Here is a 124,848-nt window from a genome sequence, read left to right on the forward strand (position 1 = left end):
TGGAATAAAGAGCTGTGAAGGTGTGATCAGTGCTGCTCCTGCTAGTTCAGCACCCAGAGTGGAGAGGCAATTCATATTTCACTTTCAAATGTGGGTGGAATCCTCTCCACAGTGTTCAAACGCCGCCGTTCCCTTCCGTGACAGCTTGCGAAAGTCAACACTCTCCCGCAACGGCTTTGACCTTTTCAGCGTTGGCTGATTTGATTAGCTGACTGTTCATGTTCTGCTCTTTCACAACCTTGATATCTTCTTGGAGAGCAGAAGGGGAGAGGGAGGAAAGCGCAGCATGGGCAGCTCATTAAACACACAGAGAAAAGTCAGAGCAAGTCACGCTGCCGAACTTGGGATGGCTGCCTGGAAGACAGTCTTTAACGGGCTGCCCAGGGAGGTGGTGGAGTCCCCATCTCTGGAGGTGTGAGAAAAGCCTGGACATGGCACTTAGTGCCATGGTCTAGTTGCCATGGTGGTGTCAGGGCAACGGTTGGACTCGATGATCCCAGAGGGCTCTTCCAACCTCATTGATTCTGTGATTTCAGGCTCAGATCTTGGCAACTACTTAGCAACTGATCTATTTTGCTTTTAAATGGTTCTTACAGCCAAGACTTTTTCCCCCTCTCCAAGGAGTGACACGCACAGTAATTGCTGGTTTATTGCAGTTTGGTCATTGCAGGGTTCAGCTTCCTTGAAGATATCCAAATGAATTTAGGATTTCTCATATATTATACATGTATGTGCATATAATTTGGGTCCAGTCTTGCCATTTATTTGGACTAAAGCACATTGCACTTAATTCTACAGACAGCCTGATATGGTAAATCTCTCCTTGCCTATAAAGTATCATCAATATAGTCACTGGTAATATATCGGTATAAAAGGTCACACAAGTAACAAGTCATTTATTATGAGAATTTACAACGAGACTCTACATAGAAAGTGTTAAAATAATCAGGCAGTAGCCATACCAAGAAAGCTGTGAGCAAAACTGTCATTAAAGAGATCTCCCAAGGAGCAGTTCATTGAAGTTCATTTGGTCTCAGTTCACAACACCAAAGTTCAAGTACCTAGAGCCTTGTTTCAGAGTGCAGTCATGTTGTACAATAAATAGAGAGAACTGATGCTTCCACAGACCAACTCAGACCTTAGGTGGCCTGGATTGCTCCTTGAAAGTACCTGCCCCTAACAAATTTCAGTGTACAGATGAAGATAGCTGTAGTCCTAGCTCTGATGCTCATCAACGTGCTGGAAGCTACGTGAGGTGGAGCTAGACCTCAACATTGCAGAAATCTTGCACGGGTGGGTAGTTTTTCTGGCTGGAACAGGAGTTCTTACCTCCATGGCAAAGACCCATTAAATGCAGGGAGGGGTCTGGAAGCCTTGGTGTACCTGCTGCCATCACAACTAGGAGGAAGACTTTGCCTGCAAGCCATGGGTAGGGATGTCCTACCCCTGAGAGTGGATTACCTCCAAGCAGTCAAGTGAGCTGGTCGAAAAGCAGCCGGTTCCCACAGGCTCCTGCCTGTGAATTAGTGAAGGTTCCATCAAAACTGCTGCATTTTCTGCAAAATGTTTTCATTTCAATGAATCAGCATTTCCTGATGAACTAAGGTCAAGCAACTCGAGTCCATATTCCATCTTCACAAGTCTCTGTAAAAGGATTATTTTCAAAAGTCATATCCACCTGCTTTGGAGGTCTTCTAGGTTAGGGAATAATTGAGAGCTGGAGCAACGTCTACACTGAGCCAAGCTAAAAGCTGACAGCTGAACACATCTTTCAACTCTCAATCTTAGTTCATGGATGGATTGCCTGAAGAGATCAAGTGGAAAAAAATCAATGCAAGATGTGACAGAGCAGCCCCTGTATCTAGTGTTTATCTGCTATACGCCCATCAAATATCATATTAATCTACAAAATTGAGTCAATATCAACAAGAATTTTACCTGCACATGTGAGAGGAATACAGACTTTGGTCTAGTCAAACACTGTAGTCAGGAACGTACGGAGGTTTAAGGTCCTGAGTGTAGCATAAATCGTTGGCAGCTGAGTTCCAAAATACACAAGAGTCTGAAGATGACTTTCATTAGTAACCTCAGCTTTTGCAAAGACCCTGCCTAGTCTTCCAACAAACTTTTAGCATTAGTCATCCAACAAGCTCATGTCCTGCCTCTCTTCAGATTCCGGTGACAGCTAAAGAAACCACTCTAAGAGATTTCCTAGGGAAATGGTAGATTATCCAGCATTAGAAGAAGCTTTAAGAACAGATCAAATATTAGTCAGGAATAATATAGGTGTAACAAAAAATAATTTTGTCCTATTTAGCCTCTGAATCTCACATTTTAGTAAAGGGCAAAACCAAAACATTGTCCATTCTAGGTGGCCTCTTGTCTAAACCACATGAATTTTGAGCTGGTTTAGTTCAGTCAGGTTTGTTTTGGTTCATTTAGGTATTCATCAAGTTATCATCTTTTTATTTCCTCATCAAACTAGAGATATCTTTTTCTTCTTAGCTCAGAGAATTTGGAACAGGGTCCGACCAACAGAGTAATCGCAAATCTTTGTCGCTTTCTAGAACTCATTTTTCACTATCAAAATAAATGAATATTCCAGTCTTTTTGAAATGACACATATTAGAGATAATGCGCTTCATAAAATGCGGCATGTACCTAACCCGTTATCACTGAATGCACAAGAACTTTATTTTCCTTTCCAACACAAACAAGAACTGCTCCTCAAGGGATTTGCTAATAAGGTTCTGTGTTGAAAGGAGTTGATTAGGCACAAAGATAGAGCAGAGCAATGAATTCCTCTCTCTATTGATAAAGAGAGTTTCAAATGAAACTCTTTCTTGAGTAACAGCTATATAAATACATTTGAGATTAATACTTAGGGATGGAGGGATCAGTTAGGATAATATAATAACCATAAAAATATCTTTCACTTATCAAAATAAACTTTTTTTTTGCACATGAAGGAACTTCAATTTTTTTTCTGACCTTCCCCTGTCACCAAGTGTCTATTCCATTGCAGTGCCATGGCGAGACCTTTCCCTTGGTAACTCCATAGTAAACTGCTCAGGGCCATGGTCAGCGCCAGGGTGGGGTACCCGTGTGCTCACCTCACCTGGAGAAAGCTCTTTCTGGGGCAGAGAGACTGAAATCAGTTTTGATTGAGGAGAACTTGAATCAAACCAATCACCACAGAGGAAGTGGTTATATAAAAATAAGTGACTAATTCTAGGCATTCAAAAAGTTGCATTTTATCAGGGCAATGGTTGGACTCGATGATCCCAGAGGTCTCTTCCAACCTGATTGATTCTGTGATTCTGTGTACACCCCTTGATTATATTGATTGCTAAACATCACAGTCTTCTCCTTGAGTAAAATCCTCAGCATTCATTGGCACTGTTCATACTGCAAACACTTACTGAAGTGATATGGATAGGTCCTTTCGTGGTGGATTGCACCACCACCACCCAAGAGCGTTGCTCCCTCCATGTTGTGTGAAACCAGCCTGATATGAAGACTGTAATTATCCAACAACTGGATAATTATTGCTGAGGAAGGTTGAGAGTAAACTTGTTGTATGAATTGCTTTCTGTACGTAGTCTTTATTTCTCTCAGCACTGAAAAGACATTCCTGCCTTGAGGCTACCGAATAGTATCTTCATCTCGAAGAACATTTTGCTGTCTCTACTGATTTGTTAGTTTCTCTTCAGAGGTATCTCATGTTCTGTGATTCTTGGAGTGAGGTGGTGTCAGGACTTCCAACCTGCCTACAAAGATTATAATGGTGTGGCTTGAGGGTTTATGAACCTTCTCTCTATAGAAGAGATGACAGCACTTCCTTACCTGGAACGGTTTGTGAGGAGAAAGGATTGGTGTCTGCCTGAGACAGCCTACCCAGTATCTCACACTGCCTGTTCCATGGATGGTTTCCAGAGCAGATCTGGTGACTGGAAACCATCAGCAGAGCTGGCTGACTTGGAGCCTGGTTAACAGGAAGAGATGCCCTTCAACCGCTTGTGTACCTCCAAGAAATGAGGACTAGTTTCAAGATGTCATGATGAATGATGAAATTTCTCTGCTCTGCTTGTTTGTCTTCCCTCTCCATCCCCTTGCATCTATGAACTGAAGTTACCTGGTTCCCTAAAAAGGTAAGAACTGACACCAGCAAGACAAGCAGGGGGAACAAGGGGGACAAGAAAAAGGGGGAAACATAAATTAAATATTGAAAAGACTTTAAACTAGGCTATTTTTTTTTCTTGTTGAAATTCAAACACCTGATTTCGTTCCATTCCAGTAGTAATATTTAAAAACAGCGGTTCTGCATTCTGCTCCAGTCCCATGACTGCAGAGGTACTAACCTTCTGTGGCTGCACCGCTTAATCTTTATTCAGGAGCCATAAAAGACGCTGTAATCTCTGGTGTTTTTCCGTGATCCCAGTCTTCTTTTGAATATATACAATATGTCCTATGACAATACAAGCCATGACCTTCTCTGGTGACATATTGAGAAGGACTGAACAAATACAGGTCAAGACAACAGCAGCAGCGTCGCATTGGGGAATTCTTTTGCTAGGGGAGGGACAGCGGGGATTGCTTGGCATGCCAGTCAGGTCTAGAGACTCCAAATCGACTTGGACAAAGTAAGAATGAAATATGAATCTCTACGCACATTCTAGTGCAAAGCCATCGCTGAGAAAGAAACAGAAATCACAGAATCAATGAGGTTGGAAGAGCCCTCTGGGATCATCGAGTCCAACCATTGCCCTGACACCACCATGGCAACTAGACCATGACACTAAGTGCCATGTCCAGTCTTTTCGTAGCTCAGACCCTCCAGACCCTTCACCAGCTTGGTTGCCCTCCTCTGGACTCACTCCAACACCTCAACATCTTTCTTACCCCCGCACTGAAATCCTGAGATGCCTCAGAGGATGTTTCTCACCAAGAAGGAAAATGCAAGTAGGGCTGGGGTCCCTCCAGGTCATAACTAGGAAATTTTTCACCTGTATTCTACCTTTGACTGTATCTCTTTTGGATTTGGTTGACTCTAACACCTAATATCAAGCTATTGTGTGTTTGGGTAAGTGTGTACAAGAGGAAGGATCCATAGCTTCAGACCAGCTCCTTCAAAACTGATTTACACCTGCTGAAGTCCGACCTGGGAAATTTATTCTTGGGAGCATCATCCTTGCCAACCTTAAAGAACAGCTTTTTAAGGCTGTTCAGGAAACAAGGGGGAAAAAACCATCTGATTTTGAGAACTTTTCAGATTGTTTTGCTTATAACTCCATTTATCAAGAAGTAATCTGTGCTGTCAGGGGGGCAGCGTGTCCAATCCTATATGATGCTGAGCCACCTCAAAGAAGCGCTGAGCACCTTCTGTTGAGAGGCTAAACTATTCCAGAAAGCCATTAGTGCCCACGCACCAAAGAGGGGTGGCTAACAATATCGACACTATCGATTCCTTCCCCTTGAAGACAAACTGTTTTGATTATAAATGATTAATTGAAATGAATGTCCCTCAGCAAATTTTGCTGAACAACAGTCTTCAAGAGTAAATAATTCAGGAGACTCATCCACTACTGAGGTATAAAACTTCCTGAAATTTCTTGCTGTTACTTTTTTCAACTTTTCTAAAGACCCTGTAGGATCTGCACTGGCAGATGTCTGATTTAATTGTAACTTTACAGGTCAAAATCAAATTGCAACCTAGTTCTGGGTAGATGAGTCAAAGATGAGTCTTGTGTAAGTTAAAGGGGATGAGAGTGGAGCAGAGGACTAGAACCCAAGTGGCACTAAGTTGTTTTTTTTTTACGATATACACACTTTCAACTCTTACCTACCATAGGCAGAAACAATGGGTTTACAAAACATAGTACTTTATTTGAATAAATCTCTTTACCCATGTCACAAATTAAATCTTAACTTCTTAGTATTGAAAAAACTTTACAACGTGTTTACTCTGCTTATTTTTTAACTCAGCATTTATGCTGGTTTCTTCTCCTTCAGTATTTTCCTTAGCTTGGACAATAGAGATACGTTACCTTTTCCCTTATCGTTATCTTCCAGGCAGCTGTACTTTGTGTGCTAACAACATGCTGCAACGTTTGGATCACAGAATCACAGAATCAATGAGGTTGGAAGAGCCCTCTGGGATCATCAAGTCCAACCATTGCCCTGACACCACCATGTCAACTAGACCATGGCACTAAGTGCTGTGTCCAGGCTTGTCTTCAACCCCTCCAGAGATGGGGACTCCACCACCTCCCTGGGCAGCCCCTTCCAATGGCTAATGACCCTTGCTGAGAAGAAATGCTTCCTAATGGCCAACCTGAACCTCCTCTGGCCAAGCTTGAGGCTATGTCTTCTTGTCCTATCACTAGTTGCCTGGGAGAAGAGGCTGACTCCCAATCCACTACAACCTCCCTTCAGGTAGTTGGAGACTGCAATAAGGTCAGGATCATTCTATCCACTTGCAGAAAATGAGAAAATTATTTGGTGAAGTTTTTTGGCCAGTATTTTCTAAACAGTTAGTCCAGGAGCTGATCCCTATGGTCCTTTCAAGCCTTAAAGCCTGTAAATAAAACGATGAATAGAAGATATGTATTTAAAAGCCTCTCATACACACTCAGGCACTCCAGCATTTACAGACAGACAGATCCATTTCCACTGTAATTAAAATATGCCCACAGGAGCCTTTCTAGTGATCTTAGAATAAAAGCTGATATTTTCTGAATATCAAGGTAGGGACAAAGTTAACCTGACATTTGTATTTGACAAGTAAGTTAATGCTGTGCTAATCCCCTTTGGGATGCAGCAATTTTCACCTGTCAGAGATGTTGCAGTCCAAAGGGAATATCACTCCTATCCCTTTCTGCTCTATTTGAACTGAAGAAGAAGGGGGTGGGAAGAAAAAAAACGCTCATTATCCTGCAGATGCAAAGGAAAATGGTAAGCTTGCGTCTAAAGGAGCCAGGGAAGGTGAGCATAGGTGTTTACATGGCTACGTGACAGCCACAAGGACTCAGATGTGGGGGCTGAATATCCAGCTGGTACCTAGGTGATTTTCTGGATGCAAAAATAAATAAAAATGCTCTTACCGTCTACTATCCATGATTTAGGATACACATCTATTGGGAAAAGGGACTGTGGAAGGATTTGGACGTCCCAATGGATACCTGGAAAGGAGAAAATACCTGACTATAGGGAAGTGCCCTGGTCTAGTTGCCATGGTGGTGTCAGGGCAATGGTTGGTCTCGATGGTCCCAGAGGTCTCTTCCAACATGGTTGATTCTGTGATTCTGTGAAGGTGGAAACCTGCAGAAGCTACAGACAATTTTGCCTCTCCAAAACTGGGGAGGTGGGGGATTGGGATATATATATATTTTTTTTTTTTTTTAACACAGATATAAATAAGTTTCACTTGAGACTTAATTGTTAATTAGTCCACTTTAAAACTAGATATGTTAAATTCATTACAGCTCTAACCCGGTTGGAAATGCATTAGTATTCATCTTCCATGCTTAATCACTACAGCAGTCATTTAAAATTCTTTCAGTAATCTAGTCTGCAAAATTTCGAGTTGCTGTAAATGTCAAAAGGGAAAGACAGAACTGTCTAATTAGCTAAGTACCTCGGTCGTTGCTATTTCTTGGCAAATAATAAGTGAACTTACACAATGTTTGCTGCAAGTGGGTGCAGGATTTGGTGGGAGTCTCTGAAGGAAGCGAAGAGTAGCTTGTGGTGACCGATTGCCTTTGTGTGCCTGTAGGCATTGTTTGTCTAGTGGGAAGGAACAGATAACCTCATACAGCTCATTCCTATGGAATCACAGAACCAATCAGGTTGGAAGAGCCCTCTGGGATCATCGAGTCCAACCATTGCCCTGACACCACCATGGCAACTAGACCAGGGCACTAAGTGCCATGTCCAGTGTTTTCTTCAACCCCTCCAGAGATGGTGACTCCACCACCTCCCTGGGCAGCCCCTTCCAATGTCTAATGGAGCTTCTATTAATCACATATCTGTTTGTGAGGATGGGTTTTCCATCCTCAGGCATTTTAAGAACTCAGCTGGACAAGCTCCAGAGCAATATGATTAATTTTAAGCTGGCTCTGCTCTGAGCAGGGCATTGGACCAGATGATGTCCAAGGGTCTCTTCCAACCAAAGTTATTCTAAGATTAGGATCAGCGTTATACTCAAAGTAGGGCCTCGTAGCAGCCTTCCAGTACCTGAAGGGGCTACAGGAAAATGGGAGAGGGGCTTTTTACAAGGGCATGGAGTGACAGGATGAGGGGGAATGGTTTTAAACTGAAAGAGGGTAGATTTAGGTTAGATATTCGGAAGAAATTCTTTGCTGTGAGGGTGGTGAGACCCTGGCCCAGGTTGCCCAGAGAAGCTGTGGCTGCCCCCTCCCTGGCAGTGTTCAAGGCCAGGTTGGATGGGGCTTGGAGCAACCTGGTCTAGTGGAAGGTGTCCCTGCCCATGGGAGGGGGTTGGAACTGGATGGGCTTTAAGGTCCCTTCCAACCCAAACCAGTCTGTGATTCTATTCTAATTAGTTCAGATTGCTCAGGGCCTCATCCAGGAGAGTTTTAGTGGTCTCCAAAGAGAAACATCCCACTACCTCTCTGGTCCCTCTTCCAGTATCTGTTTCTTAGATTCTGGTGTTATCTGTCTCCTACACTTAGACCATCCATGGAAAAAAAAAAAATCTGAATTTTTATTTCAGATTCCTCAAAAAAATAACATGGGGTTTTTTTTTTAAACACATTTTTAACTGATTCAAGCTCCTTTATTTTTCTTTAATGAAACTACTAACCAAACATGCTGGAGAAAGAAAATTCATGACCTCATTAAGTGAGAGCCATAGACCTTTCCTATTTTCGTTTTTGTTTTGTCTGAAATTATGATGCCTGCCATTAAAATGTCAACATTCACCACCAGCTACAACAGCACAGAATGCAAGATGCTGCAATTATTTCCTCCTCTTGATCTAAGAAGTGCTGAAGAAGTTTTAGATGCCAGTGGAAATGATTTTTTAATGGTGACTACTGTGCATCAGGGTAACATCAAATATCTGCCAGCAGTGATATAATGCCAGCAGGGGTAGGAAAAAATGTTTGTGGTCTAATTTCACATTCCTAGAAGCACAAAGGAGTTTGAAGGATTGAGTCCCCGTTGCCATCAGGTGGGTTCTCATTCTGCTAGGAAAAGGCTCAATGTTGAGCAAAGATATTAGAGTGGAAAATGATGAATAAAAAAAAAAAAGTAGAAAATGAGAAAAAGGGTAAAGGATAATGAAAAGCTAAACAAGAAACATGCATTGGCCAAGAGATATTACTGGTTTTGGCTTGAAATAGCTTACCTGGGACTTGTTTTTCAAAGGCTGTATGGAATCTTTCTCTTGACTTTCAGAGTCACTCAGGGCTGAGAAGAGAATGCAACCCCAAATTGCCAGTCACTCTTGTAAAGAGCTTGTTGGCCAGACTGCAAAGTGTGTCTGTGGGTGGAAAAGGGTCTTCCATGCCCTGTTTCCATTTTACCTTGATGGATCCCTTGAGCCGCCTCCTGCTTTTACAATCCTTTCATATCTCATGTTTCTCCTGCTATTGTGATCTCTATTTCATATCTGAACTAGCAAACAAATCCATGGGGAAGTTCCCTAATGGTGTGGTGACCTGCTGTAGTCTCAGGGCCTTAGATTGAAAGCTGTTAAGGACACTGAACACACCAGTGATGCCATAGAGATGTAATAACAAACGTACAGAGCATGGTTCTGTCCTTTGCTAAAGAAAAAAAAATCATACCAGGTTTGATTTTAAAAAAAGTTTTTTGGAAAATAAAACAGGGTAAAAATCTCATTTGGCACAAACTTACTCAGCCCCAAGGACTTCAGCAGTTCTACTGAATTAAGTGAAGAGACTTCACAAAATTTGAAACTCTCCGAGATTCATCGGATCAGATTAATCAGGAGGTTCAGGTTGGCCATTAGGAAGCATTTCTTCTCAGCAAAGGTCATTAGCCATTGGAAGGGGCTGCCCAGGGAGGTGGTGGAGTCACCATCTCTGGAGGGGTTTAAGAAAAGCCTGGCCATGGCACTTAGTACCATGGTCTAGTTGACCTGGTGGTGTCAGGGCAATGGTTGGACTCGATGATCCCAGAGGGCTCTTCCAACCTGATTGATTCTGTGAATCAAGTTCTACTGCACTTACATTGCAACTCTGTGTATGTGGTGATGGGTTTATTATATCATCGAATTAAAATTCAATGGTAGCATTTAAAATCTACTACATCGATCTCTACATCAAGTGCCTCACTGTAAGTCACGTTTAAATAGTACTTTGTTAATTAAAAAAAAAAAGTAAGAAGTTTTGCGTTTCAGCAACATTCCTTGGGAAGAGTTCTGTAAAAGCAAAAGAATCAAGAAAGCAAAGGTAATGTGCATAACATGAAGAATTGCTCAGGGTAAAATGAGAAAGGAAAAAGTAATTCTGTACTATGAGAAGTAGGAATACAGTGCCACAAGCAGAGAAAGTTAAATCATTCACGATATTTAAATAAATACCTCTAGCATAAGCTTAGAAACAAAAAGACCATCTCTGCGATCCCAACTGTGGCAAAATTCTTGTTGATTCCGAGGGAAATAGTTCCTCAACTGAAGACATGAATCACTGCGAATGGCACTTAGAGGAAGACTCCATGGAAGAGAAACAAGCTGTTCAGTCGAAACTGCTGATTAATGAGTGATAACGAAACACATGAATAAAATTTGCGTGCATTTAAATGTCAGCTGGGGGATAGGTAGGGAGAAAGGGGAAATAACTAAGATGCAGTGAACAGGAAAGACATCTTCACCAAATTCACTATTGAAAGGAAAAGGTGGCTAAAGTTTGACTTCTGAAAAAGGGAACAATCTGAGGTGAAATAAAATATTTTTTAAGCTTTTTCTATTTCTTAAAAGAACAGAAAATTGCAGCTGTAGGCAGGCGGTTTTGATTTTTCCCTTAAATGCTCTCTTTCTATCCTCCCCCCTTGTCCCCTGAAGGACTACCACCTCCCAGACTCAATCTCATGACAAAGGGTGAGCCAGCTTGTCAGAAAGCAGGATTGGATCTCTTTGGAGAGGTGATGAACCACAGCTAAAGGGCTCCAGCTACTGTCCTCCCTTGGCATTGTGTGGCAGCACTTACAGAAGCTTTAGGGAAGTAGAAACGTGAAACGCTTCCAGCTGAGGTTGTACACATTTAGGAAGCTGAAAAAATAGACAGTTTAGTAGGAAAGGGTCATTTTCTTCTCAGAAAGGGTCATTAAACACTCGAATGGGCTGCCCAGGGAGGTGGTGGAGTCACCATCTCTGGAGGGGTTTAAGAAAAGCCCGGACATGGCACTTAGTGCCCTGGTCTAGTTGCCATGGTGGTGTCAGGGCAATGGTTAGACTCCATGATCCCAGAGGGCTCTTCCAACCTCCTTGATTGATTGATTGATTCCCATTTCCACCTGAGGACAGTAGAGGAGGCGAGAGAAAGAGGGAACGTGTGGCACTGTGCTCAGAATGTTTCTCGGCCCAATTTGCTGAGATTTACGAGCGCATAACAACAGAATTTATCAATTTTTGGCACAGTCACCAAATAAGCCGATGTGACATTCCATCTGCTTTGTTTTATGGAGCTTTTTATAGAATAACACCATACCCGCACAGATGCATGCATCTGTTCACTCCTCATGCTGCAGCACCAGCAAGACAAACCAAGTTCAGAATGCAGAAGATTTACAGTTAGGCTGAATAACAAATATTTAAATTAAAAGAAAACGCACTTTTTCAAAACACTAGACTAAAAAATATTGTGGTTGTTAGGCTACTGGTGTGTTGAGATCACAAAATTAATGAGGTTGGAAGAGCCCTCTGGGATCACCGAGTCCAACCATTGCCCTGACACCACCATGGCAACTAGACCCTGGCACTAAGTGCCATGGCCAGGCTTTTCTTAAACCCCTCCAGAGATGGGGACTCCACCACCTCCCTGGGCAGCCCCTTCCAATGGCTAATGACCCTTGCTGAGAAGAAATGCTTCCTAATGGCCAAGCTGAACCTCCCCTGGCCAAGCTTGAGGCTGTGTCCTCTTGTCCTATCACTAGTTGCCTAGGAGAAGAGGCCGACTCCCACTGCGCTACAACCTCCCTTCAGGTAGTTGTAGACTGCACTAAGGTCACCTCTGAGCCTCCTCTTCTCCAGGCTAAACACCCCCAGCTCCCTCAGCCATTACAAGAGCCATCTCTTGTAACAACACAAAGCTAAACCTTTCCAAACCAGAAGAAAAATGTAATTGTATTTGTATTTCCTCTCCAGTATTTTTACTGTGGTTAATATTTGAAGAAGCTAATCAATGTTGAGCCCATAACATCTTAACATCACTGTCATTTTTGTCATTGAGCTGCTGGAGCGTGTCCAAAGAAGGGCAACAAAGCTGGTGAAGTCTGGAACACAAGTCTTATGAGGAGCAGCTGAGGGAACTGGGGTTGTTTAGTTTGCAGAAGAGGAGGCTGAGGGGAGACCTTCTCACCCTCTACAACTACCTGAAAGGAGGTTGTCGTGAGGTGGGGGGTCTGTCTCTTCTCCTGGGTAACCAGCGATAGGACGAGAGGAAATGGCCTCAAGTTACACCAGGGGAGGTTCAGGCTGGATCTGAGGAAGAATTTCTTCAGTGAAAGTCATTAGGCATTGGAACAGGCTGCCCAGGGAGGTGGTGGAGTCACCATCCCTGGAGATGTTCAAAAAACATCTAGATGTGGCGCTTCAGGACATGGTTTAGCGGGCATGGTGGCATTGGGTCGATGGTTGGACTTGATCTTTTAGGTCTTTTCCAACCTTAACAATTCTATGATTTAGCAGAAAGGCTGTTCTCTTATTTATCCTGTCCAGTAGCCTGAGCCAGCAATCAAATATTTTTTAAGCCACTAAATATTGCCAAAAAAATCCCCCCTGTAATTCTCCAGGGCTCAGAATGGCACTGTTTACAAATAATATTATCCTCAGATTCAATAACCTTGTAATTGGTTGGACTCGATGATCCCTGAGGTCTCTTCCAACTTGGTTGATTCTGTGATTCTGTGAATTTGTCCCCATGTGCAGAATGGCATTGTCATTTACATGAAAAAGAAATAATGATATTCTGGTTATTTCTTTAGTTCCTGATTTTCTTTCCTTTTTTTTTTTTCTTCCCCAGTGTAGAACACACTTGAGGGAAGTAAGTAGAAGTTGCTTTATTTATCTACTGTTGATATTCGCAGGAGTAACAACTATACTGCAGTAGTCAAATATTTTTGTATTTTCAAGTGCACTAATTGACTCTTATTTGCTTCTTGATATACACGTCTGAGCCTGGTCTATGTAGAAATCTATCTGTGCATTCCTTCAAGTCTCACGTGCTCTCTCTCCTCAGAACGAGGGAAAAATTGTTTGTGAAACATCTTTTCCCCATTCTTTATGTGATGTGTTGGACATAATGTGCTGCTGTAACAGTTTGCACATCTGTAGAAGAAAATCTAACCTGATATCCACATTCATAGGTACACATCTGTGTATTCATTTCATAGAATCACAGAATGTTGGGGTTGGAAGGGAGCTCTGGAGATCGTCGAGTCCAACCCCCTGCCAGAGCAGGACCAATCTAGGGCAGGTCACACAGGAACGCATCCAGATGGGGCTGGAAAGTCTCCAGAGAAGGAGACTCCACAACCTCTCTGGGGAGCCTGTTCCAGTGCTCTGTGACCCTCACAGTAAAGAAGTTCTTCCTCATGTTGAGGTTGAACTTCCTGTGCTCCAGCTTGCATCCATTGCCCCTTGGCCTATCGCAGGGCACAATGAAAAGAGGTTGCCCCTTTCCTCTTGACACCCAGCCGTCATCTATTTATACCCATTAATCAGATCCCCTCTCAGTCTTCTCCAGACTAAAAAGCCCCATAAGATCTGTTAAAATCCATACTCATTTGGGGGACAAACATCTAGATTTTTCTACATTTTGGCCAATACCATAATCTATGCTAGGAATCAAGTCCCTGGATTTTCGCTATGATAAAAATATTGTACATACATTTAGGTTATTTTTACATCTACTTGTAAGTCATTAAACAGACAGAGCTCATAGTGTTACTCATTAAATTTCAACTGTAGGGCGCATAAACTGTTCTCCCAGGTGTTCTTCCCTGTCCTGATATTATCTAAGAGTTACATTTTGCATTCCTGCATGAAAGTGAGAAGCAGAATATTAAAGCACAAAAGAATGAAAGGAGGTTGATGAGTTCCAAGACTATGGCAGAAATTTACCACCTTTCTGTACTAGAACTTTGAAGGAATTGTCTTTTTCGCCTCAAAAATACCTACGAAAATAAAATACATGCAAAGTGATGTCGAGATTGTTTCTTGTTTGGGCTGCCACTATTTGAAAATTAATTTTCCCAGCTTCTACTTCCTTTTTTTTTTCCCTCCAGCAGCCTGAGAAGAATGGCATCATCAAACAGCCCAGTTCACAACACTGTATAAAAAGGCTCATTAAAATGCAGCCTCATTAATTACTTTGGAAATTAAGTTATACTGGCTATCACTATCTCAGCGCTTCACGTTCTTCAGGCATACATAAAAGTTATTATCTCACCTCTAGAAAGTATTTAAAGAGCAGTAACAGCAAGAGACTAATACCAAATCCTATGAGACGTAACGTGACGCAGAATCCGTACGTATATTTCTTGAATAAGTCCCACCTCATTTGCTATCTTAGTAACACAAAGTCTTATCCCACCGGTCAAGCTTCAGGTTCTGGCAAGAAAAATTTAACTGCAGAAAAGGGGTGTTGAGCTTTACGCAGGGATAGTGTCCAAACTGATTGCTTGGGCTCCTGGTGGTCTTGTAGCTGATGATGGTTCCCTCCCAAGAACCATGAATTTTCCAAAATTTATCTTCCAAACCATGAATTTTCCAAAACTCATGAACCAAACCATGAATTTTCCAAAACTCATGATCCAAAACACTAAGTGCCATGTCCAGGCTTTTCTTAAACACCTCCAGACATGGTGACTCCACCACCTCCCTGGGCAGCCCCTTCCAATGGCTAATGACCCTTGCTGAGAAGAAATGCTTCCTAATGTCCAACCTGAACCTCCCCTGGCCAAGCTTGAGGCTGTGTCCTCTTGACATGGTGGTGTCAGGGCAATGGTTGGACTCGATGATCCCAGAGCGCTCTTCCAACCTGACTGATTCTGTGATTCTGAGATAGAGCTACAAGAGCCACCAAACACAGCTGCTACGTGGTGATAGTCCACTCACTGTTTAATGCAGTTGTACTTCGGATGAACACTGCTGGTGGGGTTTCCTCAGATTGTTTTAGAGATACGCAGGATACATTTTCCTTAGGCAGGAAATTTAAGTTGTCTCAATTGTTTCCACTAAATGTATTCAGGCATATCATCATGAATTTCTCATTGAAAAAAAAACCAAACAACTAAATGTGAAGTGCTTTACAATTACCAAAATGTATTATTTGATTTTCTATCAATAATTTAACCTGTAGTTTTAATTTCACACACTGTCAGGTTCTCTTGCAACACACAGAATCTGCGTCTTAATATATTACATGTAAGAAAAAAATGCTGTAAAATTATGTTTATACAATTATATGAATTGTTTAAGACCATTCTGCTCTGCTTACTGTTGTGTTAATTTTTTATTTCTGACATTTTCTCTACAAAAAAAAAGTGAAATACCTTTACACGCTTAACTCTGGCCTTAATTAAATCTCAGTGCTGTGTAATGAGCTAACTTCCTAGTGGGCACGGAGACCCAGCACATCAGCAGGAAGCTGCTGCAGCTCTCAGGAGTGAAAGCTGCTCCCACGGGAGATGGGTAGGACGTCTGATTGGTTTAGTATCTTTCTAGTACATGTGTTTTTATAGCCTGAGAATCTATCTGAGCATTTTGTCCTGTTATGGAAGAGCTGAATGACCCCCATTGATTTTGATGGTCACCAGATCAGGACTGAAAGCCAAGTTCTTCTGCTTACTAAGGCAAACTGTTACAGAAGATGCCTTCTCATCGCTTTCTGCCCCCATCTGAGGTCAGCCAAAACCTGTTTTTCCCTCTCTACTGATGGAAAACTCATTGATTTGCTTCTGTGTTTCTCCATCTCCCATCTGAAAGCAGCTGAAGGTTCTCAGTTTGCACCAAAGCTAGAGAGAATCACTTAGCTAACCTTACCCCCGTCAGTATTATTTTGAAGGCCATACATCTTTAGATACAAATCATCTCCCCTGACCCAGGTACATTTTCATGATAGCAAGAGAAGAATGATGAAAGAGATAATTATTCATGTCCACGTTCTTATTTGAACAATAATCAGGAAAACAAATCACTGCCATAATATTAGAATGCCAGGGCTTCATCATGTACTGAACCTTATGCAAATGTGGTGCTCTCAAAAAAAAAAGAAAATCAATGATCCTAAGTATCATTTGCCTGTGCTGGCCAAATTCCAGCTAAGGGAGACTAGTTTGGCATTGTAAAATGCACCAGGTCTGTAGAACAACTGTAAGGCCATGAGTGATCAATGCAGAATGTGACCTTGGGCAGTAAGAGCTTTCCAGGCCGATGAAAACCACCACAGATATAGGCAGAGCTCCAGCAGACATGTCAGGAGCAATAGTGAAGGCCCACATAAAACATAGCTGGTGATGAAAAATACATCAGAATTGTGATTTTCTTTCCCAATAAAATCCATAAAAATCACAGAATCACAGAATCAACCAGGTTGGAAGAGCCCTCTGGGATCATCGAGTCCAACCGTTGCCCTGACACCACCATGGCAACTAGACCATGGCACTAATAAGGGTTCAAATACTAAAGCTGCTCAAAGGTGTTAGTACAAGTGTCAGCTGTCTACTATCAGGTTAAATGGAGGGGAAATACATTTTTCAATCAAAAAAAAAAGCAAACGTAAACTACTGATTGTCCAGCCTTGTAGAAGTGACAAGGGATTATCTGGAAGGATATTTTGGCACTTGACCCTTCGTTGGAGTAACACAACCCTCTCAGCAGTAGCATGACATGCAAAGCTGGTCCAATATATATTAAAAACATGGTATTCAGGCACACTGCTTCATATTTCTCTTGGTTATTCTTTTATATCATATTCTGTTCTTTTTTATTTGCCATTTGTGAACGTGTGCATACGAACGAAAGTTAATTTGCAGAGATCTTTGAGAATGGCTGCTCCCCATTTGGAACACATCAGGACTAATTCCCATGCAAGCCTAGGTGTTCAAAGAATTCCCATTATTATTCATCAATCACTATTTGTCATTTATCTTCTTGTTTAAAAATGTTTTCCTTATTTATTCAGAAAGAAAAAAACTTCATGCGAGTGGTGACACCTCATAAAACATAAATAATGAATAGCTCTGCAAACCACCCCAGGCAGAAAATGCAGCTTTAGTAGGTCTGTAACACAAACATTCAGCTGAAGATTGGTACAAATTCTTCAAGGCTTTGCAGAGGGGCAGGTTTTACAGCAAATAATTTTCCCAGTCGCCTCAAATTTGGGCGTGCAAAAGGAAGGCTTCCCTCCTATGCACAGCTTCCACTTGGGTTAGAGATACTAAACCAGCTTTGGTCATAATTTTTCAAGAGTCCCCATATTAGTCACAAAAAACCAAATTAAAGGATATTTAGATGAACCTGAATTCTTTCTCCATCCCTTACATGGCAAAGGGATTAACTTCACTGAAAAGATTAACGAGGTACAAAATGAACTGATGGTACCCAGACTTCATGTTAGGACATCAGAGTTGAGGATGATAAGTTGCCACTGACAGGTTCATAGAAGATGGAGAGCTTTAAGGGGTCATCGAGTCCAACCATTGCCCTGACACCAGCATGGCAACTAGACCATGGCACTAAGTGCCATGGCCAGGCTTTTCTTAAACACCTCCAGAGATGGTGACTCCACCACCTCCCTGGGCAGCCCCTTCCAATGGCTAATGACCCTTGCTGAGAAGAAATGCTTCCTAATGTCCAACCTGAACCTCCCCTGGCCAAGCTTGAGGCTGTGTCCTCTTGTCCTATCGCTAGTTGCCTGGGAGAAGAGGTCAACTCCCACTTCACTACAACCTCCCTTCAGGTAGTTGTAGACTGCACTAAGGTCACCTCTGAGCCTCCTCTTCTCCAGGCTAAACACCCCCAGCTCCCTCAGACGTTCCTCGGAGCTCAGACCCTCCAGACCCTTCACCAGCTTGGTCGCCCTCCTCTGCACTCGCTCCAACACCTCAACATCCTTCTTGAAGTGCGGGGCCCACAACTGGACACAGGATTCAAGCTGCAGCCTCACCACCAGTCAACATAGTTCTAACTCTTAGCCTGATGTTAAATCAAAGTGTAAGTTACGCTCCTTTTACAATCAATGGGAAGAAATTGGTACTGCCAGAGGGCCGGTGGGGTGGACATTTGTAGGTGACTCACCCTCCTCACACGCCTGTTTTCTTACACTGACTGTAAAACACGCATAGCGTGATGAGATAAGACATACACCCAATATGTCTGGAGTCAGATTAAGTGAGATCCATCTTAAATCCTAAGAAGTTATTCAGGAGTTATTCCATTATTTCGCTGTGCACACGAGTCTCTTGCTTTTAAAGCATTGCTGTCGCCACTCGCGACTTGACAATACTAAAATTGTCAGGATCATAAATACAAAGTTCTGCTTCTTCACTGCGTACGCCTTCACCCGAATTATCTGGAGCTCAAAACAGTGTAAAAAGGAGAGCAAAGATGGAGTGACACGGGCTGCTTATAATTCCGTGGGCATCCCCTCGCAATTCAGTATAGATAACGGCAGATGGACGTAGCAATTACAAAGGCTCGCTAACACGTATAAATTCTCACTGAAGAAGGATTTTACAACATTTTCCAAGCGCTCCATGTCTAAATGTAGGTAATTCTGTTGCAAAAGAGAGTTGTGGCTAGTCCAAAGCCATATGTACACGAACCCAAAACATCGTACCTTCTGGTTACTACCAATAAGTACCTTAATTCTTTGTCTGCATAAGGTAGGTGGATACGTATCAAATTCAGTTTTCCATCTGCACATAGATGCTTTCTACCCTCCATCCTCCCACTGAGAGGCTCAGCAGTGACAAGCAATGGACACAGTCCCTGCTTTTTCTAAAATACCTTTTTGTTCTCATTAACAGAAGACCCCAAACCGTTCCAATCTTCTTACATTTTTGCATAAACATCTGTTACCTCACACAGCTGCACGGGAAAGCTTTTTACTCTCTGTTTAACCCTTGAGTACAAAGAAGGTGTCTTAAATACTACAGGTAAAGACAGAATCACTGAATAGCTGAGGTGGGAAGAGACCTATGGAGATCATCTGGTTGAACCTCCTTGGCTCCCCCAGCTCAAAGGAAGGTCAACCACAGCAGATTGCTCAGAGCTTCCTGGCTCATGTTTTTCATCCTGAGGCTTGCACACCCGAAGAACATGTGAATCACAGAATCCCAGAATGGTTAAGGGTTGGAAGGGACCTCTGGAGATCATCTAGTCCAACCCGCTGCCAAAGCAGGGTCACACAGAGCATGTTGCACAGGGTCGAGTCCAGGCAGGTTTGAATATCTCCAGAGAAGGAGACTCCCCACCCTCCCTGGGCAGCCTGTGCCAGGGCTCTGGCTCCCTCAATCACTTAATTATTGCTCCTCCAAGATGGTCCAAGATGGTTAAGAAAGACAAAGTCACAGCTGCCAGACATCAGTGTATATTTATGCTATTTCTGAAGGTGTTTATGCCTGGAAAATGTCTAGGTGTTCACAAATCAAGAAGGCTTTCAGTCCTCTGATGTGGATGGAGAGATCTTTACTAACTCTTGTCAACCAGAAGCTGCATTGACTGCAGTTTTCCAGTTACTTGAGTAAGAACCACAGAAGAACAGGTCACAACATATCCTGTACTCATTGCTACCGCATGGGCTACAGCAGAGAAAGCAGCCATGAACTGCCCATCAAATGTTTATCCTACAAGAGAAAATACAATGATTCCCTGGGAAGCACATTTGGGTAAAAACCTTGTTTTCTTCTAGTTCAGAAGTAGATGAAATCATTGGCATGTTCCACCACTACCATCAATGGACCAGCAAGGGACAATGGACCATTTGAAGCCATTTGGACAACCTGATTCTAACTCAGCCCATAAGCTATCCAGGAAAAAAATATTGATATTTTATTAGAAAGTGAACTAAGTAGAGATGTGTAGTAATCTACACACAATTAATTTCACCACCTTTCTTAGTAGCCTCATAGAATCACAGAATCACAGAAACAATCAGGTTGGAAGAGACTTCTGGGATCATCAAGTCCAACCGTTGCCCTGACAACACCATGGCAACCAGACCAGGGCACTCAGTGCCATGGCCAGGCTTTTCTTAAACACCTCCAGAGATGGGGACTCCACCACCTCCCTGGGCAGCCCCTTCCAATGGCTAATGACCCTTGCTGAGAAGAAATGCTTCCTAATGTCCAACCTGACCCTCCCCTGGCCAAGCTTGAGGCTGTGTCCTCTTGTCCTATCACTAGCTGCCTGGGAGAAGAGGCCGACCCCCACTCCACTACAACCTCCCTTCAGGTAGTTGGAGACCGCACTAAGGTCACCTCTGAGCCTCCTCTTCTCCAGGCTAAACACCCCCAGCTCCCTCAGCCGTTCCTTGTAGCTCAGACCCTCCAGACCCTTCACCAGCTTGGTTGCCCTCTTCTGGACTTGCTCCAACACCTCAACACCTTTCTTGAAGTGTGTCTATATACAGACACATATACAAATATGCACACACACAGAGTAGAAACCCCTACGAATGCATTATAAAATAAAATTTGATTTCTATTATCATCAGTGTCTCTGCAACAGAAAGAACTGTGCAAATAAGCATCTGCGCTTCTGGATAATTAGTAATATTTCCCAGACCTCTCTGCTTCGGTGCATGCTAACAGAGGGTTACTGGAATCTGTTGAACTCCCTGTGTCTGTGTCTATTCCAGGAAATGAAATGTCTCCAGGCACAGGAACTTAATTGCCCATATGGTTAGCTGTTGGCACGGTCCCTGGCTCAGCTCTAGCACGGGCCAACTACGACTTTTCCCGAAAGTTTCCAGACATAATCAGGGAGTTCGCATCAGCCAAGGACCATTCCTGACATACAGCTTGCGTGAAGCTGCCTTGTTTTGCAGGCCAGCGAGTTTCACCCCATGGATGTGTGCTGTTCCACAGACCAGGACCAGAGAGGGGTTTCAAGCACTTCTAGTTTCCTAGTGTAGACAGGATCACAGAATCCATCAGGTTGGAAGAGCCCTCTGGGATCATCGAGTCCAACCATTGCCCTGACACCACCATGGCAACTAGACCAGGGCACTAAGTGCCATGGCCAGGCTTTTCTTAAACACCTCCAGAGATGGGGACTCCACCACCTCCCTGGGCAGCCCCTTCCAATGGCTAATGACCCTTGCTGAGAAGAAATGCTTCCTAATGGCCAACCTGAACCTCCCCTGGCCAAGCCTGAGGATGTGTCCTCTTGTCCTATTGCTCGTTGCCTGGGAGAAGAGGCCGACTCCCACTGCGCTACAACCTCCCTTCAGGTAGTTGTAGACTGCACTAAGGTCACCTCTGAGCCTCCTCTTCTCCAGGCTAAACACCCCCAGCTCCCTCAGCCATTCCTCGTAGGTCATACGTAAGACGTAACGTGGACTTCTGACCATTTAGCTCTACAATTTAGTTGTGCAAGTTGGGGTGAGAGATGGCTCCTCCAGGCTTTCTTAGTTGTCTGAGACTACTGAAAGTAGATCTCCTATGGAAATCTGGACTGGCAATTGAGGTTTGTGGCATGAACATCTCCTTGGTGTGCAAGGAAACGAGGCAGACCCATGGAGAAGCGGCAGACCAAGTAAACAGTGGACACAGCAGAATCTAACCCAGGTCAGAGGAAAATAGTGTTATTTCTGAAACAACAGAGTCAGTATGGTCCTAAATTCATAAATATGTCACAAAGATATAATCATTCCTAGCATAACACACAAGCTAGCTGATGGCTTACCTACCTGGAAGAACCTCTTGCCTGTTTTTCCACAAAAACATTTACAAATCTTTGACCTCTCTTCAAAAAATGAACTTGAATGTACGTTATTAATTTATAATTTTAATTTAGAATAAAGCCATACATAGCCACAAAAAAAAAATCTCTTCTAATTAATGCAATGTTTTTACATACCCCTTCTTATATTTAAGAACTTTGTCTTTAGTACAGAAAGGAAGGTAAATTACAAGAGCTTTGCACAAACCGAATGCAAAGCACAAAACTGGCAAAACCCCTTTATTACAATGTGACATCACCAGAAGAGGATTAGCATAATTTGCAACGGTAGTTAATTATTTTCTTTATCAAAACAGCATTGTTTTCTTGCCACAGAGTGCATAGCAGCAGGCTGAAGCTGTGCATAAACGGCATAAAAGAATTCCTCTACTGGAGTTTACATCTCAGTGTGATGCACAGACCGTTTGGGGAACTGGGATGGGGCAGCCAGGGGGGTTTATTAAGAATTAAATGACATTTTAGCATAGTAAAATACTACTATTAACCCTGCCTGACACCTGAAGGTGAAAGCCTGCATGAAACAATTTTCCCATGAAGGGTTGGTGTAGGAAAGCTGCTTGGATGAAGCCAGAAGGAAGTCCTGCTGGTTTGGTGGGGTGACCCCATGCAGAGCTGCAGGGACCACCCCTATGCTCTGCAAATTAATCTCCTAGATCTCAGGAAGAAGTTCAAGCTGGTATAATTTTAAAAAATTTAGTAGAAGCCTGCAGTTACCAGGGATGACACTTATTTTTTATTCATAACAAGTGTCTGAAAATTTAAATATTATTAAATAATGAATGGCAAAATATTTAGGCATAGGAATATTGGGATTTTTGGTTTCTTCAATTAAAAACACTGAGAAAGCAAATCCCTCCTGGTGTACTTTTACTGAAATCAATTCTTCCATTCAAAAAACATAGAAAACCATCAAGCAACCTTATTAGAATGACAGAATCACAGAATCAATCAGGTTGGAAGAGCCCTCTGGGATCATCGAGTCCGACCATTGCCCTGACACCACCATGGCAACTAGACCAGGGCACTAAGTGCCATGTCCAGGCTTTTCTTCAACCCCTCCAGAGATGAACATTTCCCCACGAGCTCAAAATAAAGCAGTTTATTCCTTTGACACAGCAGAGCCACTTTTCCTCATTCTCATTTTCCAACCTCAGCGAGATCAAAGAGATGTGTGTAGGCTGAGCAAAAACTTGGAGCAGAAGTACTTGACACAAAGTTGAGCCCGTAGAACTTCAGAGGCTGCTGGCACCACTGGAATTGGTGCGACACTGGCCCAGGTTGCCCAGAGAAGCTGTGGCTGCCCCCTCCCTGGTAGTGTTCAGGCCAGGTTGGATGGGGCTTTGACGTCTAGTGGAAGGTGTCCCTACCTGTGGCAAGGGGGTTGGAACTAGATGGTCTTTAAACTCCTCTCCAACCCAAACCATTCTATGATTCCATGAAGTGACATTAGCATTAGGACTTATGGAAATGTTCAGTTTAAGTGTCAGCTTTCTCCCTGCGTATATTTTTGCTACAAGAAGATGTATCATGTGAGTTTCATAGATATCTCAACATATTTTATGCTTAATGTTGAAAAATATATTCAGGCATTTTTAGCACTGCATTTCCTTCTTGGGGAGGGATAATTAATACACAAGATTTAACAACCGATATGGAAGAGACCCAGAGACAGCAGTAATTCTTGGGGTTCAGCTGCCACTTGTGAACCTCTTGAGCTCAGCTGCTTTCATGGTTTGTGACACGTGCAGAACCACTTGAGGGAATTAATAACCCACTGCCTGTCTGGAATGAGACTTCTTCTTTCTTCAATCTAAATATAACATCTGCCCATCTCTCCTTTCTACCTCTTCCAACCATTTTTCCTTCTGTGTGATTGGGGGCCTGGATGATGGGGTTTTTTTATAATTTTAATCAGGAGAAGAGAAATCAAAGAGTACTTGAAAATTAATCCTAATAACAATCTAATTATGGGCTCTTGAGTTCTGTTTTGGAATGAAATTCAAAATTGACTGACACGGGACGACCAAGGGCGACCAAGCTGATGAAGGGTCTGGAGGGTCTGAGCTACGAGGAACGGCTGAGGGAGCTGGGGTTGTTTAGCCTGGAGAAGAGGAGGCTCAGAGGTGACCTTAGTGCAGTCTACAACTACCTGAAGGGAGGTTGTAGTGGAGTGGGAGTCGGCCTCTTCTCCCAGGCAACCAGCGATAGGACAAGAGGACACAGCCTCAAGCTTGGCCAGAGGAGGTTCAGGTTGGACATTAGGAAGCATTTCTTCTCAGCAAGGGTCATTAGCCATTGGAAGGGGCTGCCCAGGGAGGTGGGGGAGTCCCCATCTCTGGAGGTGTTGAAGAAAAGCCTGGCCATGGCACTTAGTGCCATGGTCTAGTTGACGTGGTGGTGTCAGGGCAACGGTTGGACTCGATGAGCCCAGAGGGCTCTTCCAACCTCATTGATTCTGTGATTCTGTGTGAGAACAATCCTGTTTAAAGGCAAAGAGACAGATTCTGCGTAAACACAACTGGACTGATCGTCACTCTTCCAAGGCAATGAGCCAGCAGGTTTTACCATACGGTTGCATGATGTAGTACTAGGCATGATTTAGGGGTCCTACAGGAAAGCAGGAGAGGGGCTTTTTACAAGGGCAAGTAGTGACAGGACGAGGGGGAACGGTTTTAAACTGAAAGAGGGGAGATTGAGATGAGATATTGGGAAGAAATTCTTTGCTGTGAGGGTGGTGAGACACTGGCCCAGGTTGCCCAGAGAAGCTGTGGCTGCCCCCTCCCTGGCAGTGTTCAAGGCCAGGTTGGATGGTGCTTGGAGCAACCTGGTCTGGTGGAAGGTGTGGGTTGGAACTAGATGATCTTTAAGGTCCCTTCCAACCCAAACCATTCTATGAATCTATGATTTGTCCTTATCCAAATTAAGAGTGGCACTTAACACCCCCCTCATCTTCTTAACAAATACAGGTAACATAGTCCAAACCCTGGAGAGGTGCACTCAGGTGTTAAGGCATTCTGAATATTTCTAGTAATAACATTCCTCAGACTGAATTCAAAGCAGCAAGAACCACTAATGCTTCTCCCAGCTCCTCAACTGTCTTATTTTTCTTTTACAATCGGTTGCTAAAGCTGGTGCTCGTCTCTAGGCGCTGCAACCAATGAATCAAATATAATGAGTCTGACATGTCACCTAGCAAAACACCGAGCAGCTTTAGCAAAAACACCCTTGGTTCCATGCCATCGCCTCCCTTAGCTTCAGAGTTCAGGTTTTATTGTTTCGTTGCTATAGACTTCACAGCTGAATAGCCACATCGCTGCCAATAAATGCCTTTCTTCATGCCTTGCTCATCTCCACTTGCTGACACAGAAGATACTCCGAGGGGATGCAAAGAGCTAGTAGAAGCAAGGAGTTTGGGAAACGGGATTAGTTCAGCATGCTTGCTATATGTATGGGTGTGAGTTAACACGCAATATGACTATGTTCATATCAAACATATGTAAATGAGTTAAAAACGAACAAAGTGTGAGCAACTGTCGTGCATTTGAAAGGCTGCTGGGCAGATTCCACCACGTGAAAATGTAGTTTTCCTCTTCCCAGTGGGGATGGCTCATCTGGTCGCTGGAGAACCCTACCCTTCCAAGCTCTGAGGTCACACACCTTTGCTTTGGACACCCTCTGTTTGCCCAGACCAGCTGCATGGCCCCTTAGGAGCAGGGGCAAACGCAATCACTTATAGAATCATAGAATGGTTTGGGTTGGAAGGGACCGTAAAGCCCATCTAGTTCCAACCCCCTGCCACGGGCAGGGACACCTTCCACCAGACCAGGTTCCTCCAAGCACCATCCAACCTGGCCTTGAACACTGCCAGGGAGGGGGCAGCCACAGCTTCTCTGGGCAACCTGGGCCAGGGTCTCACCACCATCACAGTCAACAATTTCTACCTAACATCTAATCTCAATCTCCCCTCTTTCAGTTTAAAACCGTTCCCCCTCGTTCTGTCACTCCATGCCCTTGTAAAAAGTCCCTCTCCAGCTTTCCTGTAGCTCCTTCAGGTACTGGAAGGTGCTAGAAGGTCTAAAGTAGAGGAATCTGCTGGAAGTTTTAACAGGAATCAGCTCAAACCCAAGAATCAGCCCAGGCCAGAATCAGAAAAGCTTTGAAGTGTCTTAGACCAAATCATTGACTACCACCTTACACTACCTTGGCTGTCATGGGGAATCTAAGTGTAGAAGAAGACTGGAAATGCTAAATGGACACGGCGACTCTGCTGCCCAGCTCCACCGCTGCACTCTAGAAGTAGTTTTCCAGATGTGCACCTCTAAAAGCTCTGTGGAAAGAGTTTTGGCAGAGTACAAAACCCACGAGTCACAACCTGGTTTTTATTTCTCGCCATCCAAGTGGTTTCCCTACAGCAGAAACTGTCTGTGGTGTTGAACTCCCTTCAAGTCCGTGTTCTGCTGTGAGACACGGCAAGAGATACTGAGAAGAGCTACACCGCAACCAAGAAAATCATTGCCTTCATTACTACTGGATTAAAGCACCTCGCTACTAATAGAAGCAATTATAAGCCTGTTGTTTCTGCAAGCTTGCTAAAAGAGCTCTTTACTCCTGTTAGCACGGAGGGCTGCACATCAGTCACATTCTATTTGCTACCAATTTCAGAATTAAAGAATAGCTACTTTGGTTCTATTTAACTAATTAAGATTTATTCAAGAACCTAAATCCCAGCATATGGTGTTACTCAGTATTTAGGATGCATAATCATTGTGTTCTTCTATAGTTCCTTACAGCATCCCAGTAAAGAGAAAGTAAGTAGAAGAGTATCAACTGCTATTTTACACATATCACAGAACCACAGAATCAACCAGGCTGGAAGAGAGCTGGGATCATCAAGTCCAACCGTTGCCCTGACACCACCCTGTCAACTAGACCATGGCACTAAGTGCCATGTCCAGGCTTTTCTTCAACACCTCCAGAGATGGGGACTCCACCACCTCCCTGGGCAGCCCTTTCCAATGGCTAATGACCCTTGCTGAGAAGAAATGCTTCCTAATGTCCAACCTGAACCTCCCCTGGCCAAGCTTGACGCTGTGTCCTCTTCTCCTATCGCTAGTTGCCTGGGAGAAGAGGCCGACTCCCACTCCACTACAACCTCCCTTCAGCTAGTTGTAGACTGCACACTCATGTAGACTGATTACTCATGTCGAACTCAAACTTACCAGATGACACAGCTGGCCATCAATCCATTTTAGCAATAATACTTTTATTATTTCATGAGTAGGTATAACCCTGTAGATGATATATATCACCCTGTCCACTTGAGTAAACACACTGGCTTTTGTGCACTTAAATTCTCCAGCACAACCTTGTAGTAATGTACTGGGCTGCCCGGTGGGGTTTTTTTTAATGGAACAATATTTTAAAGTGATTTATTTCCTACGTACAGGATGCAGATACAATAACGCTGTAAATATTGTAATGTGTAGAGGACAGCAACTCAGAAAGGTTCAGTCATCTACGTAAACAAGACATACTTTATTACTGCCTTTGCCGAGAATTTCGTGCCCAGATGCCAAAGCACATTTCCAGGTTTGTTGTGTTGTTAATGGATGGATTGGGTTCCCTCGGTGAGATTTATTTCAGCAGGTACCTGGTGTTTGACCCGTGGTTGGACAATTCTTCACAAGTCCCACATAGCGTTCAGAAATGTCACACTATTAATATTTCATGTACATTGATGGTCCAAATATAACATCATGGTTCACGTCTTTACCTGGTAGGAACTAGTTTATCATTCTGCTGGCAGTCGTGCAGCTGAGTAAATCATTTGTAACAAAGAAGTTCTTTGAAGGAGAACAGGTTTTTTTCTGTATGGGAGGATGTGGCAATTTTCTCTCAAGAACTTGCTGTGAAGGATTATCTACACACACACAATTTGACGGAAAATTAAGTATCCTGCATGTTGGAAAGAAGTTACATCCAGCCTTTCTGCAAAGAGTATCCATGGGGTTGATACTCATCCCTTGCACTAATGATTCTTGACGTCAAGGTGCCATGTGTTAACTGTTAAAAAAAAAAAGAAAGAGGAATAATGAATTTGGGTTCTTAAGAGGAAATACAGAGTAAAGCAAAAATTATAATAAATTAGCTGGGAAAATACATTTTTAGTTATTTATCTGGTTTATTTTATGAACGTGGCAAGAACAATAATTTTCTTTAACTCTGGATAAAAAAATAAGTTGTCAAAAATAATAGACCCCAACATTTTCAACATACTCACCACAATATTTTAAACATCCCCTCCCATTAAAATTCTTTCTTCAAAGGACTTCTTTCCAAGGAACTTTATTAGTTATTAAAAGATGCAATTTTTTAGTGGGGTTTTAAATTAGATTTCTAAATGTCCAGCTGAAAAAGAAAAAGAAATATTTAATTACAAAAATTGGATCTCCGGCAGTCCTTTCTCTTAGAATAAAGATTGCAGGACAAAGGGTTGTTGTGTAGGAAAAAATCTGAAACAAATTATTTCATTTTCACTTTTCCATATTAATCGTATTCATTCACATATCTGGAAGTAATTACAGGCAAAGAAGAGGAATCAAGAATTCAAATAATAACTATTAACTTTTTCACTAGGTACATTAATTTTATGACAAGTCATTTGCTTATGATAATTAGTTTGGTGATACTGATGTACTTTCTTAATATATCATACAAAATAAATGGACTTGAAAGTTACATTATTTGAAATTAGAAATAAGGTTTATATGTAAATGGTGAAAAATGGTGACTTCTGCCAGACCGATGGGAATGAGGACAGTAGAAAACATTAACAGGGAGAGTTTTAGACTGTTCTTCGAGGGTCTCAGTCTGACATTAAGTTTTGGGAGAAAATGGAGAAGTCTTCACATGGCCTTGCTCAACGGAAACCATCTTCTCCAAGCTTCCACAGTTACAGAATCACAGAATCAATGAGGTTGGAAGAGCCCTCTGGGCTCATCAAGTCCAACCATTGCCCTGACACCACCATGGCAACTAGACCATGGCACTAAGTCCCATGTCCAGTCTTCTTAAACACCTCCAGAGATGGGGACTCCACCACCTCCCTGGGCAGCCCCTTCCAATGGCTAATGACCCTTGCTGAGAAGAAATGCTTCCTAATGGCCAACCTGACCCTCCCCTGGCCAAGCTTGAGGCTGTGTCCTCTTGTCCTATCGCTGGTTGCCTGGGAGAAGAGGCCGACTCCCACTGCGCTACAACCTCCCTTCAGGTAGTTGTAGACTGCACTAAGGTCACCTCTGAGCCTCCTCTTCTCCAGGCTAAACACCCCCAGCTCCCTCAGCCGTTCCTCGTAGCTCAGACCCTCCAGACCCTTCACCAGCTTGGTCGCCCTCCTCTGGACTTGCTCCAACACCTCAACATCTCTCTTGAAGTGTGGGGCCCACAACTGGATACGGAGAATCAAACTACATTGATACACAGCCCAGGGAGTATTAAAGAAAGCTCGAAAAAACTAAACAAGATAAAAAGCTTTGGAATTTTTGTTCTCACTTTGGCAGCCGTGCCCTTTGCAACATCCTCCTTGCCTCTCACTGTACACGCTGCAGAGAAAAGGAATTGAAGATTGCTCCAGCACAAGCATGCAGCACGAGGAGAGGTGTCAGTCAGGGGGAAAATACCAGGTACTCAAAAGAAAGGCTGGGGAGAGCTCTAATTTGCAGCAGACGTTGCTGAAGGTGCACAAGGGAAGATGGAAATCAACATATTGATTTGTTGACTGGGGCATCAATTTTTACAGCTCAGAGCACAGCATCCAGCGTAGCACAAAGAAGGATGGAACAAGAAGTGCAGGTGAAGAGTATGATGTACCGGTGAGTTTACAAGTAATGCATTTTCACCGAGTCTGAACATGATTTGTAAAGTCACGTCTGGCTTAGGAACTCAAACTGAAATAGATATTTTTCTTTTTTTAAACACTAACCTTAGTGCTGAATTTAGGCTCGACAACTATAAGCTATGGAGAAGCTTGGAACTGCATCATTTTTTAAAACAACAGACTGCTCGGAAGTTATTAATATAAAGCAAATACAAGTCAAAGTATAAATGATCAGAACAATATATTGAGTAATACACTGTGCAAACCAGGTGTTGAGTAAGCAACGTAAATCATTTTGTTTTCAAAGCCCTAGGATTGAACATTAACACGTGACAGGAATAGAACAGGCAATACGAGGGCGACACTGCAGTAAATCCATCTCATGAAAGAAGCACCTTGAAGTACTTTAATGTCATGGGTTGGTGGGGGTAGAAGAGTTATTTTCTTTGAGGGGGGACATTGTTTTTTAAGAGAATTTATGATAAGGTTTTAAAAAGAGTAAAGACAAATAAGAGCAGGGCTCCCTTTGCATGAGGAGAGTTAGGTTGGAAGAGCCCTCTGGGATCATCGAGTCCAACCATTGCCCTGACACCACGATGGCAACTAGACCATGGCACTAAGTGCCATGACCAGTCTTAAACACCTCCAGAGATGGTGACTCCACCACCTTTCCTGCAGTCAGACCGTGGTGGTTAGATTCCTGACGTGGACTAAAAGCATTAATTTGCAGAACTGGCTCATTGTGAAATACTACACTCCTCTGTGCTAAGGAGACTTTGCTAATCATTGCTCTTCAATACCAGAACAATTAAGAAGCCTTGAGGAAGCCACAAAAACACAGGGGATATGAAGTGAATTACTGTGACTACGTCTCACGCCTTTCATTTATTGTTTAGGCTTGTCTTTAAGTAGAAATTATTGAAAATATCTTCTATTAATGATCCTTGCCCCAGTTCTTACTTGCACTGTAGTTCTGTAATCCCAGAGCATCCTCACGAAGTTGCACGTCTTAATGAAGGAAAGTTCCTGAAGCGTGTAAGAGGTACTTAGCTCCCACTGCCTTCATGGGAGTGAACAAATGTAATTAAACTGAATATTCCACATCTCGCCCCAAGCCCCTCAGATGCTCCCCTGTGATCGCTGTCGAATCTGTGTCCACTTAGAAAGGATAAAATCATTATAAAATCATGCTATATATGAAGCCAATTCAAGGCTGCTGTTAAATGCTACCAAGTCATTTGTCACAGATGATCTAGACGTAGGGATTGAGTGCACCCTCAGCAAATTTGCAGATGACCCCAAGCTGGGTGGGAGTGTCGATCTGCTGGAGGGTAGGAAGGCCCTACAGAGGGATTTGGACAGGTTGGATAGATGGGCCGAGACCAACGGCGTGAGGTTCAACAAGAACAAGTGCCGGGTCTTACACTTGGGCCACAACAACCCCCTGCAGCGCTCCAGGCTGGGGGAAGAGTGGTTGGAAAGCGGCCCGGTGGAAAGAGCCCTGGGGGTGCTGATGGACAGGCGGCTGAACATGAGCCAGCAGTGTGCCCAGGTGGCCAAGAAGGCCAATGGCATCCTGGCCTCTCTTAGGAATAGTGTAGCCAGCCGGTCTGGGGAAGTGGTGGTCCCTCTGTACTGGGCACTGGTGAGGCCGCACCTTGAATCCTGTGTCCAGTTGTGGGCCCCGAACTTCCAGAGAGATGTTGAGGTGTTGGAGCAAGTCCAGAGGAGGGCGACCAAGCTGGTGAAGGGTCTGGAGGGTCTGACCCACAAGGAACAGCTGAGGGAGCTGGGGGTGTTTAGCCTGGAGAAGAGGAGGCTCAGAGGTGACCTTAGTGCAGCCTTTGCCCAAGCTGATCATCGTCACTTCAAAGACAGCCAATCACCATCAGGGGCCTTCACAAATCTCTGCTTTGCACTGCCCACAGCTCCTCCTTTTCGACATGAAGTTTGCTTTGTGCTTCCAGGTATTTCTTCTAATCCTTACACACACGCCTCTGCTTTTGTTTCCTACTTCTTTTTTTCTCCTTCTCATTTTTTTCCGTTTCTTCTTGGTAAGGCTTCTCATTCAAAAAAAATCCCTTATCCTAGTTTAGCTCAAATCTTCCTTCTCCCCAGGCTTGTTTTCTGGGGAAGAAAACGCATCTCTCTCCCTCTAACTGCAAATTGTGCTGCTCATCATTTTATAACTCGTGTCTTTTGAAAATAAGTGCTTGGCTGTCCATCAAAATATCATCTAAGTCTGGAAGCTGCAGCATAAACTGCTTTTGCTGGTAGGAAAAATATTTCAAACCCAGTCACACAAATAACAAGAACAAATGGATATAAATAAATCATTCAAAGCAAGGTTTTCCTCCGTTGCTGACAATAGTGAACGTTAACAGCGAAAGGAATATATTTGAGCTGGTGAAAAGAAGAACAGATGTACAAGAAGTCAGAATTTCCACATCAGCAGCTGGGGCAGCTGACCTGGGTCACAATTTGCAAGAACAAGTGACTATTTTGAGAGTCGATTGAATGGTGTGAAGGGTCTGGAGGGTCTGAGCTACGAGGAACGGCTGAGGGAGCTGGGGGTGTTTAGCCTGGAGAAGAGGAGGCTCAGAGGTGACCTTAGTGCAGTCTACAACTACCTGAAGGGAGGTTGTAGTGGAGTGGGAGTCGGCCTCTTCTCCCAGGCAACTAGCGATAGGACAAGAGGACACAGCATCAAGTTTGGCCAGGGGAGGTTCAGGTTGCCCATTAGGAAGCATTTCTTCTCAGCAAGGGTCATTAGCCATTGGAAGGGGCTGCCCAGGGAGGTGGTGGAGTCACCATCTCTGAAGGTGATTAAGAAAAGCCTGGCCATGGCACTTAGTGCCGTGGTCTAGTTGCCATGGTGGTGTCAGGGCAATGGTTGGACTCGATGATGCCAGAGGTCTCTTCCAACCTGGTTGATTCTGTGATTCTGTGACCCTCCAGACCCTTCACCAGCTTGGTTGCCCTCCAACCAACATTTGAGGGAAACTAAACACTCGCACAGTTCCCTTTGAAGCCACTAAAGTATCAGAGCAGGATCAGGCACCAAAACACATTGCCCAAAGTCTTTTTTTTTTTTAGCACTGATCAAAACTGAATGGGTCCGTTCCCCATGGTGAACAGGGATCCATTTCAGAGATGGATCGCAAGGAAAGGCTGCCAGCAACAGAAGGAAAGTTGGCAAACGCTAGTACGGAAATCAAACATGACAAATTCGGTAACGTGGTCTGATGGCACACGGAGGACTCAAGAGGAATCCAGGAACTGGGAGTGAAGGTTGTGGTGAGAAAAGTCTAAAGCATTTAGCTGTTACAAATGGGGGTGAAGTAAGAGAACAGACACTTGGGCTATACTTAGAGGGCAAAGTTTCTCATGGATGTATGTGATTATGAATAATTGCTTGAAGAGGAGTAGATATAAGAGTGGTGGGGTGGGGTATTCTAACAGGGCTGGATGTAGCTCTAAAATACAATAGAGGACTCAATCCTATAAATCAGACGATGGCCTGACAGCCTGCCATCTCTACGGGCTTTTCATTACAAACGACTTTAACATCCAGCTGGATGATGTCCAAGATCCCACTGCAGGAGCAGCAGAACATCCATAGGCAAAGGAGATGAGAAAGGGACTAATCTTGTTCCCCTTCCAGACACCACCTTTGCTCTCTGTTTCTCTTCTTTCTTTTCTCTTTAAACAGCTGGGACATGCCCAGCTCTTCAGTTAGACACTCGTGTTTCTGTAAAGAAACTTTTTCCATTCCCTTCTTTCCTTTTATGAAAGGGTAAAACTTTCAGGAAAGTTCTAAAGCACTTTAACGCCTACAATCTTATAAAGTTATAAGGTTCTCCTGTCCCTAAGCTATACCGTAAAACAAGTCCACTGCACAAGCTCGTTTCACTTTTAATAAATCCATAGTTATTGCCCCATAACTTCCCTGGTCATGAACTCCAGGCATAAAATTGCAAAGAACAAGAAATCTGAAGACTCGTTAATAAAATGCTCTCACACTTCTTCACACTCCCTCATTTAGGGACAGCTTCACCCCTTGGATGGCTGTGAAGAGACTGTCAGCGAATGGCACTGTGGATATTGCTGCTGGATTTGACCTCAGAAAACTCAAGGTGAGATGGCACTGCGGGAAAGTGTTACTTTTAAGAGGATGTAAGAACGCAGATGCCTCACACACACACGCACGGGTCCACTCTGGAAAATGCATCAAAGGGTAAAATCAGGCTGTGAGTGCTGGAGGAATAAGATGTTGTCATTGTCAGGAAAAAAAAAGAGCGCCATGTCCAGTCTTTTCTTAAACACCTCCAGAGATGGGGACTCCCCCACCTCCCTGGGCAGCCCCTTCCAATGGCTAATGACCCTTGCTGAGAAGAAATGCTTCCTAATGGCCAACCTGAACCTCCCCTGGCCAAGCTTGAGGCTGTGTCCTCTTGTCCTGTCACTGGTTGCCTGGGAGAAGAGGCCAACTCCCACTCTGCTACAACCTCCCTTCAGGTAGTTGTAGACTGCACTAAGGTCACCTCTGAGCCTCCTCTTCTCCAGGCTAAACACCCCCAGCTCCCTCAGCCGTTCCTCGTAGCTCAGACCCTCCAGACCCTTCACCAGTGACCGTACTTATTCTCTGTGAATGAGGCTTAAAACAGAAGTATTCATTCCTGTGTCGGGACAGATTTTAGTCTCTGAATGATTGTATTGACATTCATCTCAGGGGGAAATCTGAGCACTTGCCTCCTCCTGTCAATGGTGACCCCTTCTCAAAGGTTTCCAGAGGAGGCAGCGTGCAGGAAAGCTCCTCAGATTTACATCCTCAAATCCAGGGATCGGCAGTTCGAGGGATGATTGAGCATCACACTGTTTTCATAAAGATTCCAAATCTCTGGCACTTTTATGGTCCCCAATTCCACGTGTCACAACGCAGAAACTCTGGCAGCTTCTGCTAAATGGCAAGAGTTATCAGCTTAGCAAGAACTAGTCTTATGGTGCCTTCTTGCTTCCTGGCATCTCTTAACCTGTCTCATATCACCACAGTGGCCCATAACTGTCTTTTCTGGTTATTTAATTGTTTTAGAATCATAGAATCATAGAATGGTTTGGGTTGGAAGGGACCTTAAAGATCATCCAGTTCCAACTCCCTGCCACGCGCAGGGACACCTTCCACTAGACCAGGTTGCTCCAAGCACCATCCAACCTGGCCTTGAACACTGCCAGGGAGGGGGCAGCCACAGCTTCTCTGGGCAACCTGGGCCAGGGTCTCACCACCCTCACAGCAAAGAGTTTCTTCCCAATATCTCATCTCAATCTCCCCTCTTTCAGTTTAAAACCGTTTCCCCTCGTCCTGTCACTCCATGACCTTGTAAAAAGCCCCTCTCCAGCTTTCCTGTAGCCTCTTCAGGCACTGGAAGGTGCTAGAAGGTCTCCCTGGAGCCTTCTCTTCTCCAGGCTGAACAGCCCCAGCTCTCTCAGCCTGTCTCCAGAGCAGAGGTGCTCCAGCCCTCTGAGCATCTTCGTGGCCTCCTCTGGACTCGCTCCAACAGCTCCATCATCCAACAGAGACATCTGGGCAAACCTACCAGCCCTTTTGGGTACCACCAGCCTGCGGCCGTGTTGTGCCCCTGACTGGCGTGGTGCTTGGCAAAGAAATTCAATAACACCCTAGAAAGACTTGGCTGTGCTTGTGATGGACTAATTATTCCCAAAAAGTTATTCCAGCAGAATTTTTATCACCACACTTAAAATTAATCAATATTGTCAATGTTTTACATTTCCAAGGACAATAACTTTTTCCAATATCTCTCATTCTAGGAGTTTCAAGCAAGATGTAATTAATATAATAAATTATCTTTGGTATGAACCTGATGTTTGTTTGCTCAGTGCTCAGTTATGCTCATGTCATTAGACACTCTTTGTTGCCAGCACAGAGTAATGTGAAACATTTATTTGGAGGGGAAAATCCTATAGAGTTTTTATAATCTATAGTTGCTTTTATAGTTGCTTAATCAATAAGAGTGAATGCAATTTTTGTAGGATTATGATGTAAAATATAATTTTGAAAATGACACGTTTATGTGTGTGCAGAAACATTTTTTTTTCATCAAACCCCTGGAAACCTTTCAGAAGACTCTTTATTATTTTTAATTTATAAAACAGATGAAGAAAACCTGAGATTAATAAAGGTTATTTGCTGAGCTGCACATGAATCAGAAATTTGTTTTATATCATTTTACACTGCAGGAAACATTATTCCATCTGCAGGATAGAGCGTGGGAACAAATTCCTCATTCCTCAGGTCGTTGGAAGAAGGTGCACAGCATTTCTGGCTAAGCTGGGCTTGACACAGAATCACATAATCAACCAGGTTGGAAGAGCCCTCTGGGCTCATCGAGTCCAACCATTGCCCTGACACCACCATGGCAACTAGACCAGGGCACTAAGTGCCATCTCCAGGCTTTTCTTAAACCCCTCCAGAGATGGTGACCCCACCACCATCCTGGGCAGCCCTTTCCAACGTCTAATGACCCTTGCTGAGAAGAAATGCTTCCTAATGTCCAACCTGAACCTCCCCTGGAGAAACATCAGGCTTTGTCCTCTTGTCCTATCGCTAGTTGCCTGGGAGAAGGAGTGTGGGTGCAGGAAGGAGCAGGGTGTGGGGACAGGGGAGCAGGCAAACACCCTTTTAAATTCTTTTCAGCACTCCGACCTTCTCAGAGGCATCGAAACCTGCAAAACATCAGCGGGATCTCGCCGTTTAACGTGGGTAATGCGATAGGGTTTTCTACCTCAAATAATCTCCCGCTGCAGCCATCCAAGCGAATGCATATTGCTGCCTAATCCCAAACTGATTGAGTTCCCATATTTCTAACAGCCTTATCTATACCTGAGGAATTTGCTGGTATTATCTCTGCTCAGTGCAGTCATCTTTTTAAAAAGAGCATTTTACTAGAGTGGAACGAATATCAGGGAGCAGGCGAAGGCTTTTCTTGGGCAGCGTGAGCAGTGCTGGGATGAAGGCAAGGGGAGGATGTGAAGGCAGAGGCAGGACAGATGGACACCGCGGAGCAAAGCACCTACAGAATGTGTCTGACCTATGAGGAACGGCTGAGGGAGCTGGGGGTGTTTAGCCTGGAGAAGAGGAGGCTCAGAGGTGACCTTAGTGCAGTCTACAACTACCTGAAGGGAGGTTGTAGTGGAGTGGGAGTCGGCCTCTTCTCCCAGGCAACCAGCGATAGGACAAGAGGACATAGCCTCAAGCTTGGCCAGGGGAGGTTCAGGTTGGACATCAGGAAGCATTTCTTCTCAGCAAGGGTCATTAGCCATTGGAAGGGGCTGCCCAGGGAGGTGGTGGAGTCCCCATCTCTGGAGGGGTTTAAGAAAAGACTGGACATGGCACTTAGTGCCCTGGTCTAGTTGCCATGGTGGTGTGAGGGCAATGGTTGGACTCGATGAGCCCAGAGGGCTCTTCCAACTTGGTTGATTCTGTGATTCTGTGAATGAGTTCATAACGTTTGTGGGAAGGCAAAGAGGTAATTGCTGCTGGAAGTTTTATGTAAGGTTAAGCACCGTAAAATTAAAACAGAATAATGGAACAGAAAATAGTACTTTTAAACAGGAAAAAAAAGCCCCCAATATTTCTAGAGTAGAAATCTTTTGTTTATGAGAAACCATCACCAGAAGCACAGAAAGTCATTTAGGTACTGGAAAAAAAAACAAACCAGAAGAGTCTTTCACATGCAGGTTTAGGGTGACGGAATCTGTGAATGTGATTAGAATGGGATAAATATCATTGGGTAAAAGAGAAGAGAAATTTGGAGATACTGCATAATTCATTGTGATATTTTTAACCAAATATTCTAAATCTTCATTCAGAAGAGATTTCATCTTTTAATTTAGCTTGGTTAAACTTTGTAAAGAGCAAAACCACCTGGAAACAAAATGTTTTGGAGCAGAACGTTTAATTTTTCAAGCAAGAAAAATATGTTTTCATTGTGGGTCTACTAATTTTTCAGTTTATCCACTGAGCAGGTAAATCTCTTTGAAGAATCACAGAATCAATGAGGTTGGAAGAGCCCTCTGGGATCATCGAGTCCAACCATTGCCCTGACACCACCATGGCAACTAGACCAGGGCACTAAGTGCCATGGCCAGGCTTTTCTTAAACACATCCAGAGATGGGGACTCCACCACCACCTCCCTGGGCAGCCCCTTCCAATGGCTAATGAGCCTTGCTGAGAAGAAATGCTTCCTAATGGCCAACCTGAACCTCCCCTGGCCAAGCTTGAGGCTGTGTCCTCTTGTCCTATCACTAGTTGCCTGGGAGAAGAGGCCAACTCCCACTGCGCTACAACTTCCCTTCAGGTAGTTGTAGACTGCACTAAGGTCACCTCTGAGCCTCCTCTTCTCCAGGCTAAACACCCCCAGCTCCCTCAGCTGTTCCTCATAGGTCATGAAGACTTTGGGCAGCAGTAAATATTATGCACCTACCCTTGAAAATACAGCGAGTGTCAGACACTGCACCAGTTACTTGGGTGTTGTCGGCTCAGGTGCAGCCGAGCTCCTGAAAACCTCAGCAGATCATTGAATATTGACTGGCAGGACCCTCAGATTCCTGCAGCTCCCTGCAAAGTAAAAAGCCGAAGTAAAAACAACCCCTGCAGAAGCACAGATGTGTTGTAGGGGCGAAGGAGCCGACGAAAGGATCAAACTCTGCCCAAATCCCACCCGTCCTGTTCCATATTCATGGCGTAAGTCGCCAGGCAGTTGCATGAGCAGGCTCTGGGTTTGAATGCTAATTGTTCCATTTTATTAGTATTATAGTTAGGGTTTAATGTGCAAATAATGACATGTTTATGGCTGTTTGCATCGGCCTCCTCTGTCCCTGGCTAGCAGGGAGCCCTGGGAAGGAAGGAGAGGCCGTGCGAGGTGCGGGATGCAGCTCGATTTAAAACTTTAAAGCCTTATATTTCTCCAAACATTTCTATTTTTAGACCTCAATGTACTTTGCATCAAATTCTCCGAAAGGCCAAGTGGAATTTCAGCAGAATAGGGAGATTTAAGCCCAGAGTTGAAGCCTTTGGCACATCTGACCATCTACTCACCATCCTCCCTCCCTCCTGTATGGGATGCCGGGATGTGGGCAGGGATGTGGGGATGCAGGCAGGGGTGCAGGCAGGGATGTGGGGATGCAGGCAGGGATGCAGGGATGCAGGCAGGGATGCAGAGAGCAGCCAAGCCCATCACTTGAGCTGCACCGACCTCTAGAGGCTCCGGCCCCAATTGCTGCCACCGGCAGCGCCCGGTGCAGCGGGTTCCCCGGTGAAGGGAAGGGATTGAGGGGGATGGAGAGGGGGAAGATGCCCCTTTGCACCTTCTGCTGCCCCTCGCCTGCTGCCCAGCCTCTCTCCCCCACTGAGGCTTCGGGCAGTGGGTCTGGGAGCCTGGGACAGCGCAGGCAGGGTGGTACTTGTGCCTTTTGGGGCACAAATGGGAAATGTGTAAGGGACAGTCATCTTCTCCTGGGCAACTAGCACTAGGACAAGAGGACACAGCCTCAAGCTTGGCCAGGGGAGGGTCAGGTTGGACATTAGGAAGCATTTCTTCTCAGCAAGGGTCATTAGCCATTGGAAGGGGCTGCTCAGGGAGGTGGTGGAGTCACCATCTCTGGAGGTGTTGAAGAAAAGCCTGGACATGGCACTTAGTGCCCTGGTCTAGTTGCCATGGTGGTGTCAGGGCAATGGTTGGACTCGATGAGCCCAGAGGGCTCTTCCAACCTGGTTGATTCTGTGAATTGATTTCAGGACTAACACACGAGTGTGGATTTTAACAGCGACGCTGGAGCTCTCATCCAAAGCTGCATGAAGTACCTGAACAAAGTTACTAACGCTGGAAGCGCACTGAAGATGCAACCAGCGACGCATCAATGAAGCGAGCTCAGCTTTAGTGGAGAAGTCATTAAACTTTGGACATAAAAGCTAGGAAAAAGCCAATCTTTCCGGTGTAGATATAAAAATGAAAGCGTGCACCTAGGTTCTTCTCAAGTCAGTGAAAACACAGCTGCTCGTTTCATTGAGGTGTATTTTAGCAGAGAATTTTAGCACCCCCAAAAGACCGTTGCGTTATTTTTAAGCACTGCCTCAAAAGATAACACGATGTGAAAGACGATGCGTACTCACACGTCAAAACATCTCCTGCATCCCTTTGTAACGATCCTGCTGCTGCTCCAAGGGGTCCGCAGGGGCACACAGCATCAGTGGCATTTGCTCCACCAACCCAGCGCATCTTGCTCCTAGAAGGTGGTGATGCATTCTGCACCACGGCTTCTCTCAAGTTGACTTTTGGGCTTCATCTCCAGCCAAATCACAGAGGAAGGAGAAGGGAGAAGTGAGCATTTTGCTGCCTGAGAAATAATTCTACCTGAGAACGCAAAGAACTACTTACACAATATATCTGATTTTGTTTTGGTTGTATAAGAGAGGCTGCTTCAGATTTAAAGGTGACCTTAATGTCTCTTTAGGTGTGCCCAGTGAATCAATATGGTCTGCTCCTGGCAAACAGGGGTTCTGGGGTTGTTTAGCCTGGAGAACAGGAGGCTCAGAGGTGACCTTAGTGCAGTCTACAACTACCTGAAGGGAGGTTGTAGTGGAGTGGGAGTCGGCCTCTTCTCCCAGGCAACCAGCGATAGGACAAGAGGACACAGCCTCAGGCTTCACCAGGAGAGGTTCAGGTTGGACATTAGGAAGCATTTCTTCTCAGCAAGGCTCATTAGCCATTGGAAGGGGCTGCCCAGGGAGGTGGTGGAGTCACCATCTCTGGAGGTGTTTAGGAAAAGCCTGGACATGGCACTTAGTGCCCTGGTCTAGTTGCCATGGTGGTGTCAGGGCAATGGTTGGACTCGATGAGCCCAGAGGGCTCTTCCAACCTGGTTGATTCTGGGATTCTGTGATGGTTTACTTTACAAAGCCGTCCTTGATGAGGACCAGGGAAGAGACAGGAGGAGGAATCCCACTGACTAAGGCAACTGACTCATCTTTTAAGGAACTGGAGCAACCAAATAACATACATGATTTGCAAATCATATTTATCACCAAAAAATTCAACATAAAGCAGCACGTGAACACATCCCTGCCGGAAAGCAAATCAGAAATGGGTGTTGTGATGTGTATGCAGCAGGTGTAATGCTCTGGGAGGAAAACTCTGCTTGCACAGAGATGCAATCACTCACGTGCCAAGGGCTGGCAGAAGTTTGCGGGTAGCCTGATCACTTCTTTCCTTTCTGGGCGTTGTGGCAGAGAGGTAGGGAGAGCTCGACATGGAGACCTCGGGGTAGGGACAGAAAACTTGCAGAGTTCTTCAAATCAGAACAAATCCTTCCAGCAGGAACTGAATCAGTCGTGTTTTCTTGACACCTGCTTCTAGATGAAAAAGCACACTCAGAGCTTTACACAACTGCAGCTTATAGATCACTTGTCAAACTTATTTGTGCCCGTATAAAGCTAAACTAGAGTACTAAAACAGCAGCCAAAATTATTAATAAGCTACTTTTTCAAGGGTATAAGAGAATGATGAAGGTTGTTAATGACAAATTCAAGTTCAGTTGGACTATGGTGAGGCACTCTACCAGGGAGGTAGGGAAACCAGCTTGCTGGCAGCAGCAGGGAGGTGGACAAGGCACCTGAAAAGCCTTGTCCCATCCTCTCTCCTGCAGTGACAGACTGCTGGAGTTAGCACAGCAGGCAGAACAGGTCCAATCACTACTTTTTCAGAGGTAAATGCCTTTAACTCAAGTTTTTTCTAGAGTTATTTCTCTCTCTCCCAGGAAACAAGATGAAAAATTAATATCCATCTTTTTAGTACCAAAATACCATCTTACTGTGAAAGAAAGGTGAAAGGCAGGCTTCCATCAGAACCACGTTTGACACAAAGGTGATAAAAGCATTCGTGGAAATTCTTCTGTCAAACTTGAGTCCAAACTTTGGAAACTTCTCGGGTTTTAATACAAAGCTTTCTCGTTTTGACGGAGAACATCTTTTCATTAAAAGAGAGAAGCATTTTCTTCGCCCAAGGCTTTTCAGCTACATTTAGGATTGGTGGTTACTCACTGAAAAAGTGCTAAGAGACATCAGCAATAAATAAAACAACACGTTAGATAGTGCAGCAACATTTCATAGGAGCTACAGGTCGGTGTGACCAGGCAGGAGAAGACCAGATCCATTATTCTCTTTTATTCTGCCCAATTAGACACTGAAGGAACCTACTTCTGAAATAATTTGCCTTGATTCCCAGTCTGCACCTACCCCAGGAAATCCTGTAGTAGATCACTCCGCTCTCCCGCTGGTCATCAGTACTGTGTGGGCAGAAGAGGGATGCTGCAGGTGATAGAAAACCTCTCCCACCATGGTCTGCAGAGCAGTACGACGTCTACTAGTCATGGAGAAGCAGATGTTATTCCAACCTTGGAACTACTCTGACCTGCCAGGTGATTTAGTCTTTAAGTCTCCAAGGAATTTAAGCAAACTTGCTCAGTTTTTTGATTATTTCTGAGTTTTCTTAACTCTACAAGAGCCAACTCACCTCATAAAGATCTTTGCAGTGCTGTAGGCCATCCCGATGTCCTAACTGCTTTGGAGAAACAAGCCCCAGTTTTGGCACCCGCTGCATTCTGCACTGAAGACACTTTACAGTCTCACTTTGACCTCTGTAAAGTCATCCTGGCTACTTATTTTTAGCAGTCGTCTTTCTCAGAGGAAACATGCAATTGTGCTTCACCTAGGCTGGAAAATCCACAGCTGCTCCCCAGTTCAGACAGATTTCCTGAGGCAGTGCTCTGGGCAAAGACTTGTTGATACACACCTTGCCCAGTCTACCCAGTATCTGGCCAAGGGAACGCTGAAATATAAGAATATATTCTTTGCTTACTCTATCCACAACACAACAAGTTTTCAGCTGCTTGGAATATAATCATTTATTTCTCTTTACAGTGATGACGGAAGAATGTGCAGGTGGTTTCACCCATAGGTATAAAAATCTGTTTATATACAGAGTCACAATAATTTTTTCATTGGGAAATCATTCTGTTCTCCTGATCCATCCTTACTAAAAACCACAGGAAAAAAACAAATATTTAGTACAGGCAATATAATTCCAGTAGGTTTGCAACCTGGCATCAAAAGCTCAGCTTTAGATTAAGGGTAAACGTTCGATACTTAAAAAAGGACTTTTTAAGTCATAGGACACAAAATAAAGTTGCTTTTCAAATAAGATATATACATCAAAAATAGGAGTCTAAAAAAGGCATTGGTTTTAATGCTATTAGAAAGCTATATAAATGTGCATGGGTCCATTTCTTCTTATCACGAAAGACCGAAGGAGAAAAGTGCCTCTGTCTTTTAGGAAGTTCCTCCTGGGACAAGTCAGTTAAAAGTACCTGTAGAAGAGAAAGAAAAAAACCCTTTTGGCAAAGCGAAGGCTGATGGTTGCACCAATGAGAATGACTTTGGTGGGGCAGTTACAGCTGTGTTTCAGGTCCACATTAAGAGCAAATCAATCACTTTCTGAATGATTGTTTTTTAAATAATGCGTACATAAAAAGTTTCTCAATATAAAAAGATCACACTGGAACATTAGTCTGGATAAAGGAAAAAAAATCTTGCATTTTCAACCTATTTTATATTAACTAATCCAACTTGCTCATGGCAGAAAGAGCCCTGGGGGTGCTGATGGACAGATGGCTAAACATAAGCCAGCAGTGTGCCCAGGTGGCCAAGAAGGCCAATGGCATCCTGGCCTCTCTTAGGAACAGTGTAGCCAGCCGGTCTGGGGAAGTGATGGTCCCTCTGTACTGGGCACTGGTGAGGCCACACCTGGAATCCTGTGTCCAGTTGTGGGCCCCGCACTTCAAGAAAGATGTTGAGGTGTTGGAGCGAGTGCAGAGGAGGGCGACCAAGCTGGTGAAGGGTCTGGAGGGTCTGAGCTACGAGGAACGGCTGAGGGAGCTGGGGTTGTTTAGCCTGGAGAAGAGGAGGCTCAGAGGTGACCTTAGTGCAGTCTACAACTACCTGATGGGAGGTTGTAGTGAAGTGGGAGGCGGCCTCTTCTCCCAGGCAACTAGCGATAGGACAAGAGGACACAGCCTCAAGCTTGGCCAGGGGAGGTTCAGGTTGGACATGAGGAAGCATTTCTGCTCAGCAAGGGTCATTAGCCATTGGAAGGGGCTGCCCAGGGAGGTGGTGGAGTCACCATCTCTGGAGGTGTTGAAGAAAAGCCTGGACATGGCACTTAGTGCCCTGGTCTAGTTGCCATGGTGGTGTCAGGGCAATGGTTGGACTTGATGAGCCCAGAGGGCTCTTCCAACCTCATTGATTCTGTGATTGCTTTACCCCAGTTTCAGATCAAGTGCCAGAAAATGTATCTGCAATGGTTTCTAGAGACTGGATCTTCGCCATAAAGGATTAAAACCACCGTTTTTTCCTCCCTGGTGATCTGTGTAGAATTTAATGTGAGGGTCATCATGTCTATATATGCAAAACCATCCAGTGTTCTGTTGCTACAGTGCATGTCTGCTAACATATGTGCAGGGAGAAAGCAGGACCGCTTGTGCGTGATATGCTACCGTCCACTGGATGACCACTGAGTGCCAGCTGCTGAGAGAGGTAAATCTCAGAGCGTGCCTCCAGGAGATCTGACTCACCTGATTTCTTTTTATGCTTCATCTCCATTATCCATTTCTACATCTATATCTTTTGTCGTATCGGCCGCTCGCGACAAAATGTCTGCCATTAGTGCTTCCTCCAGTTTTTTACGCACTTGTTGCACTCGCTCTTCTTGTTTCCTGAAGGGAGAGAAGGGAAGAAGAGGCAGAAATGTCAATCCTTCAAGTAGACAAGTAGGCTGGAAGCATAACACTTGCATAAACAATGATTCAGGACTGGTTTCTCAACTCCTATTTTAACTTAGAACAGAATATGATAGAATAGTTCCAGTTGGAAGGGACCTACAATGATTAGTAGTCCAACTACCTGACTCCTCCAGGGCTTAGTAAAAGTTAAGGCATGTTTTTAAGGGCATTGTCCAAATGTCTCTCAAACACTGACAGGCTTGGGGCATCGACTGCCTCTCTAAACCCTTATTGACTAGTTCATTACCTCGGCACATACACAGCCAGGGCTTGGCACTAAAACTGAGAGCACTGAGCCAGAAACCTCTCTGGTTTAGTGCGCACAGTTTACTTGCCCTCATACCGAGACGGATTGAATGTGACATATGAACTTCCACTCTCAGATTAGATACTTGAAAAGAGCAACCAGAAACTTAATGGAGCAGTATCCCACTGGACTATCTCTGTCAACCTAGTGGTGTTCCCCAGGGCTCAGTTCTGGGGCCGGTGCTGTTCTATATCCTTATAGATGATCTAGACGTAGGGATTGAGTGCACCCTCAGTGAATTTGCAGATGACACCAAGCTGGGTGGGAGTGTCGATCTGCTGGAGGGTAGGAAGGCCCTACAGAGGGATCTGGACAGGTTGGATAGATGGGCCGAGACCAACGGCATGAGGTTCAACAAGAACAAGTGCCGGGTCTTACACTTGGGCCACAACAACCCCCTGCAGCGCTACAGGCTGGGGGAAGAGTGGTTAGAAAGCGGCCCGGCGGAAAGAGACCTGGGGGTGCTGATGGACAGGCGGCTAAACATGAGCCAGCAGTGTGCCCAGGTGGCCAAGAAGGCCAATGGCATCCTGGCCTCTCTTAGGAATAGTGTAGCCAGCCGGTCTGGGGAAGTGATGGTCCCTCTGTACTCGGCACTGGTGAGGCCGCACCTTGAATCCTGTGTCCAGTTGTGGACCCCGCACTTCAAGGAAGATGTTGAGGTGTTGGAGCAAGTCCAGAGGAGGGCGACCAAGCTGGGGAAGGGTCTGGAGGGTCTGAGCTACGAGGAACGGCTGAGGGAGCTGGGGGTGTTTAGCCTGGAGAAGAGGAGGCTCAGAGGTGACCTTAGTGCAGTCTACAACTACCTGAAGGGAGGTTGTAGCGCAGTGGGAGTCAGCCTCTTCTCCCAGGCAACTAGCAATAGGATAAGAGGACACAGCCTCAAGCTTGGTCAGGGGAGGTTCAGGTTGGACATTAGGAAGCATTTCTTCTCAGCAAGGGTCATTAGCCATTGGAAGGGGTTGCTCAGGGAGGTGGTGGAGTCACCATCTGTGGATGTGTTTAAGAAAAGCCTGGCCATGGCACTTAGTGCCCTGGTCTAGTTGCCATGGTGGTGTCAGGGCAATGGTTGGACTCGATGATCCCAGAGGGCTCTTCCAACCTGGTTGATTCTGTGATTCTACTTCAATTGAATTTGCTTTTCATTTTTTTCAAAGACTTTATACAACTTACCTAATGTCATCATCTGTGACTATGAAAGCTTTGCAGAGGGGTTGAGATGTATTAAGCCAGACGGCCGGGTTCTTCTCAACGGCTGCAGAGAGCTGCCCCGTGATAGGTGCCGAACTGGTGTGCAAAGCACTAGCAACAGCTGATAACAGGGTATCGTCGTTGTTTCCTGGGCCAACTCCTAAAAGAAAGATAACTCAATAGTTACTACTCACATTTCATATGCAACTTCCAGGGGCAGAGCTCTTCTCAGTTGGTAACTCCCAGGCAACTAGCGCTAGGACAAGAGGACACAGCCTCAGGCTTGGCCAGGGGAGGGTCAGGTTGGCCATTAGGAAGCATTTCTTCTCAGCAAGGGTCATTAGGCATTGGAAGGGGCTGCCCAGGGAGGCGGGGGAGTCACCATCTCTGAAGGGGTTTAAGAAAAGGCTGGACATGGCACTTAGTGCCATGGTCTAGTTGCCATGGTGGTGTCAGGGCAATGGTTGGACTTGATGAGCCCAGAGGGCTCTTCCAACCTCATTGATTCTGTGATTCTGTGATTCTGTGTCTGTTTTAAGCACAAATAACTTGGTGGATCTGAAGCAACTGCAGGAAGTGAACACAATACCTTGAAGACCTTTAGGTAGCTCCATGGATTTTATGATTTGTTCGCTGACATCCGACGCGCTGAGGCCTTGTAGCCTCTTCTCCCAGAAAAGCTGAAAAAGAGAAAACAAAGATTGCTCATTAGAAATAATGAAAAAAAGATTTTTTGGGTAATGATACAGATTTCCCTACTCACTCCTATCCTACTGCTCTGAAGATTCATCCTGGAGTTCTGGGCTGCAGATTGGCCACACCTACTCTTTAAAATCGGCCTTTTCTATTTAGCAAGATGGTGATGAAAGCTAGTTAAAAAGTTGATTTCCATTCCACGGGAAGCTACATTTAACAAATAATAAGATAAGAACATAGTAAGCACATAAGTAAGAACATAATAAGATCATAGCTATGCAATTTCATGTGGAAGGAGCATCCAGAAATAGTTCTATTCTTCCACAGAATAATGGGGAGGGAAAAAACAAATCTATTTCTTTTCCTGCCTCCAAAACCTGAGACAAAAAACCCTAGATGAACACTTATTCTCACTCCTAGGAAATTCTTTGTTGCAACTGGGTGCCCCAAAGCCTCAGTTTAAGACAGGGCTTTCGGATGTCACATTCTGGTCTGAAACTGGAAGTGAAACAAGTAGAGCATCCTCTTTCATCTTCTGGAGAACCTGCTAGTTACACTGCATCATAACTGCAGCACTTTACACCAGTGACTCTTATTCAGAAAAAAAACCCACATTTTTTCAGTTGCAGAGGTAGTAATGGCAAAGAAAAAAGCAATAAAGAACATGTACCTTAGCATTGAGTATACTACTGATTGGAAATAAAACCTGTAGTTATGCTAAGCAAAATGCAATAGTCTCCACAACACGTCCTACAGCTGTATAAATCAGTAGGTTGAATGATACTTGTGTTACCTGAGAGATTTTATAAAGATCTACTTTTTAAGTGCTCTCCTCTGGACCACAGGACATATTTGTCACCTAAGCAGCTTAGAAAGCCCACACAGATCACCTAAGCTCTTCAACTTCTTTGCAAACCATGTTCTTGACAGCTTTTTAAAAATACCTGTTGCCACTTGTGTCTCATTTTACTAGAACCACTTAAAAACTTCAAATGCTTCCTGTAAACTGACTCCTGGCTCCTTTTCAACATCTCAACCTTGGTTTGAGCTACGTTGTTAGTTGACTTTCAAGCACCTCTTTTATCTTGTTAAATGTTAAATATTTAGTACCTCCAGTCATTCACTCCTAAGCCCCCACCCCAGGAAAGCACTCTGGATGTCTTGTAGCAGTCCACCAGTACTCACTCAGCTCTTTAAGCACTAATTTCGAATGCAGGAAATAGTCTATACAACTGTCAACACCTCAACTGACTTTGGCATCAATGTCAGGTAGAAAAAGCACTTGGCACTTAGACCCACCTGTGAAAACAAGACTGAAGCGAAGCAGATTCCTAGCAGAAAGCTTCCAGCACCATTATATATAATTATTTGCAAACTACAATGATTGTGCTCCAAATTTTCATCTCCCCAGATCTCCTTTGAGACTGCACGAGTCACTATTTTTTGCTCTTCATGAGAAATGAATCACATTCCTAGAGTTTTATCACAAAGTTTGTTCTCCAACCCTTTATGGGTTCTTACAAGTTCACTCTGAACCTCTGTGTCTTTTCCTGGGACTTACAGAAGATTCTGAGCTGGACCAGACCCGCACTTCAAGAAAGATGTTGAGGTGTTGGAGCGAGTCCAGAGGAGGGCAACCAAGCTGGTGAAGGGTCTGGAGGGTCTGAGCTATGAGGAACAGCTGAGGGAGCTGGGGGTGTTTAGCCTGGAGAAGAGGAGGCTCAGAGGTGACCTTAGTGCAGTCTACAACTACCTGAAGGGAGGTTGTAGCGCAGTGGGAGTCGGCTTCTTCTCCCAGGCAACTAGCACTAGGACAAGAGGACACAGCCTCAAGCTTGGCCAGGGGAGGTTCAGGTTGGACATCAGGAAGCATTTCTTCTCAGCAAGGGTCATTAGCCATTGGAAGGGGCTGCCCAGGGAGGTGGTGGAGTCACCATCTCTGGAGGGGCTTAAGAAAAGCCTGGACATGGCACTTAGTGCCATGGTCTAGTTGCCATGGTGGTGTCAGGGCAATGGTTGGACTCGATGATCCCAGAGGGCTCTTCCAACCTCATTGATTTTGTGATTCTGTGAGTGAGTACCCTGGAGAGTACCATAATCCCTGAAGCACAGGGCATGCTGATACAGCCCAATCTTCATTCCTCCTGCTGAGAACGCACCGGTACAGCCAGAAAAGCAAGATTCATGCCTCCAGGAATGAAACATTTGCAAACATGAGACCCTGTTATTCAGCAACGAGAATCCTGATGGGACCAGGATAGGAAGGAAAGAGAGAAGAACCAGATTTCAAGATTCATCATTGTTATGATGTGAAATTTCATTACTCATGCAAAATGAATAATCATTCTGAGGATTCATCAGTAGTTATGGGTATTCATCCTGCTGGAGGATGGAAAATGGCTTTATTTCAGTTTTGCTTGAAGTAGTGGTTAGGAAACACACGCTGAAAAGAGCCTAAAACCTGGATCCTTCATTTACAGATGTTTGAGTGTTCTGGCTTCAGAGAGGCCCAGCAGCCAAGTGCTCCATTTCCTAGGAAATTAATCAATATGCATTATGCCAAAAGTGATCTCTTACACAATAACCTCCTGCTGAGCAAGAAATGTGTCCCTTATCACTCAAACTTACTATCCTAAGGGCAACCCTGTTTTTTTCCTGTGAGAGAGGAGGCAGCACAGGAACGCAATGCCAAGGTCCGCAGGGTGGAGCAGAATTTTCACTTCCTTGTTGTTCTGAAACTCCATAAGGGCAGAGCTGTACTACAGCTGTGTTTCTCAAGTTCTTTGTTTGGAGAATTATAAAATATTGCTTCCTCCACAATTGTTTCTTGTCCAAGAAAAGCTATTTGTGACTAATGGTGAACCATAATCTAACCCGTAATCTCTGGAAAAGCACAATCTCCTCAGCAACTCTTATTTCTCATTCAGACAACAAAGAAATGATAGATTAGCCTCTCTATTGCAAGAACCACCAACTACAAACATATTGTGAGCTGTTGCCTTCCCTCAGATAAATAAAAGTCTATTTGCAGTTGCTCAAGCAATGGAAGCCCAGAGGAAATTTTTGCTAGAAAGGAATCCATTCCAGTTCTATTATTTTTAAAAGAAAAGGAGGCGGTGGAGTCACCATCTCTGGAGGTGTTGAAGAAAAGCCTGGCCATGGCACTTAGTGCCGTGGTCTAGTTGCCATGGTGGTGTCAGGGCAATGGTTGGACTCGATGAGCCCAGAGGGCTCTTCCAACCTGATTGGTTCTGTGATTCTGTGAAAAGCACATATGCCCTTAGCATTCAAAAGTTCTTGGAGGGTGACTGATTTATACATAAATGAATCCATCAAGAACCTCCAATTGCATCTGCCATTTACTGTTTACAGAGTATTGAAAATACTGGAGGTGTCAACAGAATGATGTACTTGACTGGACACACAGAAGAAAGGACAATGATTCTGGCACTGGTGAGGCCGCACCTTGAACCCTGTGTCCAGTTGTGGGCCCAGCACTTCAAGAGAGATGTTGAGGTGTTGGAGCGAGTGCAGAGGAGGGCGACCAAGCTGGGGAAGGGTCTGGAGGGTCTGAGCTACGAGGAACGGTTGAGGGAGATGGGGTTGTTTAGGCTGGAGAAGAGGAGGCTCAGAGGTGACCTTAATGCAGTCTACAACTACCTGAAGGGAGGTTGTAGCGCAGTGGGAGTCGGCCTCTTCTCCCAGGCAACTAGCGATAGGACAAGAGGACACAGCCTCAAGCTTGGCCAGGGGAGGTTCAGGTTGGATATTAGGAAGCATTTCTTCTCAGCAAGGGTCATTAGCCATTGGAAGGGGCTGCCCAGGGAGGTGGTGGAGTCACCATCTCTGGAGGGGTTTAAGAAAAGCCTGGACATGGCACTTAGTGCCATGGTCTAGTTGCCATGGTGGTGTGAGGGCAATGGTTGGACTCGATGATCCCAGAGGTCTCTTCCAACCTGAGTGATTCTGTGATTCTGTGGTGTTGGCGAGTTCAGAGATTTGTTTACCGAGGTGGTTTCTACTTAGACAGCTACACACATCTGCTCTTAACTCGCACCAGTAGTCAGAAAAGGCTACCAGCTAATTCAGAAGTGTGATGGACACACCAAGTTTAACAGCACAGTCCCAATTCCAGGCAGCTGCTTTGGCATCTTCCCAGCTCTCTGGAACCACATCTGTTTCCACGCTGCTTGCAGATGCATTATAACCTGGTATGCAAGCTGATTAAAAGTTACTCATGTCTACACAAAATACAACCAACATATCTGTACTGTTGACACAGCCAGCCTGCTACTTGGTTAGGGTTTAAAATCTGTTTTAAAGGTTAAGTGAGACCAGAATGCACCCAGTTACCAGTTGGAAAACTGCTCAACTGATTGACATGGCAGGCAGTTAAATGAGGAAATATGATTTAGGAGAGGTCTTTTCAAAGTCTCCATGGAAGAATTTAAAAGGAATGAGAATTTCTGCAGAAAACTGGAAAAACTTCTTTCTTCTTTTTATAGCCAACGAGTTACTCAGCTCTGCTGCATCCATAACTGCCAACCAAAATTTCAGTGGTCCTTTAGTTGCCTGGAAGAGGGAGATGAAACTTAACAAGCTCATTGGGTTTCTTCCATCCTTCTTTTTGATAACTCTAATAGATATTCACCAAGAGGCTTACGTTTTCCAACCCCATCTAATTTTAGATTCCAATCCTTTAAGTTGATCCACGGGAAATAAAATCACATTTATTTGACAAAATACAAAGTGCTAAGAGCTAAATACGTCTTTCTTGTTAAGAACTGTTCACAAGAAGACATATATAAAATGACATCCTGCGATTTTTCTTGTAAATTAGGCTTTTTAGACCACTAAAAAATGACTATGGTCAGATTTAGTTTGTCATATATAATTCTATTCAATAATCCATTACAATACAAACCACTGCAAATATATATATGACAGTAAGTAAAAGAGTTTCAAACGAATTTTAAAGAGTACTTCTGGCCTCAGGTACCACATGTTTGGGGCACGGGGGTAAATGAGTGAGCTTCATATTTACCCTAAAAAAGGTCAATAAGTGTGTAACAGTGTGAAGCTTATTGAGGTGACCTTATTGCAGTCCACAACTACCTGAAGGGAGGTTGTAGTGAAGTGGGAGTCGGCCTCTTCTCCCAGGCAACTAGAGATAGGACAAGAGGACACAGCCTCAAGCTTGGCCAGGGGAGGTTCAGGTTGGCCATTAGGAAGCATTTCTTCTCAGCAAGGGTCATTAGCCATTGGAAGGGGCTGCCCAGGGAGGTGGTGGAGTCACCATCTCTGGAGGGGTTTAAGAAAAGCCTGGCCATGGCTCTTAGTGCCTGGTCTAGTTGCCATGGTGGTGTCAGGGCAATGGTTGGACTCGATGAGCCCAGAGGGCTCTTCCAACCTGGTTGATTCTGTGATTCTGTAACCAAGAAGCTCTAACACAGGGAGAGGAGGACAAGTGCTCTACATAGGACACAGCGCCAGACCTTTTGGAGGCACCAAGTGAACGTAGGTACAAAGGCCAGTGATCCATAAGAAAGAAAGAAATTTGATTGGCAGCACCATTCTGTTTGATCCAGTTAGGTACAGAACACTTGACAGGCAAGTAACTCAATTTTAATTGATTAAAAGATTTACTACCTATAACGTTTTCAAATACTTACGGGACTTCCTCTGCTTCACATTCACTCCTCTCTGAGGAATACTCAACTCCAGATCACAAGTGGAGCATTAATGTGACCTGAAGTCCTACTACCTCTAGTGGCTGTTTTGCTAAATAGGAAGGAGGCAGAAAAAAACTGATTTTAAGACAGTACTCAATGCCACCTATGAAGATGATGGGTATAGTTGCATGACTTTTTGATTCATCAGTAATTCCAGTTTCAATTTCAGCAATGCTCATCTAAAATCCAAACCATTACTCTCAAATTCATCAGGAGTGTATCGTATCTTATCAAAACTTACTGACAGTGGAGAGGAGGCTAAAACAAGGGGGTTTGGGTTTTTTTTTTTCCTCCTTTCCTTGCACAGCCCACTAGCAATCTTTCAGGGTTCCTTTTCTTACACTGGTTTATCAGTGAGGGGAAAAAACCCCAAACCCACAAAAACAGTAAGAAGTCTAAAGCTTATGGAGAGTCAAAATATTCTGAGCAGGTTGATGCTTCAGAAAGAGATGTTAAAGCACGTTGAAGAAAACTTCAATTGAGGCCATTAGATTTGGTATTTAGGAACTTACAGATACTCCTATCATTTGGTTAGACATGAGGAATTTGAGAAATCTCCATGGATTGACTGGTATTGGTATTCAAACAAAAGGCACTTAGAGGAAGAAGATTGATAGTCAAGAGGAGAGAAGCCTAGTGAGTACCAGAAGACCCTTCAGAGCATGTTCTGACACTACCTACTTCCAGGATTCTCCAGAACATTTCCATTTTTTTCCTTGGGTAAAGTTCTTCTCTCTTGATAATCAGTAATCTACAAAACCTTTAAGAATGGCTTTGAAAGCTTGAAGATGCTGGTTTGCAGAGGTGTTGCTTGAAAAAGGCTTAGACAATCTCATGACATTTCTTGTGTGCAATGAACTAGCATGGTGAATATCTGGAAGCAGCAGTTGCCACACAGACCTGTTGCTCTAATTGACATTTAATTGACGAGTCCAGAGGAGGGCGACCAAGCTGGTGAAGGGTCTGGAGGGTCTGAGCTACAAGGAACGGCTGAGGGAGCTGGGGGTGTTTAGCCTGGAGAAGAGGAGGCTCAGAGGTGACCTTATTGCAGTCTACAGCTACCTGAAGGGAGGTTGTAGTGAAGTGGGAGTCAGCCTCTTCTCCCAGGCAACTAGTGATAGGACAAGAGGACACAGCCTCAAGCTTCACCAGGGGAGGTTCAGGTTGGACATCAGGAAGAATTTCTTCTCAGCAAGGGTCATTAGCCATTGGAAGGGGCTGCCCAGGGAGGTGGTGGAGTCACCATCTCTGGAGGGGTTTAAGAATAGCCTGGACATGGCACTTAGTGCCATGGTCTAGTTGCCATGGTGGTGTCAGGGCAATGGTTGGACTCGATGAGCCCAGAGGGCTCTTCCAACCTCATTGATTCTGTGATTTACCTGTACGAAGATCATAGGCAAGCTGTTATGAGTTTATCTTTCCAAGAACTACCACAGGGTTTACTGCTTAAAGAACTGCTGCCAAATATCTTCCCTGCCAACACCAATAAGCTTCTCACTCTCAGGTCATGAAAAAACAAAAATACTGACTGCCAAAGGAACTACAGCACTCATTTAATATGATCTCTACGTAAGGAGGACAGCCAAAGAGATTTTTGTGGGAATTCTGGTTAGAGTGTCTTTTGAAAAAGGAGATAGACTAGATATAAGTGGATAAAGCTTTCAGAGATGGATATCTAGAACTACAGAAGCAAGACTTCGGGCCAAGGATTGAAGTAACAGGGAGGAATGACACTGGAAGTGGTAACTGATGAAGCTGTAGATACAAATAGGCAGTAGAGTCAGTGTTTCAGCATTCACTCGAATATATTTCACAGTCTATGTACAGGAAAGTTTGCACACCTGAGTATGAGAGAAGGAGAAGACAGTGGCACACGTAGGGATTATTTACGTAACGAAAAAATAAGCTTTATCTGGAGAGGAAGAGAATTCAAAGACATTTGCACGCATGATCAATGACTGGAGTTCCTCCATACTTTTGCTTACTAATACTAAAGAAATATTGATAATTGTCTGATGGAAATCTGTGTGTAAAGAAACCAGATCACTGGAAATTGTTCATGAAAGCTGTCAATTTGCTTAAGATTCAGCATACTACCTACATTAAATTGCTTTGTTCCAGATTTTTAATGAAAATTTTACTGAAAACTCACTGAAATGTTACATAAAAACAACTGTAACAATCTTCTCCCTTCCCCAAGTCTCCCCTATGTCAATCATCACTACTCAGCAGCATGACAAACCCAAAACCAGCTCAAGGCAGCATTCTAGCTTGGAGAAAAGCAAGAGTAAGACACACCAAGATTTGCTTTGTTATCAGATATCTAGGATTAACTATTAACAGAGCTAGCATTTCTTCCAAATGAAGTATGACAACACAGAATAAGAATAGTGTTTAAAGTATCCTCTTCCAAAGATGCACTGTTGCAAGCAAGAAGAAAGGAATTTGATCGAAAAAGAATGCTGACACAGTGATGAGCAATGATTTCTTGAAGATCTTGCTATAGCTTAATCCGTTTGAATCTATCTTAAGGAGGCAAAGATTTAACTTGGGTAGGTTTGAAAATAGCCTGATTCTGCAAATCTTTACTGGAGAATCATTCTCAAAAGACAAGGGATGCATTCCCAAAGATTTCAGTCACTATGGATTTGAAGAGAAGATTCTGGAAGAAAGAAAACAAGGAGGAAATGGGCAAGCATGAAAGGGTTTGGAATCCATCAAGATATGGATTGCCAGACATCCATTTCTCTTTCCACCAAGGTGCCATACCTTCCATATGCTTTGGTGATTATTACTGGTTCAGCAGCCACGACCAAAAGGAAATTCCTGACACACAGAGTGTAGTAGTTCAAAAGGACAACCCCAAACAACGTGAAGAGAATCAACAGCCACATGCAATTATGCATCTTTTAGTTCTGAACATGATACACTTACATGGCCCCTGTTGAACTTCATGGGACCAACAGTGAGGTTAGCTGAGGCCTTCAAATCTTGCTAAAAGACATCTCAACAAGATGATCCAATACGGCTCGATATCTCTTCTTTTTCTTTCTCACCTGAATTTAGAGGATGCAGAGTCTAAATTCCTGATGTTATTTCTCACAAGAACAGCATTCAAGGTGTTCAAACACTAGAGACAGCTCGAGTTTCAAAGGAAACGTTGTCACAAGTTAGTCACATAGGAGTAGAAAAATCTGAACATGCCTCTGCATTTTCTTCTCATCCCTGCACTCCTACGATAGAATAAGGTGTTGCAATTTGATGGTAGCAACTCAAAAAATACAAGTCAGACTTAAAAACAATACCTCCATCCAATACACTACATTACTTAGCTGATCTTTCCTTCATTAACTACATTTCTGTTCCTTCTCAGCTCCCTCCTCCCCATAAAAACCAAAACCAAACCAGTATCGTGTGAACAGGCGATCTGGCATCGATATAAAGAGAAGCAGCTAAAGGAGAACTTGGGTAAGATGAGTTTGTGTTACTGTGGTTCGTATTTATAGTCGCAGTAGAGTGAGAGGGATTTAAAATACAAATTTTTATCGCTTTTGCACAAAGTTCTATAGAAAAGAGAGAGATTAATTCTTGATGAGAACCATGTATTTTATAGAAACTTCTATTAAGAAGCTGCACATGAAATTGTTTTTATATTTGATGTCCAATTGTGACAGTACAGCATAGATCTGAATTTCAAGAGGAATCCAGTAATCAAATTTGGATTAAGAAAAATTAATCTCCATATGAAGTGTTATTACTGTATTTTTTTTTAAATTCTAGGTATTACCTTTCTATAAGTAACCTTCAAGAAAGGAATTCTCATCTGTAATTGAAGCACAGCTGAAAACAAACACATTTTCAGCTTGTTTCAACTTTCTGAGCAGTCACATGCAAACAGATTAATTCTTACCTGTCGTGGCTGCTCCGTCACTCGCTGTGGATCAGATCTCACTTTGTTACTGGGATGATTGGTAACTTTGGTGACTGGTTGTTTGAAAATCGATGCAGTTTGCCTGATTGGTAAAGTTGTGTTTAAGTCTGGTTTTCCCTGTTAAAAAAAAAAGACAAAAAGTGAATTAACAAAAATTATACAGAAAATTTACACAAATTAACGTCGGCTTCACCCTTTTCTACTGATGGGCAAAAGGAGGAGTCTTTCTGGAGTAAAGATTTGCCTTAAATGCTGTGCTTAACTAACCTTTGCAGTCATCCATTTTAAAGGGAAAAAAAATGTAACACTTAACAGGTTCCACACATTTTCACCTTCTCAGGAAGAATCAAACTGCTTGAAAGTCCGTGTTTTCTTTTATTAAAATATATATGTTAATTATGCACGTGATTTACATTCTGAAAAGAGACAGCTTCACCATCAGATGTCAAAATGAAACCTCCAAAGCTTCATGAAAATATGTTTGTAGGCAACTTTATAGAGTTCCAAGTCTTAATGAACAGCAGCTTCCTACATAACATTGGTCCCAAATTGCCTAAGTAATTCCTACATCAAACAATCCTTAATTAAGTGCTGTAATTTATTCTGGAATGAAGACAGACACTGAAAAGAAATATCCCATGATACGTATTTTCCCAATGAACGTGTATCACAAAGCATGGTCTCTATTTGCAGGACAGTGCTAAGCACTTCAACACCTTAATAGTTTCTGACAATGGTTAAATTTTTTCTTTTTAGAAGTTTAGTGCTACTCATTCAACAGAAAGAAAAATAAGTTTTATGAAATATTTCAGATCACAGAAGTTTTCTAATTGGCTGTGAGATCATTGCTCAAAAGTTACACAATGAACATCGATATCAAACTCCATCCACGGATCATGTCAAAAGAGTTTTTCATTAGGATTTCCTTAGACTCCTGATTTTGTGACACCCATTTATAAGTCAGCCCTGCAGCATTTGGGGAATCCTTACTTAATACTGATTTACTCACCCTCTCCTAAGAGCCAAAACAGTTTGACAGCCCAACAGAAGAAATACGCTAGAACGTTCAAGTGAATTCTGAAAGAGTTCTAGAAATCTTTTCAATGGAAGCAATTCTGATCACTCTATTCCTACCACTCCTTTAAATATACCTTATTTTATAGGTCTCCTTTCTTCACCATTTCCAGGTAGAGATGAACTCATTAAAATATAATAAGGGTAAACCCACAAATTCCAATGGAAGTTTTCCTCAGAAATTCAGGCTCCCATTATTTTTGGTTTAAAAATTTACATCCAGAAACTAAAGAGTCTCCACGTCTTCCAATATTCCATGGGAAAAGCAGAATATCTTCAGAGACCTCCAGCTCCATCCCTAAGACACTGTTGATTCTTGTCTAACTGGGACCAGGGTTTCCATGGCCAGCGCAAAGGGCAACAGAGCACAAGCACTTCTGCCTGATTACACTTAATAGTTTTAACCAAACAGCTAAATTACCATTCAATTAGGATCTTATACAAAGCAAAAGTGAGAATCTAAGCTTACAAATAAAGCCAGACATCAGTCTTCTCCTAATGGTTCACCCAGGTAGTCCCAGTCCACTAGAAAAACACTTACAAATACTTTGGTCATTGGTTGTAACATGTGCTTTGCGTGGTGGATACTGGTTATGGGCTCTACTTTTTTCCCCCCACTGATGATGAAAATAGTAAGTCTAATGTTAGACCTTTTCATATATATATTTATACATAATTAAAGCATCTCTGATGAACACAGAATTACCAACCAAAGCCAGAGAGTAATCACATGCACTTAGATTTGCACAAAGTATTTTGACGATGAACTTTCCTCACACCAGAACCTTGACAGACCTTGCCTATCCTACAAGCTTCTCACTCCCTGATCTTGTGACATCAAGTTCAAAGTAGCATTTGGTGCTTTGAAGTCCCTGCCTTCGGGGTACTCTCTGCAGCAGAATTAGTGGTAAAATAGCTATTAAAACTGACAAACCCAATGATATTGCAGAGCCATCTGCCATATGGGGGATCGCTCTGGTTTAGCAAACACTTCTAGAACAAAGGTCTTCGTTTCAAGTTCATGAAAAATATTTACAGGTTCCTTTTGGCCTGTAAAGTCACTTAAAGAGAAGTTAAAAAATAAATCCATTAAATGTAGAAAAATAAAAAAGATTCCTTCAGGCAGTGTGAGAACTTAAGAAAATTCAGCTACACTAACGAGATGGCCCAGGGCTAAATGTCCCATATACTTTTTATCAAGGCTACAGACTAGAAAATGGCCATTAGGATAAACTGTTTCAATTAAGAACAGATCAATTCCTAAGTACTGGAATTATAATTTTACTACTTTCCTACTATTTCCTTTCTAATCATAGTCACATCTGGGCTTTCTGATCTCATTCTAAATAAACAGTCTCTCTGTTCAGCCTGGAAAAGGCTCCGGGGAGACCTTCTAGCACCTTCCAGTGCCTGAAGGAGCTACAGGAAAGCTGGAGAGGGACTTTTTACAAGGGCATGGAGTGATAGGATGAGGGGGAATGGTTTTAAACTGAAAGAGGGGAGATTTAGATGAGATATTAGGAAGAAATTCTTTGCTGTGAGGGTGGTGAGACACTGGCCCAGGTTGCCCAGAGAAGCTGTGGCTGCCCCCTCCCTGGCAGTGTTCCAAGGCCAGGTTGGATGGGGCTTGGAGCAACCTGGTCTGGTGGAAGGTGTCCCTGCCCATGGCAGGGGGGTTGGAACTAGATGGGCTTTAAGGTCCCTTCCAACCCAACCCATTCTGTGTGATTCTGTGATTCATTTGTGACACTGAATTTTGAACACCAGAATGAAACTCTTTAGGACAGAAACTTGTGAAGCTCACCCATCCCCAGCACCTGCAGATCTTCGTATGTACAGGGGAAAAAAAATTATCACATGTTAACAGGAAGCAACTGATATTCAGAGAAACTCTTTTTCACAACAAATCATAAACCAGCCATACATAGGATTTATTCACGAAGAAGGAAGAGCTTCCAGTACGTCCTAACAGAAATAAGTAACCAAGATCCCTACAACCACCACTTCTCCTGAAGAACAGAAAGCTCCTTTGAGCTTTCCAGACAGAAGACACTACCTACATATTTCAAATGGTCAGACACAGATTGCTTCATTTCAGATCAATTCACAGAATCAGCATCAATCAATGAGGTTGGAAGAGCCCTCTGGGCTCATCGAGTCCAACCATTGCCCTGACACCACCATGGCAACTAGACCAGGGCACTAAGAGCCATGGCCAGGCTTTTCTTAAACACCTCCAGAGATGGGGACTCCACCACCTCCTTGGGCAGCCCCTTCCAATGGCTAATGACCCTTGCTGAGAAGAAATGCTTCCTAATGGCCAACCTGAACCTCCCCTGGCCAAGCTTGAGGCTGTGTCCTCTTGTCCTATCGCTAGTTGCCCGGGAGAAGAGGCCGACTCCCACTTCACTACAACCTCCCTTCAGGTAGTTGGAGACTGCACTAAGGTCACCTCTGAGCCTCCTCTTCTCCAGGCTAAACACCCCCAGCTCCCTCAGCCGTTCCTCGTAGCTCAGACCCTCCAGACCCTTCCCCAGCTTGGTCGCCCTCCTCTGCACTCGCTCCAACACCTCAAAAATAAAATAACTCAATTTGCAAGTGAAATGGAAAAATGGTTACACAGAAAACAACGGCAAGATTAGTATAGGCTGAAGGAAAACTCTGCAGCTCTACCATAAATAAACCTATCCAAGATATATCTGCCTTTACTGCCAATACTGGAAGGTCAGTAAGAATGCACAACGCAACGATTGGAGAGAAGTATTTTGCCAGAAGAATATTTCCATGTCATTCACACTGTTGTACATTAAGATCACAAAATGAAGAGCATTCATTAGCATATATTATCCTTCATTTTAAGGCAGGTGGCATTAGGATGTCAATCTTGACGTTGAGTACTAGTCTGCTAACGATGACAAGCTCAAAAGTTATGGCAAGACAGCACTTCCATCCACCAGCTGCATCAATCTAACTGCCTAGACACGTCGGAGAAAGAAGACTCAAGCAGATGTTGATATTCCTTCTTGAAACATAAGGGGAGCCAAAGAATTTAGAAACATTTGTGGTAAATTGTTTGTACAAAAACAAACAACCCGGAAAATATGAGCAAGTTGATACACAAACTTGCCTGTGCAAGTCTGTCTTTTGTGGCCCCCCCCAAGGCGAACTAGAAGACGACCACAACCAAGCTCTTGCAGTGTCTGTGGAAGAAAACATGAACTTCAGGAATAAGCTGAGGTCTCATTTTTAACTATCCCAGGAATACTGCAGAAACATCTGGAGTACTGTGGGCAATTCTGGGCCCCCCAGTTCAAGAAAGATAAGGAATTACTGGAGAGAGTCCAGTGAAGGGCTACAGAGATGATCAAAGGACTGGAGCATCTCTCTTATGAGGAGAGGCTGAGGGAGCTGGGGCTGTTCAGCCTGGAGAAGAGCAGACTGAGGGGGGATCTTATCAATGCTTCCAGATACCTTAGGGGTGGGTGTCAAGAGGAGGGGGCCAGACTCTTCTCAGTGGTGCCCAGTGACAGGACAAGGGGCAACGGGCACAAACTGAAACATGGGAAGTTCCATCTGAATATGAGGAGGAACTTCTTTGCTGTGAGGGTGGCAGAGCCCTGGCACAGGCTGCCCAGGGAGGGTGGGGAGTCTCCTTCTCTGGAGATATTCAAACCCACCTGGACGTGACCCTGTGCAATGTGCTCTGGGTGAACCTGCTTTGGCAGGAGGTTGGACTGGATGATCTCCAGAGGTCCCTTCCAACCCTTAACCATTCTGGGATTCTGTGAAATTCTGAATAAGTTACAGATTCAGTCACTTAGAAATAATTAATGTTATTTACCTAAAAAAAACCATTTTTTTCTAATCTTGCATTTAGCAGAGCTACTGTGAGCAACACTCAAATACTCTAAGATCAGAGGAATACAAAGTGAGCCCAGACTCATCGAGATTTTCTCTACCAAATCTTGTAATTTCTGCTCATGCAAAAAGCCTAACTAAAACCTCTCCTTGGACTACCCCCAGATGTTGTATTCTCTGCAAGCCTCATGTCTGCAGGAAGAAAATATTAAGTAATTTGAACACATGCTTTAAATAAAAAGAAATCAGCATGAAATGTGTGCTTCACGCAGTACAAACGGCAGATGACAAAAACCATCAGGGCACAAGACAAAGCTATAACTCCTTAGGTATTTTCATACACTAAGTTATGAAATCCTGCAGAATAAAACACTTTAAAAAGAAAACATCGCAGGCCGTTACGGAACTCCTTCCAAACTCTTGTATGAGGTTTCTGAAGTTTGTCCAGGAATATATTATGGGAGAGTCAGCTGAATTTTGACATGTCCCTATGTGCTACAGCAGTTATTTCACTTCTGCATGCTTCAGCCTTCTATTTTTAATCTACTAGACACATTTTCTTCACTATTTAAAAGGACACACTTGTTCAAAAAGAAATAGACAATAAGAGAACGATCAGATCAGTTGAGAAAGGCCCTTATTAAGCTCCGTAGCTGGACACAGACATCCAGATTTGGACAGATAAATGCATTTGCCTCAGAAAACAAGCTTCCTGGCACGTATTGCACACGTTAAAAATGTGAACTGTTTCATCTCAGAACAGGAAGATGAATTTGGAGAATCTCTTGGTGTCACCAGTCCTACCTTTTCCCATTCAGAATAATATCGTTCAGGTAGATGACTAGCACTGCGGTTCTTAGTCCCAAGCCAACTCCTGAATTACTCAAACTCTTGCTTCATACTTAACCTCACCTTGATATTTTCTTGGTAGTAGCAGAGTATTCCTTCTATTTATAAATTTACACCTCCACCACTACTAAATATTAAACATACACGTACATCTTAGAAGCGGACTGCTTTAAGCAGAAAAGCAATTGCTAAATGAACTACAGGAAAAGGGAATTCTTAGGATATCCTTAAACACAGTATTTACTAACAAACCTTATTTTGATTGAGAGAATCATTCCTTAGTTTCTGTTTGTTCTTCTGCAATTTACTGGGCATCATCTTTCCCGTTCTGAAGTCAAAACTGCTGAGATCAACAGTGTTTCCCAGGTATCTTGCCAACTGAGGCTTGCTTCTGAACTTCTTACCACTTGGACTAAAAAGAAGAAAACACTTTAGTATGTTTTGTTGTACAAGAGGATACAACCTTGACTTCTTACAACAGGTTTTATACCTTGGTCAACATCTAAAAAGTTTCCATTATCTTTATTCCATGTGGCATGTTCATTGATGGGTTGACTGGTGATGGTAGAGCTGCCCAACCTCTGCATGTCCACTCCCATCCTTTGCACAGGATTTAAGGTTTACCTCAGGCTAAGATCTACTACACCTTGAGAAGCTGGCTTAGCAGGACAGCTAAACCAAACTCCAGGATGAGAAGTTTAAATGTCAGACTGTGGCCAAGTGTGGGACCCTCTCTGCACAAATATAAAGGCCGTATGCAACGTTTAAACCTGATTGCTAGCTAAGGTCAACCTAGACTCAACAGCAACCCTTCTCGGCTCTCACGCAGCCAGATGCGCAGAACTAGGGCTTGAGGTGACATCTCGTAGCTAGTCAGTCCCTAAGACTGGTGAGCAAAGCCAGATTAAGTAGCTGAGCAACAGGCAAGCAAGCAGCAAGCGAGGTGATGCAGAACATGAGACAGGCCCAAAGCTGCAGTTGTGTCTACAGAGCCCACCATAACAAATGAAATCAGTTGTAAATAACTTCCCTACATCATCTTCATTTGGAATTATGGATTTCTTATTACCCCAAATTCCCAGCTGATGCTTTTGAGTAACATCAGCAAACACCCAATTTCCACTTATCCTAAGGAAGTGGTAATTCTGCCCATCTTTACATGACAGAACTTTCTAACCCCTCATCTCTACTTCGTTCTCAAGCATCCAAAACACAGTCACACACATTGTGCACACACCGTCTGCACTAAATATACATTTAATCCATATATTTTCACTGACCTCACTGGGGCTTCCTATAGACTTACAGAATCACAGAATCAACCAGGTTGGAAGAGACCTCAGGGATCATCGAGTCCAACCGTTGCCCTGACACCACCATGGCAACTACACCATGGCACTAAGTTTTCTGCAGAAAACTACTGAAGAGTTTTGTTTTCTTCATTTTTCCAAACTGTTTTTTTTTTTTTAACTTAAAAATACCTTGAGGCAAGAACTTCCCCACCAGAAGAATATGTATTGAATTCTGGGAAAAATAGCTAATTAAGCCAAACCTTTTTCAAAGCCATTTAAATGAATCGAGAAATATGGAAAGCCATAATTAAGAAGAGGTAAAGGGTGGGAGAAAAAAGACTTAAAACAGATCACAATCTGAGGCTAACCCCCTCAAGGATGGGTGTGGGAGGGGAAAAAAAAACCCACCACACATACGTACACACACCCCCCACCACAAAAGTCTTTTCTACTTCTCGTAAACCAAGAATTGAAGCCGTGCTAGAAGCCAAACTAAACACACCACCAGTTTTATTTTAGATAGTGAAGATTAACACCCTGGCTTGTTAACAGGAAGAAAAATTCTGCACTTAAGGTCAGACACAGAGCAAGTTTTTTTTGTGGGGCAAGTAGGTTTGCTGTTAAAATAATCTGACCCATTGTCTTTCATTCCTATTCAGGCACCGGTAAGAAAAGTTCAGGATAAAACCTTGGGAAGGGCTGAATTTACTGAATAAAGCCTCCTGTTACAGAATCAACCAACCGACCAGGTTGGAAGAGCCCTCTGGGCTCATCGAGTCCAACCATTGCCCTGACACCACCATGGCAACTAGACCAGGGCACTAAGTGCCATGGCCAGGCTTTTCTTAAACACCTCCAGAGATGGGGACTCCACCACCTCCCTGGGCAGCCCCTTCCAATGGCTAATGACCCTTGCTGAGAAGAAATGCTTCCTAATGGCCAACCTGAACCTCCCCCGGCCAAGCTTGAGGCTGTGTCCTCTTGTCCTAGCGCTGGTTGCCTGGGAGAAGAGGCCGACTCCCACTGCGCTACAACCTCCCTTCAGGTAGTTGGAGACTGCAATAAGGTCACCTCTGAGCCTCCTCTTCTCCAGGCTAAACACCCCCAGCTCCCTCAGCCGTTCCTCAGAGCTCAGACCCTCCAGACCCTTCACCAGCTTGGTCGCCCTCCTCTGCACTCGCTCCAACACCTCAACATCTCTCTTGAGGTGCGGGGCCCACAACTGGACACAGGATTCAAGGTGCGGCCTCACCAGTGCCCAGTACAGAGGGACGATCCCTTCCCTAGACTGGCTGGCTACACTATTCCTAAGAGAGGCCAGGATGCCATTGGCCTTCTTGGCCACCTGGGCACACTGCTGGCTCATGTTTAGCCATCTGTCCATCAGCACCCCCAGGTCTTTTTCCACCGGGCCGCTCTCTAACCACTCTTCCCCCAGCCTGGAGCGCTGCAGGGGGTTGTTGTGGCCCAAGTGTAAGACCCGGCACTTGTTCTTGTTGAACCTCATGCTGTTGGTCTCGGCCCATCTATCCAACCTGTCCAGATCCCTCTGTAGGGCCTTCCTACCCTCCAGCAGATCGACACTCCCACCCAGCTTGGTGTCATCTGCAAGTTTGCTGAGGGTGCACTCAATCCCTATGTCTAGATCATCTATAAAGATACTGAACAGCACCGGCCCCAGAACTGAGCCCTGGGGAACACCGCTAGTGACCGGCCGCCAGTTGGACTTTGCCCCATTCCCCACCACTCTCTGGGCTCGGCCATCCAAATCTATCGATTAAGTGAACGGTGAAGCTCTTAGCAGGGACAGACTGCAATCCATCACGCATACATAGCCCACATCACTTGTGCATCCAACTTAAGAGATACTAACAACAGATTGGTTCCAAGAACATCGTCCACTCAACTCCATTAGCAGCTTACGGCAACCAAGAAGCTCTCGTTTTACAACCTACTATTGTCTCCTCTTCACCCCACACCTTCATCATTTTACAAAACCAGTAGTACTTCCCATTCTCCACCTTCAACGAAATCTAAAACACACAACTGAAAGTGGAGTTCACTGAAGACCAACAGATTGAGAAGCATTCCTTCTGCTTACTTCAGAACATTATGTTGGCACAAACTCTAAAATCTAGTGAATTCTACTACGAAACTACATTTAATTTGATCCCATTTTCCACAAACGCCCCGATCTTTAATTGTTCTTCATTTCAGAGTTGCAACAAGTTCATATGATGTCAAAACACTGGAGAAATGCTCTGTAAGCCACCTGGTTCGACCTCAGTAGCTGGCAAACAAAATACCCCCTTGACTTTTTTTCTAATGCCATCCAGACTCATCATTTCACGTGTCAGACCTTGCCCCTGTTCTAAGAGGGAGATGAATCCATGAGCTGGAAGGATTTGAAGAAACTCAACACTTTATTTCCACCCCACCCATCTTAGTTTTCACATATATTCATTTTTTTTACTGCCAGTCCTAGAGTTGTTTCCATTCGCTACTCGGAATGTGTAGGCTGACAAACCACCAAAATAATGCTTCGATTTCTGAATGATTCCCAGATTATCTTCATTCACTAACCTACTCCTGCTGCAAAGCTTTCTCTTACCTGCAGAGAAAGCTCCAGGAGGTAAAAGTCAAATAAAAGGCCTATTTGCCAAGGCTTTATTTGAACATCTATTAAATAATTAGTATGCACTAATGGAAAAGAGTGAGGTTATAGAACCTATTTAAACCACGTCTACATAAATCCTGCTACTCACACATCTTGGTTGAAACTAAGAAACAGTGTGGTTTTTTTCCCCCATAAAGGTGTTAAAACCAAGTTTAAGTTCAAACTTGGTTTTGAGTAGAAAACCAAGGTGGAAGGAGAGGTATGAAGCTTTCTTCTCTCTGAGAACGCACTCTGCAGGATACTCTGGAGTCATCTTAAGTCCCACTGAAATGGACACAGAAGAAAGCTCAGACTTTGAAGCCACACTTGCTGCAGAAGTTTTTTAAAATACATTGCTCTGAGGTCATACACTTCAAAATTTCAACTGCTACAGAAGTCAGAAGCACGGACCTCTACATTATTTTAAGGAAACATTACAAAGATATGGAAGAAACCAGTAAAATTCCCCCTGATCCACATGCTCTGGACATTCATGACTTTTACACTGACTCCTTTCATGCAACAAGAAGCAAGTGAAAGCGTTCTTTCAGGGCGCTGTGTCCTAGCAGGGCCTCTGGCCTGCCTAAACTGCAGCATGACCCAACGTTGAGACAATTTAGAATTGAAAGATCAACGTGGGATCATGGAGGAACATCTCCACGTAGAATTTCCAACAAGAGATTGTTGTAAGACTTACTTTTATAAGCATTAACTAAAAAAGTTGTGATTATTTAGTCCTACCTAAAGACAGTTCATTTTCTATAGCTTTTAAAACAATTTGTTCACTCCAATTAGAAGTTTCTGGGGTTTTTTTCCCAAATAGAGATTTGGGAGACTTAATTCTACCATAGCTCACATGAATACCAGCACTTAAACCTTGATCTTCTCAAATTAAACACTGTACAACGTTTCCAACATAACAATTAACAAACCCCAGCACACCTCAAAAGAGGTGATGTGCAACACCACCTCAAAACTATTCTTTCAATGAAATTATCAAGGTTTAAATCACTTTCTACGAGATTACACGAAGAACACAACCCTTCACCTCCAGCAAATTCACATACTATTCAAACTGAAGCTCTTAGTGGGCTGAAGGTGATTAAGTTATATAACGAGCTTGCAAGGAACTTGATTAAAAAAGACAGTTTTCAGATGTTTCCTGTGAAGCAGTAGAGCAGCTAATTAACGTAGAAGCAAGTTACCTTGAATTTTATCGTACAGCAAAATAATGATTTGATCCTACTTGATCCTAGCCTAGCTGGCCCCCTCCCCAGTTCAAAATGCACACCAAGTTTACAGGCAAGATAGTAGTGTGGCTTATTAAAACAATAACCTTGATGTTGGCAGATGTTTCTGGCCTTGGTTGCTTTCAAAAAAATTTTGAGAAACTTCCTTTTTTCTTTTTTATTTTGAGTTTTTGCTTGTTGGCCCTCCCCATCAAACTGATTTTGGAGGAAAATTTCAACCACAGCAAGCTAGATGCTCCAACAGCAGATGAAAACAGGGAAAACACGCTGTGTTCTCCAAGTTTCAAATGTCTTGCTTTTCAAAACAGCTCTAGCTTCACGGTTTTGCAGCAGTGACTCAAGTGATAAGAAACTGAAGAAATGTTGAGGTGTTGGAGTGAGTCCAGACGAGGGTGACCAAGCTGGTGAAGGGTCTGGAGGGTCTGAGCTACGAGGAACGGCTGAGGGAGCTGGGGGTGTTTAGCCTGGAGAAGAGGAGGCTCAGAGGTGACCTTAGTGCAGTCTACAACTACCTGAAGGGAGGTTGTAGTGAAGTGGGAGTCGGCCTCTTCTCCCAGGCAACCAGCGATAGGACAAGAGGACACAGCCTCAAGCTTGGCCAGGGGAGGGTCAGGTTGGACATTAGGAAGCATTTCTTCTCAGCAAGGGTCATTAGCCATTGGAAGGGGCTGCCCAGGGAGGTGGTGGAGTCCCCATCTCTGGAGGGGTTTAAGAAAAGCCTGGACATGGCACTTAGTGCCCTGGTCTAGTTGCCATGGTGGTGTCAGGGCAATGGTTGGACTCGATGATCCCTGAGGTCTCTTCCAACCTGATTCATTCTGTGTGTGAAAGACAAGGTGTGATCTCACGGCTATTAAAACTACAATTCACTCCCTTAATTTAGTATTTACACCCTCTACCACAGCACCGCAGGGACGGTCTAAACAAATCAGTCCCACCACCTGTCCCAAGGAGGCCGACAGTTGCACAGTTCCTGTTTTCTCAGGCTCCCATCTGGCAGGCTGCAGTCGGACCTAGAGCCGCACACCAATGAAGAGGAAGAAAAATGCTAAACGCTTTTGAAAAGGCAATGCAGATTAAAGACATCTTCATTGGGCTACCTACAAGAGGTAGAGCAAGGCAAAGTATTTCTACCAATGACTCACACAGAATCACAGAATCAATGAGGTTGGAAGAGCCCTCTGGGCTCATCGAGTCCAACCATTGCCCTGACACCACCATGGCAACTAGACCAGGGCACTAATTGCCATGGCCAGGCTTTTCTTAAACCCCTACAGAGACTTTCAGAAGAGATGAGAAGAAGATGATGGCAACTGAAAATTCTCCTCAATGAAGGCCAGCCCCTGCAGAAAAAAAACACAGTAGGAGCAGCACTAAGAAATTAACAAGTAGCCATTTTTTTCTTGCACAGAAGGTGAAGCACATTCTCGAAATTTAGACCTCACTAGAAGGACTTGTTCTATGCTCTAATTACCTTTGGAAACAAAAAAAATCCTAATAAGCCTATGTATAACATAAGCACAATTAAGCATAACTCAGGAAGCCATGAGTTGCTTTTAAAGACAAAGGTAAAAGTCTCCTAAAAAAAAATGTAAAAAAAATAAAAAAAAAGTAAAAAAAAAAGTAAAAGTAAAAAAAAAAGTAAAAAAAAAGTAAAAAAAAGGTGTAAAAAAGGTGTAAAAAAGGTGTAAAAAAGGTGTAAAAAAGGTGTAAAAAAGGTGTAAAAAAGGTGTAAAAAAGGTGTAAAAAAGGTGTAAAAAAGGTGTAAAAAAGGTGTAAAAAAGGTGTAAAAAAGGTGTAAAAAAGGTGTAAAAAAAGGTAAAAAAAAGGTAAAAAAAAGGTAAAAAAAAGGTAAAAAAAAGGTGTAAAAAAAAGGTGTAAAAAAAGGTGTAAAAAAAAGGTGTAAAAAAAAGGTGTAAAAAAAAGGTAATAAAAGGTAAAAAAAGGTAAAAAAAAGGTAAAAAAAGGTAAAAAACAAGGTAAAAAACAGGTAAAAACAGGTAAAAAACAGGTAAAAAAAGGTAAAAAAAGGTAAAAAAAGTAAAAAAAGTAAAAAAAAGTAAAAAAAGTAAAAAAAGTAAAAAATGTAAAAAATGTAAAAAATGTAAAAAATGTAAAAAATGTAAAAAATGTAAAAAATGTAAAAAATGTAAAAAATGTAAAAAAATGTAAAAAAAGGTAAAAAAATTTAAAAAAGGTAAAAAAGGTAAAAAAAGGTAAAAAAAGGTAAAAAAAGGTAAAAAAAGGTAAAAAAAGGTAAAAAAAGGTAAAAAAAGTAAAAAAAGTAAAAAAAGTAAAAAAAGTAAAAAAAAAGGTAAAAAAAGTAAAAAAAGGTAAAAAAAGTAAAAAAAGTAAGAAAAAAGTAAAAAAAGTAAGAAAAAAGGTAAAAAAAAGTAAAAAAAACGTAAAAAAATGTAAAAAAAAACTAAAAAAAGTAAAAGAAAATCTAAAAAATGTAAAAAAAGTAAAAAAATGTAAAAAAGTAAAAAAAATGTAAAAAAGTAAAAAAAATGTAAAAAAAAGTAAAAAAAGTAAAAAAAAGTAAAAGTAAAAAAAGTAAAAAAAAGTAAAAAAAAGTAAAAGAAAATGTAAAAAGAAAATGTAAAAAGAAAATGTAAAAAGAAAATGTAAAAAGAAAATGTAAAAAGAAAATGTAAAAAGAAAATGTAAAAAGAAAATGTAAAAAAAGTGTAAAAAAAGTGTAAAAAAAGTGTAAAAAAAGTGTAAAAAAAGTGTAAAAAAAGTGTAAAAAAAGTGTAAAAAAAAGTGTAAAAAAAGTGTAAAAAAAAGTGTTAAAAAAGTGTAAAAAAAAGTGAAAAAAAGTGAAAAAAAAGTGTAAAAAAAAGTGTAAAAAAAAGTGTAAAAAAAGTGTAAAAAAAGTGTAAAAAAAGTGTAAAAAAAAGTGTTAAAAAAAGTGTTAAAAAAAGTGTTAAAAAAGTGTAAAAAAAAGTGAAAAAAAGTGAAAAAAAAGTGTAAAAAAAAGTGTAAAAAAAAGTGTAAAAAAAAGTGTAAAAAAAAGTGTAAAAAAAAGTGTAAAAAAATGTAAAAAAAATGTAAAAAAAAAAAGCACAGCACTAAACTAATCCTACCGTCACTGGAAACTCTCCGGCATTTATCTTCCTGTCAAACCACAAACCAAGCTTCAAAGGGATGTCTGTTTGCCCCATGGGTACACCTAGACTGGGAAAGCTTTTGTAGTTAAACTTAACAACCCATTAGAATCCGTTGGAAGCTGTGTCTACTACTTGGCTTTTTAAATCTCAACTAGAAAAAAAATTAGAGTAGTTTTTGCTTGCTTTTTTCCCACGAAGAACAGATGCATCAAACCAGAACATTAACTTGCTGCTGCTGTGAAAGAAGTAATTTCATGCCAGAGTTTGAGGAATATTTTTCAACAGGTAAATGCTCTGGGGGGTTATACACACTAAAGGGATTTTAGAGACAAAAAGAAGGGGTAAAGGATGCTGAGATACCCAGGATCCAAGTTCCAGAGTTTTGCAGGACTTTGGAAGCGTGACTGAGTCTTTTGGCAGGACAGCAGCACCCCCTACCTCCCAGTCCACTGAATAAATCATCCTGAAAAACAAATCATGTCAATTTACTACAGCGTTAGGCCTGACAGCAATAGGTTACTAGGAGGAGAGTCGCTTAAAAAATGCTCTTTGTGGACGTACAGTTTCTCAGATAACTTTGATTACGAGAAGATAATTAAAGCTATGACAAATTGGAACTGTACTCGCTACAATACACACTCGAGCTACAGGCACAGAATCACAGAATCAATGAGGTTGGAAGAGCCCTCTGGGATCATCGAGGCCAACCATTGCCCTGACACCACCATGGCAACTAGACCAGGGCACTAAGTGCCATGGCCAGGCTTTTCTTGAACCCCTCCAGAGATGGGGACTCCCCCACCTCCCTGGGCAGCCCCTTCCAATGGCTAATGACCCTTGCTGAGAAGAAATGCTTCCTGATGGCCAACCTGAACCTCCCCTGGCCAAGCTTGAGGCTGTGTCCTCTTGTCCTAGCGCTGGTTGCCTGGGAGAAGAGGCCGACTCCCACTCAACTACAACCTCCCTTCAGGTAGTTGGAGACTGCACTAAGGTCACCTCTGAGCCTCCTCTTCTCCAGGCTAAACACCCCCAGCTCCCTCAGCCGTTCCTCGTAGCTCAGACCCTCCAGATCCTTCACCAGCTTGGTCGCCCTCCTCTACACTCGCTCCAACACCTCAACATCTCTCTTGAAGTGCAGGGCCCACAACTGGACACAGGATTCAAGGTGCGGCCTCACCAGTGCCCAGTACAGAGGGACCATCACTTCCCCAGACCGGCTGGCTACACTATTCCTAAGAGAGGCCAGGATGCCGTTGGCCTTCTTGGCCACCTGGGCAATCCTCTCCTCTCTCAAACTCAGCTCCAGAAGAATTACATTGCTCTCCATCACCATTAACGAGGATTCTTCAAGCCAAGCCCACCCAGGCCTCTGGTGTCACCCGTGCAAGCCTACTATCCTCAAATCAAGACACACGTGGAAATCTGTTTCTTCTGATTCACTGTATAAAATTAAGCAACTGGAAGTTTAATTGAATTATTCTAATTAGTCTGTACAAGGCACACAAAGCAAAACCCACTTCATACCCAACTACATATTTTAACAACGTAACGTTTATTCACTTTTTTTTTATCCCCCCAGCAGAGCTAGAGTGACATAACTCTTCTGAATGTATTTGGCCTGCTCTGCTTACTGGATCAAAACAGATTTTAATTTGTTTTAAATATAGCAGTGCTGAAATCTGCCTCGTAGCTATAACAGAATGAAAAAGAAAAAAGAAGATAAATTTCCTACACCAGTCCTGCCCGCAGCCATAAAAACATTTTGTATTTGTTTCACTTTGGTTGTGTAGAAGTAGTCCTGGTACTGAACAGAAGTTATTTCTCTAGACATAAATGCCTACTTATTTTTCCAAACCTGTAATCTGGAGTGAAATCAACAAACTCTAAGCTATGAGTTGTCTGGTAAGTTTTTAGTTTCAATTTTGTGGTTGCTTGGCAGAAGATCTGCATCACTGCTAACCATGCTGGAAGGCATCCGAAACTTTGAAACGTTTATTCCTACCACTTTCCCACATGAAAAAAAAAGAATTCTCGAGTCAGTGATGAACAGATTACAGTCTTGCATCTTCAACAAAATCGTGTTAAAGCGTTTCTTAAGAGGGTTTTAGGCAACAGCAGGATCTGAAGGATGAAGGCTCAGATCGTTATGCAGAAGGGGGTGACCTCAAAGGCTGCGTTTTGATCTGGTATTTGTGAAGTATTTCCACCACACCCCTCTTTTAACAGCTTTTTTCATGATAAAGGTCAGAAGACTTATGGATATACATGAAGAGGGGCAAAAAAAATCCTACCAGAAACTCCTGGAAGTGGTTTATTTTACCTGAGCAACTGGTCTTCCTAAAGCACAACTACATAAAGCAGCCCCGAAACAAGCAAGTTTCCAAATGCAAATCAGGTAGATTGCAACACGTATTAATCTTGCAAGAGTTGTACTTAATTACTAGTATTATTTAGACCTTCACAGCAAATGCAGCTTTGTCCAATCCCTTTTGGGTTTTTTGCTAGCCTTAGGAAATCATAAAAACATAAACCTCAGGTTTTTAGTCAGCTAAGTAAGGCGCCTTAACGAACTTAATGAGGTTACGTATCACTCTTTGCAAAGCAAAAACGAAAACCTGGGAAGACTAGAACTTACTGCATGTTTTCATAGTTTAATTAAGTAATACGTAAAACACTGACACCCTACATTCTGATGGGATAAACACGTGGCTAAACTCAAGTTTAAAAGTTGAAACTCAAGTTTAAACTCACGTTTTAGCCACAACTTCACTTTAGTGAAGTTACTTGGGCCTTCTAGGTTAAATACACGCCAACATAGTCAGCAGCGAGGGTCTGGCTGGAGAAAAGTCTGGCATTTAATTCTGGAAAGAGTAATCCTACGCAGAAAGTTGTTTAGCAAACTGGAGAAAACCAGAGAAGAGGATTCAAATCGTAGACTCGAGCGCGATCTTTCAGACAGGCTTCCCCAAGCAGCACCGCAGCAAGGCAAGGCAGATGCAAAGAGATAAGCCAGCGATGCCAGATGCCACCCAATCACCTGCCGCGATATTGGGAGCGCGAGTCAAAGGTGGTAAGACAAAACCAGGACTTGTTTAAAAAAGAAGTTTTCAATCAGATTCATTCAAAAAGCTCATGAAAAATCAACGTTCCTCTTCCACATTTAATCAACCTTTTGTCAGACGTTTCGTTTTGTTGAGCAGCAACACGTGATGGGTCAAATGATGCCACATTCCCCACTGACAGAAACCATTAGGTGGTGTCTGAGGGGGAGCAAACACGACTTCTCCAGCCTGGCAGCAGAAAAACCGAGTCCATTCACTGCGACAAAAAGATCTTGCTCAGAAAGAGCATGTTAGGGAGAGGTTTCAGGTGTGGTTCATCAGAGGCATCTAGAGCTATAAATAGAGGTGCTGTGGGTAAGAGGTTAGCCGTTGCAGAAGACAGCTTCCTCTGCTGTGCAGCAGGCCGGACTTACAGAAGCATGGCCTAAGAGCAAGACTTGAGAAGTTCTTTGGTTTCTGCCTCGAGAAAAGAACTAGCTTTTCAGTTTCTGAAAGCAAGCAGGAGGGTGAAACAAAATCAGGTTGCTGTTGCTTCTCTTAGGTTTACTATAACCTGTGCAGTAATAATGAGAACACTGAGCAGTGGTTTCACGTGCTTTTAACTTTGCTAAAATTTCAACTCAATGGCAAGCTTCCTAACAGTGTGGCGTGTGTGTCCTCCTCCAGTGACCTACCTATTTTGGTAGGACATCTTCGGTACAGATGATGGCACCGCTGACTTAGTTTAAGTGGCGCTGGGTGTTCTCCTGAGGCTAATGCTGCTCTGCTGAAAAGCGAGCCTGCGGAGGGTTGTCACGGGCCAGCGTGCAGCAGCACTAAGCACTCCTGTCCCAAAGGAAAACCGGGCCGAGGGGCTCCTTACAAGCCCTGCTGGCTCCGCGGCTGCCCAGCACTGTCTGCCCGCCCTGCCCTGGCACGGAACCACGGAGCATCGCTGCAGACAGCCGCCGGCTCCGCCCGAGCCAGGGGCACGGCTGCCTGCCCGGGGCTCCCGCACCCGCGGCGGGAGGAGCTCCGGCGGGGACAGGGAGGGGGGGGGCCTGGCCTCCAGCCCGCCCTGCGGGCGCCTCTCCCCGGGGCCCCCCACCGCTGCCGGCGGCCGCCCCGCTCTCCTCCGCCCACGGCCCCCCGCAGGCGCCGGCCAAGCGATCCCCAGCGCCGCCGCCGCCGCCAGCGGGGCTGGGCTGCCTCGGGGCGCTGCCCGAGGACAGACGCCCGTCCGCCCCCTCCTCTCCCGGTACCGGCGCTCTCCTCAGCGAGGCCGGCAGGGCCGCCCCCGCCAATGGCCTCTGTCAGGCGGGCGGCGGCGGGGGGGCACCGGCCTCACCCCCCCTGACAGGGGAGCCACGGCGGGGGGGCACCGGCCCTCTGACAGCCGGGAGCGGACCGAGCCCCTCAGCCGCCCCCCCGGCAGCCGAGCCGCGGCGCCTCCGTGACAGGCCGGCGACAGGAGGGGACCGGCCCTCTGACAGGCGGCAGGGGAACGGGACTCCCCGCAGCCCCTGACAGACCGGCGGCGGGAGGGGACCGGGACCGGCGCCGACCCTCCCCGCCGCCCCTGACAGGGGGGAGCTCGGGGAGCAGGTGGCGGCGCCGGGGTCCGGGGCCGTGAAGCGGGGGGGGGAGCGGAAGAGCGCTGGCACCGGTCCCTGTCCGGGCCGGCCCCGTCCCGCCGGGGGAACGGACTGTCACGGACCGGACGGCCCCGCCGACACGTACCTGAAGTAGTAGACATCGCTCTTGCCGGCGCTGAGGCCCGATTTGCGGATCACCTCTTCCTTCTTCCAGCCCGGGGGCAGCGCGGGGCAGTCCATCCTGCCCTGCTTCTCCATGCACCGGGCGCCGGGCCCGAGGCGGCGGCGGCGGCGGAGGACGAGGAGGAAGAGGAGGAGGAGGAGGGACAAGCGGGGAAGGGGCTCGCCCGGCGCCCAGCCCCCGGTGCTCGCAACAAGAGCTTTATTGTTCCCGGACGCGGCCGGGGCCGGGACCCCCTGGCGATGGCGGCCGCGGCGCGCTGCTCGGCGCCAGGAGCGCGGGTTGCGCGCGCAGCCGGCGGAGCCCTCGCCCGGCGCCCGCTTCCGCGGCCGAGCCCCGGAATCGGTGTCAGCGGCGCGGCCTAGAGGGGCCAGAGCGGCCAACCCCCGCCGACCATAGAGAGCGCCGTAGGCGGGACAGAGCGGCCGCGGAGCGGGCCGGCCCACGGGGCTGCCATCGCCGGCGGCTGCGGGCGCGCTGCGAGAGGCAGCGGCACCGGGAGGGCTCCGGCTCGGCGGCGGCGGCGGCTGGCGGAACCCCCGAGCGGAACCGCGTCGGCAGGGGGTGGGCGGGAGGAAACCGTCCGCCGCGACCCCCTTGTCCCCCGGCGCGGGGCAGAGCGGTGCCGGTGCGGGGACGTGCCGCGGCGTTAGCGCCCACCGGCACAGGGACGCCGACAGACCCGCGCTGCCATCAACCTGAATTCACCCATTTTCTCCTCCAGAACACGCTTCCCCGGGACCCCCACGCTCAGTTTATTCGCGTCCTCCACACGCCGACCACCGGGCTGACAGCCCTCGGCGCTCCGCTGCCCCCCCGCACCCACCGGCTCTGCCCAGCTCGGGCCGGTTTCCCGTACCACCAACTCCCCCGTCGCACCCCCGGCAGCCCGGTAACGCACCCACCGCTTCTCGGCGGCCCCGCAAAGCCCGCACCGCCCACCCCAAGGGCTGCGTCCCCACGTCCCTCCTCCCGCGACCCCCGCGCCGCCCGCCTCAGGGCGCCGGGACCGCGCTCGGCGGCCGGCGCAGGCCCCGGTTTTCCCCCCCGCCGCGGCGCTAGGACCTGCGCGGCGCGGCCGCCTCCTCCGCGGGGCGGGGGCTGCGCGAAGGGAGCTGCGACCCGGCGGCGGGTGGAGGGAGCGGCCGTGCGGTGGCGGCGGCTGAGTCAGCCCTGCGGCGGCATGGAGCCCTTCCCGCCGCCCACGGAGGAGGAGGACGAGGACTGGCTTCGCCCGCAGCCGGGCGGCGGGGCCGCTCCGCCCGCCCCGTGTGAGCGCGGGCCGCGGGGTGGGGAGCGATGGCGGCGGGTGCTGAGGGGAGCGCGGCCCGCTCCGCTGCGGAGAGCCGCGATCAGCCCCGGGCGGGGGCTCCGCGGCTCGGGAACACGCGTGGGGCGAGGAGGGCGGGGGGCGGCCGAGCCCGAACCGCGGCCGTGCCCCCGGGGACAACAAACGCGAGCTCGTCCGTGAGGAGGGGAGAGCCTCTCCTCGGCAGCCATAACCCCGCCGCCTCTTTATTTTCTAATTATTTTTGTCATCCTGCTGATAATCGCTTTGCTTCTCCCCTTAGAACACGAGACCTCAGCAGACATTCAAACCACCGCCCCCAAACAGCACAGACAAACAGCCCAGGGTTTCATTTGGGCTATAACAACTCATTGTGGTTATTTTCAGCTTAGAGAAATAAAAGCTTTTTTTTTTTTTTCATTTTATTTTGCTTTTTTTTTAACTTAGCAAGCTTGTTTTCATGTCAGGGTTTGCTGTTTGTTGGATGGTGATTTGCCACCTTCATTGGCCGCCCCTGGGAAAGGCAAATCTCTCATAGAATCGCAGAATCAACCAGGTTGGAAGAGACCTCTGGGCTCATCGAGTCCAACCGTTGCCCTGACACCACCCTGGCAACTAGAGCCATTTTAGTGGAGTTAAAGACAGGTTATTTTACAGAAATACATTAAAAAGAAGTTTCAGTGTTCCCCTGTGAAAGGATATTGTAGCACTAAAGTGATGTTTTCAAATGGTGAAAAATACAACAGACCCTCCCAAAATGGGACTGTTTAGAGTTGTTATGGATGACTTACACTCAGAAGTAATCCTAGAATTAATGCAGCGCTAGAATTAGTATAAATCTTATAAATTTTATATTCTTCTTGTAATATCTATCTATTAGCATGGATTAATTTAAAAAGAATTGTTACCTCACATGCAAGGCGCCTAGTAATTTTTAATCTGTTCATTTTAATCTTGCAGCAGGCCACAGCAAGTCCGCATCGGCCAGGAGCAGAGTGATTGTGCACGTCGACTTGGACTGCTTTTATGCACAAGTAGAAATGATCCGTAATCCTGCATTAAGAGACAAGCCTTTAGGTACGAGTTACTTTGCTGTTAATTTGGGGATTATGTGGAGAAGAATGTCTTAGTTTCTTCTAAGGACATGAATACTAAGGACGTGCCTGGGTGGTGAGATACAAGCAATCACAGTGGACATCCCAAGTGAGCAAGGTGCAGTTTAGACTCCATGTAGCCATGACTAAAATTAATAAATTAATTAATCACAGAATCACAGAATCACAGAATGTTAGGGATTGGAAGGGACCTCGAAAGATCATCTAGTCCAATCCCCCTGCCGGGGCAGGATTGCCTAGACCATATCACACAGGAACGCGTCCAGGCGGGTTTTGAATGTCTCCAGAGAAGGAGACTCCACAACCTCTCTGGGCAGCCTGTTCCAGTGTTCAGTCACCCTTACAGTAAAGAAGTTTTTCCTCAAATTTAAGTGGAACCTCCTGTGCTCCAGCTTGCACCCATTGCCCCTTGTCCTGTCAAGGGATGTCACTGAGAAGAGCCTGGCTCCATCCTCGTCACACTTGCCCTTTACATATTTATAAACATTAATGAGGTCACCCCTCAGTCTCCTCTTCTCTAAGCTAAAGAGACCCAGCTCCCTCAGCCTCTCCTCATAAGGGAGATGTTCCACTCCCTTAATCATCTTCGTGGCTCTGCGCTGGACTCTCTCTAGCAGTTCCCTGTCCTTCTTGAACTGAGGGGCCCAGAACTGGACACAATACTCCAGATGCGGCCTCACCAGGGCAGAGTAGAGGGGGAGGAGAACCTCTCTTGACCTGCTGACCACACCCCTTCTAATACACCCCAGGATGCCATTGGCCTTCTTGGCCACAAGGGCACACTGCTGGCTCATGGTCACCCTGTTGTCCACTAGGACCCCCAGGTCCCTTTCCCCTACGCTGGTATCCAACAGCTCTGCCCCCAACTTGTACTGGTACATGGGGTTGTTCTTGCCCAGATGCAGGACTCTACACTTGCCCTTGTTATATTTCATTAAATTTCTCCCCGCCCAACTCTCCAGCCTGTCCAGGTCTCTCTGAATGGCTGCGCAGCCTTCCGGCGTGTCAGCCACTCCTCCCAGTTTTGTGTCATCAGCGAACTTGCTGACAGCGCACTCTAATCCCTCATCCAAGTCATTAATGAATATATTGAATAGAACTGGTCCCAGTACCGACCCTTGCGGGACTCCGCTAGACACAGGCCTCCAACTGGACTCTGTCCCGCTGACCACTACTCTCTGGCTTCTTTCCTTCAGCCAGTTTACAATCCACCTCACTACCCGATCATCCAGACCACACTTCCCCAGTTTAGCTGCGAGGATGCTGTGGGAGACCGTGTCAAACGCTTTACTGAAATCGAGATAGACCACATCCACAGCTTTACCATCATCTATCCACCGGGTAACATCCTCATAAAAGGCTATCAAGTTGGTTGAGCAAGACTTCCCGTTGGTGAAGCCATGCTGAGTGCCCCTAATGATCCCCCTATCCTTGATGTGCCTAGAGACAGCACCAAGAACAAGTTAAATTAACTTGTTAAAGTTAATTAATAAATTAATAAATCCTCTGGAGCACAAGTACAGGCACTTGCCAAACATGTCTGCAGTCAGTGGAGAAAGTACGTTGTAAAATGACTATTACATCAAGAGCACTTTGATTGCCTGAAAAGGCCCCGAATTAAGAGCGATATTACAATGGGGAAAAAATATCTATAAGGTTTTAAAATGTTCTTACCATCCAGTAATCTAAATCAACTCATCTGTCCTCATAGTCTTGTGAAATAAGACTCTTGTGCTGGTTTCTTTGCTTGTTCTGTGGCGGCGTGTTCTTATCAAAGCATATGCTTTGCAGTGGCATGAAAGCACTGTGGTCTTCTGTGAAGGACCAAGACACACCTAAATTAAAAAAAAAAAAACATTTAACCTTTATTTTTAGGTGTGCAACAGAAGTCCATCGTCGTTACCTGTAACTATGAAGCCAGAAAACTTGGAGTTAAGAAATTGATGTCTGTCAAGGATGCTAAAGAGAAGTGTCCTCAGCTGATCCTGGTGAATGGAGAAGATCTAACTCCATACAGGGAAATGTCATACAAGGTTACAGGTACAAAATTAATTTTTCAGCAGGGGACAAACACTTTCTGTTAAACTCTGTGTGCACATGCCACAGGAAAATGGCATTTTCCTGCTCTAAAAGTTATTAAAATGAGCCTCATACCATGGCATGAGCCTCTCCTCATAAGGAAGATGTTCCACCCCCTTAATCATCTTCGTGGCTCTGCGCTGGACTCTCTCCAGCAGTTCCCTTCTTGAACTGAGGGCCCAGAACTGGACACAATATTCCAGATGCGGCCTCACCAGGGCAGAGTAGAGGGGGAGGAAAGAAGAGATGTGGGGAGGAGAAAAGCAGGTGACAGAGGTAGTTGTGGGATGAAGAAATATTCCTCCTCTTCACCTTATTAGTTGTGTGCATGTTATCCTTGGGTATCTTTTCCTCCTAGAGTTGTTGGGGGAATTTGGTCCCCTGGTGGAAAGGCTTGGATTTGATGAAAATTTTGTGGATATCACCGAGATTGTAGAGAAAAGACTAAACCAGCTGCAGCAAAGTTCCAGAGTGTGTGTGTCTGGCCACGTGTACAACAACCAAGGTGAGGTAAAAATACTCTTCATGTTGAAAAATATGGTTAATGTTGGTGAAGTTCAGTACAAAGTATCTGTCTGCTTCTAAGTATTGTCCAAAACCGAACAGTTGGAAACGTTTTTTTACTGTAGTAAGAGAAATTTGCTTCAGCTTGAATGTTGTCAGTTGGCAAAATTGAATTAATTTGAACGAATAAAACCCCAAAAACAGAGTAATTTTTTGCTGTAGCCACTAGGTCAGGACTAGCCTTAGCTGAGACTGAAGTAGCTGATACTCGCTTCATGCACTAGGAAGGAAAGCAGTTGTTTTTTCCTGGACTTTGAGCTACTGCGATGGCTTTGAATATGGTTTGGAGAGGAGGGAAATGCCCCAATAGTCCCTTTCCTCATTTGGCATTTGCATGTGAGCAATAAAGGCTTAGCCCTCTAAATTAAAGATTCATAAATCTTTGGTTACATTGGTACAAGAATCTGTGATATTTAACTTTGACATCTCTTTAATACATTGTATTTTATATTTAAAATACTCCCTGAACATATGCTTCCTGGACAGTATGCCTCTGGTTTTGGAGAGCAGCCAAGGGTTTTGGGGAGATAGGAGTGAGGGTAAACTTGGCTACAGAAGCCATGGCAATATCACACAGAATCACACAGAATCAACGAGGTTGGAAGAGCCCTCTGGGATCATCGAGTCCAACCATTGCCCTGACACCACCATGGCAACTAGACCATGGCACTAAGTGCCATCTCCAGGCTTTTCTTCAACCCCTCCAGAGATGGGGACTCCACCACCTCCCTGGGCAGCCCCTTCCAATGGCTAATGACCCTTGCTGAGAAGAAATGCTTCCTAATGTCCAACCTGAACCTCCCCTGGCCAAGCTTGAGGCTGTGTCCTCTTGTTCTGTCACTAGTTGCCTGGGAGAAGAGGCCGACTCCCACTTCACTACAACCTCCCTTCAGGTAGTTGTAGACTGCACTAAGGTCACCTCTGAGCCTCCTCTTCTCCAGGCTAAACACCCCCAGCTCCCTCAGCCGTTCCTCAGAGGTCAGACCCTCCAGACCCTTCAGCAGCTTGGTCGCCCTCCTCTGCACTCGCTCCAACACCTCAACATCTCTCTTGAAGTGCGGGGCCCACAACTGGGCACAGGATTCAAGGTGCAGCCTCACCAGTGCCAAGCACAGAGGGACCCATGAGACCACACTTTCTTGTACCGCTTTAATGCAATGTAAAAAATCTCTAAATCTAGAGAATTAGCTAACGAGGTGACTGTTTACATACTGAACACTGCTTGCTTTTATTTTGCAGATCTCAATTTGCATGATACAACGCATCTAAGACTAATTATTGGATCTCAGGTTGCAGAAGAGTTCAGGGAAGCCATACACACGAGACTGGGCCTCACAGGCTGTGCAGGAGTGGCCTCTAACAAGCTGCTGTCTAAACTGGTATCTGGGACCTTTAAACCAAATCAGCAAACGGTTCTTCTGCCTGAAAGCTGTCACGATCTAATACGCAGCCTCGATCACATCCAAAAAGTGCCTGGTAAGTGTGGTGCTTTCAGCATAGGTGGAGAGCAGATTGACAGCTCTTAAGATGATCAGAATAAATACTGAAAAATGACAGCTGAAATAATTTTAATATCTAGTCCTCACAAGCAGGATGTGCAGGTGTGTGTTTAGGGTGCTTTGTTTTTTTTTCATAAGCTGTTTGAGTTTTGTTTAGCAGGAGGAATGAAAAGACTTGAGTTTTCTTAATTTTTTTTCTTAATTTTCTGGTGTGACGTGAATGTGTTGCAGCACTTTACAAGATACCTTCAAAAATACTAAAATCTCAGTTTATTTTTATTGAGGCTCAAACGTTGTGGTTGATACTAGGTTTTAAACACAAACTTTTTTAAACTTGCTGATTGGAAACCTGTTGACAATTATTTAAACAGTCTCTTGGAGCCTGATAGGATACTCTGAGGAAGGACTTTTCCTAATTATTCTCCACTGACACTGTGCTGTTGGCCAGGAAGCGTTGATGGAGACTACAGCCACGGGCAGACCTTTGCTGGGTCCCACTATGGCTTTTCTACTGGCAGATTCTAAAACTCGAATGGAAACTCACCAAAAATGTTGCTGAAAAGCCCACATTGCAGTAGTGAAAATAATTGTCAGTACTACGTGGGTGGGCATTTTATATATATATATGTATCTATATATTTTCACTTTTTAATACACATTTTATTTAGGCATTGGCTACAAAACTGCCAAACGTCTTGAAACGCTGGGTGTGAGGAACGTGTGTGATCTCCAAGCGTTTCCATCTGCTGTGTTAGAGAAGGAACTAGGTGTTTCTGTTGCTCAGCGTATCCAAAAGCTCAGCTACGGAGAAGATGACTCCCCTGTGACTCCGTCAGGCCCTCCTCAGGTACAAGTATTGCTCTGAAGTACTTTATAAAGAGCAAAAAAATCGCTTTTAGTTATAAACAGCTTTGCTAGACTAACCAAAATGATGAATTCTTGTATGTATTCTCTAGCACAACTCAAATTAATGTATAATTCTCCTGAAATTCAGTTGAGCTCTGAGTGTCTAAAGATACCTTGGTGTTAATTCTACACACTTAATCATAATACTTTTTTCCCTCTTCAGAATTTTGAAGTAAATATAAAATTGAAAGGACTAATGTGGTTTGTTTTTTTAGTCCTTTAGTGATGAAGATTCCTTTAAGAAATGTTCATCAGAAGTGGAAGTTAAAGAGAAAATTGAAGAACTGCTTCTTAACCTATTAGACAGGTGACTGTCCTCAGTAGCTCTTTTTTGGTGACTGAAATTGTGACCTGAAGGCACTTGGAGCCTGTGTTAGGTTTGTCTCATACTCTACACTTCTTCTCTCAGCAAAATGCATTTCTAGGGACAGCACCTGCCTCTCCACCTTCCCCTTTGGTCTTTTTTTTCCTCAATTCATGGATTCTGCTGTATTGCCCCTCTTGCCTCTAGGCTGGCTGCCAGCTCATACACAGCTTCTCTGATAAAGATCTTTCCATATTCCATTTGCTGATCCTTCACTGTTGCTTTGGTTGTGCACCACGGTATTTAGTGCATCCTGTGACTCTCTTTAATTAAATTAATGAAAAGCAGTAATATTCTAGCAGCACTGAACTGTGTTTACTACCATGCTTCAGCTTCTTCTGATTTGTGAAACCCTCTTTGCATCACCCTGAACAGCCTTTGTGTCCTCCATTAGTTCTTGATTTCTATTTTTTCTCTAAATATTTTGCCTCTCCAAGCCTTAAAATAATCTGCAAGTCTTAATTAAGTCTTAAATTAAGATCTGTATAATGTATATCCCACAGAATACACAAAGATGGAAGACAACCCCACACAGTAAGGCTGACCATACGCCAGTTCTCCTCACCTGATAAATGGTTTAATCGGGAAAGTCGTCAGTGTCCTATTCCACCTCATCTCATTCAGAAATTTGGAAAAGGTAAATGAGAATTTTCCAAAGTACCAACTTTGTGCTGCTACCAGCTGACTTCTCTGGAAAATTCCATTATTAATTTCATAATATTCCCTACATTTGGAAACTTTTCCATTACTTGTAATGGATTAAAAACATATCGAACTTCACTGCAGGAATAACTTCTATGTTGTTACCATGTTTTAAATTCTGGCTGGATTCCTGACAGTAAATTTCTTGGTGGGGTGGGGAAGAGGGACTGGGGGCTGCTTCCCAGATTAATAAAGGGATTTGAATTATGTTCTGGTTTATTATGTAATGTCTTTTTGATGTACCCCTGAAAATTAATATAAAGGCTCTCATCCTTCTCAGACTTAAGCTTTCCAACCAGCAATTGCAATTCATTTGACACTTCATTCACATTGGGGTGAGGAAATAAATCTGAGTCACTGCTGTATCAGCACACAGAATCACTGTTCCCTGACTTCAATTCCTGAATTACTTCTCCCAGTCCTAGAGAAGCTGTTGGAAATCTGTGTAGCTTCTCAGTTCAAAATTACTACTGGACTTCCACACTGGAGGAGACTAACAATTACTGTCAGCTCATATAGTCACACTCCATGTTGTTATAGCAATGTTGGGGTAATGTCATATACCTACATGGCCCTATAAAGGCCCTTTTTGGTAGGATTAGATCATTTTTCGTATCTGTTCAGCTTGGCTTGTATTCTGTAATTCTTTTCTAACCTATATTGACAGATTATTTTGGAAGCTTTTAGCAGTGTTTGGTTTGTACTTTGCTATTTCAATCAATCTTGATTATATAAATTGCTTTTTTCCAACCTTTTTTAGAAAGCAGCAACGTTATATCCCCGTTGGTTGATCTACTAATGAAACTCTTTCGAAAGATGATAGATGTAGAACTACCATTTCATCTTACCCTTTTGAATGTCTGCTTCTCCAACCTCAAAGATCTTCCTAGCAGCAAGAAAGGATCCATTGGTTTCTATCTAAAGCAGATGTCACCACCATCAGGCTCTGGTAAACATGGCCGGGTAAGCTGAAAGATACTGAAAAGTAGCTGCAGATAAGAAATTTCTGAGATATTTCTGTCTTTATTTTATAGATTTAAACCTTAACTGCTTTGGAATTTTTAGGATCATAAGTTTTATTCACCTGGTAAAAGTGAAGATTTATTTGGAGTCTTCTGAGCTCCACAAACTCATTAGATAGACTGCTTTGAAAGAGATTTAATACTGTCTGGAACGGGACAGCCAGCTAGGTTATCAAGTCCCTTAACTGAAGAGAACAGAATTCACTCAGGGAGAAATCCAGACTCATGTCTTCTAAAAAATAATTGCCAAATTTAGCTGTTTGTTCCAGGAAGATCTGCCCTTTGTGTAGCATTTGTGAAACAGCAGGCCACTTACTCAGATAGTGTCATACTGAAGCACCTTAGACTAAAATCTCCTTAACAAAAACTTAGTAACTTCAAAATTACACTGTGTAATGAATAATTACACTGTGTAAAAAATACTGTCTGTTAAGGAATAATTTGAAGAACTTGCTGTTAGTAAAAGAGTGCTTGGTCACTAGTAGGTTACATAGAGCATACTTATGCTTTTATATACATTTTTTGCCCCAGGAAGTGGGAGAGGTCTCACAAGGTGATGGAAGTGCTTCTTGGAACCAGAACTACAACACAACTGGAACTATAAAAACCAGGAAACTTTCAGAGGGCAAGAAAAGGTGTATAAAAAAAGCAGGAATTCCTGACTTCCCATTTCATTTGTTTCCTGGTGAGATTGACCAGGAAGTCTTCAGGGAACTTCCAGAAGATATTCAAAAAGAAATTATTTCTGAAAAAACAGAAGCAATCCCTACTGAGAATGTTTTGGGTCAGCCATCAGGTTTTGCAGAAGAGGTGCACAGCACTTCTCCAAATTCTAAGGCACTAAACAGGGATGTGTGCTCTGCAGGATGCAGTACACACCTCACATCAGCTGATGAACCTGTAATTTTGGCACACAGCTCCAGGGCCAGTTGTTCTGAGTGTCCCAGGAGTGCACTGACAAGCAGCAGTGGGGAAAAACAACTTACTGACTCTCTGAACTTCAGAGGGGGAGATCTGTCATCTCTGGAAGCTGGAGCCAGCCAAACTGTTCTGCATGTCCCTGTCTTGGGTAAAGATAAGCAGGCCTTTGAAACAACTTCTGAGGCTAAAACTTGTAGTAGGCAAGCAGGAATTGTGTTTCCTCCTTATGTTGACACAAAGACTTTTTACGAGCTCCCTGCAGATGTGCAAGAGGAACTACTGGCTGAGTGGAAGAATCCCAGGACTTCGATGGAGAAACCCCCTGAAAAGCCTAAAACAAATAAAGGAAGAAGGAATACAGCACCATGTTCATCCCAGTCTAACAGTTTGCTAAGATACTTTAAACCCCAGTGAAACATTTTTCATAATAGTGGCACTATGAAGGCACTTTAGTTAGGAAAAGTTGACTGTAAATTGTAAAGATGCGAATATTACAAATATATTTTGACAACTTTTGACATAAAACCTGTTGGTGACTCTGTTTTTTTTACTGTTTACTCTGTTTAAGTAGTAATTAGTCTGTCTTATTTTTCTTTCTTCTAAATTGACATTTATCTGATGAATCTTTAGTTGTCCCAAAAATATTATAGTATGCAAAAGTATTTTGTAATACCTTAACACGCTGACTGGGGGAATGGAAGTGGCTATTCACGTGGCTATCACTATTTCCTCCAGTTTACTCATTAACTAGAGGTACTAGAAATACTCAGGGGTAATGGGAAAAATTACTTCCAAATGAATCATATCACCAGCTTGTTCCTGGAAATGAGTCAGCATATAAAAATGGTTTAGGTTTGGTGCTCAGGCTTCAGAAAATGACAAACAACTCTGTGTATAAAGAGCAGTTTTAATGAGGTGCTGTATACAAATTCATCAGGGTTTTCTTCAAATACTTAATTCTCAAACAGTGAAATAGTTGCTAATTACACTTGCACATTTATAGTTAATAAATATGTTTAAAGTACACAAGATGTTTGCTTGGTTCAGTCAAGGGTACATAATTGAGGTCAGAATTTATCAAAGTGTGTTTAAAGCTATGGCAAAATATTTGACTATTGTATTTTAACATTGCTATAATTTATATCACCTCATGATATAAATTTACATAAACCACAATTAAAATAAACTTCATCATTACTTTAAAAATTAATCCAAGATGCGTGGGACTTAAGACCTTATTATTTTCCACTTACATTTAATTATGGTCTTCCAAGCTTTTCAGTCCAGCTCTTGTTTCAGTGATTAAGTTTACGAGAGTAGTAGGTAATGCTGTCTCTACTACAGAACAGGGAAGCATTCCTCCTAGTTCTGGCTGAATAAATACAACTAGCTTAGAATGCTCTGGATTCCTGCAATGAAAGGAGCAAAATCCTTCAGTTAACACTTGTCACTCTTGCTCTGAAACTTATTGGGATGTACAAATGTTTACTCCATCTCTGTTGAAATTACTAATATAAAAAAGTGGAAGATGTAGAAAAGTTTGAGTTGTTTCAAAGGATAAGTCTGAGTAAACTGATGTGCACAAATACTTCAAATACTCACTCAGGCAAAGGTGAACACACGTAGCCACAGGGATTGTTATAGCCTCGGACACACGAGGGAGCTGGAGGGCAGCTGGAATATTCCACGCTGACAGCTGGGAGTCACCACACAGGAAAAAAAGCAAAATCAAATTGATTATATATGTCAATACCTTTTAAAAACAACTTCAACTGCTACAGGATAGTCCAAGATCTCGCAATAGGGTCACTGATGTGTTTGGCAATTCCATTCTGCACCCAAAGGACATTAAATATTTGTGCAAGTAATTCAATGCTTGTAAAAGTTTCTATAGGTGTTTGGGCAGGTGTACTCAAAGTATTATCCTTGAGATGTGATTACACGTACCTAAGCGTTGAGGTGTGGCTTAGTTCTGGACAAAGAAGTCAGCAGATGGCATTAATTAGTAAACCAATTGCAGAGAAGATGAGGAAACTGCTGCACACATGCACAGTAGTAGTTAGGAGGGGTTGTTTTGTTTAGTTATCCAGTACTTTTGCATAATAAAGTATTGTAAGAGTATGGCTTGCAAAGTTTCTGTCAGTAAAGTTGCTGCCATGTACTAAAATTCACACCCAGGAAAAAGATCAGCACAGAAATGAAGTAGCAGTGAGATATTTTCCTGGTTGGCCATAGAGTTGTAATATTAATTATTTTATAGTTTCAGGATTAAAACCAAACCAACTTTGGTTTTGGAATAAACAAGACTGTTAACCTCAGTAAGACCACGCACAGAGCAAGGTACTCTACACTGTGATTAGGCTGCAGAACTTACTCCACCAGCCATTCACCTTAGGATTGCCAGAACGCAGCCAAACTATGAAACCATGCAGTGGTTACGTGCAACTTACAGTTAGTTGTAAGGATACCACCAGGATATGGCTTAACATGCAGCAGGTCAACAAAATCTCGTGATGAAATCAGTCCCATACCATAACTGTGGGTTACACTGTGGTATATACCAGTGTCCTACAAGTAAGTAAAAGTAATTTTGGGAATTAGTATGTAAGAAGGTAAGTTTTATTTAATTGGCAAAGCAGCATTACATGTTGAATAATGAAAATGTGGCAAAAATGCCTTTAACTCTGGTGATTTTTTAAATTTGTGTAAAATCTGCTCACCGAGAGGGGAGCTTTCCCTATATCGTGTTGTCATTGTGTCTCACCCTACTCTTGATCTGTTGTCTTCCATGGACTGAATTCTTGGCATGCTTGAGAATATTTATTTCATAATAAATATTTAAATTTACCCTGATTTTTAAATAACCCTAAATATTTAACTCCTAAGGGAAGGGACATATTTCATACTCATTTCACATAAGCAGCAGGTTTAGAAGTCTTTACAACCCAGGATGTATTTTGTAGTGAGAGCTTGCTTTGTCCCAGTAAAGCTCTTTTTAGTCACCATAATTCATGCAAAAAGAGTTAAAATAAAACCTTAGTATTAAATTATCATATTACCTGGTCAATCCTTTCTAACAGCTTGTAGGATTGTAATGCTTTGTCCCATTTGTTTCGATATTCAGGAAGATACATAAAAGGAATAACTTTACTAGGGACTTCCTTAATTATCCCTTCTCCACGGTATCTAGATGACATAAAAAACAGATATTGAAGTCACATTTATGAGCTGGAAAAATAAGTTATACAATGACAAGGCTATAATGAGGTAAAGCACATGAATGTGATTGCACTTGACAGACTGATTAAAATTCAAGCAGTAATAAAAATTATTATTCTGTAACTGATTTTTGAGACCATGACATTCTTGACACCACACATTTTAAATGCATTGCTTGTGAGCTATTAGATGGGAACCTGTTAATTTAAATATATGCAATTCACCTATTAATTTCTGTTTTTCTCTATAGATACTTTCCATTTTGACACTGATTGCAAATCTTCTCACTATTTATGAACAAGCACGTTCTGGCACTTGTCCAACTTGTGTTCATTGAGGAGTTCAAGGGAAAGTTCACAGAGGGGAAGAGGGGCCTTTCCCAAGGAAATAGGAAACTCCTGTAATGCTGGGAACTGCTCACTACTACTGATAGTTTCTGCAGGAACTAGGTGTGAGAACTGTGAATCACTACAGTAGGCACTCACGGAGAGCAATTAAATGCAAAGGTGAAGGATGCTGCGTGACAAGGGACGAGCTCAAAGGAGACTGTGCTTGTGAACAGTTTAAGAAACATGAAATCACATTTACAGGCCGTGAGGAGTAAGTCAGGAGTGCAGGAGTGTAAGTCAGAAAGAGCAGAGAGCCAAGTTCAAACCCAAACACAGAGGCCCTGTAAAATCTGGAGTCACCCTCTCTGGAGGGGTTCAAGAAAAGCCTGGACGTGGCACTTAGTGCCATGGTCTAGTTGCCACGGTGGTGTCAGGGCAATGGTTGGACTTGATGAGCCCAGAGGGCTCTTCCAACCTCATTGATTCTGTGATTCTGTGATCATGGATCTGTTTCTTCACTCTGCACCAACTCTTGTCCCCACTTACTGCCGTGGTGGAGTGAGCGCAGTGTGACTACTCCAGAAACTAACTTCTCCACTAACTACAGCAGGTCCGATGGTGATGGAAAACATTTTAATGCCTACTCAAAAATAGGAATATAAGCTGTAGCAGGACAAGTTAAAACCAGGATATTAATATTTGGATACACCCTTTATTTCCATATAACTCCCATGAACTTCTCTTTACCATCTACCAGGATGCTCTCGCCTGCATCCTGTAATATCTTCTCTCCTCAACTCAGTGTGAGTTGTTAATCAGGAGGACTTCTAGGCAAGGCTTCTGAAAGACACAGTTGCTAGAATAAAAGAAAGGGCAGACTTGTGAAAAACCTCAATTTCCAGTTTTTACAGTGGATTACTGAGAACACTGGAAAAAGAGGAAGCAAGCCGGGTAAAGACTGCTTGGATGCTTCTGTGATACTAGTAATAAAGCATTGTCTTCTGTACTTAACACCTTCTTTGCTCAAGAAAGCTCAGAAATCAGAAAACCAAGCAAGACTCTTGGATTTAGAACACCACCAATCACAAACATCTCATCATATCGAGAACAAAACAGAATCAGATGCAAATTGTCTCTACTGGTTAACTTTTCCATTTCAATCTTGGGTGTCACTGTTCAAAAAAGATGTTGTTATTCATTACAATGACAAAAAAAATGTAAATACTTACATATTTCCTGCATACTCTTTTGAAGGCTTTGAAGAAACTGTAACATTTTTCTCAAAGTAGAAAAAAGGAAAAATAAAAACTTAGCAGCTGATAAAGAGTTGTCAACTAGTTTTTAAAGGACAACAGTTTTAAACACGTTTTGCAACAAAATGTACTTAACAAAAATAAATTCATAAACAATATTAACTTGTATTTTCTTACTGAAACTTTTATCACTCTCCATCCTGAAGTATCTTGACTGTATGAGAAAATCTTTTCTGAAACTTCCTCCGCAATTTTCTTATAGTCCATTTATCTGTAAAGATTTAAAAGTAGTTTCTTGGTATATGATAAAAGCATTTCCTAAAGAGCAAAAACCATATGTTAAGTGAGTATTTTTATCAAATAAACTTCTTATTCATCACATGCAATTTCAGAAAAAGATTGTCATTATTTAAACAAAATTCTATCATTGACTTCTAGTCTTGGCTACTGAGAAGTAGCCGTTGGTGTGTATGTTGAGAATGAATTACAGCACCTAGTGAGACACACTGTTCATACTAAATCCATTACTCCACATCAAAACTTCCCCTCCTTATAGTTTATCCCCTGAGATTCTGATTCTGTCATGATTTCCTAACTCATTAGACTAGTTGCCAACTTGGGTAGTTAAAACACACGAAGCTCAAACAACTGAAGAGAGATTTTTGCAGTCTACAACTACCTGAAGGGAGGGTGTAGCAGAGTGGGAGTCGGCCTCTTCTCCCAGGCAACTAGCGCTAGGACAAGAGGACACAGCCTCAAGCTTGGCCAGGGGAGGGTCAGGTTGGCCATTAGGAAGCATTTCTTCTCAGCAAGGGTCATTAGCCATTGGAAGGGGCTGCCCAGGGAGGTGGTGGAGTCACCATCTCTGGAGGGGTTGAAGAAAAGCCTGGACATGGCACTTAATGCCATGGTCTAGTTGACATGGTGGTGTCAGGGCAATGGTTGGACTGATGATCTCAGAGGGCTCCTCCAACCTGATTGATTCTGTACTCTATGATTTTTCTTACATCAGAGCTTTATGCAACCATAATTATAGGCTGTGCTATTGCAGAAACTCTTTGGCAAGCGAGAGGCCTGGCTCTAGCAACAGTGAAGCAGCAAGGTTGTAGGAGCCACCCTCCACCCAGCCCTTTCCAAGGCTGTCACCTCCTGCGTGCAGTATCTCTCAGGCAGCTCTTTCTCACAAGCTCTACTGCGGTTCTCAGACCGGTAACGTTGAACATTTTTGCACCGATCTCTCACACAAAGTTAATTTCACACCTGAACCTTTCCGGGGCTGTCCCGTGTCACGGCTTGCACAGACCCTTCCAGAGCTACCTCAGGGACAGCCTGTGGGATTCACCCCCGCAGCACCTCCGGCGAGGTGATGCGATGGCCGGGCCCACCAGCCGCCGCTCGGGGAGCACCGACAGGCGGAACCGAACGCTGAGACCGCGCCGGAGCCGAAGGCCGGCGGGACCCCCGTCCTCCGCGGAGGCGGCCCTGAGGCGCGGCGCCCACCGCCGCGAGGGGCGGCGGACAACCCACCCGGCAGCTCCCCCGGGCGAGGCGGCGGGCGGGCTGCCCCACCGGCGGGGGCTCAGGGTAGGGGGAGAGGGGGCGACTGGGGCGGCTCGCACTCACCTCAGTGGCACGGCACGGCACGGCACGGCAAGCCCTGAACCCAGCCCCGATCCCGGCCCGGCCCCGGCCCGCCTTCCCGCCCTCCCGCCGCGGGGCACGCCGGGAGTTGTAGTCCCCGGTAGCGCGGCGCCTCCCGCGGGCCCGCGCGGCCTCACTGCGCATGCGCCTGCGCCTGCGCGCCGCCATGGCGCCCAGGGCCGCGGGCCCTTCAAACCCGCTGCGCGGGCAGAGCGCGGAGGAGCGGCCGCTGCGGGGTGGGGACGCCCGGGGCTGGGTCGCGGAGGGCGGGCGCACCCTCACGGCGTTGCGGAGGGGCTGTGCTGCTCTGGGCGCTTCTCTTCCCCCGCGCTGATCCTTTCTTGTGAGGGAAGGCGGGGCGGGGGTGCTCGCCGGGGCCTGCCCTGCCTCTCCCGGGTGCCGTGTGGGGCTGGGCCCCGGGCGGTCCCTGTGCCGGTGCCTAGCCCGGCTCCTCGGCTTTCGGGGAAAAGCGCCTCAGCCTCGGAAGAGCGGGTTCCCTTTGTGCTTTTCTCATACAAATCTTTACGCTGCTGTTGCATGATGATCCGTGTTATTGGATATAACAACGTTACTAACCTTTGTTCCTTGTTACGGCACCTATTTCCTTAACACCTTAATAGATTTTTTTCAATCTCCAGGGATAAAACGAGCTGTTAGGTTTCTGGCAGTGGCCATGACCATCCTGATTACAGCATTTGGAACAAGCCTGCACTTCAATTTACACTTTGTGGGGTTACAAAGGCAGCCTGGATTGGGTTGACTAAATTGCATAGATAGGACGATTCTAAGTGCTCCCATGCGGCTTGTAAAATTTTTTTGCTGTGTATACACATGCTTATTGCATAAAAATATCTGTAAGGGTAATCACTTTCTACTCTTACATTGAGTTGATAGTTTTTCACGCTATCTGAGCTACATTCCCTTCTGGTTTTGTCCGTGAACACTACTCTTTTGTGCTGGTTCTTTAATCAAAAGATACAATACTTTGGTGTGTCTCTGCTGAATTGTATTTTGGTGACAAGTTTCAGGAATTCTTACATTAATCCTTGCAAAAGCAGGATACTGATGTTCCTCTAGTAGTGAGGAGCTGGATTTTCTTGCTCTGTTGTTATATTTTTTTTTTTCCCACTACTAAAGTTTCAATATATAAGAAGTTTTCCCTATTATTATCTCTTTTTCCAGAGCCTTTCTTTTCTGCCTTTTGCTTTTCTGGGGGTGGCACATATATATGACAAACTTATTTAAAAAGCAGCAAGTTGAATAGCTAAATAGTATTTTTTAGGAAAATAATAAAATTATATAACAAAAGTAAATCCTAGATAAATTACAGTTTATAAGAAGACATTTTAGTGCAGTATGATCACTTGCACTTTTGTTTCTTTTTCCATTTAGGTTGATTAAAAAGATGAGTGAAGATCCTAACAGAAACCTGGATAAAAACCATGACAAGCTCAATAAAAGAAAGCAGTGTCTGCTCTCCTGGTTCAACAGTATCTTCTCTTTTAACAAGCTGTAGCACTGACAGCAATAATCCCTACTCAAACAGTTTGATTTGCTACAAGGACAAGCTTTACAGCTCTGCATCTGAGGCTTTGGAGGCTTATATTGAAGATTTTGATTTAAGTCTCACATCTTCAGAAAGAAGCACTGGAAAAATCTCCATATGTCAAAGCACTCCCAAACAAGTGAAGTTTTCAAAGCATCATGCCAAAAAAAAACACGGTACGTCTGCTGCAAATATGCCTTTTGATAAGTTCTGGTGTTTCCAGAGTAAGTAACATTATAATCTAATTAATTAAGGAGTTCCTTTAAGCACTGCTTTGTATTAGAACAAAATTTGCCTCTTATCCATTGATTTTGATGGAATGTGCTTTTGGGTCTGAAGTCTAACCCAACTGGGTGATGTATGTGGGTTTGAATTGGTTTTTGTCATTATTAGTTAGCTTGAATAAATAACTATTTAATTGATTATATGAACTTTTATGAAAGACCTAGAGTAGGTAACTGTGCTTGAGCTAATTCATATTGCAAATGTTTTGTTCATTACATATAAAAATAACTTTTCCTTCACCTATAACCTTTCTTTAGCTTCACACCTTTCATTTTTTCTATTATTAAGACATCTATTTTTTAGCTGTGTTTAGCTTTTGGTTTATATTTTTCTAATACAAACCACCTACTTAGGTTTAAGCATTCTGATTATCACTAAAAATGAGAAACTCTTCTATGAAAGATGTCATCTCATATTTTACTCTGAAATTTCTCTGTTGCTGTTCTTTGCAGAAATCTCATTAGCTCCATTCACATATTAACTAGTCTGCAGGTATATTTTTTATAATAATAATAATCAGATTTCACTTACTGATATTAAAGAGAAAATGAGAAAAAAATAACTTCCAGGTACTAGCTGAGGAAAATCTATTTTCATCAATCAAAGTGCTTCATAGTTGCAGTAAAAAAAGGGATTTAATGCTTTAATTCTTCCCTGAAAAATGGCCAAGTCAAATCTTACACAGCGTGTAGAGTCACAAAAAGGGTCTATAGACCCATTATGTGGCTACTTGCCTTGCAAGATATTGCTTTGAGCCATCTTATTCTCTAGTAAAAGTGGACTGTAGAATGTTGATTTCTTGTTTCTCTTCAATAAAATGCTAAAAAATATTCAAAAGTGTAAATGTGTATTGTGAAAGGAGGGGATAACTTTTGACTGGTAAGGTTTTTAATCAAGATTCTGCTTAGAAACAGAACCACTTTTGCAAGAACTATAATTCAGTCCCCTCTGGTAAATAATATATTTCAGCTTTATTATTACATCATGTCAGATCTTAATGTGTCATTCTGGTATAGCAATTCATGAAAAATATCTTTGTTTTTCAGCACTGGATGATTTTAATCAGCACATAGGGCTGGGTTCTCTTGCTTCACCCTGCAGAAGGCAGGTCGAGTGTGACCCAGACTTGATGAGTCTCGCAACGGATGATCTGTTAGCATTTCCAGCAGATGGATCACTGCCCTGTGTCCAGCATAAATCGAGGCATCAAAGTAGTGAGTGGGACAGATGGTCACTTAAAACATCTTGCTGCCCTTGCCAAACCTCCTCACTCAATACTCAAAGCCGTTTCAGTCCCCAGCAGAATGGGAAAGCTGTTGGTCACCAGAAGCCCCACAAACACTTCAGCAAAAAGAAACACAATGTGTATCCACCTGATAGGTGTGATTCTGCCTCCTCTAAAGGAAGCCCAAGACCCTTGTCTTTTGAAGAGAGCTCTAACACTTTTGCTTTTAAGAATTATCCAAGGTGGCTCACCAGTCACAAGCCTGACTTAAGTGTGTCAGGGATAAGTAGTATTCCCAATTTTCACTATCCAGTCTGGCTTAAGAGTTACAACCTTTTTTCTGATTCAGCTAAAGAAAGTGATGGTCAACATTTTAATATACAAAGCAAAGCTTCCTCTCTGCAAGCTTTTGATATCCGCAAAAAAAGACACTCTGCAGATCAAGACAGTTCTAATTTTTTGGAACAAAAGGGTTGCCTGGATCTGAGAGGTGATAACAAAGTAGAAGAAACTTGCAGCTATGCCAGTCCAGGTGCATGCTTCCCATTTGATAATTTGTTTTCAAGACACACCAAAAAGCCATTCAGAGGTAACTATATTTCATATAATTTGGTTTTTAATGTTGAAGGTATGTGTATAAAAATGTACATGTTTTTAGGCCAACACTTTAGCTATGTTAGTCTGCACTGTACAGTAGATTTATTCACTTCCATCTTTGACAAATAACTCAAAGCACTGACTAGTAGTTGACCAAGTTAAACAGCTTTTATACTGCAAGTTTTCATATATAAATCAGTATTTAACTATTCCTTTTACAGCAAAGTATTTATTACAGTGGCATCTTTAGTACCTTACTGCAAGATAATGACAGTAATTCCATAAATATTTTAATAGAATTTCAAGCATTAAATTAAATTCCATCAAGTGTAACCTTGGGGGGAGAGAGATTCCTAAACATAGCGTAAATGAAGCTGTCAAATTGGTAAGAAATGCCATTTATCACGCAGTCTTCTCTCTACTTCACCCAGTCAGCAGGAGATATTTGTAACCTGTATCCTTAAGTTATCCAGTGCCTTTGGTTTATGTCAAGACTTTCCTTGGGAATTTCTCCTGTATCTACTCTTTGCAGCAGGCCATCACCCTTCAGAAGTAGGGAGCTGGTGAAGTACCATCTTTATATTACAAAATATCAGCAAGATTTCCTTTGATATGAGAGATTAACATTTCAAAGTGTTAATTACCTTCACTTCTGCCTAAGTTTATACACTTAAAAAGAAAATGCAAAGTATAAATATTGATCCCCTCCCTTTTTCCAAGAGGTTATGTACATAAACTAAGTTAAAGTGTTATGTTGTGCATTGAAAATGATAAAATGCTGAATATACAAATGTCTGCAAATACCTTTCTGATGTGTGTGCATGATGAACTTTAAATACAGGGTTATATCTCTTCTCACACAGAAAATTTTACCAGTCATGAACATAAAAACATTAAATAATCTTGAATATTACAGGGGCTATACTCCCTGTAAAATATTTCCAGTGCTAATTAATCTGGAGTAATTTTCTTTAAGTATTACATAAAATTAAAAGTAATGTGGAAATTAAAAGGAATGTGATCCCAGAGGTCTCTCCCAAACTGATTGATTCTGTGAAATAATGTTCTTGAAGAGGGTTGGACACATTGTATCCTTGTTTTTTTAGAAGACCAGTTTGAGCTCCTTACCTTGAAGGCTGACAGAGGGCTGGAGAGTTCAGCTGAAAATTTGTCAATTAATCTGGAAAATGATGGCAGTCCCTCTACAACAGATATCCTAGGAGCAGAAAGATCCTGGGAATATGCTCCAGGTGCTCTGTAAGTAATATATTTGGACTAATTTGGTCATGAAAATGCATAATGTATTTAATTGCTTTTGTATATAGATTGTAGTAATGGTGAGGTGGCGTGTACATAAAGAAAGGATTTGCTATTAGATTTGTTGCTGGTGCTAAATGTTTCAAGGTCAGCATGCTGGTGCACTGCTTTCCCTTTTTCATTGACTTATTGTTGCCTTTTAATAATAATTCTTATATATCATTGCTATACAAAGATATTTATTTCAAGAAAAAATTATTTAATGGAACTTAAGTTGACAGATTTTACTAGTTTATGATTAATAGTTTCTCTCACATACCCCAAAGTGCTGACAGGACTACTCAGTGCTCCCCCCAGTGCTGCAGTCATGCCATATATCTGGTTTCATCACAATATCTATATCCTAAAACAATTCTTTTAATTTATAAACCTGTTGTTATTCTCCATTGCATGTTTAATGTTGGGTTTAGCAAACCACCAGTGCCTGTGTGCTGTGAGGACATGGAGAATGCTCTACCATTCCCCAAGGCAGATATCGTACATAAATTCTTGGAAGACTGTTTACATGACAAAAATAAGGTCAGTAAAATTGAGGATTTATTTCTGAGAGTGCCCAAAATATGTAAGACTCTAAATATTAGAAGGGGGAATACTTGTAAATTGGTTTTTCCTCTTGTATAATAAAGTCTAACTGCAGTAGTTATATTTTGAGCATGATGAATTCATACAGTTATTAAATTCTGTAATCTAACCCTTGGTCACAATTATGATTAAGGAAGCATCTAACTATAAAGCTTTGCTTAGTAATAGTTTGACTTTTACACTTTGTGTTTTGTTTAAATAATAATTATTTAAGGAAGAATTTTTTGTGTTATCGATGTATTAAATACTACTGATTTCCTACCCTGGCTCACTGTTGGGTACCAGTCAAGTTCAAGAGGTAAGTAATATATTTCTTATTATTTATGCTGTTGCACTGGAATTGACTCATGGGTTGAATTTACTCTTTTGATTAGTCATTATTTTATTCCCATTCTCCCACATTAATCACCTTCTTCACAGTCTTAATATTATTCAGTTTTTCATTGGGATTATATGAACCCTTTATCCTTTTCTCAGCTAAGGAGATGAGCACTGAACCCAGCTAGTTGTTAATTTATGTGCTGATACATTTCCTTGACTTTGTGCCCTGTTGTCCTTCAATCTTAACTTCTCTAAGCTTCTATTTTCCCATCCTGTAGTAAACAGAGCATTACCCTTTAAGTTTTCCCACTGTGACGCATACTTCTCTTTCTCTAAGGAGTTAATTGACACAAAACCTAACAATGTGCATGAGTAATGAAAATTATTTGGTCTAATGAACGTTGCTTTGCTGTATTTCATCCTTCATGTTTCCCATTCTCTTGGTAGATCATCAGACATTTCCACCCATAAGTATTTCTAGATTATCCACAAATTTCTGAATTAATTTACTTTTTTGATTATAGAATGAGCAGATATCATCGAGCTGCTAATTCTATGACTAATAAATCGATGTTTATCATTAAGGAAACTTACTTGCTCTGTCAGTTATGAAATGTTGACACATATCCCAGCACTTCTGTCATAGCATTCCAAGGACTGACAGTCTTAATATTCTTGGATTCCTTTACACAAGCCAGGGCTGATGCCTTTGTGTTGCTTCACATCTTCTTAACAATGTATTTACAGTGATTTCACTGACCATACGGTGGCATAAATGAAGATGAACCAGTGTAGCATCATACATGTACAATTTATAAATTGACCTTTAATGGGGAGAGTGAAACACTCGTAGAAATGAGCCTGTCACTTGTTTCAGGGAAACTTCAAAAGTTGGTTGGTTTGGTTTGGTTTATGTGCTCTGCAACACCAACAAATCCTTTGGGTTTTGGTTTAGGAAAATACTTTTTATGGAGCTCATCACCACAGACCCCTGGAAGTTCTGAAGTTGATTTTGTTTGAACTTCAAGCAATTCAGGGAAGTTTAAGCCACAATGGAACTACGCAGCAAAAGGAAGAGTTGGAAAAAGTGAGTAGGCAGTTTCGAGGCAGTCTCTCCTCTTTGCAGGGCACTGTGTGGCAAGTCAGCAGCTCCACGGTGGCCTCGGCGTGCTGCAGAAAACCGGAGCTGTGAGCCAGGAGATGGCGACATTGCAGGAGAGAGCAGGCTGGGCTCCTCCACTGCTCTAGCAATAGCTGTGCTCTGGGAAAAGTTGTCTTCTGATAATATCCCCCTTAATTCTAGGCTTTCAGGGGCATGTACCAAATTTTTCACGAGCCAGACATTCTCCAATGCTCTATCCTTGCCTCCTTTGGCATCAGTGAGTTGGTATTTTGTGGCACTTTTGTTTCAAAATGATTTCATAGACTTTATAATCTCTTTTTTACCTTTTTTTTAATAATGTTGCTTCATACAGTTCTTAAACCCTATGTCCTGTACTCAGTAGTGAATGAAATGCTCCATATATATCTGGATAGTGCCATGGTTTAGTTGACAGGGTGGCGTCAGGGCAACGATTGGACTCGATGATCCCTGAGGTCTCTTCCAACCTGGTTGATTCTGTGGATCAGGCAGGCTGGGAGAATGGGCCAACAGGAACCTCATGAAATTCCAACTGAAGAAGAGAAAGTTTTGAGGGACCTAACAGAAGTCTTTGTGCACTTAGGAGGAGGGTATCAAGAAGGTGGAGCCAGGGTCTTCGTAGTGGTGCATGGTGGAAGGATGAGAAATGCCTAAATTGAAACAGGACGTTCACACTGGACATGGGGAGAAACTTTTTAACCCTGAAGACAGCCAAGCACTGGAACAAGTTGTTCAAGGGAGGTTGTGCAGCCTCCATCCTTGGTCCCTCCCTACCTGAATTACTTTATGATGCTATGAAGTTGTTGGCAATACTTTCCGATGCAATGTGCTGTAAAAAGTCCATGTTTTCTGTCATATTCAGCTGCTTTTCCTTCCCTCAGTTAACACTTTTTTTTTTTTAAGCTTTCTGAAAAAGCAGAGGCTGAATTAAAACTGTGTGACAGTGAGAGAATCCTGCTTACTAATTCTATTCAGAAGTAAGTGACTATTGATTTTTCTGAGTTTTCCCTGCTTTCAGAAAATGCAGAACAGGAATGATAAATTAGCTGAGAGACTTGTCATGTGGTCTGAAAACTTTAAGAATTAGCCAGTAGTGAATAATTAAAAACATGCCAGTTAATGAAGCAGAGAAACATCTAGTGAATGGTTGCAGAGATGTACTTTGTAAATAACATTTGTATTTCATCTCTATCAATAGATTAATTATAGCTACACATGGATGGACTTTAAAATAATCAGACTTGGAGAAATTTGTAATATGGGACAAAATATTTACCTATTTTTTTCACTACAGTGGAGCAAATAATCGCTAGAAAACATATTTCATGAATGAAAGCAGCAGAGTCCTACTGAACAGTTATAAGTGACTAAAGAAATAAGAAATTTGAGAAAAGACAGAATGGAAAACAAGGTTTTATTACATAGAACATTTGTTGCAACAAAACTCAGTGTTGCAGTATAGTTTTATACTGTAATGTAAAATTAAATGATTTTTTATTTAAAAAAATACAGTAATTTTCAGTATTGACATGCTATTTTATGAGATGTTTTGCAGTGTTTAACGTCCAGTGTTAAATACCCATTCCTTAATAATTTAATTAATTTATTAATTTAACTGTGTGTTTGTGTGAGCACCTGTATTTGAGAAGATATATTTAGAATTTCAGTTCCAAAAAGTGTTTCATCTTTTAAAAAAAAATCTTAATATATTTTATAATCTCTAAAATATCAGTGGAACAGTTAGAGATGTAAACTCTGTGTAATACTGTCAAGCTGTTTGTAAGAAATCAACATAATTTTGTGTTAAATGTAAACAATAATACATACACTGTTATTAAAATCTTCATTTTTCCTCATCTAGGGCTTTAAACCATTTGTCACATCTTAAAAGTCTCTTTGAAGATAAAAGTAACCAACAAGAGCAGACCAATGATCATGAAGAAGATAAAAAAGAATAATCTGTGAAGCTGATATCGAAGAATATTTTAATATTGTGTAATTTAAATAATTTGGCAGCCTGACCACTGGTCAAAATTGTTTTGACAGCTGAGCCAGTGCATGCTCTCAAAAATGTTGTATTCAGTATTTCTGTACATATTTGTTCTTTTCATTAATTACTTCAAGGCTTAAATGAGTATTAGTGCTTCCAGTAAGATCTAACAATATGTTACAAGAGATACCACTTTTTAAAGAATATTTAATTAAAATAATGTGAACATTTTCCTGGCAGAATCTCTGTGTGTTTATAAAATTTTATGCTGTCAGTAAACAAAATATATATGTCAACATGCCTTTCTAGTGAACTTTTTCCTTTTAATCTGGATATTTATAGGTCCACATGAGAAAGCAGGTACCTGAGCACGTCCTGATTCTGAGAAATGAAATAAAAACCAGAAGAAAAAGTAGAAGGAAGATGAGCTACCTATTTTTTCCTGTTAAGAATTAGTAAGTAGAGAGATAATGATGATGACTTCATTTTATGACTGTCATGGCATCATGAGAACATAGAAAGTAATACGTAATAATGTATTTTGGACAGATTTTATGGGTCTTTCTCAAATGCTGAGAGCTAGATCTGAAATCAGAGTCCAGAAAATGAAATGACTCCTCTAGAAACTTCCTTGTAGAAGCTTTTACAAAGCATTGCATTGCTGAGGCATGAATGTACAACCCAACTGACACCGTGAGTATAACTGTGCTCTGTAGTAAGAGAATATCTGTTTGCCAGAGATCATTTTATCAAAGGAATTCAGATGTGCAAGGCAAGGTGAGAGTTTTTTTTCCCCTGACATCACACATGTCTGCGTGTGGATCACAATGACTTTGCTCTACTTTTGCACTACTCTGGATGCTGTGTGTAGGTAGTTACGCATAGTGTGTGTATGCTGTGTTTGAGCTACTCCACCTCAGACTCAGCACAACTAGTGTGGTACTAAGCTATCATAGCTCTTCCGTTTCTGAAGGGGCTTGTGCCTACGTAGCTCAGAGTAGAAAGGTAGATTTATTCATCTAGGTGTACAGATACTCCTTGGAGTGCTCGTAGCACAAGCAAGGTGGGCTCAAAGCAAGATTTGATGCCCTGAGAGTACGTAGAGTTTATACCACACTCCTCTGGTATCCTGCTTGCAGGGGTGCACAGGACAAATATCAAGCACCCCCTGCTCCCTTAGAACTTCTCTTGGTGTCAGGGCAGAGTTTGTTTGATATTTAGAAAATATTTTTCATTAATTCCCCCTTGGAGAGTCCTCATACCTGTCTGTATTTGTGAGATTCCTCATTCTTTGGAGGTTTTTTTATTAGCCTCCTTCCTTTATCAGTTTAATGTACTTTGATGGAAAATTTCAGCACAAATTTTTGTTTTTATGGCACACAGACCTAGGTAACAACTAAAAGTATTGGTGACAACATTGAATATTCATATTTACTAACTTTATATTGGCCAGGCTTTGATCATGGATAAGGTTTAGTGTGTGAGATACTGTACTGCACAAGGTAAAAGTACCTTAAGCATGTGAAACTAAGCAACAAATGGGTGACACTTTCTAGTTGTAAACCAATAGAAATTCAAATAAGAATAGAATAAAGTTTAAAAAAAAACACTAAAACACCATTAGTGAGTAAGTGGAGACAATTGGTTTAACATAATAATTTTTTTAAATGCTATCAAGATTTTTATGGCCTTTAAAGAGGGATTTGATCCCTTATATATCAATAGAAAAAAGTAACTGTTGGTTATATACACTGGTCAGTTCTCTCAATTAGAGCTGGAATTTAGTTGTCTTATAAGTTAGAAGAAGCTGCCACTCAGGAAAAATAATGGAATATGTAAATCAAGTACTAAACAAAAGTAATTGCCATATCCAAGATGTCAGTGGTGTTGTCCATGAGGCTAGATCAGAGAAAAGGAATTTTATTGAACTACAGTCTGCTGTAGTGACAGTGGGAAAACTGAAAAGGCAGCAGAAAGAGAGCAGGATTTGGAGGAAATACTGAAATAAAATAGCAGGATTTGGAGGAAATACTGGAATAAAATAGCAGGATTTGGAGGAAATACTGGAATAAAATAGCAGGACTAGATAAAAGGGAAGTCACCGTTTCTCACCAAGTTACAACAACTGTTTGCTAAGGATGTCCAGGAGTAGTTGTGATCTTATGTATTTGCATATACAGGAAATCTTTTATGAGAAGGGCACTTCCTGAATTACACTGTGTATATATATCAGTAAAACGGAGCTGAGGGAAGTAGAGGCTTTGATGAAGACAAGTGGTGTGCTCTTAAATCCTGTGAAGATCCTATCTGAGGTAAGACACTGATTTGGCACGGTGGGAGGAAAATAGATGGGATTTTTTTGTCTTGGGGATTTTTGCCCTATAAAGGCTTAATGAGAGAGTCCATTGTGATACTGATCTTGGAATGAGTGTCTGCTGCAGTTATCTTTTCCTCTGTAACAGTCCTTTTGCACGAGCAAATCTCTCTGCATCACTCTACTCTGATACAAAAAGGTTTTGATATAGGAAAACTTAATTTCAGGTTCCAGGAGAAACTTTTCATTAATTGATGTCTAGACTAGTGCAGGCTGTATGGAAACTAAATGGAAGAATGTACAAGGTTTTATACCAAATTGTGATTTAGGCAACGTAATTTGGTGAGGTATTTCATTTGTTAATGAATTAATACAGAAAAAAAAGTGGAGGTGGTTCCTGGAGAAAAGGGGAGGGAAGATACGTTTCTCTATGAATATTTACCTTTGTATTGAAGTCTAGAATATAGAGGGGGATAATCTATTAAAAGTATCTTTGTGATAATAACTGCACTCAGGCTTGTTTTTCCTTTTATGTTGAGGATCTACCATTAAAACCACCAAACCAAGAAGGATAAGATGGAAAGAACATTTTTGTAAACTACTGACAGAATAATTTGCCTTGAGGGATATATTAGTTAACCAAATATTTGTTGAGAAAAAGAAATTGAACCCAGAGTATCCAGGGTACTTTTAGACTAGGATGATGTCAGGTTTTGATACAGAGGTGAAGGTTAATACAAGAACTTTCTTAGAAGATTTTCAAGATTTTTAGAATGGAAAAGGAGAAGAATAGAAAAAAGCAACTACAAGAAATTCAAAGGTCTGTTTGCAAAATCCTGTGAAAAAAGTCTAGGAGAAAGGTGCTCAGGAGTTTGGCAGTTCATAACAATACATATATTTAAGATATAGTTGCAGGATATCCTAATATGGACCAGTGAAAATAAAGGTAATGGAAGGCCATGGTGGTGTCAGGGCAATGGTTGGACTCGATGAGCCCAGAGGTCTCTTCCAACCTGATTGAGTCTGTGTAGTCCTCAGTGTCTTCAAGAAGGAAGCACAAAGGAAATAACTAGAATTGTCCCTAAAGATGAGTCGTCTTGGACTTTTGTGTCCTTTTTGGAAAGTCCAAAGCACAAAAATGAGACACAAGGAGGCAGAGCTGTCAAAGATCATAAAACAACCCAAAAGTTCCTTATTGCTTATGACAGCAAACAATAAAGGATGGCCATGGAAAATTTTCATCTATGACCTCCCTGCAGAGAGTAATAAATCATGTCAGGGAAGGCATAACGTTTACTTCAAACATCAAAGGTGGTGGATAAAGCTCAGCTTATGACAGGAAAAACGTGATTGATAGGTCTTGTGCAAGCTACCTGTGTTCCATGGACTACTCCTACCAGCGTTAACGCTAAGCTCTTGGAGAAACACTTGAAGCTATCTTTGAGTTATCAGCAACGTTTAGAACTCAGTGCAGTCCCATAATGGTCTAGACATGGGATTAGTAGAGTAACTTTTGAACAAAAAGTCATCTAAATGATACCAGAGGATTACAGGGCAATAAGGTTAACCTCAGTTTCCTAGAAGTACCTAATCAAACACGGAATAGATCAAGGAAATGAGGAGGGGGGAAAAAAAAAAGAGAGGTTATTGCAAACACTGTGTATTACGCAAACCTCGTTTCCTTTTTATGGCTGGGAGGCAACATTTAACGCTTGTGTGCCTCCAAACAAGGAATCAGAGTCTATATGATATAGATGAGGCTGCACCTTGAATCCTGTGTCCAGTTGTGGGCCCCGCACTTCAAGAGAGATGTTGAGGTGTTGGAGTGAGTCCAGAGGAGGGCGACCAAGCTGGTGAAGGGTCTGGAGGGTCTGAGCTACGAGGAACGGCTGAGGGAGCTGGGGGTGTTTAGCCTGGAGAAGAGGAGGCTCAGAGGTGACCTTAGTGCAGTCTACAACTACCTGAAGGGAGGTTGTAGTGAAGTGGGAGTCGGCCTCTTCTCCCGGGCAACTAGCGCTAGGACAAGAGGACACAGCCTCAAGCTGGGCCAGGGGAGGTTCAGGTTGGACATCAGGAAGCATTTCTTCTCAGCAAGGGTCATTAGCCATTGGAAGGGGCTGCCCAGGGAGGTGGTGGAGTCACCATCTCTGGAGGGGTTTAAGAAAAGCCTGGAGATGGCACTTAGTGCCATGGTCTCGTTGCCATGGTGGTGTCAGGGCAATGGTTGGACTCGATGAGCCCAGAGGGCTCTTCCAACCTGGTTGATTCTGTGATATTAAACTATTTTTAGGGAATTGTAAAGATGGGTGGGAAACAGTACTTGGAGGGCAATGAACAATGGATTCTATTGCTCTTCTTTCTTTATTTTCATAATGTGGTGGAGTTAGAGAAGATCCAGAAGAGAGTGACTGAAATAATCGTGGAGATAGAAGAGCTGCCTAATAGGGAGAGATACAAAAGGCTCAGACCTTCAGCTTGGAGAGGGGAGCATGTGTTTGATGTTGTTCAAATTCCACAATACAGAAGTGTAGGAGGGCTTACAGGAGCTAGTAGGAGATCTGTTTAGGACTGAGAAGTGGTCTTAGCAGTAAACTTAGGAGATCAGGGATTATCAGCAGGTTCAGAAAAGACTTAGACAAAGTCATGGAGTTTTTCATTGAACATAATCTAAAGAGAAGAGGCTGTTCCCTCTCACAACTCTCATCCAACAGTTCTGTGTGCTTGTGAAGTATGAAAGGTGTCACCTGGAAATAGTAGCCAGGCTATGCCCTCCCTTATTTCCTGAAGTCCTGTCGGAGAAAAAACATTGGGCTGGATGTACTGTTGGTCTCGCCTAGTAGGACATCATGGGAGGGTAAAATGTACCAGTTCTGTTGCAGCAAGAGTGATTTAGGCTTGTGAAAACCTTTTTAACAATCATAGAATCACAGACTGGTTTGGGTTGGAAGGGACCTTAAAGATCATCTAGTTCCAACACCCTGCCATGGGCAGGGACACCTTTCCTCTAGACCAGGTTGCTCCAAGCCCCATCCAACCTGGCCTTGAACACTGCCAGGGAGGGGGCAGCCACAGCTTCTCTGGGCAACCTGGACCAGGGTCTCACCACCCTCACAGCAAAGAATTTCTTCCGAATATCTCATCTAAATCTCCCCTCTTTCAGTTTAAAACCATTTCCCCTCATCCTATCACTCCATGCTCTTGTAAAAAGCCCCTCTTCAGCTTTCCTGTAGCCCCTTCAGGCACTGGAAGGTGCTAGAAGGTCTCCCTGGAGCCTTCTCTTCTCCAGGCTGAACAGTCCCAACTCTCTCAGCCTGTCTTCATAGGAGACATGCTCCAGCCCTCTGGTCATCTTCGTGGCTTCCTCTGGACTCGCTCCAACAGCTCCATGTCCTTCTTATGTTGGGGGCCCCAGAGCTGAACACAGTAGTCCAGTTGGGGTCTCCCGAGAGCGGAGCAGAGGGGCAGAATCCCCTCCCTCGCCCTGCTGGCCACGCTGCTGGGGATGCAGCCCAGGACACGGGTGGCTTTCTGGGCTGCCAGCGCACATTGCCGGCTCATGGTGAGCTTCTCATCACCCATCACCCCCAAGTCCTTCTCCTCAGGGCTGCTCTCAATCCATTCTCCACCCAGCCTGGATTTGTGCTTGGGATTGCCCTGACCCACGTGCAGGACCTTGCACTTGGCCTTGTTGAACTCCATGCAGTTCACACAGGCCCAGCTCTCCAGCCTGTCCAGGTCCCTCTGGATGCCATCCCTTCCCTCCTGTGTGTCACCACACCGCACAGCTCGGTGTCATAATAACATGTAAGCAGGGAAATGGGTTGCCAAAGAAGTTCTGGAACTTCAACCGTTATTGTGGTTGTAAAAGCAGGTTACACAACCAGCCCAAACTGTAAGTGAAACATATTGGGCCTTTAGGTGAAGGAACTAGATGACCTCTGCTTTTTTTTTCCCCAAGTATTTGATGGTTCAGACTCTGTCTCATTGTTGCGTCTTAGGGTTCATGTGATACGTGAATAACGTTAAGTGTGAATGTGGAAATTGTTGTAGTTTAGTGAAGAAGAGTTTTTTGTATTGCATCACATTTCTGCACCGTGGTCCTGCACTAAATACCATTAGTGTTACTGTGCAGAAGATGAGTCACTTCCCTGGACTCTGTACCATAACTGAGCACATATTGGAATTCACATTCTTTTGTTTTAATGTTTTTCTTGTCTTCTGTGGGCTAATTTATTTCAGCTTGACTAAATGGATAACCAGGCGTTTGAAATGTACGGAGAGAGCATGCAAAGTTCTCCAAGAGGAAAAGAGTGGCCAAAGAAAGAGGTACCCGTCATTTTCTTTTCCACTGCTATCAAAACATTCTTAACAGAGTCAGTCTGAAGCTTAAACCCTTATTTTTTAATATGACCTAATTCTATACTATTAAGAAGGTCATGAAGAAAATAAAAGCTCTAAAGGGCTGTGCACCCAGAATCAGGAAAGAGATTTAAAATTTAGGCCAGAGAATCACAGAATCACAGAATCAATGAGGTTGGAAGAGCCCTCTGGGCTCATCGAGTCCAACCATTGCCCTGACACCACCATGGCAACTAGACCATGGCACTAAGTGCCCTGTCCAGGCTTTTCTTAAACCCCTCCAGAGATGGTGACTCCACCACCTCCCTGGGAAGCCCCTTCCAATGGCTAATGACCCTTGCTGAGAAGAAATGCTTCCTAATGTCCAACCTGACCCTCCCCTGGCCAAGCTTGAGGCTGTGTCCTCTTGTCCTATCGCTAGTTGCCTGGGAGAAGAGGGCAACTCCCACTTCACTACAACCTCCCTTCAGGTAGTTGTAGACTGCACTAAGGTCACCTCTGAGCCTCCTCTTCTCCAGGCTAAACCCCCCCAGCTCCCTCAGCCGTTCCTCGTAGGTCAGACCCTCCAGATCCTTCACCAGCTTGGTCGCCCTCCTCTGCACTTGCTCCAACACCTCAACATCAATAGAACACAGTGTCTATTCACCTGAAGCTGCAACTTCAGCAGCAAAAAAGGTGAAGGGACAGGAAACACTGAAAATCCTCACCAAGGTGATACTTCATGATGCCAGAAGTGCCTTGGGCTTCTGTAAAGAACTTGTGTGCTTCTGCATGCCCAGCTGATTCTCCCCTTCAACACCCTCCAGAGGCCTGAATGTCCACAAAGGAAATTTTCACTAAAGAAATAATGGCCAGAGCAGTTAGTACAGATGAAATTTCCCCATTCTGGCTTTTCTTCTCCACTGCCAGGGAGTTGGGCTGTGTGAGATGTGACATAAAGCCAGAGAAGCAGCATTTCTGCCCCAGAGATGAAGGTTTGCCATGAGTTGATGCTACAGGTCTTCAGTGTTTTGTGATCTAGATTAGACTGAAAAAAATCCTTAGGCGTTTGTAAGAGCCCAGTATGATGAAGATGTGCTTTTACTTGATGAAATAATGAAAGGACAGCAACAATCATATTATATATATTATATATAGAACATATTCTATAAGGTTTCCCTGTACAGGGCCCAGTAATTTGGCTCTAGGTGTGTTTCTGTTTTGATGACAAAAGAACCATCACAAACTTTCTCCTGTGTGTTAGATCTAATAAAGCTTTCTTTTTTTTTCTTTTTATTAATTACAGGAAAGAAAGGGCAGCTGGTCCCTCATGAAAGTCTTTCTAGTTTGTCTATTGGCCTGTGTTATCACCACTGCAATAGGAGTGCTGGCCCTGTCCTTGGTCTATGTAAAGAACCCTGCCTTTGTGAGAGAGACAGATGTTAAAGGTGATGGGGGTGCATCTTCCCCAAAACCAGATGAAAAAAGTGTGGATATCAAATTCCAGTTCCTGAATCATCTGGGGAAATCAAAGGTAAATTGTTCATCTCGTGCAATAATATTCTAGCATCATATATAGAAGTTCAATGAATTAATTTCACCTCTTTTTTTTAAGCACTAGGTGATCAGTTTAAACCTGTTACCCAGGATTCTTTTATAATCCATGGGGAGAGACACAAACTTCCTGACAGCGTTTCACTCTAATTCATAACAGAAGTTGGAGGTGGTGTGGATCTCTAGAGTGCCTCTTGGAGAGCTAAATAATTGCTCCAACAAATTGGACTTGCGAGACGAGGCAACCATTTCACGTGTGATTCTGAAATTAGAGAGTATGAAATGCTGAGAAATAAAACTAGAAAGAGCAAATCTTACTCTCCTCTTCTGCAGGCTAAACAACCCCAGCTCCCTCAGCTCCACCTTCTAAATATATCTTTATAGAAAAAATAATTCCTGATTAATATTTGCTGTCAGCAAAAGAGAAATTCAGGAAAATATCTTACTCAGGACATGTTCAAAATGTTTTGAATCTAAAAGTTTAAGAATATATGTAATATTTTTCCCAAATCAAAGTCCAGAATGACATAAAAAGAGGAGGAGCAGATAATTTTGTTCTTGATATCACTATTTATCTCTCGTTTGTGGAAAAAATATTACATCATGACATGAGAAAGTATATAAATGATTGTGAAAAGTGACTAAAATACATACAGAGAGAATCCTCACTGAGAAAAAGAATAGATCCCTTCAGGATTGCCCAGACCAAGAATTTTCTACAATATTTTTGGAACATTCATTCACCACTGTCCACAATTAATACAATTCTCCATAACTTTACAGGTACACAACTACCCAGGTGGTGAAATTCAGTGGGCAAGATACAGGAACGACGTAAATGAATATCAAAGTGATGAAGAAATGGAATTTGGAAAAAGTATCAATAACCATCGCTCCCAAATGACTTTTGGAACCTTACGGATCAAGAGCAAAGGGCTTCGGGCTCCCCACTGGCATTTTAATGCCAATGAACATGGCTACCTGCTACAGGTATTATCTAATTAGTTCAGCTTTCCTAATTGGTTTTGCAGGTTAAAGCATCATGTATATATAGAAGATGTACATATGTAAATAAGAAACCTACATATGCATTATATACAAATATTAACAGGTAATAAAAGCAGAATTATCATTGATTGATGTATGACCTTAGTTTTCTTGCTTGAAATATCCATATTTTTATTTATTGAAAAAAAAATGCTCATTTCTGCTTGTTTATTTCCATTGGCTGTGGAGACCCTCAGATCATCTTTTTGTCTCACAGCTTTTTATCCATGGAAGAGTGTTTTGTTCCCATAAAGTTTTCTCTTTCCTAGACCAAACACCCCAAATAAATCTTCTTTGAAAATGTTTTCCCTATCTCACCTGAGCATCAAATTTCAAATCTGTATAAATACAGAAAATAAGAGATAAATAGAAACTCAGCATGAGGAACTCAAGATAACATATTAATTTGAAAACAAAATGGTCTTTCTTTGGAAGCATAGCTACTTAGATATATCTCAATCATTAATTTATTTCGAAGAATAATTATTCATATTTTGATCAGCATAGAACTGAACAGCTCCAGCTGGATGGGGGATCATCCTCGGAGTAAGGCATTCCACAAACACCTTCTCTCTCCAGCAGTTTTTGGTCAAAGATGACTCCTTTATAGCTGTTCACAGCCTCTTTAGTAAGAAATGGTTTACGTATGAGCAACGTGTATTTGTCACGTGTTCTTTAAACCTTCTAAAATTTTGTCACTTAAAATGCTATTCTGGATTTAAGTTCAGAAAGGCTTGTTGGAGAGTGCATCAGGGTCTGTTTTCTCCTAACAGCCTTCAGGTTGAGTTGCTGGTTTGCTGCAGATGGATTCGATGAGAAAACTTTCATTACAATTTGTTCAAGTTCTGATTCTGTTACAGGGCACTGCCTGGATTGGAGTAATCGGTGCAGATGACAGCGTGGTTATCACCTACAACGTCACAGCTGGTCAAGTGATCTTCTTCCCTAGAAACACCGTGCATTGGATAAAGAATGTAGGATCAGAAGACTGTGTGTTCTTGCTGTTTTTTACAACACACGAAGAACTTCAGACCTTGGATGTAGATGACGCGTTTTTCTCCACCCCAGAGGACATAGTAGCTAGAGCATTAAAGGTCTGTATCATGGTCTAGTTGACAGGGTGGTGTCAGGGCAACGGTTGGACTCGATGATCCCAGAGGTCTCTTCCAACCTGGTTGATTCTGGGATTCTGTATCATAGGATAGCCAGCCTCTAGCTAGTCTTCTACACATTAACATGGCAGTCCAGGCTCGTCCTCTATTTTTTGGAGAGGATCCTCCCTACTTCAGCTGTCCACTTTAGTCCCATCAGTGTGGAAGGATGTACACATGTCCTTTGTGTAACACTGTGCCACCCTGCGTGTTCCTTTATCCACAGGAGAAATAAACTCTGATGCTCCCTCCCAGAAATGTTTTCTCCTTTTCACATTTATCCCCTACATTCATGTAGGATCCTCCATATTTGATGAATTCTGTGGTATGAGAAGGTCTCATAGGAAACTATAGATAAGTCCAGTTCCTTGTTAAGCTGGATCTTATTTGAACTGACTAGTTGACAATGTCCCTTGAGCAAGAGTATGGCCATAGAGTTTCATCTGAGTCTGAGGAATTTGCATGTTCAAACCACAGAATTGTAATAGACCTTCCCACCCTGAAATAGTTTGATGGGAGACAGAGTTTTCCTTCTGCTCCAAGTCTCTCTGGTGACCGAGAAGGAAGGGCAGAGCAAAGGAGCAAAATAGCATATTGACAGGACAAGGCAATTAAAGAGATGAGGTACATCCATAAGGCAGAATTTGTCCACCACCAGGTACTAAGTTGGGATGTTCAATGCAGCAAAATTGTAATTCCGTAGTTTGCTGTGTGTATGTGTCAACTTAACATGCATTGTGTGTCCTGCAGCCACAAGGTGGAGTTAACTTCATCAGAACCTTCAAGAAACAAGTGGAAGATCAAGCAGTTAACCTCCCACCAAACTTAAATGAGCTTGTACAAAATGCCACCTACGTGCAGTCTCCGGACAACCTCGTCTGGCAGTACTTCTACAATCTCAAAGGTAAACATCTAAGAACTTTGTGTGTAAGAGCTCTCTGTGTTTCTAGAGGGGGAGAAGAGGGGAGAATCCATAAGCAGCAGGGCATGAACTAAATCTGGAGTCACCATCTCTGGAGGGGTTTAAGAAAAGCCTGGACATGGCACTTAGTGCCCTGGTCTAGTTGCTATGGTGGTGTCAGGGCAATGGTTGGACTCGATGATCCCAGAGGGCTCTTCCAACCTCATTGATTCTGTGATCCTGTGTAAATACTTCCCAGCTCAATGTTCTCCACTTATGTATGTAACCATGACTGGTGTGTTCCCTGCCACGGTTAAGTTAAGCAATAACCTAAACCTACATTTTTCATTCAGAAATTAGAATCTAATAAGCCAGGAAGCCCTGCAGAGGATTAGCTGGAGAGTGACTGGTGCTGACCTTGTTAGAATATCTTACATTTGCATATGAAACATCAATGAATAAACACCTTCTCATATACCTAATTAGGTCCTCCCGTTTCTTTTACAAATACAACTTCATAAACGCTATTGAACCATATGCACTGTTTGGTTTATCAACAATTGTCATAAACAACCCTCTGTACAGCCTGGATCTAGTGATTATCACAGAATCAACCAGGTTGGAAGAGCCCTCTGGGATCATCGAGTCCAGCCATTGCCCTGACACCACCATGGCAACTAGACCATGGCACTAAGTGCCATGGCCAGGCTTTTCTTAAACACATCCAGAGATGGTGACTCTACCACCTCCCTGGGCAGCCCCTTCCAATGGCTAATGACCCTTGCTGAGAAGAAATGCTTCCTAATGGCCAACCTGAACCTCCCCTGGCCAAGCTTGAGGCTGTGTCCTCTTGTCCTATCGCAACAGGAGAGATAAGCTAGAGGGCTTTCTTTTTGGTTCCAGAGGCTCCTAAGATTCGAGGCCTCAGGTTTAGTACATAGGAATGACTTCAAGTTGGCCAATACACTAATGCTAAACAGATCTTGTTGGAAATGCTCATCAGCTGTCTTTGTTTCAGGGTCAGCAGAATATCCTTTTCCAGGAGGAGTCTTCCAGTGGGCTCGCTACCGCAGAAATGGCACTGGACTAAATGAAACAGAAAAAATATTTAGTGAGTCGTTGAACAAGGTATGTGCTTTCAATTGGATGCTGTAGCTAATTAAACATCAGGCCTAGTGTGCAATTTGTGTGCGTTCATCACTGCGTTGCCACGTGTAACAGGGATATAACAAACCTGGATGATTTTCTGAACGTTTTTGTTCTGCTTTTCAGCATGAAAACAGCCTTACCTTAGCAACTCTGAGGATATTCAGCAACGGACTGGGGCAGCCTCATTTCCACTTCAATGCTAACGAGATGGGTTATGTCATTAGCGGCTGTGGACAGGTAATTTGTTATATCGGTGAGGGATAAATGAGTGGACTTGTGTCTGTAAAACAATTGGAGAATCCCAGAATCAATGAGGTTGGAAGAGCCCTCTGGGATCATCGAGTCCAACCATTGCCCTGACACCACCATGGCAACTAGACCAGGGCACTAAGTGCCATGGCCAGGCTTTTCTTAAGCCCCTCCAGAGATGGTGACTCCACCACCTCCCTGGGCAGCCCCTTCCAATGGCTAATGACCTTTTCTGAGAAGAAAAATTACAGACCTAATAACTGATTCCCAGCCCTGATTAACAACACTACAATTAGTAGCATTACAAAACTTGCAGTGTCTGCGTTTTCCTTCTCCACACAAGACTTTGATCTCAGTTACATTTGTGGAAGCTTCTCTGCTCAAAGTGGAGTTACCCAAAGAGCAGAATTTGTCCATCTTGTTAAATTTTTCAGCCAAATCACACAGGTTCCTTACAGGAATCACCACTCTCCTGGGAGTACAAAATAAAAAAGCAATACTGAAAATTGTTGCTGCTTTACTTGCAATAGACTGGAGTTATTCTCTCTGGAGTCACTGCCAACTTCAACATTGGCATTGGAGATGTCATATTTTTCCCCGTGGGAACACAACATTATCTCAAGAGCGAATGTGAAGAGGATTTGCTTTTGATTCTAGCCTACAGCACAGGAAACCAGGTGAGAATTCCTATGGGCAAGGGGAGTAAAAAACATGTTCAACCATCCAGAATCTTACGTTTTTCTCATGCACATAAGCTTTATGCTTTGGTGCACACCTTTCAAAAGAAATTCTAAGAGTATTTCTTAAACACCTCCGGAGATGGTGACTCCACCACCTCCCTGGGCAGCCCCTTCCAATGGGGCTTAGAAATTCTAAGTACACTGACAGTGCAGCTTCCCTTCTTTTGACAATATTGTCTTTTTTCTTCATAGCTGGAAACTCTGCGTATGAACGACTACTTCCACGCCACAGCAGATCATATCCTTGCTCAGCTTTTTTTCAAGAAACAGGACGAGTTTAAGAAGTTTCCAAAGGCTACCAAAAAATGAGGCAAATAACTTCTCTTAGCCATTAAAATGGCTCCAAGAACGTTTTCACGATGTTTCTAGCCATACTTTTTGGTACCTTCCTCGCTATTTATCCAGAGATGTTCAGAAGAAAGAAGAATTTGGGGTTATTCATTGTATAAAGCTATTTTCTTTTTGTATTTTATCATGTTTTATTTATAATGCAATGTAATTTGATTGTATATTAAAGCAATTTCTACCTTTCCAATTGCCTTTTGCTCTGATATCTGTTATCCCCCCGTATCTCTTCCCTCACACTACCTACGTTTACATCGATTTTCTGTGGTAGGCACTGGTGCTTCCCGTGCAAAAGAGGGGGAGAGAGAACCCCAAAAATACCAGGGCAAAAAGAAGCAGGCTGGCATCTATGCCATTTTTTGTGACCTGTTCTTCTACTTCCATTCGGGGTCTGACCTACTAGGAACGGCTGAGGGAGCTGGGGGTGTTTAGCCTGGAGAAGAGGAGGCTCAGAGGTGACCTTAGTGCAGTCTACAACTACCTGAAGGGAGGTTGTAGCGCAGTGGGAGTCGGCCTCTTCTCCCAGGCAACCAGCGATAGGACAAGAGGACACAGCCTCAAGTTTCACCAGGGGAGGTTCAGGTTGGACATCAGGAAGCATTTCTTCTCAGCAAGGGTCATTAGCCATTGGAAGGGGCTGCCCAGGGAGGTGGTGGAGTCCCCATCTCTGGAGGGGTTTAAGAAAAGCCTGGCCATGGCACTTAGTGCCCTGGTCTAGTTGCCATGGTGGTGTCAGGGCAATGGTTGGACTCGATGATCCCAGAGGGCTCTTCCAACCTGATTGATTGATTGAAAGTAATAATAAAGGCATAATAAGTGCAATAAAAACCCCAGACAGAAGTGATTAGCTGGTCGTCCTCCATCCTGGCTTGGATGGAGCAGGAGAGATCAATGAGCGGCTGCAGGCGCAGTGTGAATTGCCAGGGGAGGGAGGGCACGGGAGCGCAGCGGGGAAAGGGTGGGAGAAGAGTGAAAATCAATATTAAATGAATGCTGAGCAGCCTGCGAGGGAGGATGAAATCAATTATTAACGCGCGTTTGAGGAAAAGGTTAAACGAGCTCTTAAGTGTGCTGTGAAGGGACTTTTGCGCTGCTCAATAAAGCTCGTCCTCGGTGTGTGCTAGTGAGACCAAGCACCACGGTGGTGGAAGTGAGAGAGAGAATTAAAGGGATGTAATTGATTTAGAGAGACCGTGCGGGGACAGCAGCCCGGGGGCTGCTTCACCCTGGGCATGAGGGAACATCCCCCTATCACAGAATCAATCAGGTTGGAAGAGACCTCTGGGATCATCGAGTCCAACCACGCTCGGGGAACATCTGCCATAGGGGCCGTTTTCTTGGCAGCGGGTGTCCCCAGGTGATCCTCGGAGCAGGCACCACAAAGGCTCCGGGGACTGATGTACATGAGACTGCCTTAACGTGTTTGCACAATGTTGTTAAAGATCCCTGAGCCATCCTAGACGACCTGTCCCAGAGTTTCCCAACACCGTGGATGTGGTCTACCTTGACAAGGCGTTTGACACAGTTTCCCATAACATCCTCATGAGCAAGCTCAGGAAGTGTGAGGTAGAAGAACACAGTGAGATGGATTAAGAACTGGCTACACAATAGAGCCCAAAGAGTGGGAATCAATGGTGCCAAGTCCAGCTGGAGACCTGGAACTAGTGGAGTCCCCCAAGGATCAGTGCTGGGTCCAGTCCTGTTCAACATCTTCATCAACGACCTTGATGAAGGCACAGAGGGTCTTCTCAGCAAGTTTGCTGATGATCCGAAGCTGGGAGGTTTGGCTGATCCACCTGAAGGCTGTGCGGCCATTCAGCATGAGTTGGACAGACTGGAGAGCTGGGCAAAGAGGAACCTAATGAGGTTCAACAAGAATAAGTGCAGAGTCCTGCACCTGGGAAGGAGTAATAAAATGCACCAGTCCAGGTTAGGAGGTGATCTGCTAGAGAGCAGCTCCGTGGAGAAGGACCTTGGAGTCCTGGTGGACAACAAGTTACCCATGGGACAGCAACGTGCCCTTGGGGCCAAGAAGGCCAATGGGATCCTGGGGTGCATTAAGAAGAGTGTGTCCAGCAGATCGAGGGAGGTCCTCCTCCCCCTCTACTCTACCCTGGTCAGACCTCACCTGGAGTATTGCGTTCAGTTCTGGGCTCCCCAGTTCAAGAGGGACAGAGATCTACTGGAGAGAGTCCAACGGAGGGCTACGAGGATGATGAAGGGACTGGAACAGCTGCCTTAGGAGGAAAGGTTGAGAGACCTGGGGCTTTTTAGTGTGGAGAAGAGAAGACTGAGAGGGATCTATTAATGGGTATAAATCTCTGAGGGCTGGTGTCAAGAGGAAAGGGGCAACCTCTTGTCACTTGTGCCCTGCGATAGGCCAAGGGGCAATGGGTGCAAGCTGGAGTACAGGAAGTTCAACCTCAACATGAGGAAGAACTTCTTTACTGTAAGGGTTACAGAGCCCTGGAACAGGCTCCCCAGAGAGGTTGTGGAGTCTCCTTCTCTGGAGACTTTCCAGACCCATCTGGATGCGTTCCTGTGTAACCTGCCCTAGATTGGTCCTGCTCTGGCAGGGGGTTGGACTCGATGATCTCCAGAGGTCCCTTCCAACCCCTAACATTCTGTGATTCTATGATAAGCCTTTCTGTGATCGTTCTCGGTGACTCGATGTGCAGCAGCGGTTTGAAACGCCCTTGTCAACGTTTCTGTGTTTTAATTGACTCGGGAGATGTAGGGCACAAAGTAAATGGCAGGTTTTAAATAATTAAGGTGCCGCTAATCCTCGAGAAATGTCAGACAGCCCCTAAGAGCTACCGCGTGAGATCCTCTTTCTTGTGAATTGGCTAATTAAAGGGATCCTTTTCATTGGAAATAAATAAGCGTGCGAGGCTGTCAGCTCGCCGTGGGGAAAGGAGGGCTGGGGGGAGATTAACCTCTCACTGAAACGCCGGCTTTTCATTCCATAGGTAAAAATATTTGGAGCTCAGTCTCGTTTGCTGGGATGCAAAGGCTGAGCAGCGGAGCTTGCGGTTGAAGGCGCAGGCTGTGCGGTCGGAGATGGACACGAGGAGGTCTCAGAAGCTGCTGGCGACCTGCAGGTGGGTGCAACCCAAGGAAGGGGGGGTTTGGGAGAGCCTCTGTGAAATAAAACCTAATATAAATCTGTTAATGCTGGTGAGATGCCTGCAGGCTGTGGGGCTGGAGCCCCCCCAGGTTTGTATGGCCACAGGTAAAATATCTGGGCTCGGTGGGGTGTAAATCTCCTTTATCTGTGCCCCATCCATCATCATGCCTCCTCCCTTCTACGTTCTGCAGAAGCTGCCTCTGTTTATTGCTAATGCCTAAAAATATTGTTGGGTTTTGAATATTGTGTTCTGTAACATGAGTGGAGAAAGTGGGGTGGGAGCTGACGAGGGGGAAATTTTCCAGCCTGCAGAATTATGGCTCTGAGGCATTTTACTAAACAAAAACCAAGGAGCCGGAGAAAAATACGTTCCCTTTGAGATTAATTTTTCACTGACAGAAACAAAAGGCATTGCTAAGAGAAATCTGATGGCTGTTCTGCCATCAAAGCAAATAAATGCCAGGGAGAAGCAGATTGCAGCCTTCCCTCCAGATACCTTGGGGGAAATCTAGATTACAGAATCACAGAATCACTGAGGTTGGAAGAGCCCTCTGGGATCATCAAGTCCAACCATTGCCCTGACACCACCATGGCAACTAGACCAGGGCACTAAGTGCCATGTCCAGTCTTGTCTTAAACCCCTCCAGAGATGGTGACTCCACCACCTCCCTGGGCAGCCCCTTCCAATGTCTCCCCTGGTGCATTCAGGACCGGCGGCTTTGGGTTCTCGGGAGCCTGTTGCTGGTCTCCAGCTCCATCACTCCAACTCCCTCCTCAGACTGTTCCTTGGGATATTGCTGAATCCTCGCCTCTGACAAACGAGGGGTTATTTTAGGGTGCGCTGGCGTCAGCGACATCCCTTTTCGAAAGAAAAAGACTGAAAATGGTATTTTTGTACCAGTTCTCTCTGTTTTGGTGGAAGATGCTCGCACGTCACGGTGCTATAACTGGAACCCGGATCCGCTCCATCTGCTCCATCCATTGACATTTTGCTTGCAGTTAAAATTGCCTTTAAGCTCTTCCACAACACCTGCACGCCCGTGGGAAGAAACAGCCTGCGGGAGGGTGGACCTGCTGTCGCAGAGCCTGGGCAAAAACCTCTCCTGGAGGTGAGAGCCAAAAAGCCTGTTTAAGGAGAAGGGCAGAAAACACCAGGGACACCATCGTGCCATGTTGGGTGCTTCTGTGTCTCCTGTTTTGCCAGAAAGAAATGGCAAATTTGGGGCACATCCAACACTTGTAATCCATGAGATACCCTGGACACGGGAGCCAGCGGGGCTGCTCCTCCCAGGGCAAAGCAAACTTGGCTTTGGCCCCTGCCCCCAAAATCTGCTTTATTCAACCCGCTCCCCAGCGTGACACCCAGAGACAGGCTCGGGGAGGGAGCGGCACCCAGCTCTCCCAGGCTCCCCGTCGGGTCCCTGGGGCTCTGCATCCATCTGGAGAACAACAAATGGCACTTAGTGCCATGGTCTAGTTGCCATGGTGGTGTCAGGGCAATGCTTGGACTCGATGATCCCAGAGGGCTCTTCCAACCTGAGTGATTCTGTGAAACAGATGAACCTGGGGAAGGAGAGATTTTTTTTCCCTCCTCCCTGCATGTCTCACGCAGGGTTTAAAATCCTCCTGGCAGAAATTCACAGCAGGGTTTGCTCTATCTTCCTCCCAGAAGATGGGAAGATGCCAGAGCCTGTTTAACTCTTCTCTCCCCTAAGCAAATTTATCACGTAGCCACTCGAAACGAGAAATCAGCAGCAACATTTGAAGCGCTGACACAGCATTAACAGGGCAATGCTGCAGGCACTGGCTTGAATATTTTATACAGCTGTAATAAATTATTGCGTAGAAGTTGGAAACCAGCAGAAGGATTACACTTGAGCTAGAGCTCAGGTGAGTTGATTCATTTTGTTTCCTAATGGTATGCTTTAATACTGTGTGTAGTACTTTGGATTAATATGAAGTTTCTTATCTCCATGCACCCGTGTTGCTGCCTCAGGCCACGGAGGGACCCGGCGCAGGGATCCCCGGGGCTGAGATCAGCTCGGCAGGGAGATGCTGCTCTGAACGTTGTGCCGTGCAGCAATTCGTTTAAGACTTAGTCTTCATCTCACAAAAAAAATATATATATATATATTCAGGTTTTTAAACTTTAGGTGATGTTCAGAAGTCCCTTCCAACTTAAATTACCCTGTAAACCTGGGGGTGCTGATGGACAGGTGGCTAAACATGAGCCAGCAGTGTGCCCAGGTGGCCAAGAAGGCCAATGGCATCCTGGCCTCTCTTAGGAATAGTGTAGCCAGCCGGTCTGGGGAAGTGATGGTCCCTCTGTACTGGGCACTGGTGAGGCCGCACCTTGAATCCTGTGTCCAGTTGTGGGCCCTGCACTTCAAGAGAGATGTTGAGGTGTTGGAGCGAGTCCAGAGGACGGTGACCAAGCTGGTGAAGGGTCTGGAGGGTCTGAGCTACGAGGAACGGCTGAGGGAGCTGGGGGTGTTTAGCCTGGAGAAGAGGAGGCTCAGAGGTGACCTTAGTGCAGTCTACAACTACCTGAAGGGAGGTTGTAGTGAAGTGGGAGTTGGCCCCTTCTCCCAGGCAACTAGCGATAGGACAAGAGGACACAGCCTCAAGCTTGGCCAGGGGAGGTTCAGGTTGGACATTAGGAAGCATTTCTTCTCAGCAAGGGTCATTAGCCATTGGAAGGGGCTGCCCAGGGAGGTGGTGGAGTCCCCATCTCTGGAGGGGTTTAAGAAAAGCCTGGCCATGGCACTTAGTGCCCTGGTCTAGTTGCCATGGTGGTGTCAGGGCAATGGTTGGACTCGATGATCCCACAGGTCTCTTCCAACCTGATTGATTCTGTGATTTTGTGATATCCAGTACCTGAAGAGGCTACAGGAAAGCAGGAGAGGGACTTTTTACAAGGGCAAGTAGTGACAGGATGAGGGGGAACAGTTTTAAACTGAACGAGGGGAGATTTAGACTAGATATTAGGAAGAAATTCTTTGCTGTGAGGGTGGTGAGACCCTGGCCCAGGTTGCCCAGAGAAGCTGTGGCTGCCCCCTCCCTGGCAGGGTTCAAGGCCAGGTTGGATGGGGCTTGGAGCAACCTGGTCTGGTGGAGGGTGTGGGTTGGAACTAGATGATCTTTAAGGTCCCTTCCAACCCAACCCATTCTGTGATTCTATGAAAATACAGGGGTACCTCTTGTTTCGGTGTAAATCGTGCTCAGCCTTTGCGGCAGCAATGAAGTTAACCTGCACGGAAACATCGCCGCAGCCACCTCCTCTGCAAAAGCAGGCTGGCAGTTAGTTGCTAAGGCAACATTTTTCCCCAAGCTGGGATCTTCCGTGCAGCTTTTTAGCGTGGCTTCATCAGGATGGATATTTTACAAACCGGGCTTGACCTGTGAAGAGCTCGGCTTTATAGAATCATAGAATGGTCACCTCTGAGCCTCCTCTTCTCCAGGCTAAACACCCCCAGCTCCCTCAGCCGTTCCTCGGAGCTCAGACCCTCCAGACCCTTCACCAGCTTGGTCGCCCTCCTCTGGACTCACTCCAACACCTCAACATCTCTCTTGAAGTGTGGGGCCCACAACTGGACACAGTTCAAAAACCTTTTTATATAAGCGGGGTTATTATCTTTTACAGATTTTAGTGCACACGCTAAATTAAGAAATCAGTAATCGCTCTAATGGCACCAAGTTGTGAAATGCTACCTGGAGTACGCTGCAAAGAGCAGACTGGGGATGCAACCAGGGATTAGCATTTGTATCTAAAAGAATACGGAAGCTCGTTAAATTAAAATAATAGAGTTGTCTAGAAGAAAAGCGATTGTTTCAAACCAAGTTTTCCAGTTCCACCACCTCCACCTCTCACTAGGCAGCTGCTTACAGAGACAGGAGATGAAGGCTGTTGAGCAGACAGCGTAGTCTGCAGCCTCTGATGAACTGTCTGGGACGTTTTTAAATTTGACACATGTGAGAAGAAGTGATTGAACTGTAATGAAACAGAACTGGTTTTGTGCTGCCTCCGCAGTGGCAGGACTGGTGATGCTGCCCTTGAAGCAGAGAAAAGACAATAATTTGTCAAAAGTATGTCATAAATGTCTATATCAGATGAAGTGTTATTATATATATTAATATATGATATTTTGTAGTCTACAACTACCTGAAGGGAGGTTGTAGTGAAATAGGAGTCAGCCTCTTCTCCCAGGCAACCAGCGATAGGACAAGAGGACACAGCCTCAAGCTTGGCCAGGGGAGGTTCAGGTTGGCCATCAGGAAGCATTTCTTCTCAGCAAGGGTCATTAGCCATTGGAAGGGGCTGCCCAGGGAGGTGGTGGAGTCCCCATCTCTGGAGGGGTTTAAGCAAAGCCTGGACATGGCACTTAGTGCCCTGGTCTAGTTGCCATGGTGGTGTCAGGACAATGGTTGGACTCGATGATCCCAGAGGCTCCCGGGCAGCATCAGGCTCTCCTGCTCCTCCCTCCTAAATCCAGGCCCCCAGCTGCCTTCTCCCCAGGTCCCACAGGTCCATCCTGGCCAGCACATCTCAATGCCTGGCTGCTGGCAGAGGTTACATCTACCCTGTGAAGTAACAGGTCCCCGGGGGAGCATCAGGCAAGAAATATTGATTCCATGAATGATACCTATTTCCTCAGGCAGTTCCTCAGGGGAAGCATGCGAGGTAGCGCTGAGAGATTAGAAACCAGCCTCAATAATTGAAAGAAGCTCTGCAATTAAGTTTGATGCCACTCATTTCGATCAGCTACATTTCCCAAGTTAACCCCATGCGATGCTCCAGGTGACTCCACCATCTCCACCCAGGGAGGTGGTGGAGTCACCATCTCTGGACGTGTTTAAGAAAAGCCTGGACATGGCACTTAGTGCCCTGGTCTAGTTGCCATGGTGGTGTCAGGGCAATGGTTGGACTCGATGAGCCCAGAGGGCTCTTCCAACCTCATTGATTCTGGGATTCTGTGATCCTGGAAAACCCACCCTGCAAACGAGCAGCTTCCCTTCCCGCGGTGCTAATTAACTCGGTGCATGAATCAATAGCAAATCCTGCAGTTAGGACACGGAGTTGTGCCTCAGGAGACTGCAGCTACCACCGTGGGAGAGGAGGAACTGGAAGAAGCTGAGTATTTTCCTTCAGCCTCTTTTTCTGAGTTTATAAAAGGGATTCCACATAATTTTAAAGCAAATCCGCAGCTCGCTCTGTAGTAACGCAGGAGTAGCTTGCTCAAAAGACATGTGGTTTAGGCCTGCGTGAAATATTGTTCTCTTTTGGTGTGTTCTGGTTTTGTAATGTTTCTGTAGATAACAGGAAAATGTCCAGAGGAAACTTAGGGAAAAGGAACCCACGCAGGCTCAGTGTGATAAGCTGATATAAGTTAAGATAATGAGACAGGTCTGTTCAAATTAGAGCATTTTTGTCCTATCACAACAGCCCCAGGTACCGAAAGGAACATTATTACATTTCCAACTGGTCAGCACTTACTAATTGCTGCTTCTGCAGCAAGTGGGAGTCACAGAATCACAGAATCAATGAGGTTGGAAGAGCCCTCTGGGCTCATCGAGTCCAACCATTGCCCTGACACCACCATGGCAACTAGACCAGGGCACTAAGTGCCATGTCCAGGCTTTTCTTAAACCCCTCCAGAGATGGTGACCCCACCACCTCCCTGGGCAGCCCCTTCCAATGGCTAATGACCCTTGCTGAGAAGAAATGCTTCCTGATGTCCAACCTGACCCTCCCCTGGCCAAGCTTGAGGCTGTGTCCTCTTGTCCTATCGCTGGTTGCCCGGGAGAAGAGGTCGACTCCCACTGCGCTACAACCTCCCTTCAGGTAGTTGTAGACTGCACTAAGGTCACCTCTGAGCCTCCTCTTCTCCAGGCTAAACACCCCCAGCTCCCTCAGCCTTTCCTTGTAGGTCAGACCCTCCAGACCTTTCACCAGCTTGGTCGCCCTCCTGGTCATGGGATACCACATCAAAACCAAGGAACCAATGAAGTTCCACACAGGCTTTATTATACAGCTTTCTCCACCACAAATAAATAAATGCAGATACACACAGTTGTTTAGATGCTGATCCTCAGCGTTTGCAACGTCAAAGTGATCCTGGTTTGTTTCTGAACGGTTGGGCACATCAAATATTTAAAACACTATAAGACAGGGAATTAGGAAAAATGGGTGCATTTTGAAGTTAAGCAACAGATCTGATTTGAGAGTGATGCAAATTACTTGCAGATTGAATTTCTGACTAGGCAGAAACGATCAAGGTCATTGATCTGCTGGCCTTG

General features: G+C 43.7%; 5 protein-coding genes across 6 annotated transcripts; 3 read left to right on the plus strand and 2 right to left on the minus strand.

Moving 5' to 3' along the window:
• Positions 1 to 43,014: 43,014 nt before the first annotated feature.
• Positions 43,015 to 76,005, minus strand: MBD2 (methyl-CpG binding domain protein 2). Its single transcript, XM_068424434.1, has 7 exons — positions 75,695 to 76,005; positions 62,855 to 63,014; positions 56,801 to 56,938; positions 47,052 to 47,142; positions 46,445 to 46,622; positions 44,758 to 44,898; positions 43,015 to 43,494 (listed from the first exon to the last, which is right to left on the minus strand). Exons 1-6 carry the CDS (start codon positions 75,805 to 75,807, stop codon positions 44,769 to 44,771), a joined length of 810 nt encoding a protein of 269 aa, XP_068280535.1. The 5' UTR covers positions 75,808 to 76,005; the 3' UTR covers positions 43,015 to 43,494; positions 44,758 to 44,768.
• Positions 76,006 to 76,874: 869 nt separating this feature from the next.
• POLI (DNA polymerase iota) lies at positions 76,875 to 86,665 on the plus strand. Its single transcript, XM_068424392.1, has 10 exons — positions 76,875 to 77,001; positions 77,979 to 78,095; positions 80,009 to 80,173; positions 80,571 to 80,717; positions 82,016 to 82,252; positions 82,944 to 83,122; positions 83,397 to 83,488; positions 84,049 to 84,182; positions 85,008 to 85,210; positions 85,801 to 86,665. The coding sequence occupies exons 1-10, from the start codon at positions 76,914 to 76,916 to the stop codon at positions 86,602 to 86,604; spliced, it is 2,166 nt and encodes a 721-aa protein (XP_068280493.1). The 5' UTR covers positions 76,875 to 76,913; the 3' UTR covers positions 86,605 to 86,665.
• Positions 77,468 to 92,655, minus strand: STARD6 (StAR related lipid transfer domain containing 6). Of its 2 annotated transcripts, XR_011050227.1 has the most exons (12): positions 92,615 to 92,655; positions 91,169 to 91,262; positions 90,968 to 91,017; positions 89,250 to 89,376; positions 88,641 to 88,758; positions 87,793 to 87,886; positions 87,444 to 87,599; positions 86,256 to 86,521; positions 85,096 to 85,225; positions 79,808 to 79,968; positions 77,927 to 78,071; positions 77,468 to 77,532 (listed from the first exon to the last, which is right to left on the minus strand). XR_011050227.1 is itself a non-coding variant. In XM_068424390.1 (7 exons), the coding sequence occupies exons 2-7, from the start codon at positions 91,256 to 91,258 to the stop codon at positions 87,446 to 87,448; spliced, it is 633 nt and encodes a 210-aa protein (XP_068280491.1). In that variant the 5' UTR covers positions 91,259 to 91,262; positions 92,615 to 92,655; the 3' UTR covers positions 87,427 to 87,445. The 2 variants fall into 2 exon arrangements, 1 of the variants encoding a protein (XP_068280491.1); XM_068424390.1 differs by lacking the exons at positions 77,468 to 77,532; positions 77,927 to 78,071; positions 79,808 to 79,968; positions 85,096 to 85,225; positions 86,256 to 86,521 and having other exon boundaries at positions 87,427 to 87,599.
• A 145-nt stretch (positions 92,656 to 92,800) lies between these two features.
• On the plus strand, positions 92,801 to 102,027 carry CWH18orf54 (chromosome W C18orf54 homolog). Its single transcript, XM_068424385.1, has 8 exons — positions 92,801 to 92,868; positions 94,025 to 94,354; positions 95,510 to 96,277; positions 97,392 to 97,542; positions 98,013 to 98,121; positions 99,461 to 99,592; positions 100,550 to 100,623; positions 101,508 to 102,027. The coding sequence occupies exons 2-8, from the start codon at positions 94,075 to 94,077 to the stop codon at positions 101,602 to 101,604; spliced, it is 1,611 nt and encodes a 536-aa protein (XP_068280486.1). The 5' UTR covers positions 92,801 to 92,868; positions 94,025 to 94,074; the 3' UTR covers positions 101,605 to 102,027.
• Positions 102,028 to 108,198: 6,171 nt separating this feature from the next.
• DYNAP (dynactin associated protein) lies at positions 108,199 to 115,388 on the plus strand. Its single transcript, XM_068424457.1, has 9 exons — positions 108,199 to 108,276; positions 109,595 to 109,822; positions 110,626 to 110,832; positions 111,750 to 111,983; positions 112,791 to 112,944; positions 113,960 to 114,069; positions 114,214 to 114,327; positions 114,870 to 115,016; positions 115,272 to 115,388. The coding sequence occupies exons 1-9, from the start codon at positions 108,199 to 108,201 to the stop codon at positions 115,386 to 115,388; spliced, it is 1,389 nt and encodes a 462-aa protein (XP_068280558.1).
• The last annotated feature ends 9,460 nt before the right edge of the window (positions 115,389 to 124,848 follow it).

The sequence above is a fragment of the Nyctibius grandis genome (assembly GCF_013368605.1).
Source record: "Nyctibius grandis isolate bNycGra1 chromosome W unlocalized genomic scaffold, bNycGra1.pri SUPER_W_unloc_2, whole genome shotgun sequence".
NCBI lineage: Eukaryota > Metazoa > Chordata > Aves > Nyctibiiformes > Nyctibiidae > Nyctibius > Nyctibius grandis.

Coding starts and splice junctions, on each gene's coding strand:
- MBD2 (XM_068424434.1), bottom strand. CDS start 75,807: ATGGAGAAGCAGGGCAGGATGGACTGCCCCGCGCTGCCCCCGGGCTGG. Junction 47,143..56,800: donor TGACGGAGCAGCCACGACAG/GTAAGAATTAAT, acceptor TCTCTTTTTCAG/CTTTTCTGGGAGAAGAGGCT. Junction 44,899..46,444: donor GTCACAGATGATGACATTAG/GTAAGTTGTATA, acceptor CTCTCCCTTCAG/GAAACAAGAAGAGCGAGTGC.
- POLI (XM_068424392.1), top strand. CDS start 76,914: ATGGAGCCCTTCCCGCCGCCCACGGAGGAGGAGGACGAGGACTGGCTT. Junction 78,096..80,008: donor ATTAAGAGACAAGCCTTTAG/GTACGAGTTACT, acceptor CTTTATTTTTAG/GTGTGCAACAGAAGTCCATC. Junction 80,174..80,570: donor AATGTCATACAAGGTTACAG/GTACAAAATTAA, acceptor TTTTCCTCCTAG/AGTTGTTGGGGGAATTTGGT.
- STARD6 (XM_068424390.1), bottom strand. CDS start 91,258: ATGGACTATAAGAAAATTGCGGAGGAAGTTTCAGAAAAGATTTTCTCA. Junction 89,377..90,967: donor AAAGAGTATGCAGGAAATAT/GTAAGTATTTAC, acceptor TATGTCATCTAG/ATACCGTGGAGAAGGGATAA. Junction 87,887..88,640: donor TGGTATCCTTACAACTAACT/GTAAGTTGCACG, acceptor GGTGACTCCCAG/CTGTCAGCGTGGAATATTCC.
- CWH18orf54 (XM_068424385.1), top strand. CDS start 94,075: ATGACAAGCTCAATAAAAGAAAGCAGTGTCTGCTCTCCTGGTTCAACA. Junction 94,355..95,509: donor TCATGCCAAAAAAAAACACG/GTACGTCTGCTG, acceptor TTTGTTTTTCAG/CACTGGATGATTTTAATCAG. Junction 96,278..97,391: donor CACCAAAAAGCCATTCAGAG/GTAACTATATTT, acceptor TTGTTTTTTTAG/AAGACCAGTTTGAGCTCCTT.
- DYNAP (XM_068424457.1), top strand. CDS start 108,199: ATGGATAACCAGGCGTTTGAAATGTACGGAGAGAGCATGCAAAGTTCT. Junction 112,945..113,959: donor GTACTTCTACAATCTCAAAG/GTAAACATCTAA, acceptor TCTTTGTTTCAG/GGTCAGCAGAATATCCTTTT. Junction 114,070..114,213: donor TTAGTGAGTCGTTGAACAAG/GTATGTGCTTTC, acceptor TCTGCTTTTCAG/CATGAAAACAGCCTTACCTT.